Source organism: Toxotes jaculatrix, chromosome 16 (assembly GCF_017976425.1).
Source record: "Toxotes jaculatrix isolate fToxJac2 chromosome 16, fToxJac2.pri, whole genome shotgun sequence".
Lineage (NCBI taxonomy): Eukaryota > Metazoa > Chordata > Actinopteri > Toxotidae > Toxotes > Toxotes jaculatrix.
This window is the reverse complement of record NC_054409.1, coordinates 24,123,232-24,260,630: the sequence shown is the minus strand read 5'-3', so window position 1 is coordinate 24,260,630 and position 137,399 is coordinate 24,123,232. Positions and strand designations below refer to the sequence as shown.

The 137,399-nt window shown below is 45.1% G+C and overlaps 12 protein-coding genes across 26 annotated transcripts; 5 read left to right on the top strand and 7 right to left on the bottom strand.

Moving 5' to 3' along the window:
• Positions 1-814: 814 nt before the first annotated feature.
• scarb1 (scavenger receptor class B, member 1) lies at positions 815-20,272 on the bottom strand. 6 transcript variants are annotated; one of them, XM_041059593.1, is made up of 16 exons: positions 20,215-20,272; positions 19,879-19,932; positions 16,103-16,513; positions 13,497-13,657; positions 11,909-12,050; positions 11,612-11,815; positions 11,127-11,222; positions 10,920-11,035; positions 10,653-10,819; positions 10,227-10,345; positions 5,635-5,708; positions 5,418-5,469; positions 4,525-4,671; positions 3,406-3,456; positions 2,608-2,680; positions 815-1,601 (listed from the first exon to the last, which is right to left on the bottom strand). In XM_041059593.1, exons 3-16 carry the CDS (start codon positions 16,220-16,222, stop codon positions 1,594-1,596), a joined length of 1,530 nt encoding a protein of 509 aa, XP_040915527.1. In that variant the 5' UTR covers positions 16,223-16,513; positions 19,879-19,932; positions 20,215-20,272; the 3' UTR covers positions 815-1,593. The 6 variants fall into 6 exon arrangements, with proteins under 6 accessions (XP_040915527.1, XP_040915525.1, XP_040915526.1 ...); XM_041059591.1 differs by lacking the exon at positions 2,608-2,680 and having other exon boundaries at positions 20,215-20,271; XM_041059592.1 differs by lacking the exons at positions 16,103-16,513; positions 19,879-19,932; positions 20,215-20,272 and adding an exon at positions 14,567-14,907.
• A 785-nt stretch (positions 20,273-21,057) lies between these two features.
• grk5 (G protein-coupled receptor kinase 5) lies at positions 21,058-27,834 on the top strand. The gene is made up of 16 exons (XM_041058648.1): positions 21,058-21,310; positions 22,173-22,262; positions 22,348-22,460; positions 22,958-23,035; positions 23,246-23,343; positions 23,432-23,524; positions 23,728-23,791; positions 24,250-24,390; positions 24,737-24,927; positions 25,016-25,053; positions 25,666-25,755; positions 26,349-26,557; positions 26,653-26,790; positions 26,903-27,040; positions 27,125-27,256; positions 27,341-27,834. The coding sequence occupies exons 1-16, from the start codon at positions 21,259-21,261 to the stop codon at positions 27,428-27,430; spliced, it is 1,755 nt and encodes a 584-aa protein (XP_040914582.1). The 5' UTR covers positions 21,058-21,258; the 3' UTR covers positions 27,431-27,834.
• A 396-nt stretch (positions 27,835-28,230) lies between these two features.
• Positions 28,231-35,503, bottom strand: ash2l (ash2 like, histone lysine methyltransferase complex subunit). Of its 3 annotated transcripts, XM_041058646.1 has the most exons (19): positions 35,409-35,441; positions 34,904-34,948; positions 34,726-34,792; positions 34,420-34,565; positions 34,222-34,310; positions 34,006-34,100; positions 33,467-33,562; positions 33,186-33,281; positions 33,001-33,076; positions 32,374-32,391; positions 31,059-31,158; positions 30,319-30,536; positions 29,896-30,063; positions 29,537-29,730; positions 29,361-29,453; positions 29,179-29,277; positions 29,040-29,099; positions 28,804-28,927; positions 28,231-28,672 (listed from the first exon to the last, which is right to left on the bottom strand). In XM_041058646.1, the coding sequence occupies exons 2-18, from the start codon at positions 34,930-34,932 to the stop codon at positions 28,820-28,822; spliced, it is 1,752 nt and encodes a 583-aa protein (XP_040914580.1). In that variant the 5' UTR covers positions 34,933-34,948; positions 35,409-35,441; the 3' UTR covers positions 28,231-28,672; positions 28,804-28,819. The 3 variants fall into 3 exon arrangements, with proteins under 3 accessions (XP_040914580.1, XP_040914579.1, XP_040914581.1); XM_041058645.1 differs by having other exon boundaries at positions 28,231-28,927; positions 35,409-35,439; XM_041058647.1 differs by lacking the exon at positions 34,904-34,948 and having other exon boundaries at positions 28,231-28,927; positions 35,409-35,503.
• Positions 35,504-38,969: 3,466 nt separating this feature from the next.
• On the top strand, positions 38,970-39,693 carry pnx (posterior neuron-specific homeobox). Its single transcript, XM_041058397.1, has 2 exons — positions 38,970-39,090; positions 39,218-39,693. The coding sequence occupies exons 1-2, from the start codon at positions 38,970-38,972 to the stop codon at positions 39,691-39,693; spliced, it is 597 nt and encodes a 198-aa protein (XP_040914331.1).
• A 2,811-nt stretch (positions 39,694-42,504) lies between these two features.
• aebp1a (AE binding protein 1a) lies at positions 42,505-53,086 on the top strand. The gene is made up of 20 exons (XM_041058912.1): positions 42,505-43,162; positions 45,729-45,974; positions 46,279-46,338; positions 47,032-47,100; positions 47,257-47,316; positions 47,413-47,472; positions 48,151-48,228; positions 48,428-48,537; positions 48,632-48,771; positions 48,960-49,044; positions 49,134-49,278; positions 49,674-49,753; positions 49,829-49,952; positions 50,371-50,567; positions 50,648-50,821; positions 50,912-51,037; positions 51,128-51,374; positions 51,664-51,803; positions 51,932-52,031; positions 52,130-53,086. Exons 1-20 carry the CDS (start codon positions 42,913-42,915, stop codon positions 52,705-52,707), a joined length of 3,069 nt encoding a protein of 1,022 aa, XP_040914846.1. The 5' UTR covers positions 42,505-42,912; the 3' UTR covers positions 52,708-53,086.
• Positions 53,087-53,103: 17 nt separating this feature from the next.
• On the bottom strand, positions 53,104-58,057 carry ddx56 (DEAD (Asp-Glu-Ala-Asp) box helicase 56). The gene is made up of 14 exons (XM_041058913.1): positions 57,965-58,057; positions 57,266-57,427; positions 56,824-56,978; positions 56,497-56,667; positions 56,207-56,297; positions 55,809-56,050; positions 55,446-55,589; positions 55,200-55,313; positions 55,020-55,114; positions 54,720-54,793; positions 54,322-54,411; positions 54,099-54,204; positions 53,892-53,995; positions 53,104-53,667 (listed from the first exon to the last, which is right to left on the bottom strand). The coding sequence occupies exons 1-14, from the start codon at positions 58,019-58,021 to the stop codon at positions 53,584-53,586; spliced, it is 1,689 nt and encodes a 562-aa protein (XP_040914847.1). The 5' UTR covers positions 58,022-58,057; the 3' UTR covers positions 53,104-53,583.
• A 1,038-nt stretch (positions 58,058-59,095) lies between these two features.
• On the top strand, positions 59,096-60,241 carry LOC121195581 (dual specificity protein phosphatase 26). The gene is made up of 3 exons (XM_041059142.1): positions 59,096-59,274; positions 59,651-59,862; positions 60,030-60,241. The coding sequence occupies exons 1-3, from the start codon at positions 59,096-59,098 to the stop codon at positions 60,239-60,241; spliced, it is 603 nt and encodes a 200-aa protein (XP_040915076.1).
• A 4,253-nt stretch (positions 60,242-64,494) lies between these two features.
• Positions 64,495-67,582, bottom strand: ppiab (peptidylprolyl isomerase Ab (cyclophilin A)). The gene is made up of 5 exons (XM_041058478.1): positions 67,441-67,582; positions 66,564-66,594; positions 65,266-65,354; positions 65,015-65,187; positions 64,495-64,908 (listed from the first exon to the last, which is right to left on the bottom strand). The coding sequence occupies exons 1-5, from the start codon at positions 67,507-67,509 to the stop codon at positions 64,773-64,775; spliced, it is 498 nt and encodes a 165-aa protein (XP_040914412.1). The 5' UTR covers positions 67,510-67,582; the 3' UTR covers positions 64,495-64,772.
• A 394-nt stretch (positions 67,583-67,976) lies between these two features.
• On the bottom strand, positions 67,977-86,541 carry zmiz2 (zinc finger, MIZ-type containing 2). Of its 4 annotated transcripts, XM_041058476.1 has the most exons (20): positions 86,123-86,538; positions 81,941-82,041; positions 79,539-79,656; positions 78,865-79,067; positions 77,649-77,817; positions 76,300-76,518; positions 75,454-75,666; positions 75,122-75,205; positions 74,842-75,019; positions 74,611-74,752; positions 74,225-74,303; positions 73,997-74,128; positions 73,790-73,895; positions 73,502-73,659; positions 73,299-73,366; positions 73,134-73,202; positions 72,766-73,007; positions 72,298-72,416; positions 70,636-70,845; positions 67,977-70,065 (listed from the first exon to the last, which is right to left on the bottom strand). In XM_041058476.1, exons 2-20 carry the CDS (start codon positions 81,988-81,990, stop codon positions 69,958-69,960), a joined length of 2,667 nt encoding a protein of 888 aa, XP_040914410.1. In that variant the 5' UTR covers positions 81,991-82,041; positions 86,123-86,538; the 3' UTR covers positions 67,977-69,957. The 4 variants fall into 4 exon arrangements, with proteins under 4 accessions (XP_040914410.1, XP_040914408.1, XP_040914409.1 ...); XM_041058474.1 differs by having other exon boundaries at positions 73,997-74,303; positions 86,123-86,541; XM_041058475.1 differs by lacking the exon at positions 86,123-86,538 and adding an exon at positions 85,706-86,116 and having other exon boundaries at positions 73,997-74,303.
• A 4,815-nt stretch (positions 86,542-91,356) lies between these two features.
• Positions 91,357-95,962, top strand: pargl (poly (ADP-ribose) glycohydrolase, like). 2 transcript variants are annotated; one of them, XM_041058150.1, is made up of 16 exons: positions 91,357-91,533; positions 92,022-92,344; positions 92,595-92,714; positions 93,004-93,060; positions 93,177-93,248; positions 93,345-93,431; positions 93,530-93,690; positions 93,776-93,849; positions 93,933-93,999; positions 94,108-94,183; positions 94,320-94,467; positions 94,673-94,751; positions 94,834-94,942; positions 95,057-95,153; positions 95,250-95,378; positions 95,471-95,962. In XM_041058150.1, the coding sequence occupies exons 2-16, from the start codon at positions 92,039-92,041 to the stop codon at positions 95,587-95,589; spliced, it is 1,701 nt and encodes a 566-aa protein (XP_040914084.1). In that variant the 5' UTR covers positions 91,357-91,533; positions 92,022-92,038; the 3' UTR covers positions 95,590-95,962. The 2 variants fall into 2 exon arrangements, with proteins under 2 accessions (XP_040914084.1, XP_040914083.1); XM_041058149.1 differs by having other exon boundaries at positions 93,004-93,081.
• Positions 95,963-96,051: 89 nt separating this feature from the next.
• Positions 96,052-109,196, bottom strand: ogdhb (oxoglutarate dehydrogenase b). Of its 4 annotated transcripts, XM_041058720.1 has the most exons (25): positions 109,101-109,147; positions 108,426-108,524; positions 107,886-108,330; positions 106,072-106,260; positions 105,535-105,628; positions 104,022-104,066; positions 102,377-102,492; positions 101,963-102,117; positions 101,710-101,856; positions 101,522-101,612; positions 100,847-101,026; positions 100,642-100,770; positions 100,338-100,517; positions 100,100-100,252; positions 99,582-99,684; positions 99,335-99,463; positions 99,095-99,245; positions 98,867-98,994; positions 98,566-98,744; positions 98,372-98,443; positions 98,130-98,255; positions 97,957-98,029; positions 97,589-97,752; positions 97,192-97,346; positions 96,052-97,097 (listed from the first exon to the last, which is right to left on the bottom strand). In XM_041058720.1, exons 3-25 carry the CDS (start codon positions 108,117-108,119, stop codon positions 96,977-96,979), a joined length of 3,114 nt encoding a protein of 1,037 aa, XP_040914654.1. In that variant the 5' UTR covers positions 108,120-108,330; positions 108,426-108,524; positions 109,101-109,147; the 3' UTR covers positions 96,052-96,976. The 4 variants fall into 4 exon arrangements, with proteins under 4 accessions (XP_040914654.1, XP_040914653.1, XP_040914652.1 ...); XM_041058719.1 differs by lacking the exon at positions 108,426-108,524 and having other exon boundaries at positions 109,101-109,196; XM_041058718.1 differs by having other exon boundaries at positions 107,886-108,524.
• A 2,879-nt stretch (positions 109,197-112,075) lies between these two features.
• Positions 112,076-136,886, bottom strand: LOC121195282 (calcium/calmodulin-dependent protein kinase type II subunit beta). The gene is made up of 21 exons (XM_041058644.1): positions 136,820-136,886; positions 133,989-134,083; positions 132,984-133,043; positions 132,399-132,453; positions 131,756-131,821; positions 128,901-128,973; positions 127,136-127,238; positions 125,763-125,846; positions 125,582-125,676; positions 125,375-125,497; positions 124,490-124,573; positions 124,128-124,170; positions 123,389-123,460; positions 122,151-122,188; positions 118,807-118,875; positions 117,634-117,678; positions 116,914-116,962; positions 115,766-115,841; positions 115,167-115,261; positions 114,847-115,083; positions 112,076-114,664 (listed from the first exon to the last, which is right to left on the bottom strand). The coding sequence occupies exons 1-20, from the start codon at positions 136,879-136,881 to the stop codon at positions 114,848-114,850; spliced, it is 1,623 nt and encodes a 540-aa protein (XP_040914578.1). The 5' UTR covers positions 136,882-136,886; the 3' UTR covers positions 112,076-114,664; position 114,847.
• Positions 136,887-137,399: the final 513 nt, after the last annotated feature.

Here is a 137,399-nt window from a genome sequence, read left to right as displayed (position 1 = left end):
GTCTGAGCATATTCACATGCAGACTAAATGGGAAGTTTGTAAACCAATCATCAGTCTGACTTTTAAACACCATGTGGAGAAACTGGCTCCGACACTGAAGATAAAACACTGAGAACCCGTTTCTTTAACAACACAAGAAATTCTAATAATAAAGCTAAAAATCAGTTACCGTAGCTCCTCAGGCCTCATTGCCTGGATCTGTCTTTGAGAAATGTGCGGGCCAATATCAAACACATAACAAGCTTCTACATAACACGCCAACAGGAAGGATTTCCACCAGACTTTGACTTACAACCCTGCTGCGTTTTGCTGAGAAGAACTGAAGTAATTATCACTGAAGATAAAGGCTGTTATACAGATAAAGAGGGCAAATTCCTCTGCATCGAAATCAGAGGATTGGCTCAGTCTGTACACAACACTTTCACCGTGAGAGGCAGCGGGTGAGAAGGGAACATGTGGATAACACGGTAACAAACTCGAGCCTCACATTAACCTGCAAAACCCAAAGAACAATTGTTTGGAAACGAGGAAGATAAAGAGCGTTTTGATGCATGTTTTCAGAAAAACTATGATGACGATGTTAAAGTTTTGGTTTCAGCCTCAGAGACACCGTCACAGACACGGATAATAAAAGCGATGTGGTGAGAGATGAAACACCTGCAGGGAGTCGGTCATGATGTGATGTGCACGGCTGAATGTCCACACTGTCACAGTCACACCGTCTGTCTGTGGATCAGCGTCATTCATTCTCAGACTTGGTCACGGTGGGAACATGAACTCTGCCACAGGAAGACGCCATCACTCACAGTTAGAATTTCAAACAAAGGCACATTTATTATCCCAAAGTTTCTCTTAATCCATTCACTTATTCATAATAAAGGCACGTCTGACGCCAAGCGCCATCACTCACATCAGTTTACAGAAACACATTCACACCTTTACAGAGGACAGTAGTGTACAAACAGGAGCGCGTCTGCTCTGCTCGACTCACTGATTGTCAGCGCAGCGTTTTAAACTCTGCTCGAGTCTCAATAACAAATTCAGTTTGTGATCTTTGAAATCCCTGAAACACAAGAACACTGAGGTTAATCAGACTCTGAAATGGTCCCCTCTCATCATCTACTCTTCCTCCTGATGGAGTGATAAAAGTGGAAAATGATTCAGATCAGCTGAGCTGAGCCTGAGGACACGTTCACAAATGTCACATGGAAATTCGAATAGTTTTTTTTTTTTTTTGAAAGTTCATTGTACAAAAAAAAGAAGTGTTTTTCAGTGACAGAAGCATCTTCACTCGTTCTGCCTTCAGAGGCCAAAGGTCTCAGCTCCGACAGCCTCGACACAAACACACTTAACAAAGTGTGCATGAGTCTCCGGCCCAGAGTTTCATCGACTTTACAGTAAAGTAAAACATGGCGGAGCATGTCTCAGTTCAAGATACTGGAGTGATGTTGGTCGCCAGTGAGTCCACAACATCACTGTGTGTGTGCGCGCGCGTGTGTGTGTGTGTGTCAGTCCATTTCATCTCGTAGTAGTGGGTCTTTCTCTCCGGTTGAAGTGCTTGCGGTTGCATCTGGTGCGGTGCCACTTTCACATTTATTTCTCTGTGTCGGGACCAGAAGAAAAACAGCGTTAAGAAACGTTCAGAAGATCAATAAAAAAAAAATCCTGTGATCGATCCATCGGCAGCTGAACGTGATGGAGCATCAGCCATGAGGCAGTTCGCAGCTTGTTTCAGCCTCTGGCTCTTGTTTTGCTTCCCCATCAAAGCTTTTGCTGTTCATACATTTATTTAACCTCTGCACTGCATTTCTTATTAAACCACAGCCACTGAAAACACTGACTGTCAAATGCAACACTGTGCTTACACAATGATTGAGTGGGCAGAGCAATGAGCAGATCCCAGCTGACAAATTTTAAAGATTTACGTCTTCAGTAGGAACCAATGGGCTCAGACGCTGGTTTGGGAAAAATAATACAGAAAATCAGCAGCCTTAAACTGACAAACACAATTTAAAGGGAAAAAAACCGTTTAAACACAGTCACCATCAGTTAGTGTCCATCATAAAAACCCAGTCAGAAACTCTGCACGTGTCCCAGTGAAGACATAATGGACTGAGTGAGGGAGACGCTGATCCATGTCCACATTTCACATTTTACAGTCGTTACACACGCACCATTTATTTTAGTGACACGCTGTATTTCTACACATGCTCAGAGACGCTCGGTGCACGACTCACACCTTAAACCTGCGAACAGGAATCTCCTTTAAAACGCAAACAAGTCGTTAAATCTCACAGACAAAACGTATGAGTGAAAACAGCAGTGGGTTGACTCTGTGGCATCTTTCAAAAAGTAATGAATAAACTGCATCATCCACATTTTCACGGCAGATCTGCGGCGAACCTGAGGACTTCAGCAGTTTTTAACAGTTCCAGTGTCCTGTCACTGCGACCGCCACAAAAACATCTGCATTTCAAATAAATGATTCATTTATGTGCATTAAACAAAACGCCCCGTTTCGTTTTCCCGTTACCTCCAGAGCATAGACGCAAACGGCTAAAAGTGATGAACAGATTTACACGTGTGTGTCTCTGTGTGTGCACCCACCTGAATTATTTATGATATATTTCTCCTGCGCGTCGTGGCCATGTGAGCCTTTTACCGGCTCTTTACCGGAGGCCTAAAAGATGACAAACCGTCTTACACATCAGCCAATCAGCAAATACAGAGACAGTCAGTGGCTGGTGTGACTGGAGGCGTTACGCAGGTGAAACCAGCAGCGTCAGGTTTTTATTTTTTTTAAATTGTGGATGTGCAGAGATGTAAGTGTTCATGCAGAGAGTAATCTATCTGACCGTGCAGTTAATCACCGGGACATGCGATTGGTTAATTGTGCGTCTCCGCAGCTCTTTTCACGGACCGAGCATCATGCAGCAGAATTTAGGACGTAGGAAAAATCAAACCCGGAAACTGCATCACTGAAAACATTCCAGAATTTCAACAGCTGACACTGAGGATAAGGATCAACAAGTCCAGCATCTCTGCTGCTTCTACAGCTTGATCAACAGTGAAAGTGATGTTTCGACGGTGGGACGTGCAGAACGCCTGAAAATCCAACTGCACCTCGAGCTGATGTGATCATACAGTTTCAGGGCAGCAAGGAAGCATTATTTTCACCCTCTAATCAACTGATTCAGCACCTCTGTCATGAAAATATATAAAAAAACAAAACAAACATACGAAAACGTTTAAAAGAAATAAAGGAACTGCACTGATTAGTCTCAAAGAAATAAAACCCACGATCAACTGTGTCCTAAAAAATGCCCACAGAACGAAATCAGGATCAGTGATTCGGATTGAGGTGATTGAAACCAAAGTGTGGAGGAACGTGACGGTTTTACACACCCCGGGGTTTTCCACCACTGTGGAGCTCACTGTCGCTTCTCTATGAGACCTCTGCAAACACACAACATCAAGAACCACTTTAAACCACAGCACAGCACATACACCACAGCACAGACACACACCACAGCACAGACACACACACACAGCACAGACACACACCACAGCACAGACACACACAGCACAGACACACACACACAGCACAGACACACACACACACACACACACACACAGCACAGACACACACAGCACAGACACACACCACAGCAGAGCTGAGACAGCGACATGTCAACACAGCACCGGCTGAAAATACAGATGTACTCATTAACTTTAAGTGGTCGGTTTATGGTATTATAAAACATCAACACACACACACACAGTCACACACACACACACACACACACACACACACTGGACGGTGGGTTTTCTTGTTCCTGGCGGCTCCAGGAACAAACTGTTCCTTTAAAATACTCTATCACAGATAACATGTTTTATGAAAGATGCGATTTTTATTTTCAGTCTCCCAAAGAGAAGTGAAGAAGACTTTGTCTTTTCGGAGTCTTAAAGAACGTCCACCGTGCTGCTGTAAAACTACTGTAGCTGTGACACCTTCAGTTCCTGTGTATGATGCCTCATAAAAGCCTGTTCTGTAAGGTGAATCTGTGTGAGAGTCCAGAGGTTCCGGACTGAATCGAGCTCAGACGTTTGCTGACTGACTCAAAACAACCAAAAAGTCCCCAAACATGACACAGCACACTGATCAGCACCGCCGCGCCACAGAGATCTGTCTGAGATTTTCTAAATGTTTCGCGTTTCGCTGGAGAGCTCCGCGGATGACAGGAGATGTGCTTTTACACTTTATCCTTAATTGTGAAACAGTTTTGGAAACAGGTGTGACAGGTTCAGGTGTGATAGAAAACACGTGACTGGTGATGGGAGTGGAAACCAGGCTTGTGCAGATTAGACCCATAAAGTCTCAGAGAAATGAATTATGTCATTTTCAGTGCAGCTTCAGTGGAGACGCTCCTTTTTCATCCGTTTGCAGGAGAACAGGTGTGACTGTGCAACATGCTGCATGCGGTTAAAAACAAGGTGACGCTTCATGCTGTGCGGCGGCTTTACCTTCAATTTACGATGCACCACGGCGGCGACTATAATCGTAGCCAGGCCGAGCGCAATGAAGCCGTACTGCATGTACTCCATCACGGCGGGAAGGACAACCAGGTTAGTGTGGAAGGTGGTGAGGACGGGGCCGTCGATGTACCCGCTCTGAGGGAAAACAGATGAAAGAGACAGTGTTAACGAAATATATGAAACACTTCAAACCAGCTGCAGCAGATGTGGTGCTCACACATTAATGCATCAATAATTATAATGACAATATTTATCTTCCATCTTATTCTGAAGGTTTAACTTTAATGACAGTAACAGAGTAACACTGCAGTGTCTCTGCTTTCATCTAAACACCCAAACACTTTGTATGAGTGTAGATTTACAGCTCCGTGAACTCAGTCTCTAACTTAATCATCCATATTTACAATAATACAGAAGACTGAATAAATACAATTAAAGTTTTCAAAACATTTTCCTCTCAGTGGTTATATGATTCTTGGAGACATGATCACTGCTGACTCTTCTGATAATAATCAGTTATCATTCGACAGCAGATTATTTTATAGGGACCATTTTATTTTACAGTGATTAAAGATCAGCGATGAACACGCACAGTGATGCTCCGTGTGATTTCTTTCCCAGTTTGGCTGATAAGTAATATCTGGTATTAATATTAATAACTGGTATTAAGTGTTTTGCTGAGAGTTACAGCAGCACCAGTTCAACAGTTACACAAACCAGGGAAAACAACGACACACTGGCAACACCGGTGATGGAGAAGATTCATTTTCTGCTTCATGGAATCAAAACGGCCTGAATCTGATTCATTCCTGTGTCTAATAAAGAAATCTCTCTGTGAACACGCGTAGACGTAGTTCGGTAACGGACGTGTAACAGCTCACCTCCTCAAACCAGATCATGGGCATCACCACCTCAGAAATCTTGCCAGTTTCTCTGCAAGGACAAGAACACCCCACTTCAAACTCAAGGTTACATGGTGAGTGGAAAGAAAAGCAGGAAACACCCACAACCCTGTGGCACTGAATGATGTATAGATCGAAACACAATACATGGCAAATGTTAATGGCATGATAATAGTTGAGGGAGTCACTTCCTTACGTAATTCCTGACACTCTCTTCATGTAGAGATTGAGCTGCAGACGGATGGACACATTCAGAGGGACCCCGGTTTGCTGGAAAGACACAAAAAAGACAAAAAGAACCCACAGAAAGTTTCACCTGGGGAAAAACAAAAATGCTTCAGTTTCCACTTTTTAAATGAGTGATAATTACACCTCAGCTCCAGAATTGGAACATTTAAATCTCCAGCCAGTGCTAAAAAAAAAGTTCCCATATAACCAGAGAGAGCAAACAAAAGAAGGAAATCCTCATGTGTGAGTGAATCTTTTGGGGCATCCTCATAAGTCTACGATCCAGGTTTAGTATGAAATTATTTGCCCAAGGACTCAAACCATCAAACCGGGAAGCCAGAAAAAGAACTGGTGAAAACAATATGTCCAATGCTGTTGAGACGTTTCCCACTGGACCAGACTTGATGGACTCAGACCTCGTCATCCTCAGCGTGGCTGAAACCCGTGAGCACCGATGTGGTTTCTTACGGTTTCAGGTTTTGTACCGGACATTGGAACCTGCAGGGATTTGCTCCCACCACTGACGCCGGCACAGTCAGCTGGCTGTTTGTCAGATGTCTCTATCAAAATCTAAGGCAGCTTCATCCAACAGTCCTGCAATAAATCCTCCATGATGGCAGCAGTAACGTTCAGGACTCTATTGTATTTTGTATTTTGTGGTTTGTGCTGCTGCCAAACTGAACTGTTTCACACAGGGAGGTGTGTGTAACTGCTGCCTCCAACATGATCCTGCTGCTTCAACAAAAACTGAAAATCACAACCTTCACAAAGACACAATGTTCTGCACTGACTCGCATTAGACTGGATGCATCTAACAAACTGTCAGCTCAGTGTGTGTCTAAGATTTAATGTAAATTTCCTCTTTTGCATTTTGGTATTTTAAACCTTTCCAACCTGAATCTGAGTCACTCTGTAGGTAAACAGGGGAAAACACCCGAAACAGACCGAGAACACAACAAAGTCAATGAAAAACAAATCATCTGCACGTCGGAGGAGGCAGTGCTGCGTGAAACAAAAGGCTGCAGCACATACGTGTTTGTCCAAGGCCATGGCAAACTGCATCATAACAAGCACTGACACATGAGTGTTTTTCTGGCAGAACAAACTGTGCACACGGGTCCAGATCCTCAGCTCAGGCCCAGTCACTAATTATCAGGGTGGGTTTTCTGTAGCTGGCAGAAGGTTTTCTCAGATCTGGAGTCACCAAATGTCCCTGTCTTTTCTCAGACTGTCTCCCGGCTGCCAAAATATTTGCTTCAGCAACGGATGATTAGCAGCTTGATCCACCGACTTTCTGACTCATGATTCTCATTAAAATCATCCACTGGAGTTTTTCTGTTGTACGTTATTTGGGAACTTCATATTAGAGTAAATGATAAATCCTGTGAACGACGTAAAAGCCTGTGGTATAAACGGAACGGGCGATTTCGGAACTGTTCTCTCGCGGCTCTTTCATGTTGTAATGTTTCCTGCTGCACAGATCCTGGACTATTTGAACCTGCAGGAAATGAAATGTCCCCCAGCTCCGGACCATATTTTCTACAGCATCAGTTACACAAGAACAGTTAAAGGAGAAACACGGAAAATTTTCATGACAAAAGTGAGCAGGCCGAATGATTCAAACCACCAACCCTGTGATATGACAACGACCTCCTGAGCCACAGCTGCTTCAGTTTAGGCATCACTGAGACGTCTCAGAGGACCTTACCACAGTCTGCTACGGAGCTCAGTCACCCAGCAAAGGTCCACAGAGCTCAGCGACCCGGATACTGCGAGCGCACAGCCAAGTCAGAAGAGATAACACTGACCTGAGTGTGTAACATCAAGAATCAATGAAATAAATACAACGTTCGTGTACAGGCCTGCATAGTGTAAACATATAAGATAAATATATACAGTGCAGGCCAAAGAAAAATCAAAGATCTTTAGAGTGATAGAGTCAGAAGAAGAAGACGAGGACGATGAGACAGGTGGAAAAGAATCAGACAGTTTAAACAGCTGATGAAAACTTCAGCTCTGGACAACAGGAAATTCTCCACAACCGCCACAGCCGCGGCCGGACTGAGCGCTCACGGGGGGATTAACGTGAGGAGCTGACCGCAGGAATAACACAAGTCAAATGTTCAGTGTCCCCAAAAAGGAAACTTCGTCAGCTCACAGCAAAGAATTTGCTCTTAGCATCTCCTGCTGTGATCCGAGCCCTGGATTTTAATTAAGCAGAGGACAGTTTTGGACAGACACGGGTTAAGACAACAATTTTTTTTTTTTTTTTTAAGAAAAGAAATTAGAAGAAGATGTTGAGAGTCTCTTTTCCTGATCCCCACAGCTGATTAATAACACTGATTAGATCCTGTTTGCACTTTGTTACGAGGGAAGGTTTTTTCTGCTCAGAGAATTTCTCCGTTAACAAACAGCAAATCAAGTGTTTTGGAAACAGAAGGACGAGCGCTGTATGAACACATTTACATTTTACTGATTTCCACCAAGTTGAAAATGCGTCCCGTCACGACACTGAAGAAACAATGAATCCTAATTTGTTAAACCTGTCTGTATTTTTGTGTAACGTCTCCTGCCCATGTCCAAACCAACACGCTTGCTGTCCCACTGCTTATGAAACCGCTGATGTCTTAATATGAAATCCAGAAAATCTGGTTTTGTTTAATCTGAACCAGCTGTGAAGAATAAACTCAGTTTTTTTTTTACATGTCCTCATTCCAAGCTGAACACAGAAACCTTGGTTTCTTTTTCATAAATCCGATGCTACTAAACCTTTGTCCCAGTGAACAGTTACTTTACATGAAATTCAGGCCTTGTGTTTGTTTGAAGGCCTGTTAGGAGCAGTGGAGGTAAATGTGCCGTGTTGTTCCATTTTCACATTTCCACAGTTTTCTTTGAAGGGCTTTTTGCTCAGTGTGTCCATGACGCAGCTTTCAGGACTCAGGTCAGGACATGTGGCTCTGATAAAACGTTAATACGAGCTGAAGAACTACTGAGGACAAACGAGGAATGTGTCCGGTGATGGAGCCAAACGGCAGCAGTAACTCAGGAGGTGGAAACGTACAGACACGATCTCAGATCTGATTATGCTGCACTTTTATTCCACGCTCCTGTGACTGTTCATCTAACACACGTGAATTCGTTTTGCTGAACAGCGACAGTGATGATGGCAATGGACCATTTCTTCCAGTGAATCAGACATATCAGAGATGTCACACCTGAGATGGGTCCAAGTTCTTCCCCCACCATTTCAGATAACCTCTTTAAATCCAACGCCGAGCGATTTCCCTCAATTATTAACTTGATATCAGGTTAGACTCGCTGGATTCGACTGGACACTGTACTCTCATCCAGTTGGAAACGTCGTACGAGCTTTTATCTGCACGGCTGAAACGGTTGTTATCAAACCGGGTTTTTATTGGAGCCATAGAACGGTTCTAACAACCCTTGTCTCACAAACAACTGCAATTATGGAGAAATAGCCCAATTTCCAATTACCTTATCACACTGCAGGTTACAGCCAACATAACTCACCGCGGGTGAGGTTTACACTGGCACGGTTACATAACAAGCTGAATTATGGCAGTGTCATATCAAACCCATCAGTCCGGAGCAATTATAGTTTATTGAAACGGCAATGAAATTATCATCAGTACGCTTTTACTGTGATGACTTTCCCATGAAGTAAAACAAACATTAACTTCAAGCCTCCTCCTCTCACTGCAAAAATATTATCAGCACCAACAAACACACTGATCGTTGATTCTCAATTTGACTCAGCGACGACTGGAAAACTGAAAGATCTAATTTCCTGCTGCTGTGTTCATGTGTACAGAGGATCTGAGTGCAGCTGAGTGACGAGTCAGAGTTTTAAACAAGGATAAATAAATTATCTGCTCACTCATCAGTCAGTCAGTCTTTATGTCTGTGTACAGCAGTGAGAAACCACACTCATTCATGATGTAATGAATTAGTGTGGAGCATTGTCATTTTCTAATGGGGTCAGACACAGAAAGCAGCAGGTGCAGGAAAGGTTTGCAGCGCAGTGTGTTACATACACACCTCAGTCTGACACAACACGCGACCGACCCGTTGGATCCAACCTTTCACCTGCGCTCAACCTGACCTTTTTCTCTCTGTGTTTACGAAAAGATAAAAATTCACACTTGGCCGTGACCCACAATACAAAGTTTGCAAGTCCAAGATATGTAATCAGTCTTGGGTCAAGATGACCACACAGAGCCTCGACATCCTGAAAAATGTCACACCCAGCTCAGCTCTCTGTTGTGTCTTTAGGTTTTAGTACTGCTCCTCCAACCTTCGCCATGTGTGGAGCATTAAAGTGAAATCCTGCATGAATCCTGCGTCGCTGCGTTAAATGTCCAGTGCAAGTTTCCCAAAGTGCAATTTCATCACAATGATTTAACAAATTAAACATAATTTATTTGTGACTTAAAAACATTAGAGAGGATGTGAAGCTTTAAATCAGCCAGTACAGGCAGTGTGTGTGTGTGTGTGTGTGTGTGTGTGTGTGTGTGTGTGTGTGTGTGTGTGTGCACTCACTGGGTGAATGTCTATGAAGAGGCCATGCTCTTCCTCGTTGGGGTGGAGGCCCTGGACGTAGTCCAGCAGCACAGGATCAGCGTTGTAGAAATGAGGATGAGAGATGAAAACTGGAGAGTCTGTGAATGAATGAGCAGATGTTGAAGCATCAGGAGTAAGTTCGTGTTGGTACCAGACACTAATGATGTCTAAGCACGTGTGAGTTTATTGGTTGTGAGAATCCACAGGTTCTAAATCAGAGCTTCTGATGAATCAGAGTCGATCTCCATTAAATTTTCTGATAATTCCAGTAAATCATTCCAGTCACTCATCGAGCAGAAACATCTTCTGCTTCTGAAATGTGTGAGGATCAGTTCTGTGATGCTGAATTAAACAATCAGCAGATTTCTCTGCGTCATTTGTCATTTATTTTCTGTGAACACTCACTGTGGCGACAGCTGCTGACGTTCAGCAGGCCAGACTGTCTGCAGGGGCAGAAGCCTTCATTGGGGGCGTAATCTGTCCCGTTGGCAAACAGGGTCTTGGGGGCGACATATCGATATAGAGGGATGCCCTTCATCTTACCAGGACGCTGGTAAACAAGCTCCATGGATCTGAAAAAAAAAAAACAACAACAAAAAATGGTTTTGTAAGTTTGCAAAGAAGCTGTGAGCAAAAGAACTGAAAAAAAAGTATGAGAAAAAAATCAGTTACCTGCAGGCGTCAGGGCTGTAGAAAGGCAAAGTGCTCTCTGTTGTCATGAAGGGAGGCCACATCTGGCCAGCTGTTCCATTGATCATGTTACACTGAGGAGTGCCCCAGTAGCTCAGCTGTTCACAGAGACGACAAGCGGACAGGTAAGAAAAACGCAGACGGCAGTGATGGTGAAGAAGAGCGGCAGGTGATGCGATGACCTCTCACCTTTGTCAGACCATTCCAGGAATCGACCTTATGAACTTTCCTGATGTCGTCTTGTCCGGTGAAGATGGTGAACAGACCGGTGTTGGAGTTGTTGAACTAAGAGAAACATGAACATCGTTCTTCATCTGCACAAACTCATCAACGTCCGACCGAAACGAGTAACAAACATCCAAACATCTGCTGACGAGAATCAGCAGATGTTCAGTGTTTTTAACTGATACAGACCTCAAACATTTCTGTTCATGGCCTAACAACAGTTAAATCCCTGTCATGACCAAACTGATTATTTGTTTTTAGTGCTACTGGTCAGTTCTCCTTCATCTCTGTGAGTCTTTCTGCCATTTTTCTCTTTCAGAGTTGACGCACTACATCCTCCAAAACACTGTAGCACAGCTTTAGCCAGCTAAACTTAACCTTCACATATTCTGCTCGTCTCCATGTCGTCTCACCTCCTGTGAGCGAAATAAACCATTTTAAATACTCACCTCTGCAAAAAGGCCAAACTTCCCCGATGAGGGCAGCATGCCGGGCAGGTATTTATTAAGGAAATCGACCAGTCCGCTGTCATACCCCCACATCAGCTCCCCTACGGTCTTGGTCAGGAAGGGCCCCTCGTTGAAACTCTTGAAGGTTGCACTGATCATTAAACGCAGTGCGAAGGGCAGGTTTTCCATCATCACTGCTGCTCCCTGAAAACACACACGAGGGGAAAAGCAGACGACTGAGGAGACTGTGACTCAGCCGGCTGCAAGATGTACAAGACGAGGGAGACGACGTCTTACCAGCACCAGCATATTTGGTATGGTGACGACATCGGACTCGTTCCCGGCAGACATGGACGGCTCGAAGAAGTATGTCCTGTATTCCCTGTATGAAACTGTGTCGTTGGGATGAAACGTGATGTTTTCTTTCTGAATACGTTTTCTGAAAAAGAAAAAAAAAATGTGTCCACCACACCCTGGTTCTCCAACAGTCCAGTCAGCTGAGGTTCAAGGTACAAAGAATCCTAATAATGTGATAAAGAGATAAAGAGGATGAAGGTAGATAAGATAGATTAAAAAGAAGAGAGAGTAAATCCCTCCGGGGGCGGGGGGGGGGGGGGGGGGGGGGGTCGAACCAACTGGACAAAAAAAAAAAGCAAAAAAGAAAAACAGGAGTTCGAGCTCAGGAAGTAACAGCAAAGAACTTGAACCTGAACTATAAAACTCTGACCTCCTTTAAAAAGTAAGAGTGTAAAAACACATCCATTCAGTCTGACTTCATTTTATTATTTCACTGTTTCAGTATTTATTATTTATTTTATTTTAATTGTATTTGATTAATGTTTTACTGTTTTCCTATAATTAATTGATTGTTATTTTTATTATTTGTATTATATTATTATTTATTGTTATATTTTGGTGTGCATTTGTCTCTAAATCCATTTTTCATGTCCTACATTTCGCACACACTGTGTGTGTGTGTGTGTGATGACATCATAGACGTGTCTCTTATAAGTGATCTGCGTCAGGCTGCATTGAAATGTTGCTTCAGTTAAATTCTGTTAGATTCCAGATCTGGACCAGAGTCCGTGGGCCTTAAACCCCCCCGTCTGCTCAGGTCTGTGTAACACACTCCTTCTGTTACACATTTGAAGCCTCAAAGCTCGATGCTACGAGGTTACGGAGCCACAAAGGACATTAAAGTTTCTTTAAGCTCTTTAAGTTTCAGACTGAGCTGCTTCTTTCATCCTCAGACATCAACCAAGGCCTTTTTTTCTTTAAACACTGGAAATGACTGGGGCTCAGAGTTTGTGACATGTGACGTGTGCAAGAATCAGTTGTGAAGAACTTTTTTTTCATCCATGTCTCTTTGACTTTACACAAAATCTAAATCGACACGCAGCAGAAGGAAATGATGAGTAAAGTTTTTAGAGTGAAAAACAAAAAATGTAAAAATGTAAAACGTCTTCACTTCCCCCTTATTACACATATGGTATAGTTATGCAACAAGGTTTGTGCTGCATACCATTGTTTTACTGGAGAAAGTTTCAGCTGCATGCATTCAGAATGACCCACATACTGTAGGCAGGGCACATGGTGTTCCAAAACCTGAGCCAATCAGCACACAGGCACAGCTCTGCTTCACCAGGGCAGGAGCTCAGAACCTGACCAGACAACGTTTGAATGGACTCAACAAAAGAGGAAGACAGAGTCCAAGGATCTGGATCAGAGCATGTTCTGTGGCCCAATTAAACACAGTGGGCAAAGCAGAGGAGACGACCTGTGAATGGACCTTACAACACATGTGCAGGCGGCAGGACAAAGTTTACTGATAGAGAAGTACAGTACAGTAAAAATGCATGTGAGGGTTATGGTTCAGGCTGTGTACCTGTACACATAAGGTCCTCGCTGCTCCACCATGGGCTTTTCTCCTTTCAGGATCTCCTTGGGGTTGAGGACATTGAAGAAGTAGACGGACATGAAGAAGGGCACGGGGACGTCCTTCCACATGGTGTAGGACAGCTCGTTCTTTGGGTTGATCACAGTGTTCTGACACAAGAGAGAGAGAGAGAGAGAGAAAAGTCTCGACTCATCATTTTTCCAAAAATTGTCAGATTGTGAAATAATTTTTTAAAAATCCCAGATGTCTTCAAATTCTTTGTTTTGTCCAACAAACAGTCAAACACACAAATCTTTACTTTTAAAAATCTGGAACACGTAAACTGCTTTTAAAAAACTGAATGAAACAATTTTTTTCCAGTTGACAAATTATTTCAACTCTAACATCAAACCATGTCACATGTATGAGACGTGTTCATCCATCACATTATACTAACACACAAGTTAATAAGCTTCAGTACAGACAATGTGTCCATGACCTTCAGCAGCCTTCTGAAATCTGCATGGATGGATTCTCTGGTCTAACTGGGATGGGGACTGGGACGGGGACGGGGACGGGGACTGGGACTGTTCTAAACACTCGTGTATAAAATCTCCTCTGAAGACTGAAACTGAAGCTGCAGAACAAACTGTCTCTGTAACATGAATCTTTCCACATGAACACACATCATAAGCACAAAGATGTAAACATCTTGAGTGTAAACATGCATTTACACACACACACACACACACACACACACACACACACACACACACACACACACACACACACACACACACTTTTAAATCTTTTTTTCTGATTCTTATTTTTCCACCGTCTCGTTTTATGTCTCAGCCTCAGGATCGTGTCTCACTACATTTCACTGAATCCCTGAATTTATTCCAACAGAAGTTCATCTGATTATTTATCAGCTGTTTGTTATTTGCACGCGCGTGTTCTCATTCACTTCTGTGCTCGCGCGGCCGTTTGAAGCCCTCAGGTGAGCTGAAAGTCTAAACAAACAAACAAACAAACAAACAAACAAACACACCCGGCTCACACGCCACACCGCTGCTTACCTTCACTATCTGGTCGTCGATGACCAGCGGCCCCACAAACGCGAGAACGACCCCGAAGACCACGGTCAGGACGCCCGCCACCAAGAATCCCACCGCGACCCGGGATTTATTAACGGCCATCGCAGCTCCGCACTGTGGCTCAGGCAGAGTGTGTGTGTCCTGCTGTAGCCTGTGTGTGTGTGTGTGTGTGTGTCCGGTCAGTTAAACGCGGGTTAAACACGGTTAACGAACTGCGAACGGCCGCAGCAGAGTCTCTGCATCAGCCTCGTCCGTTTGACGTCGGTGGACACGAACCTACCGGCTCGTTAACCTCTCTGATCGGTAACGCTGACCTGCTTCTATTGTCGGCATATTTACAATCTGCAGACCACACCTCCGCGGCGCAGAGGATCCTGGGAACTGTAGTTCCCGCGCATTCAACAATGAGACGCACGGATTTTCTCTCACTTTAACGGCGGTGGAAGAAGTAATGAAGAAGTATTCAGAGTTTTTACTGAAGTAAAACACTAATACAACCGTGTACAACACTCCTTTACAGGTAAAAGCCCTAATAACAAATAAATAAATAAGATGAAAATAAATAAATAAATACATAGACAAACAGATAGATAATAACAGATAAATGCGTGCACGTTTTCATTTGGGTAAAAATGTTAAAGCACCAAAATCTACTGAAAGTGCCAAAAATCAAACTTCTCGCTTTACATATTGGTCCGTTTCAAAATAAAGTGAATTATAGGATTAGAATTACTTACTTGTTTTATTCATTCATAGGTTTTTGGTTCCGTTTTGAAATAAAACAGCCCGTGAATGATTCCAATTTAAACTCTTCACACCGTTTTAGCATGAGACTGGAGCAAAACTAGGAAATGATTCCAGATATTACGGGACATGAATTATAATTAAATAGAAATAATTAGCATTGACTGTGGCCTCGTCAGGAAGTTCGGTTTAGCAGCTATTTTTAAATTGCTGATAAGCTTCTACTCTCTTTGACCCTTCGTGGAGCAGAAGAACTGAGATTATAACTGAATTTTAAAGTAAAGTGAAAATACATCAAACTTTCTGTCCGTCAGTTTATTTAAGTCACGTTTTTTACTTCAGTGAAATTTCTGAATACTTCCTCCAGCACTTCTTGTTGACTCTTACTTGTATTTAGCGTGTGAAACAAACTGTGTACAGTAGGTAATGAAGCAGAAACATCTCAGTCCGACACTAAAGGCTTTATATGTCAGAGACAGAGAAGCATCAGCGCTGTTTGCAGAGAAAAGGCCGCCGAGCCACAGAAACTCTGCAGGTTTATCTTTTCTTTTCCTCTGATGCTGCAGCTTGATGAAAGGCAGTGAATCCTCAGCGGAGCCTGAGTGAAAACTTGCTTTTGCGCAAACAACAGCAAAGAAAAAGAAGAAACTTCTCTCCATGAAAAATCCAAACACTGAACTTTAACAGAAAAAAACAGCTGACTCATGTTACAGATGAACAGCGGCTGAGAGCCGCTGTTCATCTGTAAAGAATTCACATTAAGTGGTGACTTACTTTAATTATTTGGTCCTTCATCACCGCTGGTCCCACAAAGAGAAGAACCGCTCCAAAGAGCACCGTCAGCGCCCCAGTCACTATAAATCCAACGGCTACTTTGGATTTATTGATGCGCATGGCTGCTAATAACGATGAGTGTTTCCTGATGAGAGAACAAACTCCAGTCTCCAGATGCCTCTGATTCTGCAGATGTGTTTCACAGTCCGGTCATGGACAGTGCGTGATGGGCTGAGGGGAAGCTGCAGTCCGGCGCGCTGTGCGTGTTTATACCGCGCAGAGGCCGCCCCTCCTCGGGCTCCGGGGCGGGGGCACCGGGGGTACATCTTGTGCTCTTCTCTCCCAAATCCATGCAAATTCATGTGAAGTCACGCTGCAGTCAGATGACGGCTCCCTGTCACTTTGAGGTTTCTGTATGATTTCAAACATAAGAGCACAGATATGATCCAGCGCTGCCAAGTATCTGAGTATATTTATATGACAGCAAAGTACAGGGGCTTGTACTCATACAGCCACTATGATACATATAGAACTAATAAAATACTATATAAATATATATAAATGCAGGTAAAGTGGAAGAAAATAAGACTGAGAAACGAATGAAGGTAAGCTCCGGGTAAAAACTGGTCAGGGTTCAGCAGCTTTCTGTGGGAATCACTTTGACTCTATTCATTATAACCACAAGGACCAGAAACCACTGCAGTCAGTCCAAATTACACAAGCCTGTAGATCAAATCACCTCTACAGTGTCGCGACTGGAAAATTATTATGATTACTGATTCTGATTCTTATTTCCCTCAGGAGCTGGTGGAGACCAAACCCAGAGCTAAAAGAGAGGGAACAGTGGACTGAGAGTCGTCAGGTGGACTCAGACACTTCAACCTCTCCACTGCTGGATGCAAACAGCTGTTTGTTAACTGTTTAAGCTGATAACATGCAAGTGTTGCGTTCACAGTCACTCAAATCCGTCATTGTGGGTTTGAGTGAAAGAAATGAAGCGTTTCTTTCAGCACTGACGTGGTCACAGTTTGTCATCACAGTGATGGGGACAAGTGAGGGACGTGCCGCTGTCTCTGCAGCCTTGTTTGACCTTTTAGTGAAGAAAGTCTTCAGAGAATCAGTTTCTCAGAGGTGAGCTTAAACTGAGAATCCAAAGAAACGGTTAGTCGTGGTTAATGGAGTTCCTAAACAACTCCAGCTCAGGAACTCAGACTCTCTCGATGTGGAACCCAACACATTTCCACCTATTGTCTTCATCAGGGTCAGCCTCTTAGTGAGCAAACACTTATTTTTGCTTGTTTTTGCCATTAATTAAACGAATAATAAATGTATTTGTTGATGAGAGAGAGAGAAGCAGCCCGCAGCATCAGAACAACGACAGACAACAATCTGACAACAACTCGAAAACATTAAGGACAAAGACAAACCAGACTAAAAGTCCTTTTTCACCAAAAAGTTCAGGAAGTCTGGAACCAGAGGAACTAAAGTCAAGACTCGGAACTAAGAACCCCCCTTTTTTCCGGTTTGTCTCGAATGTCTCTGTAGATCTGACGGATTAAACAATTTTTTATACATTAGAAGCAACAACACAGAATGATTGAGTCGTTCTGTGGGTTTACTGCGGAGTGCGTCTTATGTTTTAGTTGTATTTATTGTATATTTGAAAGAAAAGGAATTCAGAGGAGGTAAAGGAGACTGAGGAGGACACTGAAGAAGCAAACGACATATAACCTGTCAGTCAGTGAGGGTTAGAGGTGCTGGAAGGTGAAGGTTTTCCCTGTTTCCAGTCTTTGTGCTAAGCTATGCTAACCGGCTGCTAGCCGTTGCTTCATGTGTAAGGGACAGAGAGAGAGTGGTGCCAGTCCTGTCATCTAATGCTCCTCCTGAGACTGAATAAGTTTATTTCCCAAAGTTTTGAACCGTTTCTTTAAATCTGATCACTGAACAGCTGCATGCGAACCAGGTTTTTAGAGGAATCAGGTTGGTGAAAATGAGTCGTGCAGTCTGGTGTCATGAAGTGGTTTCATGCAGAAGCAGAGTCCAGTGTGATCCATGAGCTCAGACACGACTGTGAGCAGAATAAGATTCAGTAAAATCTGAAGGGTAAGGACGAAAAGGAGCAAGCAAAGAAAAAAAAACAAAACAAAACTGAGACATTCAAGTTCAGAGATGAGAGCGTGGACGAGTTTGTCATGTTCGGCTCCGGACAGGCGGGGTTCATTTTAGGACGGCTGCTTTAAATGAAGGAAACAGGATTGGGTGTTGTTTGTAGTTTGATTTCCGATACAAAAGATTTGGGTTGAGAATTAGTCCCATGTCTGTGTGATATTGGCAGAGAGGAACATAAGGTCACTCCTGGTAGCAGGGGCCAGGTGTGCAGGGCCAAACACAAAGGCTCTTATTGTTTTCTTCCTTTTCTGTTTGTCATCGAAGGAGCACAGCTTTTGTTTGAATTATTTCAACAGTATTTTTACAGGCTGGTCTGATGAGAGCAGGTCTGTGTGGACAGACTCACATTCAACTTTAGCATGTTGAATAATTATAGACACTAAAAGTTGTTTTCAGTGATGTAAGATGTTTCCCTGCTGGTTAAAAGTGAATAAAGATGTCTCTGTGAGACGAGTGAGCGCAGGAACATTCCCATCGCATCCAGCTCATGAATGTGGACACAACACCATCGATGCTCAGCTCCTCTTTATTCATGGATTTGGTGAATTTGGCTGATGAAGAGCTCCTCTCTCACTCAGAGTACACATGATCACTTCATACATATTAAGAGGACGCGAGGCCGCAGAGCAGCCGCCCGCCGCAGCCCCTCATCTGACTGCGGTGTGAAATCTCCCGCCCTCAGATCGCTTTCGCCTTTAAAAGCGGGACTTGTGCTGTTGCATGACCACAGACTGAAGTGGGATTTTCCTCACATGCCTTCCTTCCTAAACGCTGATGGTGGCAGTAAATAAAAAGGAAGTGTAAACCATAAGGCCGCCGGCTTCCCAACAACGTCGTGTGCTTCCAGTGTGATGTATACATGTCTAAGAAAGGATGTTCGCCTTTAACCTACAAGTTTCTCATTTAACACACTGATCAGAAAAACACCTGTATGAAGGTGAGGCGGATCCGCTCTGCATCACACACTGTTCCCGTTCACTGAGGATCCAAAACCGCTGAGTGTCTGCAGGACGACGGAAGCCTGACTGACGCCATCAGTGTTTCGTGCGGGAGAATTGAAATGTCAGCAAAGTAGCTGACAGCACATCAGCTGTTTGCTTCGTGCCCGTGGTGTCCTGTTCTGTTCCTGCGGATGGAAGCGCTCTGATGACCGGCCGCGTTAACGCCTTCAGCTCCCTCACAGGACTGGAAACACTGGTTGTGCCTGTAGCTGTGCGAGTTTGGGTGATGTTCACTTATAATCCCAGAGGTCGCATTAGGCTTCAGTACTTCAGCTAGCTGTACCTAATAAACTGCCAACTGAGCGTGACCTGAGAATGAGCACATGAAGTTTGACATCATGACGGTTCCTGATGTGATAACGTAACCGTTGAAACGTCACTGAGACCTGGTTTAAATGTGGTTTAACAGGTGTCTGCAGGTGACGCCCAGTTTGTAACTCTGTGGAAGTCACACCTGCCTGTGAGGATGCGGGCTCCACACCTGCCACACCTGTCTGAGCTGGCGTCACACTCAGGTCTTGGACCATGGAGGAGACAGATGCAATCCGAAGCTCAGCAGCTGTGTTAAACTGTGTGTTTGTTTGCCTCTGTGTGTGTTTTACTCACAGCACGGTGCAGGTTGTGGACAATTCCCTCCTGCAGCATCAACACCAGTACGTCCTTAAAGTGGACACACACACACACGGAACAGATGATTAGACAAACTGCAGCGGCGCCGTCTGTCCACCAGGCGTCAGGATTTACTCTGTTTTATATTTTTAAACGCATTAACTGTTGTAAAAGCACCTGAACGTGTCCAGAGTGTGCAGCTGAACAGCAGGAGCTGTGAGCTCACATTAAAACTCCCTTTCTTTCTTTTGTCTTCCATCAGCGTCTGTATCGATTCAGATTTCTGATTTAATCCTAATGACACTGATCAATAACATCTGCTGAGTGTCTCACCTGTCCTTGGTTACTGGTGTTTTGTTGACCCAGTGGTATCCTCCGCTCTGACCTTCACTGGGCTGAGGGTGGGTGTTGAGCTCCAGGGCCAGCGGGGACAGGAGGAGGAGGAGGCAGAGGAAGCGAAGGGTTGGATGTGTCACCGAGGATTTTATTTATCACCTCCTGGAGAGTGGAAACCAGCCCCCCCCCCCCCCCCCCCCCACCCCACACCCCCCGCCCCTCGGTTTTCACCTGCTGTCTCTGCAGTTTGTCTCTGAACTCGTCCAGGAGGAGAATCTTTCCCTCAGCTTGTTTGTTGATTCTGCTTTAACTATGCATCGTTTCTGTCATCGCTCTGTAACCAACAGCCTGTGGATGAATTCATTTGTTGACACATTTTGCTGCTTGTGTCCTGTTGCCTGGTTTTATTATAAACAGGAAAACTGTTGAATAAATTACAAGAAAAGTTACAAAAAACGTGCAAACTAATTTTGCAGACATAATTTAAAATCATGATCGTGGCCACATATTGTGAGGCCAAATAACACCTGGAAGTAAAAGACTCTCCTGTCTATAGTACTTATCTTTAATCAGATCTACACTGGATGGCATCTCAGCCGGCTCCGCTCGGTGACCGTGAGGAGGTCGGCCTGCGTGTAAACCCGTCGCTCCTGTTCCTTTAACTTGCCTCTGATCTGTGGACCTGAATGGGAACCGTAAAATGCGAAGCAGTGAGCTCACACACCAGGCTCTGTGATAAAGCCTCACGCTGCTGGGAACAGGTTGCACAGATGCTGGGCGCCCTGCAGTGTTTGTCCCGCCTCTGAGACGTGGGAGTGTCCTGTGGTCGGACACCTGCATCTCCATTCATTAGTGAGTCACAGTGACTGCAGGTCAGACGGCACACCTCGTTACTTCCACTCTACCAACGGCACTGTCGCTGCTTCTTGTGGCTGCTGATGAGCTCTGATCCCGTCGCGGTCGGTGCACGAAGACTGGACGTGCTGCTGGTTTTGGGACAAACAGACGAGGACAACTTTTAGATCAGACACACAGTCCTCCATGGAGATTGAAAGCATGGTGGCAAACAGTGCTCTTATCAAAGCCAGGGAAGGTGAGAGTGGGTTTTCATGTTCTTCTACAAAACTTTGGATGTTTGTAAAACGTTGTGACGTGTGATCTGTTGGAGGATGACAGCTGCTTCTTCTCATGTCAGAACATACTTACACTGCCACATTCAACATGTGCTGCACACGTTTTACATCAGTAACACGAGTCTTTAGGCTTTGATTTGCAGATTTTCCTCACACACTTCATCACACACGAGTCTTTGTCAGGGTCACCGCTGGAGCTTGTGTTTCCCCAGCTGTGTTTTTGGTTGCGTGATCTGAGAACAGTGACTTCCCTAAACCACACGGTGCAGAAGGATGAGGGACGATGAAACTGACCACAGGTCAGCCAGACTTTTGGCCTCCCTCGGCATTTCTGAGCTTTACCGTTTCCAGGTTCAGTCGGTGTTTATCGTCAGGGAGTTCGCCCTCTGGGGATCTGTGAGCAAACCCTGGGCAGAAGGTCAGAGCACAGTCAGACATTAGAAACACATTATGTCTCACTGAAGACAAACACTAGAATCTCCCTGAAAGCAACGTGCTGTTAAACAAGCTGGTAAACAAGTGTGTTGAGTGGAAATGGAGATGCAATCTTCCAGTGGCAGCGTGGCCGTTTAAGTCTGAATTTAAGTTGCAGAGTAATGTGGTCGCACAGGCTTTGCTTACCTGTTCCCAGAGCTATTAATAGTTCATTCACTGTAGTCGCGCATACTATTGTCTGAAACCTGAAGGGCCAGGCATGCATGTACGCGTGCACGGTCCTGACACACTGCTGATAGACATGTGGGGTTATTTATAATCACTGCGGCTGCGTGTGTTTACATTACAGCCTGAAAGAGTTTGATTTTTCCCGTCGTGTCCCTGCAGGCGGAGGCGGCAAAGGCCGGAGCTGGAGATGGAGAGAGATGCTTCGCTTTCCTCACATTAGCCAGTGCGTGGACCTGGCCATGAACATAGGTGTGTGCACGAGTGTATTTTATATGTCATCACACGATGTGGTTCATGGAGTGATTTCACATCACGCTTTTATTTCCTCCATCAGAACGAGACTTCTACAGTCTGTGTGTGAAGCAGCCTATCGGCAGGAAACTGTTCCAGCTCTTCTGCCGGAGCCGCCCTGATCTGCAGAACTACATTTCCCTCCAGGACGCTTTGGTACGCTGAAACCTGCGGGATTAATGGGACGTCTGCTGTTAAAAATACAGAGGAACTCAAAGCTCAGATGCACGTTTTAGTCACAGTAACTGAAAATGCTGAATGTGAAGTGTCAGTAGTGTGTCAGGAGTAAAGTGAAGCGCAGTAAACAAACTGTAATGACTGAGAAAGAGGAGGCAGAGCATCAACTGTGTCCAGAAAAGCTTCTGAGTGTCGCCTGTAAGACCAACATGACCGTCCACTGTCCACCGTCCACCGCATTTCTGGAAAAACAAGAAGGGAGGAAGGAGTAGAAGGAAATAGTTTATACAACTATTTACATGCAGTGCTAAGGAGGCCGTAATGTGGGACAAAACCAGTGTTTACTGGAAATACTGGTTCATAAACAAAGAGAGGAACATTTTTAAATAAGTGATGTCTGATATCAGTCCGGAGGCCCTGTGCATTCACACCCTGTCTCCCTGCATGTCTCTTTATTTCTCCTTTGTCTCCTTTAGGACACTTTTGAGACAAAGTCGGACGAGGAGAGGAGAGATTTTGGCATCAGCATCATTCAGAGATTCCTGCTGACTCAGGTCTGACAGCGACAGGGACAACACAGCTTCACTGCTCACAGACCTCCGTGTCTGTGGATCCTATGTTTATTTTTACTGAAATACATTTAATTAAATACATTTCTGTACTTGAATCTGACATCAGTCCACACAGAGACACTGATGCTCAGAGCAAATCTAACACACACACACACACACACTGTTTTAACTGCTTCATGTTTCCTCACTCAGTCCAATCAGCGTGTCTCCGTTGTGCTGAGACATGAACAGAGCTGCATTCAGAGACTGGAGCTGGACCCCTGCGGGGACGTCTTTCAGCACTGCAGGGAGTAAGTCCATACGTGCTCCTTCTGCTGTGTGTTCACGTGCACGTTTTTAAGAATGAACCTCTAACCTCCTCTCTGCTTCATGGACCAGAGACCTGCATAAATACCTCAGTGGAGAGCCCTTCATCCAGTACCAGGACAGCATGTTCTTTGATCGATTTCTGCAGTGGAAGATGTTGGAGAGGTGTGTATATGTGTGTATGTGTGTGTGTGTGTGTGTGTGTGTGAGTGACAGATCAGTGGTTGGTCAGGTATCTGGTTTATCTGCCCGTACCTGATAAACTCTGATCACTGTTGACTCTGTGCCACAGATTTTCTTGAGGACTGTTTCTAAAATAAGTAAATAAATAAAAAGATCCACTCTTCTTTTTTCTCTCTCTCTTTAAGGCAGCCCATCACCAAGCAGACATTCAGACAGTACAGACTGCTGGGGAAAGGAGGGTTTGGAGAGGTAAGACTGCAGACACATCCCTTCATGAACATTACTTTAGCTGTTCCAGTTAAAACTGTCATCAGAAATCAAGATCTTCGTACCAGCAGCCTCTTCATTTCACTTTATTCCGTTTCTCGGTATTTGTCCTCCGTGGTCCATCAGTAATCACTGGCATCTCACAGCTGCGTTGATCTGATCTGTGCTTCTCACCGTTTTTGATGGATTTAGCTGTAGCTCACAAACTAATATAAACAGGACTGAACAGATCAGGGCTGTGGGCTCTGATTCTGAGATCTGGATCCCTTTTTAAATCAGATTCTTAAAAGTTCTGCAGTGTTCTGAATGAAAATGCGATACGAAAGCTCTGATTCACATTTTCCCTGTTAGGTTTGACACTGCAAAGACCCAAAGTCCCAAAGACCAATGTACCTGGATTTTAGCGTCTTTTGAGCCGGTGTGCTGTGTTTCCTCTCCAGGTGTGGGCTTGTCAGGTGCGAGCCACAGGAATGATGTACGCCTGCAAAAAGCTGGAGAAGACCCACGTGAAGAAGAGGCGAGGGGAGGCCATGGCTCTCAACGAGAAACAGATACTGGAGGGGCTGGACAGTCGCTTTGTGGTGAGATCAGCGCTGTGATCTGCTTCCCTTTGTTTTAAGAAGCTTTCAAACCACCTGTTAACGAATTAAGCGGTTAATAAAAAATCATGAAATGTTTATGTACTGCTCATAAATGCTAAAGAGCGATGTTCAGGTGTGTTCCAACTATTTCCTCATATCTGAGTGGGAATGTTCTGAAAACTTCAGCGTCCAGATGTTTTAGGAAATGACTGAGCTTTTCCTGGTGATTGTTCTGAGAGATGAACTAACACTTTGCTGCTTTTCTTCTTTTACTGGGATAAACTGACAAAAAAAAAGAAAATGTGCTGATCTACGCTTCTCATGCACTTTCTCGTTCTCCATCAAGGTGAACCTGGCGTACGCGTATGAGACCAAGCACGCCCTCTGCATGGTTTTGACCATGATGAGCGGCGGAGACCTGAGGTTTCACATTTATCACATCGGCGTCCCCGGCCTGGACAGAGACAGAGCGTGTTTCTACGCGGCGGAGGTCTGCTGCGGCTTAATTCACCTCCACCAGAAGTCTATATTATATAGGTCAGTGTATTTTCACATTGGCAACGCGTTCAGTCACATCGTCACTGTCCTGGAGGCTCTGAATCAGATGTTGTGCTTGATGTTCCAGGGACCTGAAACCAGAAAACATTCTGCTGGATGACCACGGTACGTTCACCGCGCCTGCTTTAACGTTTAACGTGAAATTAAAAGTTGAACAGCATCGACTGAGCTCCAGATCACAGCTGCACACACAGCACATGATGAAATCTCCTGACGCGGCTATTTTTAGCTCTGAAATGAGCGTGAGCGTGATTTACACGATAACAGTTCATGTTCTGCCACACAATCTCTCAGCCAATCGAACTCATTCTTCAGATGCATCGGCCTGTTCACAACAAGGAAGCAGCGTTGATGGTATTTTGACATGGGTGCAAACAAAGGCAGGTTGAGGAAGTGAAAGCCTGTGGGAATCAGGTGTGGTGTCATCTATTTTAAGAAACCGCTGCATCTCTTCTTTCACTCTTGGCAGCGTGTTGGGAGACCTGGAACCATCTTTGCTTTACATGCCATTGTGTTTACAAATTACTGACGAGAGAACTCAACACACACTTTTTGTATTAGTTCCAAGAACCGGCACCAATTCCTGCTTTAGACTGGAGCGCAGCTGGAGGGGAGGGACATGGGGACTGATAGGACAAAAGAGAAAGTGCGTCATAACAGCAACAATCTCAACCATGAAACCAGTTCAGTGGATTCTTTTCTGTTCGTTCCCCAAAGGACACATCCGCATCTCTGACCTGGGCCTGGCCGTGAGGCTGTCTGAGGGGAGTCTGGTGCGGGGCAGGGTGGGCACCGTGGGCTATATGGGTATGTATGAAACTCACAGTGTTGGTGTCCAGCTACAGCCTAACAGAGGACCACGAGTCTGCAGGTTTTCCTCTCAGCAAAACAGCTCCGAGGCTCTGATCTGTAAACAAGAGCCAGGACAACAGCTAAACCAAACCAAAACCAAAACCAAAACCAAACTCTACAAGAGACTACACCGAGCTTCCATCCACCTGTTTTATGCACAGTTTCAATCTGTGCATAAAAAGCTGATAATTCTTTGGCGTCTCACACACACTGAGGCTCTATGTAGGAAAATGATATAATCATCAGTTTTATTCCTTTTAATATTTAGTTTTTCCTTCACAGCCTGTGTCTCTGAGACGGCAAGAAGACTTGTTGTTTTCTGCTGATGCAGTCAAACAACAATAAGCAACTCTCACGAAATTATCAAAAGTGTCACATCAAGCAAAAAATAGGGGTTAAGGTGCCTGAACCACATTTTTCCCAGCTGTGAAAGTGAAACAGTGCATGACTGAAAATCACCACATGAAATATTACAAACAACAGCTGCACATGCAGGTGTATTACTGCACAGGTACCACACAGGCCACTGATTTTGCCCCTGGTCTCAGCTCCTGAGGTGATCGGCCACGAGCATTACGGGACGAGCGCGGACTGGTGGGGCCTCGGCTGCCTGATTTATGAAATGACCGCGGGGCAGCCCCCGTTCAGGGCCCGAGGAGAACGTCCCGGTGCCTCGGAGATGGAGAGAAGGATTCGGACACTACAGGAGGAATATAATGACAAGTTCTGCGAGGAGGTGAAAGACCTGTGCTCCGCGGTGAGTTCTTCAGAACTGCTCGACAGCCGGGTTTCACCATTCGGAGCTCAGTCAGGTGCACACACATCTAACAGGTTTTCTGTCCCGTGTTGTAGCTTCTGACCAAAGACCCAAAGCAGAGGCTGGGCTGTCGGGGCTCGAAGGGCAGAGAAGTTCAGTCACATCCTTTCTTCAAGAAAATCAACTTCAGGATGCTGGAGGCCGGACGTGTTGAGCCTCCATTTAAACCTGATGCAAGTACCTTAGTGATTTACCCAGAGATAATCTGAACTGCAGACAGGAGGGCAGAATAACTGAGTCTGGGTCTGTGCTCACTGTATGTTGGGATTCGTTTTCCTCTTCCAGCCCAGGCAGGTTTACTGCAGCGACGTGCAGGACATTGAAGAGTTTTCGACAGTGAGGGGGGTCACTCTGGACCAAACAGACAGCAACTTCTACTCTATGTTCAACACAGGCAGCGTTCCTATAACCTGGCAGACTGAGGTGTGTTCATTTCCAAGTTACATCACACGATCTGTCCGGACAGGACCAAAAACCTGCCTGAACATCTGTCCCTGTCCCCTGTAGATGATAGAGACGGGATGTTTCAGGGAGCTGAATGTTTTCGGCCCAGCTGGTTCTCGATCCCCAGACCTGGACTGGTCCCAGGCCCCCGAGAGCCCCAGACGCAGCCTGCTGGACCGAATCCTGCGCAGACATGTAAGAGCACCGTCCACTGTTTTGAAAACCGTGTACACAGTTTTATGAAAGCTGAACGTTCCTTTCCTCCCTCTCCTCCGACAGCAACCTGCAGATTCATCAGATGAAAGCAGACAGACCTTGGTGCCTGATGGAGCCTGCATGAAGTCAGGACTACTCAGCACCGCCCTCTGAGGACCGTCTCAGCACAGGGACTAAAAGACACTGAAATAAACCAGCACCCATCAACTGTAGCAGCAAAGGTCAGAGGAAGCTTTTGAAGTGAGAGCAAAGCACACGAGTCTTTGAGCTTGTGCTGTTAAACCACATTAGCACTTGTCTCTTCATCTGTTCTCAGGTACAACTGACGTATAATTTTACTGTTCTGTCAGTTACACATGTGGAACGACGCACATTTTTCCATCTATTTAAAAAAACAACTTACGTCCATATTTTTTTGTTGAGTACTTGAATTTTGGTTCAGATATATCAGGGATTACGAAGCTGTTTTATGACTTTGGAAGTAAATACGAGCCATGAATAAACTGTATTTTTTAATGCAGTGGTGAGTTTTATCCAGATTAAATAGATGAAAAACATTTTTTCATTTTTGAGACCGACTTTTCTCTAATTTTTTCTTTTTTTTTCTTGTGGAAAAACTGGAAACTTTCCTCGTTGTGGCGTCAGAAATCCGTGTGAGGAGTCACATGTTGGCCTCACTCAGAACAACAGTTCTGACAAAAATACACTTTAAACCTAAAACGCCAAATCTTCACAGGTTCCTTGGATTTAAAAACTTAGATTTAGCTTTTATAAGCTGTGTACAAACATTTCATAAATGGGTTATAACAGACTATAATCTAGTTGTTTTTTAATGTTCTTGTCTACAACTATCAGTCCTCCTATGGCTCCCATAACTGGATGTTGGTATATAAACAGATTACGAGTGATAATGTGGTTTTTCACAGACAAAGTTAGAATTGTTGACAAATACAGTAAATTAATAAGGACCTGATGTCAAACTCACGAGTCTCTGTGTGAAATCCAGATTTCATGAATGAGTTCGACTTGGTCCATGTCGTATTTTTTATTTAACCCAGAGTAAAAAACAGTGAACAACTGACACACACTGAAAAACAAATAAAATTAGCAAAAAGACAGAACACACTAAAGAACGAGTGCAGAATCAGCTCCTGTCTGTGGAGCGATGGAGACAACGTGGGACTGTTTGGCTGCAACTAAACGCCGAACATCAGAGGCTGAACTCAACTGGCATCCAGTTCGGTTTCTCTACAGATTCAAAATATACAGATTTGAAAGCGGAGCACCAAGAATAAGTTGATTCGGTTGTTAAATGTTGAGGTGGAATGTCTGCTGATGGCACTTACACACGATGATACGCAGCCATCCGTTAAAAGCTTGGCTTTAACCTCCTGTCTGCAGGTACAAACATCACGAGAGATGAAATCAGCCACGACTTTATCAGCCGTTAGTTTTCTGCAGCGTGTGGTGCTTTAATTTCACGGTCTGAAGGAGGATCAGTGTTTTCACTGGGCGAGTGTGCGTACTGAATTCAGGCCGAGCTCATCCCTCCCACGGAGGGCTGCGTCGCCCGTCCACGTCCGTCTCCACGTGGTACAGCATGTCAGCCAGCGTGTGCTCGATCACGGCTCCCCAGCCCATGTCACTCATCTGAAGGGAGGAGAAAAGAAAACCATCCACAGACGACCGATCAAACTACAGCTCAGCGGAGGCAGCGTGAGGTTTGTATGGGAAAGGAAGTGAATCTTTCAGAAGCTCTCACCGGCTGGTACTTGACGTCCTTCGGAGGGTGTTTGAAATGTGGCCCAAAATTGACTGAAACCTGAAAAGACACAGAGGCGAAGTTTAACACACTAAAGAAATTAAGAGGGCACAAAAGTCACGAGCACGTGTGAACCCACCGTGCAGCTCTTGTACAGTGAGATGGCAGGGAAGTAGATGCCTTCAAACAGGTTTTCAAAGGCAACACCTTGGCTCACTCCGTTTTTATAAAATACCATCTGAAAAACAGGATCCACAAGTTAACAGCAGCCGACTGAGCCAGGTTTTCTGACTGGATTTTACTTTGGGAAGGTCTTCTAACCCTGCTGGGGCTCGTTGACTTGAGGCTTTTCTCAGCTTTGTCCACATAGTCTTTCTCCTCGAAGTACAGGTAGCTCTTGAACTTAATCAGCGCCTGAAAGCAGAACGTTAGAATAAGATGTCAGGATAACAACAGGTGTACAGTCAGTGTAGTTCTCCTTATCTCACAGGTGTTACCTTGTCTTTGTAAGTATCCGGCAGAGCCTTGGCTGTCTCTGTGCCATCAGGCAGCTCTATGAAGAAGCCCAGTGTGTCTCCCTGGCCATAGCCTGAGGAATAATGCTTCCCTATGGACTGGTGAAACCGTGTGCCCTTCTTACTGCGCCACGAGTAGCTGAACTTGTCGTAGCCCAGAGGTGCCTGCAGGTTACCTGTGATATAAAAAGAAAGAAATTATTGTAAAGAAAGAATGAGCCTCCGCTGACTCCACTCAGACTGTTTGTCTGCAAAGTGCTCTCTCTCCTTTAGAATAAGCAACGAGCTGCGTATTCTTCCTAAATGCAAAGAGGTTTGTGTGAGTACGAAGCACAACTGACCGAGTGGCTGAGACCAGCCGAGCCGGGCCGCGGTCTCCGGAGGCATGTCATCAACCGTAACCTCAAAGTACCAGGAGCCTTTGCGAATGCCGTGGGACGCTCGCACCATGGAGTAACCCTTCTCCCCCGTCACCGTCAGACGGTCGTCAGAGATCTTCAGCTGAGGCGCTACAACACGAACACACAGTTCACACTGAATAAACACGGACCCTGTGACACAGCCTGATCTCAGAGAAATTTTAGGTTCAGGCATCATCTCAAAATTTAAGCTCTTTCATAAATAGAAGCATTAATCAAACTTTTTCAGGCCATTTAAATTATAAAAATCAAATTTAAGACATTTCAAAACTTTTTAAGGATCCGTGGATTCCCTGTGCAAGGTTAAATTACTTTCCTAGAAATGTGTGTTTGACATCCGAGTACCTCTGTCATGTAAGGCCAGCAGCACCCGCTCGTACAGACAGGCCCTGTACAGATCGCCGGGTATGGGTTTGCCAGCCCAGCAGTCCAGCTCAAGCTTCTCCGGGTCTGGGGCGTGAGGGTCCGGCTCCGCCAGGATGTAACGGTACCCGTCTTTATTAAAGGGGTGCTCCAGTGGGTAACCATGAGGAGGCAGGCGCTGGGCCGAGAACAGAGGGTCACTGCAATGAGAAAGGAAGAGAAGAACAAGCTTTGCATCTTCATCAGTTTAACCTATTAAAATGAGGGCGCCTGGGCGCAGGTTACAGGATGAATGTGGTAATCTGTCAACAAATCCCATGAAAATCCAAAATCCAAAATAAACCGATCCAGCTAATAAGTTTTGACTGATATGTCCTGTCCCTCTGTGAAGGCCTGTGAACCTCTGCGGGGTGAGAGAGGGGCCTCGTCCTTATCTAGGAAACTCCCGTCTTTCCACCTGCTGCACTCGACTACAGCAGGAAACTACTCTGACAACACACAGCGTCGCAACATTTATCGTCGCCTGCAGCACGAATCAGACGAGCCGCACAATAATTAAATCTGATTTTACATAGAGAGCAACAGACGTGGGTGTTTTAAAGTGCTGTCAGCTAAAAAGGCCAAACTTCACTGTACAACACAGCTCATCCACTGGGTCACCACTGTGTGTGTGTGTGTGTGTGTGTGTGTGTGTGTGTGTGTTTGACTGACAGCTCTGATACCTGCGGGTTCTCTTTGTTGCCCCTGCAGCTGTGCCTTCCTGCTGCTGCTGCTGCTTACGTTTGGCTCCTCTTCCTTTTCCTGGGCCTGGGGCCAAAGCACCTTCGAAAACACACCACAGATTTACACTGCTGAACACAAAAAATGCACACAGACACAGACACACACACACACACACACACACACACACACACACACACACACACACACTGAAAGCAGGTTATAGGGTGTTTGGTATACACAGGGAGAAAGCAGGCACAAAAAGGCAGGAATTAGTTCGCATGGCGTTTTCCAAACACTATCAGCCTCTTCTGATCCCTCGTCAGTGTGAACCTGCCACGCTGTTCTGTGAGTCAGTAAAACCAGAGCCAGATGCTGCAGGTTACTGGGAGAATTTCTTCACCTTCCCTCCAGAGGTTACACCGGTTATGTGGAAAATTAAATAGTTTATAAACCACATAAGGAGGGTCTGAAACAATTTCAGTATTCCTTCATACAAACAATTTACAATAATAATCAATTGGTACCCAGTTACAAAGGCCTCAAAACATAACACTGGCTGTTTGATTCCCCCAAAAGAAACATAATTCTAATATTTATTTGGTTTGTATTTATGGATATTTTAAATAAAGTTCAGATACCTAACCCATTAAAAAAGTTCCACAAAACATTATATTCATCCTGATCCATTTAAGTCCAAACATTAATGTCACATGAAGATACCAGACCAGATCAGACCAGATACAACACCTGCACAGTAAAGCAGTAATTTAAACATGTATTTAGGGATTAAATCTTATTTAGGATCCTGCATCTAATGAAGTTTGATTTAATTCTAATAGAATTATAGAAATATGTTGGTTTGACACAAAACACACAGATGGAGGAGAAGGAAGAGGGTGAGGCTAATTAGCATTGGATGAAAGCCAACAGCAAATCAAAAATGGCTCTCTGCTCTCACATACGCTGTGGTACGGAGGGGAGAGTGGCATTTCAGTGGGGAGTTTCAGGGCCCATTAGCAGCAAGCCAGAGACGAGGAAGATACGTTCACCGATCAAAGGGGGGCAAAGCTTTTGGGGGGGAGGCAGATGCAGATGCAGAGAGCAGACAGGGAGTTTACAACTGGACGTGGATGAAGTTGCCCACAAGATGCTTATTGAGGATCGGTTTGGCTCGAGTTTGGTTTTGAGGTGGGGAGGGGGGGGTGGGGGCAAACTGAAGTCTGATTGGAACCTCAGGGTCAACTTCTATCCAGAAGGTTACAAGACACAAAAACACAGTGATCAGCTCCAGATGCCAAAATACCACATAGTCACCTGAGAAAGCAGATCCACCTGGAACACAACGCACAGAGTCACCATGGTCATCACATGTATCAAGCTTTATGTAAGGGTGCTTTCACACACAGCCTGTTTGGTTCAGCTCTATCAAACTCTCGGGTCTTGGCCCATTTAGTGCAGTTGTCTGGGCTGTTGTGAGAGCTGTCAATCAAACAGCAGATATTTTAGCAGGTCAGCAGCATGAAACAGAGACACCACACAGTAAATACCCTCATGTAACACTAACCCATTTCTGTTTGTCACTATTTACGATCTACGATGTCCACTGTGCTGCATGATTTGCTGTCAGTCAGAATTTAATGTCCCCTCTTGGCTCTATGCAACGCTGATGACACAGAATGACAGTCAACAAAACTGTCCAAAATTTGGTTTGTTTTTAATAATGCAGTGTGAACGTGAACCAGACCAGAAATAAAAAGCACTGAATCGCTTTTTTAATGTGGTCCACACCCACTGAACCAAAGCACAGGTGTGGAAGCACCCTATAACCTGTCTTGACCGTGGCCTTGGTTGAAACAGAATCTGAAATACAGCATTGAAATCTGTGACACGAGTAGAAATGATTTCTTTCTAATTTAGATTTTTAGTGTGTTATATTCTTACCGTTGAGCCCACCAGCCGTCGGGGTAGCAGTGGTCTGTTTCTGTGTGTCATACGAGGGTCCAATGTTTCCCAGGTCCTACAAAAGAGTGAGAGGTTAGACATTAGACATGTACACAAATATTCTTTGGTTTCCACAGCTCAAGCTCCACCTGTTGTGCAATATGTAACAGCTGAGTGGTACGTACCTGGTCCAACAGGCCAAACTTGGGGTACTCCTCCTCTGGGTCTTTACTGCCGGGGTCAGGGTGTTCCTTCACCAGAAAAACATCTCGCTCTTTACTCTGGAAAATAAACAAAAATATTTTTACAAAACTAATATTATACTGTAACAGTATCAGTGCTATGTTATTTCTGATCCAGGTGAAGATGTCCTCTATCCCAAACTGGTTTTATCTGAAGGATCTGAGGCAGCACTAAATTCTCTGTGAACTGGGCTGTACTTCCCCAGTACACACCACAACATTACCATGGTTTTCACTATGTTGTTGGGCCATGTGAGCTTCCCTGGTCTCTGACGAGTCGTCATGCACTCCCAGTACTTGTCAATGAATGGTATGATATCCTGCAACAAAGAATTAAAAGACAAACAAATATTTTATGCATGTCTCCCTCACAGGCAGCACAGGAACTGAAATAATCATTTTTAAAAAAGCATCAACCTGAGAGCGATCTGTGCAGATCTTTGTTTATAAATATACTATACCACATACATGATACATATACATATATATATGAATCTAACATTAATTAAAAATCATATCTGATACCAACTAAAAAGGAATATTTGTAGGCATATATTATTTATTTTGATTTACAGTCTGTGTGATGATTCTTAAGGAACTTCTTGTCAGAAAACAAATAATTTTAGTAATATTCGTAAGAACCACATGAATTTCCTCTTTATGGCTATTCCCGGCTCTATGTCCTCTTTAAATAAAGCCCTTTTCACATCCAGCACACAGCCAGATCAGCACCAACACACATGTGAAAATGTACTAAACCCACCTTGTCTTTGGAGAACATGGTCTTTGGGTGCTCGTCTTGCGTTCTGGATCTCCATGTCAAGTTTGCCAGGGCTGTGAGACACATCTCCTTCAGGTCTGAACACAAAAAGCAACAACGGTTTGTGAATGATTGAAAACACTAAGGTTGAGTTCATGTATAACAACATTTAAAGCCACTGTCATGTTAGCTGTAGGCTGTAGCACACAGAACACCTACTTGCTTGTTTCCTTAGGAAGTATGTGTTACCACTGTGATGGCACACATTGCAGTGAAACACATAATTGGTCATAAAGGGAAGACAGGTCCTGTGGAGGAGAAGGGTAAATGATTACATCATGTCAGTACAGACACATTGCTGCTGATACTTCACTGACCATCAACTAAACAACAGATTTACTCATTGACTATACATACGCAGTGTCGATGCCAAACGTGTCTGCAGTGAACCACTTCATGCACAAGGCACACTGCAGCTCCACCTCCCCGAGCTGCCTCCCACTCTCCTCATCTCCTGATCCAGTCAGAGCATCAGCAGCCTCTGAGCCTTCACCGGCTGTCTCCTGTGACAGAGAAAACAGCTGGTGTATGATTATCTGCAGCAAAACCATGGACAGTATGTATCACACGCAGTCAGAAAACAAGTCAGCTACACTGCCGTTTAAAAGGAAATACATAAAGGAAAAACAAAGGCATAATTATAATAATGTTTAATAATTTTACCATCCCCTCTTTGCCATTTGAAGATTCAGTGTCCATGCTGATGGGTAGCTCCCCAAATGCAGCATCCCTGGTAGTCAACAGAAAGATGAATCAGATAATTTACCCAGTGTACGGTAAGTTCATTACAACTGTTTAAAAAAGCTTAATAATTTCTCAAAAAGTTCTGAACAGCCCAAACTGAGAAAGGTGCAGTAGTGTCCGAGGCATCGCGCTTCCAAGAAGTCTGTATGTTTGTCAGAAAGGACAATGGACACGGATTATCAAACGATTACCTTAAATCATAGGAAACTCACAAACCTATTTAGCGCCGCAATCAATGAATATTTGTATTGGTATCTGTGATCGTCGGAGGGACACTTTAACACGCACAAAGTCTTACAGATGTTCGCAGATGAAGTTGGCCCACAGACTGGGTAACATCAAACTGACAGACTCGTTACTGAAGAGTGATGAAAATACGTTTTATCTTCACAAAGCAGCTAAACTGTAACGTTTAACGGTTCAGTCGGTGAGTCTGCTAACGTTAGCTAGCTAGCGAGCTAGCTAGCGAGCTAGCTAGCTTATCTGCTTTTAGCCGCTTTTCAGAATAAAAAACAGCGTCTCTGTGGATAATATTTCACAGATACTCGGAGTCGTGCCCTACACACTTTAAACAACAAAACTGTTTTGCATTAATCACGTACCCGTCTCCGGTCTCTGGTTCAGTTGTAGCGGCGCTACCCGCCTCTCCTTCGGACGCCATGTTTCAAACTCAATGAAAACAAAAACCATCGCGAGATAGGCCTGAGAAACAACTTCCGGTCCTGATTTCGCTCAGCAGCGACACCGCAGGTTCACAGGTGAACTGCAGTTAGCCCCGTCAACCCAACGCAGGCACACGAGGAGTTCGGAAATCACTCGCATATTTTGGAGAAATTCCTTTTTGTGCCTATAAAGTAATAAAAAGAATAGTAAAATAAGCAGGAAGCCTGTCAGGGAGCCAGTGTAAATGTGGTCCACTGTGTTTACATCTCCTGATAAGTGTCTTTTTTTTTCCACAGAAGACGTTTCACGTGTCCCAGTGCGAAAAGCAGGGGCTCAAATAAAGACATTAAAGATATTAATAATGTCATCGTTTCATGGCATAATATTAGATTTAGATTTAGTGTGTGTGTGTGTGTGTGTGTGTGTGTGTGTGTGGGAGTGAACATGTATGTATGTATGTGAGTGAACATGTATGATGCTTTTGTTACATGTATGATGCTTTTAAGAACATTTACTCTACATTACTTCAAAGTGACAGTTTACTGTTTGTGGAGGAGATGTTCCTTTTATTTTGGCTTATGTTTACTCTTGTGGTGTTTTCCTTAGTTGAATTAAGATGAACTGGAGATGAGGCTTGTGCTTGGGTTAGAGAAAATTATAATGTTTATGTGTAATGGTGGAAGCCAGGCGTTGCTTTGTGGAAGCTGGGTGCCGTGGATTTGTAGGAAAATCCACTCACAGTTTGATGATGGATTTGTGGTCAGGGTTTCTGGAGCCTCTGAAAAAGCCAGAAAGAGCAGCCAGTGGTTCTGGCTGAAACCTGCAAAATGTAGAAGAGTCCAAAGAATGAAAAACCCTCTCAGACTCTCAATTTATTAGATTGCTGTATGCTGTCACTAAGCTATGACAGCAGGAGAAAGAAAAACCCTCTGCCTGATTTCTTTAAATCCAGATTTAAAAACCTTTTTAACCTGGCTTTGATTAGACTGTTTTATGGCCATAATTTATTTTATTTAATCATTGATTTTTCATTCATTTTACTTTTTAACATTTAAAAAATATTCCCTCTCATTGATTTTGTCATTGTCCTTCATTTATCATATCTTGTACGTAGTATAACTGTACATCATTACTTTTAACTAGTTCTGCTCACCACAGACTCAACATGTGGATATTTTCTTAATCTAACGGTAATTGATATAGATTCAAATTATTTAAGCTTCTCCACAATTCTCTACATCCTCCCTGGCAACTGCAGAAACAGCTTCTGTTTGGTGATCACTGAATTAAAGTGTTTTGAATCTTAAACACCAAATGTGCTCGAAAAGTAACTAAATACAGACAGTTCTGTAAAATGCCTGGATCCTGCGTGTCCATCATTGTCCTGACATTTATGTCCAGCACCTGATCAGGTCTTTGGATGTGCAAATGCATCCTTTACTTTTACCTTTTCCATTTACTGTTTACAGAGCAAAGGGCAGAATAAAAAGCTTTGTGGTGACGTGAGACCACCCCATGTACTTTCCGAAAGTCAAACGTTATTTAGACGTTTGTGGGGCCATTCCAGGACCAGTAAAAAAGAGCTGAGCACAAAGGCAAGTGTGCCAGCAGACATCTCACTAAGAAGCACAGGAATGCTAAAAGCACCCCCGGGTGCTGCAATAAATGCCTTTAAGTCATTGTTAGGGAGATGATAGCTGTGTTTCCTCCTCCCCTTTCCTCTTGCAATGGAGACACATCTGTGATGTTGGGATAAGGTGAGGAAGTTATGAACAGGTGAAGGAACCAGACCTTTGTTTCTGACTTTAGGAATCTGTAACTTTTGATAATAATTTTTAAAAAAGTAAATGTTCTATTCTCGTCTTCCTTGATTTGTTTTTACAACAGATTAAGGTTATGAGGATTTTTCCAAGTTGGACATGAGCCTGGTTCTTGTCTCATTTCTCATTCCTTCACCTCCTCATGTTTTCACCTCCCCTTCTGAGTCTATCCATTTCCCCCTGTCCTGCTGAACAAAGCCCAGGGTCAGAGAGGGTCAAGCTTACTGGTGACATCTGCTAATTGTCCTGATGGGCCGGCCTCTCTCGTCCTTACAATACCAGTTTCTCTGTATGGTGTCTGTAGCTGGGGGCACACTGGCAGCTGCCACCTTCATGGTGAACCTCCATAAGATCATTATGGACTCACCCCCCCCCCCCCCGGACTCTCCTTTTCTTTGTGAGGAATGGTCATTGTGTGTATTAGGAAACTATAACCAATAATGTGGATTTAAAGACGGGACAGTTTTCTGTATTATAGCGTTAATGAAGCTTTTGGAGGCAGATTCATCCGACAAAGCATAAACCATTTAAAGATAAGAGCAATCGTATCTAATAACATGATGTGTGTTTTACACACGTCTGAAGCCACCGTGTATCATTAACCCTTTCACTCAGGTTTCTTTATGTTTCTCTTTAAGTCCTTTCAGTGTTGGAAAAATGATCTTATTCCTGTTGTCTGACAGTTTTATTAATGTCCTGAATGATGTTGCTGCATCTCAGTGTTGAAGCCACATGAGGACTGAAAGACTTCACACTTTCTGTTCGTCTTGTGCATCATTTTAGAAACTAAAATTCAGCCTGACCTGTATATGTGCAGCTGCACCTGATCCTTAATTTCACTGTCAACTGATTAGATGTTATGAATGTAAGGAAACAGCTCACAGAGCCTGAAGTGACATCTTTAAATCATTGTCTGTCCAAGAATCTATCTATAGGCATTCAGTTTTTAATGATCTTCAATACAAGTTGGCAGAAAATCCTCACATTTGAGAAGACAGCACCGAAGACTGGGTGGAATTTGTGCTTGTTAAATGGCGTAAAGCAAAGTTTAAGAGCAAAATCATTAACAGTGATTGAAAAAACTTGATCTGATTTTCCTTAAATGTCACATCTTAACCAGCAGGACTCGGCGGGAAGTGGCTGCAGTGATCAGATGGCTCTCATAAAGTTGTTAGTGGCTTCTAATTAAACCTAAGTGCTTTGTGAGGACGCTGCACTCAACGGGACAAACGGCGCTTTGGAAACTGGGACACAAGGAAGAAAAGGCGCAAACTTTCCCTTTGATGAGTCCATAAATTTGCATCACAACCAGCGTTCACGTGTCCGACCAGCGTAAAATCTCACATTCACAAATAATGACAAGCCAGAGCACAATGAGGAACACGGAGGCAAAGAAAGGGGGCACATTTTAACCAGATGCCCGGCAATAAATAACAGGCTCGGTGCCCCCCAGCTGAGAGCGGACATTTACATTTTGAAGTGCCGGCACGGGGGTCCAGCGGGGCCGGAGCGTGTCTCCTGAAAGACGCTTTGCTTCATCTGAGAAACTTTTTGAATGGGATGTAAATTTGGCAGCGCTCCGGCGGCGCGTGCAGAGGCCGCGGGCCTGTATATAAACCCCGGGAGCACAGAGGCACCGGCACTCCTGCCTGCGCCCTCACCGGCCCACACACATCTGAGATGCAGCCAGCTGCAGCCAAAGTACCGCTCATCCACAGAACACCGTTTTCTGTGGAGGACATTTTGGACCCGACAAAATTCACAAGGAAAATATTCAGTGCTGATGCTTCAACAGCTACAGGTGAGAGCAAGAAACCGTGTATACCTGTTCGTGGATTCATACCTGGAGAGCAGATCATTTGAAAAGCTGTTACCTAATTATCAATGAGATTATAGGCTATTTTTTTCAATAATTAATTTCATTTTAGGAGTCTCTACTAAAAGAGATGAAGCCGGAGAGAAGCAGCATCCTCTGGCAGGTGAAAGCTGCAGCCCGGAGGACGCAGCTCTGGCTCCGGAGAAGCTTCAGAGGTCAAAGGCAAAAAGCCGACGGATCCGCACCGCCTTCACCCTGGAACAGCTGCAGATCCTGGAGCACAGCTTCCACAGGTGCCACTACCTGTCGGTGTTGGAGCGACACACCATCGCCTCGGCCCTCCGCCTCTCCGAGACTCAGGTCAAGATCTGGTTTCAGAACAGACGCACCAAGTGGAAGAAGGAGCGTCTGCAGGGGAACGAGCCAGAAGATGAACCCGGCTTCACACCATCCTTCTCCTCACATCCTGTGGTCTGCTCATCCCTGACCTTCAGCCCTCTTTACTGCCAGCAGCGCGCTCCGCTCCAGCTGTCTGCGCCACTGCCGCTGCGGCCCTGTCATCTCTATTACAGGCTCCATGCTGCGTAAATCTGCACTGAGTGACTGAGCACACGATGGACCAACAGCAGCAGCATCTGCGAAAATATGGCACTATGATCAGCATTAAGGAGAGCTGCTACAGTGCCCAACGGGACTGAGCTTAGAAAATGACAATGAAGAAGAAATGTGAAATATTTTCTACTGTAATTATACTATAACTTATTTTGATAAACATTTTATTGAAGCTGCTCTCATCGGTTTCTTGATTTGTAAAATAAAAAAATAAATAAATGCTTATGACAGAGAAAGTTCCTCACAGCAGAGAAAGGGTTAAAGATAAAACTGCCCCTGCTGTCTGCACAAAAGCTCAGGACAATCCGTCCAATAGTTGCTGAGACATTTCAGTGTGGACAGACTGACATCAGCATCCACAGAGCGGCACGGCTGAGAAACAAGAAGAACAGGACCTAAAGAAAACATTTCAAACTTAATAAGTAACAGACGGATTTCAGCTGAGAGAGTTGCATCACAAAGTACTTTCCTCTAATGAATCAAGATTAGATTATTAGTTTATCTGGTCACAGATCAAAGTTAGAGGGGCTTAGTGCGTGTGTGTGTGTGTGTGTGTGTGTGTGATGGTCTGCAGGGGACACCCTAACTGGTAAACTCCATCCACCCGTAAGTTAAACTCATTCTATACACACATGAAAGTGCTGTTCTCCGCTTTAATCATTTTTCTTGAAATCTTTTTCAACACACACACACACACACACACACTCAGGAGCACATCTGTATGCGATTTAGCACATACGCTCACCCTCACATGTCAAAGGGTTGAATTCTCCAAAAGGTTCATCCATTATGGAGAATCAGACAAATCACTGAAGTATTTAGATTCAATAAATCTAAAAAAAAAAAAAAAAAAGGAAAAGGAAAAACTAAGAAACGTTTACATCAGGGAAAAATGATTCAGTGTCAAAAGAATTTTTGTAAGGTGCTAAATCCTGAGATTCCTTTGCTCAGTGAATAAGTAAATTTTAATCAGATGAAATAACGTGTTACCATCAGCTGCTGATGAGGCCGATCAAAGCTAAAAGCTCTGAAACCAACTCCGTCGATGAGGTATTGGAAACAGATGGAGGCAAAGGAAAACAAAGCAGATGATAGAGGAGGCTATTGTTACACACACACACACACACACACACACACACACACACACACACACACACACACACACACACACACACACACACAAAGCCAAAGGCCAAAATTGAGAGCGTGAGCCGGAAAATGAGTCAATATCTAATGGAAACAAATTCAGATTTGTTCCAACACATGATCAAACTGATTAGGCTGAAAAAAGGAAAGTTACCGACAGGAGCGTTCACTGTTTCCCACCTTTGTGTGCAGTACTTTTAGTGTTAGTGTTATATCTGTTATATATGTTGTGTTTTAATGTTTCACTGAACTGAAGTCTTTGTTTTTTCTCTGTTGGAGTGAGTGAGTGTGAGATGACCGAGCAGAACACAGCATGTCCCTGCTGACTTTATAATGTGACTCAGTTTGTTCATACTCCACTCCTCACATCTGCTCACAGTTTTTCTGACTGAGGTAATGCTCTGTGACCCCAGCGGTGACCGAGATGTAGGCCACGATCACAAAGTGTTATATAATATGATTTCTTCATCTAGGTGCAGCATTACTTCATGACATAAATCAACATGGTTAAATCCAAATAATCCAGATTTGGCCACGCGGCCTGATTTTCAAGATGTTGGAGTGAGAGTTGGCGCCGTACGAAAGGTCAGCACTCACAGTCAGGACACGTTATCTGCAGAGAGAAGGATTTAAACCTTCTGCCTTTGGGCCGAACATCAGACCGGTCCAAGCCAAACATTAAAACTGAACTGATTCTGAAGGTGACGCCGCAGCCTGAGCTGGTTAACAACGACAATGCAAACAGGTTCAGTGACCATGTGTACTGTGGAGACAGTCATCATGAAAATCTGCAGCTCCTCAGAGTCTGATTTTCTTTCTCAGCTCTTTGTTTTGGTTTTTGTTTTTGGTTCATCTCTGCTTTCGTCCGCCTCTTTTCCAGCAGCTGCAGCAGATGTTTTCAGAGAAAGAGCTCTAAAAAAAAAACCACTGTCCACGACCTGCTCAGCATCAAACAGCAGACCGACACAGTCAGAGAGCAGCTGGTGAACATGGTGGAGCATTCAGCAGCTAAGAGACATTTGCCTGAGGATTAGGCATTTATCAGATGGACATAAACACGACTGTGTCTGCTGGATGAGTTCTGCAGCCTCCAAACACCCACAATAAATAAATAAATGAACGAATGCAGCTTTAAACTGTAGCATCATCAGCTACTGGTCCAACCAGACCAAATAAGGTTGGAGCTTCAAAACATCTGAGCAGTGGTGAAGGTTTGCACAACAGGGTGAACGGCAGCCTTCATCCCTTCATGCTGCCCACGTTGTTTACATCCTCAGTTTCACCAAAGTGCCCACAAGCCCAGCTCACAAGAAATGTGGAGGCTCAGCTGCTTTTAAATGTCTTTCTCTTCCCAAGTTATGTTTACAGTCACTGCAGTTTCTAACTGAATCCACATGAACAGCACTGTGGTCGAACAAGTCATTCTCTGCACCTCTGAACCTTATGAGAACAAACAAAGCAAACCACAGTAAAGCGTCTTTCTTTAATTTTCTTTCTTTCTTTCTTTCCTCCCTCCCTCGCAGGAATGTCACATGTGGCAGATGCTCCTCCCCTCTGCTCAGAGATGGGTGAGGGGAAAGGGGGTGAAGGGCCATGAGGGAGAGATGTGGCCGAGGAGTGTGTGGGAGAGGAGGAGGGAGCAGGACGAGGCAGGGAGGTGTGTGGCTCTGCTGCTGCTGCAGAAAATCCACTCCAGACAGATGCATTTCCTCTGCTGCAGCACGGCCAGGAGGCTGCTCTGAAACTTCCAGCCCTCAGCATTTTCTTCCTCTTCCACACGGACTCTTCATCAGAGAGGAGGAAGCTCTCCAGACCTTCACCAGATCGTCCTTTTGTTCTCTCCAAAACTCGTCCCTTTCATGTCCTCAGAGACTTCTTAAGGACCTCAAAGTCTGGTGGCTCGAGACAGCTGAAGCTCTGCATCTGCAGGTCAGATGTTAGTTATCGTGAGTCCAAAGTTATTTTTACAGCTAGTTTGAGGTTCAGGAGTTTTCCTGGAGTGTGTCTGGTCTGTTTCGTCCCAGTCGGCATTGTGCTTTCACTGGAGAAATGAGGACTGAGGTGCTGCTCATCTGGGTCGGTCTGAGCCTGTGCTGCGCCCTGGTCTGTGCCAGAGAAGATATAAAGGAGGACAAACTCTCCAAAGACCGGGTTCAGGTGAGACAAACCCGAGGACTGGTCAAACACAGGAGGCAGGAGGAGGAAGGAGATGTTGAAATGTCAGACGAGCCTGCTGAAGTGGTGGAAGAGGAGAAGACAAAGCCAAAGAAGAAGAAAACACCTGAGGAAATAGAGGCAGGTAAGTAGGAGCCCGTATAAACACACCTTTCCATGGTATGACAGGACTGACACAGACACGCCGTCACCTGCTTCTCAGATTGTCTTAACCTGTCGCTGAATTTACACGTTCATGTGCATGAATGTGTAAATCTGAAGAAGATTTGTTGTGACCTTTCTCTGAGCTTCCAGCCTCCGTTTGCAGCCAAGACACTGAGGATACACAGACAGGAAAGGCTGCAATCAATCTTTGTGGCAAGAAAACATTTGGTTTGAACTGAAAAACCTTCTGTTATCGAACGTCTGCCTCCAGCTTTCCTCCTCTCAGACAATTTCCCTACTTCCATATAGTCACAAATACTTTTTCAGAAGAGCCTCCTTTACAGATTGCATTTCAAAACCAGTGAAGCAGAAGAGCTGGGGATTTTCTTTCCTTGAAAATATCCAAGTGATTCAGAGATGACAGGGCAGAAACTTGCAGTGATTCAGTTGGTGGTCTGACATTTTCTTGGCAGACGCCGTCGCTTACATGATCAGCTTTCTGTGCCAGGAATACAAGTTGCACACACAACTGTGAAACGTTCAGTGGCTTGTTTTGCCAAGTACAATGATCAGAGAATGAGCTTTTACTGTGAGAGAAGCGTCGGTGCCTCAGTAATGTCCACAAGAAAGACATCTGTGAAAAACACAAAGTGAGCAACAGCAGAAATATTTCCACTACGATTTTCCGTGAGTGAGCAGACAGGATTTACGAGAGGCCCACTCTCAGTAGCGCTGATGAAATGGCACTGATGTTCTCAACGTTAACTTTCCGCTGCATGAGGCAAAACCACAAGCCGAGCAGCCAGAGCTTCTCGTGTGTGGCTGATTCAGGTTCCACCAAAGGCCATAATTAACAAAACCTGAGACCCCAGACGATTTTTCATCTCCCTCAAGCTTTGTTTATCCACAGGAGGCTTTGCTGAGTGTGCAAAATCTTTATCAGCCCCTTTGTCATATTTTTACATTCACACTCACAACTTTTGGAGCTCATCAGCTCCAGGAACGCTGTTATCTTCTTTGGATTTTACCTGTTAGTGGGACCAGAGGAAAACCCATTAAGTTCCCATTCAACGCAAAATAATAAGTACTAATGCAGAACCCATCTCAGTTCATGTTTTAGTTCAGTGGTACAAATTATTTAAATTACCAAGAACCAACTGACATGCAGTAAGCCTGGGACTTTTAAGACATTTGGGGCCCCCAGGGGCCGGGCTTTTTCCAGCTGGTAATCCAGCTATGACTGCACATTACACTCACACGTCATTTGGCAAAAAAAACCTATTTGCCATAAAACTTTAATTGTGTCTGAGAAAAAAACAAAACAGGAAAAGCTCTGAGGTCGGATCTGGGACAGAAAACAAAAACCCTCCTTCACTCTCACACGTTGTGTAAAGTGATGTAAGTGTAGAGTCTAAATTTCCGTGTGCAGCTGAAATGCCAAGAAAAGGTGAGTGACAGTGATGGAAAGCGGCCACCCGGGACCCTGAATGAGTAATGGATTGGCCGTGAGGGACTGTTGTGTTTAAGGACCAGTGGAACATCAGAAAACATGTCTAGCAGAGGAAAACAAGCAGCCGCCTGTGTCTGCGCTGGAGTCTGATGATGGTTGTTTAACGAGGGAGGATTGAAAACACAGGACTCTGAAGCCCTTTGAACATCTGCTCTCTGTAATATTCCATGTAGTTCAACGTGAAACTACCACTTTTATTCTTTCAAGTTTATCAGCAGTTTCTCATCAGACACTTGAGAGGGTGTGATGCAGCACCTCTGCACCTCTGCCTGTCTGGAATCAGTTTGAGTCTGGAAGTTCAGAGGTCGGCTAACTTCATTTCCAGTTTGTTTTCACTGATACATCAGTCTGACACTTAGTCGACTTCGAATCGTGATCATAAGTTCTGAAATGGAAGAGGAATCTTCTTGGCTTTCTTTCCCAGAGTGCATTGAGCTTCAGAGGTGCTGGTAGGATCTGTTTCCTGTCTCTAAGCTAAGCTAAGCTAGAGAGGAAACGAATGAAATGAAACCTTACACTCGTGTTCTTGACCTCCTGACCTTTCCTCTTACTCCACCATCACGTCACAGATCACTCTCTCCGCCCTTTACAATGGCTCTGTCATGGTCACTGTACAGTATTATTGAAGGAGCATCTAGCTGTGGAGATTATATGTCCTTGGCAAAGCTCCTCGCTCTGAGTGCTTTCTTAGTTGGTCTCAGACCAAAACAAACCAGTGGGTTGGCTGAATCCTCCTTCAGGACCAGGTCCCGCTGACTTTATGTGCTCCAGCAGAGTCTGAGTCTCACTTTTAACTTGTTATGCTGGCGTGATGTTTGCTGTAAATACATCTGTCTGACAAACAATATAAACAGACCATAAAGAAAGATTAAAGAGAAACATTTGGCAATAAACGTTCATATAACTCTGTGCAATAAAATGTTTAAAGAAGCTACACAGCTGCTTTATGTGCCATTCTCTCTTTCATACATGTACACTTAATATATACTGGTTTCAAATGACTGAATCTTTCCTCTTTTAACCCACCTCTCTGAAGCCAGAGCAAAGAAAGCAGCAGAGAAGGAAGCCAAGGCAAAGAAGCAGAAGGCCCCTAAGCCCACCAAAAAGCCAAAAGCCCCAAAACCCACCAAGAAACCCAAACCACCAAAACCCACAAAGAAGCCAAAGGCGCCCAAACCCACCAAGAAACCAAAGACGACAACCACAGCACAACCAGAGACCAAGCATCCGTCTGTGGACGAGGAGGAGGAGAAACTGCTGATTGAACTGGGCTGGGACACGTGTACGTACACACAGAGTCAGGGTTTTAGGAAGGAAGGAAATCTGAGGTATACTCTGACACACACTCACACACACACACTGATGAAGATTTAAGGTACTTACAAAGCTACTGAGAGCATGTAACACCTCAGGGTCAGATGCAGAATTTCCTATTTGTTCCACAGAAATAAATATAACATCCTTTAACATTAAACATGATGATCTTTCGGTAATGAACTGTGAATATTACACTACCTTTCTTTCCATGTTGGTGTGTTGGGATGGTGAGATTCCAGCCTTTTAACTCTCTGACTTCATCTTTACAGTGATTCGACCTGTGACCCCAGAGGGGCCAGGAAGGGAGGAGCCTGTTGAGCCAGACCTGGGTAAGTCTTTCACGGGTCACTGAACTGGTTTTGGTGCTCGCTCGCAAAATAAAGTTGTTGAAAGGCTAGGAAAAAAAAACAACAACACAGAGTTAACACATTAAAACACTGACAATGTGTGTTCAGTAAATATTCCTAATTCACAGCTGCAGTGACTTTGCTTAAATTTAAAATGCTTCCATTTACAGAGGCAGATACTGATGTGTGACCACGTCACTGAGTCAGTTCACTGACTTTAAGTTCTCTACCTGTCCTACTAAGATATGGGTCAGTGTAAAGCTATAAAACTCATACTGCCTCCTTGTCTCTCTACAAAGCCGAAGTCTCCAACCAAACCTCTGAGTGAGCTCGATGCAGATGACTGGCTTTCATCAGCATCTTCTTCATCAGAGCCAAAAGTTTTATGGAGCTTTTATAACCAGGGTTCCAGTCGGTTACAAGGGCTGTGAAAACAGAGGGTTTTATGTGGAGAAGCATGTGGAGGCGCAATCACAGCAAGATATTCCTGTTCTCTGTTAAAGACATTTATTATCTAGATGTTTTCAACAAGCAAAGGAAGAAAGAATAAAAGGACGGATACGCTGCTGTGAAGTTTTCTTTGATTGTTGAGACTTTGCCATAAAACTGTGTAAAGCAAATGATTTGGGATTGAAATTTTAAAACACATAAAAACACACGCTGTGCGTTTCACAGATAAGGTGCCTGCTGGATTCCCTGATAAGAAAGAAGCCACAACTACTGAGGTCATCATGTATATACCAGGTACCTCTCTGCTCCACCAGTCTGTCATACTGTGTTTAACCTTTTTAAATGAATGAATGTTGTATTTATGATAAATGGTACGAGTGTGGACAGAACTAATGTCTGATTTAGGTGTGTTTACATCTGCATGTTTACATCTGTTTGCTTCTGTTTCAGAGGAAACAACCACTGTTCCATATGTTGGTCCCTGGTATGAAGAATATGATTACGCTGACCGTACGTCCACTGCTGCCATCCATCCATTCTCACTGAATTAGCTTTGTATAAAACAGGACCTGAGGGTCACTGACGTGTCTGATTCTCCCTCCACAGTGGCCGCTAAGAAACAAGAAGAGGAGGAGGAGAGGGTTCGAAAGGAAAAGGCAGAAAAAGGTTTTTTTTATTTTTGTTTTGTGGAAATCGTGGGCTGAAAGAAGAAATGCGGTGATGCATTTTTCTGACTGTAAACAAATTCCAGGAAAAAAACCACAACCAACAACTAATGTCTCCTACTAACACAGTTTTGGAGCTGGAAGTCAGAGACTGAGCAGGGGAGCGCGGAGGGACGGACACATTGTTGGTTGTTTTCATAAAGAATAATGCAGAATAAGAGCAAACTTTAACTTTATCCTTAATTCTCCAGTGGTTTGTTCCTAATGAGAAAGACAGAGAGAAAAACAGTGATAGTGGAGATTAAAGGAGACAAAGTTCGGAGGAGGGAGAAAGAATTTCTGAGAGCTGCTCTGTTCAGTGTCCTGTGGTGAACTGCTGCGTAAAGCTCAGACACCAGCTGGGTGGTGTCACGATGGTGAGCGGCAGGAAGGGACCGTACAGAAAAGATGGATTTGATAACTCAGTCTGTGAGTCTCATGGAACCGTGCAAACATCTACTGCAGAGAGTTTTCTGTGTGACCCACATTTCAGACAGGAAACACACGAGGAATGCACGCGTGTAAGGGAAGGTGCACTGTATGAGCACATATGGAAATATTTTGTGCGGTGGAGGATGGAGAGATGGTCCATGTGAAAACATGTTCTCACACATATTGTTTTCTCATTACGCGCTGGAAGCCGAGCGGCTGAGGAAGAAGTGGGAGGAGGAGGAAGAGGAGAGGCTGAGGCAGATTTCGGTGCCTGCTGAGCCAAAAAGTAAGAGAATGACTCGACCTGAAATCTGAATGAAATACAGAAAGTGTTCACAGATTAATAGTTCTGCATTTGATTTCTGATTTGATTCATCTCAGGGAATGCCCCTGGCTGCTCCAGTGTTTTAAATTAGAGCCTTTCTGGAACATTTGTCAAACAAATCGTGTTTGTGTGTCTCTGTGTCTCTCGCTTTTCCTCTCAGAGTGTCCTCCTCTGGGTTTGGAGTCCCATCGGGTGGAGGACGACCAGCTGCTGGCTTCCTCTCAGTCTCACCATGGCTTCACCGCTCAGAGGGGCCGACTCAACATGCAGGTATACGCACAGCTCGTCTGGGTTCAGCAGTGCATGAGACCGGTGACGGGTGTGCGGAGCTTGGCTTAAAGCTTCGGCCTGTGATCGTCCGCAGGGTTCCGACAACGAGGACGATCTGTACGGCGGAGCGTGGTGCGCGGAGCCGGAGGAGAGCAACAACTGGTTCGAGGTCGATGCCCGAAGAGAGGTGGAGTTCACCGGGGTCATCACTCAGGGAAGGAACTCAGAGCAACAGTGAGTCCTTCTAAAACGAGTCCATCAGTGCTGCTGTGACCAGGTTATAGTCGGTTTGGTCGTCTGCTGTGGTCCACAGCCAGTTGAACTCTTTCCCGGGAGCTTTCTTATGTTTCTCATTCTTTATTATTTGTTTCCCTGGTGGAATCAGTACGAACCTGGACTCATTGATCTAATTTACTTCCTAGTGAGGATTTCGTGTCGTCCTACTATGTGGCCTTCAGTAACGACAGTCGTGACTGGACTGTGCTTCACGATGGCTACGCTGAATGGGTGAGTGGAAACTAAACAATACAAACAACGTGGCCACAGCTTGAATCATTGCAGCGACACGTGTTTCCCTCTGTGACCGTCTCCTGCAGTTGTTCTATGGGAACGTGGATAAGGACACGCCGGTGATGAGTCAGTTTTCTACACCTGTGGTGGCTCGTTACATCCGCATCCTGCCGCAGAGCTGGAACGGCAGCCTGTGCCTCAGAGCCGAGATCCTGGCCTGTCAGCTCCCCAGTCAGTATCACACAGAGCATCATCACAGCACACCTGAGCACACCCGAGCACACCTGTCCTCAGGAGGAAGTTGTGTCTCAGTAACTACGTTCTGTTTTTGCTGAGCAGTTTTAGTGTTTTGTGGTTTTCCTGACGGGTTTAATGACCCTATGAGTCACAGAGCTCAGTCATTCCTTCGTCAAACCAAAGAAAAAACACAACTTTAGCCAAACTCTGAGTTGGTTTCACCCAAGAATGATGATACACAATGGTCTGTTTCACAACCTGAACCTCAGTGTAAAAAACTGTTAAACTGCATCACAGAATAACTGCTAAGTGTTTCCACATTTTCCTGGTGCTGGTGTTTGTGTTACTGCTGAACATCGAGTGTGAGATCGGTGTGTTGATTGTTGCAGGCAGTTATCGCAGTGAGAATGAAGTGAACCCATCAGACGACCTGGACTTCAGACACCACAACTACAAGGAGATGAGACAGGTGCGTTTTTAAATAACGCCAGGGCGAAAACTCTGCAAACAACAACATTACAGATGTGATTTCTGTCCCTTCCAGATGATGAAGATGATAAACGAAGAATGTCCCAACATCACCAGGATTTACAACATTGGTAAAAGCTCTCAGGGCCTGAAGATGTACGCCATGGAGATCTCTGACAACCCAGGGGAGCACGAGACAGGTACGAGACAGACAGCGTGTACCTGTGCTGCACAGTTTAACTCTCATTTGTAAGATAAACACTCCACAGTCCAAACCAGGCTGAGTGAAATCCTGCATTCCAGCCTGGAACAGGTTCCAGACTGAAAACAAAACCTGGAGCCAGAGGCTGCAGAGTGACAGCTGCTGTGTTGTCCTAAAAAAACAGACGAAGTCTGGAGTCTCTTCAGTGGAACTACTTTAACAGTTTAGCAGAAACTGTAAACTTTGAAATTGAAATTGAAATTTACTCCCACCCAGCAGACTCTTAGTCCTTAGTATAAGTCAAGCTCTAAAAACACTGGAAACTGCACTTCCCATGATGCAACGCAGATTTCTATTGAACAACATCACCTGTCTTGGCGGTGATGAAGGTTTGTGTTTTGTTGTGTTGTCACCAGGAGAACCAGAGTTTCGTTACACAGCCGGTCTCCACGGTAACGAGGCGCTGGGCCGAGAGCTTCTCCTCCTGCTGATGCAGTTTCTGTGCAAAGAGTACAATGATGAAAACCCCAGAGTGCGCCGCCTGGTGGACGGCGTGAGAATACACCTGGTGCCCTCACTCAACCCTGATGCTTACGAGCTGGCCTACGAGATGGTACGATCAGCTGGCGTACTCCTCTCATGTTAAACTGACTTGACAGCTTCTGATTTGTCTTGTCTTTGTCCTCATAACAGGGCTCAGAGATGGGGAACTGGGCACTGGGCCACTGGACCGAAGAAGGCTACGACATTTTCCAGAATTTCCCAGACCTCAACAGCATCCTGTGGGGCGCAGAGGAGAGAGGCTGGGTCCCCCGGATAGTCCCCAATCATCACATTCCCCTCCCAGAAAACTTCCTCAATGGTTCTGTGAGTTTGTTTCCCGTCATCGAAGGCCAGTCTCTCACATTTTAATCCTGTATCAACGCTCCAGCATTTCTCCGCTTCTTGTTTTCGCAGGTTGCTGTTGAGACCAAAGCCATCATTTCCTGGATGCAACGCAACCCGTTTGTGCTGGGAGCTAATTTACAAGGAGGAGAAAAACTGGTCGCGTACCCTTTTGACATGCAGCGGCCTCAGATTTCTGTAAGCCTCTTATATATCATACTTTCTATGATCTGCACTTATTACATCAGAAACAGTTCACCCATATACATTCCCTCGATCTTTGTGAAGTTAATTGACAGCCGACGCTGGAGGACTAACGCTGAGATGAACGAGGAGACGTGGGCCCGAATCCAGCGGCAGAACGAGGGAGCTCTGAGGGAGACGGCAGACGACGCCATGTTTCGATGGTTGGCAATGTCGTACGCCCACAGCCACCTGACCATGACCGAGACGTACCGCGGCTCCTGCCACGGTGACGACGTCACAGCGGGACAGGGCATCATCAACAGGGCCAGCTGGAAGCCGGTGGTGGGCAGTAAGTGTTGACACAGCAGGTAAAAGAGTGAAAGGATTTTTAAAAAGTAAGAGTTGAAGAAGACATCGAAATGAAAGGGAAATAAATGACCCTGCCATCTGAAATATTCATAAAGGCTCATTTCACTCAAAGCACTTTGGTTTGCTGCGTGTTTCAAAAGTCTACTGTATTAATGCATTTGCCAGTTACCTCGGGTTATTAGGGCGCCGGCAGGTGTCTCTGCGTGGTTAGGTGCCTCTCAGTGAAAGTGGGGATGTGACTTAATCCTTTGACAAACCTTCTCCCACAGGCATGAATGACTTCAGCTACCTTCACACCAACTGCTTCGAGCTCTCCATGTTCTTGGGCTGTGACAAGTTTCCTCATGAGAGTGAACTTCCTCTTGAGTGGGAGAACAACCGCGAGGCTCTGCTGTCCTTCATCGAACAGGTGAGAAATCCTTCACCCAAAAGCAGAATCGGCTCAGCTGCTGTTTCCCAGTGAAATGAAAACGTAACGTAGATTGTTTCTCGTCTGGAATCTGATCTGGGTTTTAAGGTGTGCCGTTTTCTGTGCAGGTAAATCGAGGGATAAAGGGTGTGGTGAGAGATGTGGAGGGAAATCCACTGGCTAACGCCACCATATCTGTGGAGGGAATACGGCATGATGTCAGGACCGGTACGTCTGGTCAGAATTCAGTTTCCAGTTTTTGCATTTTAAAGGAAATCCAGGTCCGAACCCGTGACCTTTTTCAAAACTTCCATCTGTCATTTCAGCGGTGGGTGGTGATTACTGGAGGCTGCTGAATCCTGGAGAGTACAGGGTAACCGCCAAAGCTGATGGCTACACCCCTCAGACCAGACTCTGCATGGTGGGCTACGACTCCGGAGCCACTCCGTGCAGCTTCACCTTAGCGAAATCCAACTGGGACCGCATCAAACAAATCATGGCTCTGAACGGGAACAGGCCCATTCGACTGGTCCCCAAAGTAAATGTGGTGAAAACGACGGCAGCCAGCTCCGTTCGGGTCGACGGCACCGTCGCACGGACAGAAACTCAGTCCAGCTCTCAGAAATCCGAGCGACAAAGGCGGCTTCAGATCATACGTTCACGCAGGATAGAGATGATGAAATTAGCCAGACGTCGAGCCGCTTCTACAACGACCACGACGACGACCACGACAACGACCACAACAACACCCACAACAACAACAACACCTGAAACCGAGAGAACAACCGCCTGGTACGACTCCTGGTTTCCCGTGGACAGCTGGTCGACCGAGAACCCGTTCGATGGCGCCATCTTTGACTCAGTGCCCACACAGGACTATCCTTTTGAATATACTATAGATTGATCACTGCACTGTATGAGCCCACATGTATGTTACACAGAGATCTTACTAACCACAGCTTTAAAAACACAAAGTACACAGGTTGTTGATTCTTTAGTTTTTGGAAAGTTTTCACCTCTTGGCTTCACATGTGAGACAAACCTGATTTTCACCGCAGGTTTTTTTTTAAATGTTTAAATTCTAATTGATCTGGAGTGGAAAGCCTCTGCTGAGCAGAGAGTACAGAGCACAGCTTTAATTAGGTTCCTGTTCACAGTGTGTCACCATACAAACCGGATGTTTCCGTACTTCTCCTTAAGAAATCTATGTACATCTCTAAGTTCCTTTAATAGCTCTACAGTGTGATGCTGTCCTCAGTTAAACTGATTTAATGTACTGCTGAATGCATTAGATTAAAATGAAGGTGTTTTCTAAAATATTGTTGCACGTCTGATGTTTTTTGTTTTTTTTTTAAATAAAAGCATTTTTTCCGTTGTCAAAGGTAGAAAAGTTCAAATCGTCCACAGAGGAGCTGGAAATAGACGGATGACTGATGAGATTCAGAGATCAGTGATCCAAATCCTTTATTTTAATAAACATTTTTCATTGTTGATGCATTAGAGGTGAGATAACATGGATCCTGCCTCCTCTCCTGATCTCTGCCTACATATGAAACATCATGTTTGGACTTGATAAAATCCAGGTTCTGATATTCCTCGTATTTTCTTCTGTCCACACAAGTCAGTGTGAGTCCATTTTGTCCGTGGCCCGTATCGAGTCCAAACCGTTTATATTTGTCTCACCTGGGCCAACACGGAGACCAAATGTCCTCCTGGTCAGTGTCTCTGCACAGTTCTAACATCCAGGTCTGATTCACGCTCACGTGTCCTGCAGCTGCAGCTACGATTGGCCTGCTTTGCCTTTTCGGCTTCTCCCTCCGGTGTATCTGAAACTCTTCAGCGGGTTCTTCCCCCGGATGCTCTTCTACAAACACGAAACATATTATTGCACCAAACGGAATGAAAATATCTCATCTGGCTTGGAGGACAGTAACAGACACCTTCCATCAGAAAACAGCGTGGAGTTTATATCTCACCACATTTTTAGGCGATGGTGATTTATTTTAACGTTAATATGTAACTACAGATGAAACGATAAATCAATTCATAATCAATCATTTATATATTTCTTTAGGTAAAGGGACTCACCTTGAAACCGGTCTTGACGACTCCTTCTGGCTTTGACTTTTCCTTCCTCTTCCTCCTCCTCCTGTTGGACAGTGGATTCACCACGCCCCTCAGAGTCTCAGGAACTGGAGGAAATCGATGAAAATGATCATTGTTGCAGATGATGGACATCTTTGTAACCATGAAGTAGTGTGTGTGTGTGTGTGTGTGTGTATTAGAGTGTCTTACCCAGGTACTCAGGTATGTTCTTCATGTGGGGCTTGACGACAGCAGGATGCAGGTCTTTGTCATGTCGGAGCAGCTGCAGATCTCTGGGATTATCCTCGAAATACGTCTGAGCAGAAACATCCAATCAGAAAACGTCCAAACACTTCGTCCACCTCTGTTTATATGTTTATGTTTATATTTACATTTTTATTTATATCTATATTGAATGAAATCCTCAGATCACCTTGAGTTTTTCTGAATTGAGCAGCTCCTGTTTGATCTCTTTCAGCCTGGCCTCCCTCACCGCCTGCTTCGTCACTGAACGCATGGCGTCCTGCACACAATCCCAATCAAACCGAGACTCGTCATCAAATATGATTAAAATCCAAACCTCATCAGAACGACTGTGTTTGAACCTGTGAGTCACAGAGACGACTGTGCTGCCAGCGACAGGCTGTTTATGTTTGTTATTGAATTATTGATCCAACAGTTTTTTTTCCTTTTTAACATCACGTTTTTTATCATTTTTTAATGATTTTTTCTTCTTCCTTTTTGCTGTTATTGTTTATTCTTGTTGTTGGTTCTTCCTTCCTGTCTCGTCCTGTCTCGTGTGTGTTGTTGTGTCTTTCACCTGATACTTACCCTGCACCTGTACCTGAAGCCTTCAATCTCTTCCATCTTAAACTCGTAAGGTTTCAGAACAGATTCAGCGTTATCTAAAAACACACGTCGACACATTCTCATCAATAACAGATTCAAACATCAGCAGGACAGAGTGTGGTGAACTTATGTAACAGTCTGATTTACTGGGGGAAAAAAAAAGTTTAAAAATAATTCAGCGTGTGATTCCTCGTTCCTCCTCCTCGGAGTGAGAGCGACTCAAATGTTGAAATTTAAGAAACTAAACAAAAAAAAAATCCCATTGCAGTGAATCCTCGTTACCTCCTGTGAGAGCCTCCTCCACATCCCTCAGCAAATCCAGCTCGGTGTGGGAGATGAAGGACAGACCGGTGCCTGGGTTGTCTGCTCTCGCCGTCCTACAAAATCAATCACAGTGACTGTCAGAGCTCAGCAGCAGGTAATGGTTACCAGCACGAACACTGGCACTGACACACAGTTTACCTTCCAACTCGATGAATGTACGACTCCACCGATGCAGGGAAATCAAAGTTGATGACGTTGGCCACGTTTTGGAAATCCACCCCTCTGGAGACTCCGTACTCTTTGTCCTTTGCCCTTTAAATACGTAATTCAGAAGTTAGGGTCAATATGTGATGATTATCCATCGTGATCCGTGTGAAGCTTGTGTTTAATACGTCAGCAGATCACAGCCAACACTTATCGCATCATCTCACTTGTGTCACTCACTTTCCTCCTTTCTCCGCCGCCTTCTTCTTCTTCCCTTTGCCTGAAGCGGTCTGTGCGGCTGCAGTGGGATCAGCTAAGCTCTGTTCGTCTGTGGCGATGATGTAGTCGTAAAACCCCTGATTAAACTGGGTGATGATGTGACACCTGCAGTGGAGAAGGAAGAAAAGCACTGATCATTCATCATTCATGAATCATTCTCATTTTATTCTGATTGTGTTACTGTTACACACAAGTTTTACCAGATACTAAAAGTTATGACAGTGATAAAACCAGCTGAAGTATCTGATGTGAGACTGAAAATAAACATAAAGAAACATGTTCCTCTGTCAGAAGGACACACCATCACCTGCCCTCTGCTCTCACCTGGACTGAACGGGCAGCTCGGAGTTGAGCACGCAGGCAGGAATGGCAAACTGTTCCAGGAACAGTTTAAGTCTGTAGCATCTGTCCACTGTTCCTACAAACACCAGCGTCTTTCCCTGAACCAGTCGCAGCTTCAGCAGCGTGTAGATGAGCAGGAACTTGTCCTCCTCCTCACATTTGATGCTGTACTGCTGCAGCTGGCTGCTGTCCGGGAGCTGAGAGCCCTGAAGCTTCAGGATCACCTGTGAGAACCCACATCCAGGTATTCAGACTCGTTTAATGTGTTACCGCAGCTTCTGCTATGAAATTCAGACGCTGTGCAACCGTTTTGTTTGTGACAGAAACTTTCTAACGTGCAGAAAATCGTTCTGAGGCTGCGAATGTGAAAATGACTTTACAGGGTTGTGCAGCAGCAGCTCCTTTAAGGCCTGAACGTCCTCGGTGAGAGTAGCTGACATCAGGAATGACTGGTAGATCTTCGGCAAATAACTGTGACACAACAAACAGAACAGACTGACTTCAAAACACACACAAAACAAACTAATGCTGTTTAGAAAATGAGCAGAAGAGAAAACCTGAAGCGAAACACTTAAAACACCAGCTGCATTTCTTCATGACAAACCACGGACTATAGTTCTGTACTGAGTCTAAACCAGAGGATCGCACCATGAGGACCGCGTGTTCTCACCACAGCAGGTTTTTCAGGTCTGCCTCAAACCCGAAAGAGAAGAGCAAGTCGGCCTCGTCTACCACCAGCGTCTCGAGGGATGACTGCAGGACCAGGTTCTGGGCCTTGAGGTGGGCCAGCACACGGGATGGCGTCCCCACGACCACGTCAGGCTTCTCCATTAAGATAGGTCTGTCCAAACACACGTAAAACATCATTAACAGTTTCACAGACTGGTGCAGCTTTCGTAACTACGCGTGACGCGTAACGTCAACTGACATCGGTCTTCACTCTCTCTGATGTAAATTATGTAGCATAAAATGTACTAAAGTCCTTGAACCAGCTGACCTCTGCGCTGACAGGTCGGCCTTCCCGCAGATGTCGGCCACGCGGACGTCCCTCGAGCAGTATGCCGTTAACTGTCTCATCATGGTCTGAACCTGCTGACCAAGCTCTTTGGTTGGAACCAGGATCAGAGCCCTCACATCCTGCTCACGAACGCTCTGCAGACACCAGACACAGAGCCAGTGAAGAGATTAATGACTGGAGCTAACGAGTCAACAAAGACCCTCGTAAAATCACCATGTGCCAGAGTTTCTCAGGTGCAGGTGTGAGTTATTTGGCCTGAGACACGTGTACGTAATTATCAGACAGAAGAGCAGGAATAAAAACAGCTCAGACGAGATTCCCTCTGTCAAAAAAAACATGTTTGGAAGCTGTGATACAGACAGATAACACGTTAACTTCCAAAATCCACTTTCGTAAATAGTCATTTCTGTTGTGTACTCACCTGTTTAGAGGCCAGGACCCTCTGTATGACAGGCACAGCGTAAGCTGCGGTCTTTCCAGATCCAGTCCGGGCTCGAGCCAGAAGGTCTTTCCCCTCCAGAGCCAAAGGAATGGCCTTCTCTTGGATCAGAGTCGGCTGAGACCAACCCAGATCCGCAACCGCCTGAATCATGAGAATAACAGGGAAAGATTTCACAGTGCAGAACGAACAGATGTTTACTTCTTTTACCTTCAACTAAACATGTAACATTTAAACCACAGCAACCAGCAGATGAGCTTCATCAGGCAAATGTCAAAGGCAAACTGTCAGAATAAGGCTGACTGCGTTATTGATTCAGCTGCCTAAAGTTGCCAGTTAGTTCATTTCCGTCGATTAGTCGACCAATCATGGCAACTTCACTCCAGACAGAAAGTTTCTTCAGCTTCTTTCTCTCGAGTCGCGTCAACGCACAAATCTAATACATCGAACAGTGGTTTAAACTACAGGCTTGTAAATAATATAATAAAATATAAAACCTTAGTAACTTATTTTGAACGTGTGTAACATTTCACCAAACACCAGCCTGCGGGTAAGCTAGCACAGCCGTGACCAGCTCGCGTGTTTACGTCGAGTTTCCTTCATTTTCCTTTTCAGCTGCTGGTTCAACGTTTCCCGAACAGCTGCCTGAACTTTCACTGGTCCTGTCCGCCGGTTTCTTACCTTTAAAACGCGGTCGTCTAAGCCCATTTCATGAAACTGAAGCCTCTCCGCAGCCATCTCTCCACCGCACCGCACTCACGTGTGCGTCGCTGTCGCAGGCGTTGAACGTCATGTTGCCTTCACGTCCCCCTCCGTCTTTCGAAAGTTTGTTTTTTTCCTTATTGATTTTGTACATTTGGACAAAGTAAAGTGATTTTACTTCATATTTTATAAGCTTTCATAAAACAAAGATTATAAGCACGATTAAATATTTATTGCAGTCATACACTCTGAATTAAATCAGATTTGTTTGAATGAATTTATTTATTTACTTTATGTTATTTTCCATTTTTGAAATGGAAATTTATTTTGATTGATAAAGTTTTTGGCAAAAACAAATAAACAAACGAACAAACAAAATAAAACTCTATCTTCTTTGCCAAATATTTGTCCAGTTTTAGTTTCATTACACACACAAACCAGAATTTTACGTTTTGCGTGAAGATCGTGTGAAATAACCCGGTTATTTATTTTTTATACAGTTCCCTAATTTGACCGACAGATGGCGACAAACACCTGCAGTTACATACAAACCATCAGTAACAATTAAATATAAAAATAAGAACCACCATCATTCCAGCAGAGCCGGACTGAAACAGACCCAGAAGCGCTCTCTGCGCTGCCTGAGTGAACCGAGAATAGATGTTTGAAACGGGAGCCATGTTTGGATCATCCTCCTGAGGACTTGTTGAGAAGATGGTGGAGCGGTGGGTGGAGGTGGAGATGTCTGGTGGATGCTCAGCATCAGCAGCAGCAGCAGCATCTGTCTCATCATCCCATCCATCCTTCCACTGCAAATAACTGAGTCAACATGGCCGCGGAGCAGCTCGCCCTGTAGCACCACTGAACACGGAATAAAACAAATCACAGGTAAATAAAATACAAACATGGAGGGAAGAGACTGGGTTTGTACTGGGTCTGCGTGTTTTATCTCACAGTTCAGATGATTATAGCCTCAGTCACAGAGAAACATCCCGCCCAGTGTTCACCCAAATAAAGCTACAGGTAAATGTTTGTTATATAATCAAATATTCAAATGATGAAGCCTGTAATTATTCCTGTTTTTATTTTCTTCTCTGTCTTCCAGATTAAATGGCGTTCATGTCCCGGTTCTCCCGGTCCCGGAGCAGCTCCAGGTCCCCGAACCGAAAGGACTCCGAGCGGGTCTCCCCGAACCTGACGGTGTCAGAGCTGGAGAGGCTCCTGTACACGGGCAAAACGGCCTGTAACCACGCAGACGAAGTGTGGCCACGACTCTACATCGGAGATCAGTGAGTTTACACAGCCTGTGTTGGCTGTGCTCTTATTAACCAACGAATTCAAACATTAAGTGAACAGTTTCTGTCCTGAAAGGTTTCCAGAGCAGTTTTCAACTCTCAGCTTTATTGTCTCAGATTGGACAGAGACACCGTTTGAGTCCTTTACATCGTATTTTGAGCTGAGGTTGTGACCATGAGGTGGGAGGAAAGTTTCAGGTTAAAGTGGGAAATTAGACGTTTAAATTCAGTAATGTTGAAGCTGCTGTGATGTGGAGACATGGAGCGTATATGTGGATGTTTACATGTGTTGATATATAGACAGAGAAGTGAAAATCACTTTGACTGATGATGATGATGATGAGCTGTAAGAACCGCCTCCTCTCTGCAGAGATATCGCTTCAGATCGGCGTGAGCTGGCCAAACTTGGCATTACACACATCCTCAACTGTGCACAGAGTAAGTGGCGCGGTGGAGCCGAGTATTACGCCGGGATGAACATCACCTATCACGGCATCGAGGCTCACGACTCCCCCACCTTCGACATGAGCGTCAACTTCTATCCTGCTGCTGAGTTCATCCACAAAGCCCTGACGAGTGGAGGTGAGTCCTGGTCACACGGAGGACATCCTTTAAAACTGCAGATCAACATGTAGATGGAATTATGTTGATGGCGTATAATGACATGAGTGTAGCCAAGATTTTAGAAATACTGAGGTCATGGAACAAGAAGCTGAACACCGCAGTAAATTTTTGTTATTTATGTGCAGGTAAGGTGTTGGTCCACTGCACGGTGGGAGTGAGCCGCTCGGCCACTCTGGTGTTGGCCTACCTGATGATCAGACAAAACCTGACCCTGGTGGAGGCCATCAAAACAGTGAAAGACCACCGAGGCGTCATCCCCAACCGAGGCTTCCTCCGCCAGCTCAACGGCCTGGACGGCATCCTGAGGGAGAGCCGCAAGACGTCGCCGCAGAGCTGAAAACACCCGCAGCACACACACAGCCTGAGGTAGCAAACAGCCTGGTTACACTGAGGGAGATAAGGTACTGGGACCAAGTTAGGAGCAACCTGTGGGTTTCTGACACTGTGGCTCTGAGAGGCAGCAGGTGATTGGAGGGTTTGACTGATATCAGCATCTTCAGACTCATTTGCATTATATCTGTTCAGTCCTGCAGCCTCTGACTCAGCATGAACACTGGACGGCAAAAGTCTCCAGTGAGACCCGTGTTCTTTAAGATGTGCCGTGTGGCCTACACACGTTTTAAATGCCAGAGAAAAACCTTAGAAGAATTCAGTCAAATCAAGTCTAGTCAGTGTTATTGATCACAAATTTGCCTTATAGGACTTTACAATCTTTACAGCAGATAACAGCCTGGCTCTGTCCTCAGTGTACAGTCACAGCAGCTAAATTTATTCACTTCCATAGTAAATAGGCACCAGAGCTGATTTTTCTGAGGGAACGGACAAAAAGGAGGGAGCTAACGTAGCTTATCAGCTGCGTGTCACTATCCGGTTTTACCTAACCTGATCAGCAGACCCAGTTTGGCAAGAAGTTTAAAAAAATTGAAAACCATCGAACTCTTCATGAACAAATATAAAGTCCACTCGTACTTTTTAATCAAACTTCAGATCATTCCACTGAAACGTATTCAGACATGAAGCCTGTTTTTATTGTCACTGTACCAACGACCACTGAAAAAGTACAAACATTACATATTTATTTAATTAAAACGTTCTGTTACTGCGCTATAAAAACACGAACAGGTCACTTAGTTTCATCCCTGGGTCGTTTTTGTCTTGTTTCAGGATTTATAGAAACCTTCAGTGTAAACAGTTTATTTCAGGAAGGTGATTCCAGCCATGAAATGATCTGATTCGTCTGGAAAGATGTGGAATAATCTGGTCTCAGTGGCAGATTATTTTCATTTGTTTAAGGACAGCATTACCACTGCCTCCTGGTGCCACCAGTAAAATCTAGTTAGTGTTATTTAAGGCTGCAGCTATTGATGACCGTCTTCATTGATTTATCTGCTGACTATTTCTATGATAAACTGATTAGTTGTTTACAATTGACTTTATCATAATTCATCTATAATCAAACATTCGACAGTTAATTTTCTGTCAATCAACTGTTTGTTTCAGTCCAAGTGCTCGTGCAATTTTCTTATCAGCCAGTCTTGATCTTCTGTAATACAAGGACTGAAATGGCTCAGGTCTGGGATTCAGGGGGCCCCGTGCTTGACTTTATGTGGGGCCCTGAAATGACCACACCTGGCCCTGACCAAACACGGACTCTGCTGTTCTTTTGTAATGAGTGTGGAGGTGAAAGCTGTGATATCAGCCCTCAGAACCAGGATTCTTGCTCAGTGATTCTTCCCCATAGTTTCAGGCTTTGCAGGTCTTCCCTCAACTTCCTTCTTTACATTCAGCAAGTGTCATTAAGTGCCCTGAACAACTCACACTCTAGTTGTAGCCCAGGTCTAAAACCAGCACAGTTATGTAGCCTGTTGATTATAGTACTACAGTGTTGTCACAGTCTGTACACACCTATTATCTGTGGTGAGTTTGTGCATAGCAACATAAAGTAAACAGTATTATGTTTTTTTTCAGTTGGGTGTTGAGTAAGTTCATTGTACTGTTTCAGTCCAATGTATTTGAAATAATTGCTGTCCTTGACTTTTTTTTATTGAATATCTTGTGTGTGATGATGTGAAATTCATCCAGTAGATTACAGATTTTAACCCATTCGCACAGGACTGACACTACAGGTGGCGGGAAATGAAATATCCATTGGTAATTTAACTCATTTTAACCCTGGTGAAAATACAGCATATGGTCTGTAAGGGACATGGACATTCAGCAGGACAAAACCAAAAGAGGAAGACAAAAGCCTCCCCAGGTGAGGCTCACCCCTCACCTGATAAAAAGTCAGGTGAGGCCCAGGTGAAGTCCAGTGCTGCGTCGCTGCTCCTCTGCGTTCGACGAGGCTCACGTTCTCACGCTAGTGAAAAACCAGAGACGATCCTGAAGCTGGAATTGAAACCAGCTCTTCAGATACCCTCGTGTGTGTTATTAATGATTACCTCAAGTATCATGTCTGAAACACATTTGTTGTGACTTGTGGTCGTCGTCTGTGCCGTTTCAACACCATCATGATGATGGTGAGGGGAGCGACTCAAATGTGGAAAAATGTATATAAATACTGTGGATTTGTACAGTCCATGGAGATGTTTGGATATAATTATCCTCAGTTAGATGATAAGGTCATTACCATTCTCATGTGTTGTAAGTGTGGAGCAGGAGCTGGAGGCAGTTAGCCTAGCTTAGCATAAAGACGGGAAACAGGGGTAAACAGTTAGCCTAGCTCTGAACAGAGTTTAAAAATAGAACCTGTTGCATCTAAATGAAAAACACTGAGTTGTGGTTTTATGGGGAATTACATGCACTTTTAAATATTTTCCTAAACAATGGGTCACACAAACAAAAAGCAGCTTCTTTTTCTCAGCAACTGTCAGTTTTGTTGGTTGACATTACGCTAACCGATTTTATCGGCTGTAGCTAACTAGCTAATTAATGCTAACTCTGTTTCCAGCTGACTTTGTTTTAAAACAGGAAACCTTTATAAACCAGGTGTTAAAGATGCATCTGATAGCTATGTAGCAAAACAGTCAGCAGTCATTAATGGGAGTATTTGTAACGTATCTGGTTAGCTGGGCATGCTAACTATAGAAACACACTGCTGCATCTTTACTGCTGCTGTTGTACTTTTATAAAGGTGATAAAAAAGACACCACCCTCTAAACTCTTTGTAAACGCATCCCCATGTGCAGCAGTTAAATCTTAGCTAAGCTAAGCTAAACTAAGCTAATCGCTTCCTGGTTCTAGCTTTAATCCACAGACACGAGATACTGATCTTCTCTCTCTTGGCTGGAACACAAATGTTTCCCAAACTGTCAAACTGTTTTGTTTACGCATGTTTTGCATTGTGAGCTTGTAAAGCAAAGCAAAGCGAAGCATGGGTTTAAAGGACAGTATGTCAGCATTGTGTGTTAAATGAATACCTATTTTGCATCATAGCTGGCTCCTGGGGGACCAATAGATGACCCAAAGGGGCCACATCAGACCCTGACATCCCTATCAGATAAGAGATGTTTTCATGAGATCCTGGATGTTTAAAGTTGGCACATTTTGTATAATATTTGGATTGAAGGTATGAAGTCCAGAATCAGCCTGTCAGGAAAACAGAGACCTGGCAACAGCTCTCTGTCACACCACGATGTCCTGTCCACAGCAGAACCTGCCTCTCTTACAACACTTTCCTCAGTCCACTCAGAACACAGAGGAAACACTTTAAAACAAAGAACCATGGAAGGTCTCTGAGAGCCTTGAGCCGCTGCGTGAACCTGCGCCGCCATCTTGGTTGCATCTGGATGCCGTCTATAAAATTATGATCTTTACCTTTGCCGTGTTGGATGTGTATGTTTTTTATTCGTGGTTTTACTGTGGTGTAGTTGGTCGTACGTTGGTCTCAATTCCTGTTTATATTCTCATAATATCTTAGTTTTCTTACAGAGACCTTTCTATAGGGAAACTTGAATTCTTTTACATTTATTTATTATCACTCTCTTTGAAGGAGAAACTGGCAAAGGAGATGTTGATGCCTTAATCTGTGCACTTCAAGTTGATTTTTAGACTTTTGTTTCTATGTTTTTATTGTGAATAACACTGAGCATTGATAACTTTGTTTTGATAAATTCTGTACTTAGTCAGAAATAAATAAATAAATAACTCTGTTGTGCTAAACTATTTCTGTTTTTTGTTTTTAATCCAAAAGTTTACTCTCAACCTTGGAAATAAACAATCTTGCTTATATGATGATGATGATGATGATGAAGATCATGGAACTGTACATTAAGATTAAATGAAAACACACACACACACACTCTCACACAAAACAAACACCACCTTTTGAATTAATGTCTATAGTGACCTCTAGTGTTAAAAGGTATCAACTGCAAGAAGAATAAATGAAACCATGCTGTTAGAGAAACTGATAAATATTCACTTGTTTTGATTCCACCAGCACAAATCAGATTGCAACGTTGTGATAAATAGAGATTTAGATATAGATTATTTATTGATCTGTCTAAATTGCAGAATTAACTTAAAATTGACTTAAATAGTTTTAAAATCACAGCTGGGTTTCTCCAGCAAACACTTGTTGAGACAGAATGAGGATATAAACAAAGTCAGGCTTACAAGCTGCTTTATTTACACCATCATCATTATTTTATTCAGATTTTGTTAACAAATGTGGTCCTTACAGGACAGACTGGAAGGTACAAAATATTACACAATGATTAAACACAGTAGACAAACATTTTTAGAAGAGAAAGTGTTTTTTTCTACTGACACTGCAGATATGCACCATATTAAAGATTAAGTGGGATGTGGATGATAAAGGATTCAGGAGACAGGAGAACAGGCGGAGGTGAAGGAGCTGAGTTGCCCTATTTTAGCTCACCACAGTCAGCGATGACAACCTTGGCTTTAGGAGTGCCGCTCTTTGTGCCTTGCTTCTCTATTGCCTTGACAACATCACTGCCCTCCACAACGCTGCCAAACACCACGTGCTTCCCGTTCAGCCTGGAGAGGAGAGGAGCCCATTAGTATTTGAGACCAACATCTGAGACCAGCTGAAACTGCTGATTGCACCTGAATGTGGCCGCCCCTGAGTCAAAGTGGAGCTCACCAGTCAGTCGAAGCTGTGCAGATGAAGAACTGGGACCCGTTGGTGTTGGGCCCAGCGTTAGCCATGGACAGTGTCCCCATGCCGGTGTGCTTCAACTGGAAGTTCTCATCAGGAAACTTCTCTCCATAGATGGATTTCCCTCCAGTTCCATTGTGGTTGGTAAAGTCTCCACCCTGAAAAACAAACCTGTTAAACTGAGGTTAAATCTGAACTTGTGAAAACAAGAAGCGGGACTAATCCCTTCACTGTACCTGGCACATGAATTTAGGGATGACGCGATGAAACGTGGAGCCCTTGTAGCCAAAACCTTTCTCTCCGGTGCACAAGGCACGGAAATTTTCTGTAAATAAAAACAGTCATTCTTCAAATATACTTATACCAACTATAATACAAAAAATTAATTATAGGTTCATAATATTAACAATAAGCATTAATGTTTCTCTCACAGGGGCCTCTTTATTTTTCCTTACTTTTTCATCTATCTCTGAAGCTGAACAGCTGATCGGCAGAAAATCTGGGTTTTGTTTAGTCAAAACAAAAGTATTCTGATTGTCAAGTTAATGATTTCCAAAATACGAGTCTTGGCAAAAAATTCAATAGGAAAAACAGAACATTAACTTGAAGACCTGGATTTCAAGGCCCTGAAAACTTGGTTTCAGATCTTTGGTATTTCAGTATAAAATCAACAATCAAAGTGGAAGTTCATAAAAAAACATCTTTGCATATTATTTATTAAAAACTTAACATCAATCAGGAACAGACTGAAACAGCAGGGACACAAATTACAGAATAGCAGACACAGCAAACTACTCTCTGCACAAAGAGTAATAACATTAAAACCTAAAGTTTTCCACACAAGCAGCAGAAAAGTGAAATTAACTAATTAAAAAACTGTTTGGAACAAATTCCAGAAAAATTTGATAAACAATGAAATGAAATCGGGGCGTGTTCTCTGCTAAAAGGATGTTTGAAGAAGAGATTTAAATTATGTTACTCACTCAGGCAACCTCATTTCCTCTGAAGCACTCTATAGGCCATTTATTCTGCACCCACTGAGTACAAATGAGGTCATATGATTAACAATGGCTATGTGGGACAGAAGCAGGCAGTAATGCATCATGCAGGTTTTCTAGGTGCGAGCTGCATAAAATTTGTCAGACGCAGCAGCTGATATATTACTGCTAACCAGCTGTGATAAAGTGGAAATGGCCAACAGCAGGAGATTTCTAGCAAACAACAGAGCTCGTCCTTCTTCTTCTTCTTCTTTTCTTTCTTATTATTAACCGTAGGAGTGGAAGCTCTCAGTAGTGTTTCTCCTTGTATCAGTATTTACAATCACATTTACCTCTGGGACTGGATATTGAGGTTCTTTTGATCAATGACTCACCCACAGCCTCGACCCATATTTAGAATAAACTCTCTGCTGAGGATAAACGGAGACACATAGTTTCCTCAGCCAAACATAAACCCATGTTGGGTGTGTAGAAAAGGCCTGAGCAGCGGCTCTGCAGTTGACGCTGCATGCAGTGAACTTTGAAGGCTCACCTACCTGCAGTCTTTGGGACCACATCAGCCCGGAGCTGCAACACACAGGGATTTACATGAGTGAAAAATGCAGCAGCGGGACCATGAGGCAGTTTGACACACAATGCACAGGTGGGGAGGACAGGTGAGACACACTGTGAGCTCAAACTCTGGAAACAAGCCCCCGATGTCTGGAGCCTCAATTGTGACAACAGCAGCAACAACATTATTAGTTTACAGCACTGGCTGTAGGTACAGTGTGTTCATTGCTCACCCTGTAGTTTAAAGGAGCAGTCTGTAGAATTTAGTGGCATCTCGCAGTGACTGCAACCACCTGAATCCCTTTATAATTCATATAAAGAATCCATTCTAATTTCCCCAGACTCCTATAACCTATCAGAAGCTGAAACTGAAAATAATATGATCAAAACAGTTGCAGATTAAGTTTCAGTCCATCGACTAATCAATTAATGGACTAATCATTTCAGCCCCAACTGTGTTCACCTGACACAGACACATCAAACACATCAGATCAGCTGCACAGTCTGACCTGCCCATGATAACTGAACATCATTAAAGAGGTCTAAAGAGGTGCTGAAGCTGCTGAAGCTGCGGGGCGTTTCCATCAGAGCAGGACCATCTGTGTGATTTCCTCTTTTCTATACTGATGCATTTAGGAATATGTACATTAAGATAAAAACAGTGACTGAGCTATAATACATTCTGCCAAAGCGGAAGACCAGAAGCTTCACGGAAGAACTTGATGCGGTGTAACCTGTCTCACATTTTCAGCCTTTTTACGAACCGTGCAAGTGGATGTAAGAGACGCATTTAAACTTAAACTGACCATATTGGAAACAAAGTGAAGTGATAAATGTTTAGCAAACAGTCTGAGATCTTACCTCCATTATAATCCTGCCAGCGTTGGCTCCATCAATAGTGATGTCAAAGAAAACTCTGGGGTTTGCCATGTTTACAGACGCGTCTGTGGTTTGGTTATGATGTGAAATCCGCACCTTTTCGGATCCTGACAACGCGTCACACCCGCTGCTTCTATTTACGTCTCTTTATATGGCTCTGAGCACCGCTGACGCAAAGGCTGCCGTCAGCCAATCAGAGCCCCGTCCTTCTCAACGGCTCAAAAAACGAGCCAATGGGAACAAAGGTGGGCGGGACTGCGCGTGAGGAGGTGTCCGTTGGTGGGTTGTCTCCGGGACAACCCGCTCGGGAGGAGCGGTGACCGGTCAGACGAGTTTCTGTCGAGCGAACCCGCGAAATGAAAGCACTCGGACACGGAAGTGAGGAAATCAAACTTTCCTAAGAGGCTCAGCAGGTTTCCTGAGGGAGAGAAGACAGATCGATCATTTTCATCTGGAAACATCTGCCAAGTTAATATGACCTGACACCAGAGCCTCCAGCACAAACTGTTTTTGTCAAATAAAGTGATTTTTTTATTCTGATTCTGAAGGGACAACGTAACTGTAGGTACAATGACGATTATGATTAAAAAATAAATAGAAAATAATGGCAATTACAATGTGTTACAAAATATGTGGAATAGTTTACATATTAGAAAACATTTTTTTCTAGAAATTTGCAGTTAAATAGTCCATAATTTCCAAATATAACATTACTGTGTTGCTCAAATTGGCAAATAACATTTTTTGTTGTTGTCGCCTGTGTCGAGGCGGAGTTGGACCACAAAGGGAACTGTCGGAAAATCTCTCGTAGAAAAAAACGTCAGCTTTAAAAATTCGTATTAAGAATAATTTCAACCTCAGCTTCTTTAACTGCGTTACTCAGCTGACCTTCCGATTTCTGTCATACATGCGTCACGTATGTATGTATGTATGACCTCCAATTTTTTTACAACTGGTTTATAATTTTCTAACATACAGTATGTATACAGTGCCAACGATGATCCATTATTCAACTAATAACATTAAATTTACCATGATTAACAATTCATTTGATACACACACGTTCTCTAATGAAAACAGCTGATTATACAGGACACAAACCCGCGTCGTGATGGGTTATACATGTCAAACAATTTTAAAACATACAAAGAGCTTCTGAATGGCAGAAAATGCCATGACACACAGCATTTACAGTATGTCTGAAACCCACGACCCCCCAGCCCCACCCCCGAAAGAGGGTAAAATCAAAAGAGGGAAAGGTGGGAGCTGTAGTATATTTCACAGTGCTGAAGGATGCTGGAGATACAATGAACTGCAGGTATTAAAAATGTCCACTGGCCTTCTTCACCGTGCGAGGTCGCCATGGATCTTTTTATTGGTCTAGAAAAACAAAAATGATGAGACCTCTTTAAACTGCCCGTATCTTACATCATTATTATGTATTAAAGGAAAAGTCTGGTGATATTCTACATTTGTCTCATAACAAATATCATAAAAAGACCAAAACCAACAACGACTGTGCATTTACAGTCTGATGTATCTGATTCCTCTGAGCCACAGAGCTCCACTGTTTCCACAAACTATTAAAAACACATCAGTGATCCACACTGTTCAACTGCTGACATGTTCCTTCATCACCATCAACACACACACTGGAGTTTATTCTGACTCAGTCGTCCTGCCCCAAATACTCACTACAGCACCAAATGTGGATTAATCCGCTGCTAAAAATAGTCCCCAACAACGGTGTGAACGGGCTCGGAGCTCAGAGCCACAGAGTCAGAAACTAACATGTTGTTGATTTTGGTTTTTTCACGCACTTTGTTGACAATAACAAAAAAACACAGAGTATCACAAGCCTTATCCTTTAACACAGTGGTTCCCAAACTGGGGATTTGCTGCAGGTCGGAGTGAATAAAGCACAGAAATGTTTGGTTTAGACGATGATCCGGGTCTGGCTGTTTTAGAGCCACCGGTTTTTGAAAATGAATTTATGCACGCTGGGTTCAAGTTCAGGGTCCTAAGATCTCGAATGTGAACTCCACTGCTCCCAGTTTGTATGTTAAGCTAAGTTTGGGAACCACTGTATTAATGTGTCTGCTAACTAAACATGTGCCAGGTCCCGTTATCCTCCACCTCAGTGATCATAGTTTAGAAATACAGATCCTTCAGCCTGTGATTTGTGCTATAGTTTGAAATGCTGGTCTGCACAGTCAGCGCCTGCTGTTTGTACTGTCATTTTCTTCACATGTGGAGAGTGCTCCTTCCTATTCCTCTACACTTCACTGAATGGATTTCAAAGAAGAGCAGGACACCTCAAAATGACAAAGACGCACGAAGACACAACCATACACACTCTCACGCATTAATGCACACACATACACAGGTAGTGGGTGCCGACAGAGACGGTGCAGTCTTCAACCGATGTGGGCCTGGCTACAGCAAACGGAGAAGCAGAGGCTGGACTGGAAGGCGACTGCCCTGACAATCTGAAGGTCCTCAGTTGTTCTCAAACAGAGACAGCAGGTCATCACTGCTGTTGCTGGGGAGGTCGGGGGGACCCAGATAGGACAGCAGCTCGTCCGGGTTGGTCAGCTCAGGAAGAAGCTTAATAACAGGGAGAGACGGGAAAACAGAGGAGTGAATTTAACTGAACATTTTCTCTGCTGTAAACTCAGAGACGATGAAACGAGACACTGAAGGTCAGGGCCTGTATTTCTTTTTAACCTTAAGACCTTTATAAAAAACAGGACACGTCACAAGGACACAACTGAAGCCTTTCTATGAAAAAACGAGAGGAAACCCAGTGAAATGTCAGTTATTTAAAAGAATGTTCAGAGAAGAAAATGAAGGAATAAAAAACCAACACAGCTGTTCATCTTTTGTACTGATGATTAAAACCAGCAGAACTCCAGCTGTCAGTCACAGAACATCACACATTAACTCATTTTACTGCTGGGACCAGTGGAAATAGCTTCTTCTACGTCACAACTGTACGGTTCATCTTTTAAAAACATCCTCTGATTTTACTCAGTGGAATTTTATTCTGCAAAAGCATGTGATTTACTTCGTTTTTAATATTTTTCTATAGAAAACCAGTCACTTGCAGTTTGATAAATACGGGTCTTGTATGTTCCCTTATGTAGCTGAACACATGATCAACAGGTTTTCACTCACATCTAGTGCATGGTCGGCTCCCTCTCCTCCAGGTGCTCCTGGGCCTCCCAGGCCAAAGGAGCCATCGCTCTGCAGCCGGGAGTTCTGGCTATTGGTGCTGCGCTGTGGCAGCGGACTGCCGGCGTCACCGAGACTCTGGTTACCATGAACACCTGAAGCGTGCTGCTGCAGGATGCTCTGGGAGTGTTCGATTCGTCCAGAATGAGGCGTCTGACGGCGACGGAGCAGGAACAGACACGAAGAAGAAGAGAGACAGAAAAACAAGAAGGACATTTTATTTCAAAAGCAATCAAACCTGCACGGTGCTTTATTTTACAGTTCATTCACCACAAATAACACTTTGCATGAATCCTTGTGGCCTTTTCTTAAGAGGCTGAACACCAGAAGTGTGTGACAGTAGAGGAGGACGGACACTTTGTTGTTTCTCCACAAACCTTCAGCAGACAGCCGAGCAGCTGTGGACGACAGGTGGTATGTGGTTTAGTGGCTCAGTGCTGTATGTGTGTGAGCAAATACCTTCTCAGTCAGTGCTGTCTACTTCAGGTCCAGTTAAAGACTCTCAACTGGACTCACAAACCAGAAGGAAACGACAGTCAGTGTTGCATAACACGAATACAGCAGCCGAGCAGCGAGAGGTTTGCAGCAGGGGCCGTATTTACTTCCTGACTGAATATGAATCTGCCCAAACTTTCAGGTACAACTGTAACTGAATGTACCTGCTGTGCAATGCTGTTGGTGAAGAACGAGAAAATAAAAACGATGAATGATTAAAAAAAAAAACAGCAGAAGCTTCGTCAAACAGGAGCCTGATGTTTGAAAAGATAAACTCCACAGTACGAAACCCGCGGAGTCTGATGCTTATGTATCTGTTTCATTATGTGACTGTGATGAAAGTATCAGCAAAGAAAGTTTTATTTCTCTGTTTTTCTTTCATAACGATCTCTGAGGTCAGTGTCACTTCGTAGCCCCTCGGAAAAACACGTCCTGCATTAAGGCGTAATTTGTGTGCGTCAGTCTGTCAGACTTGTGTATCTTTTTAAAGATGAGACAACAGATCCGTCTGAGTCACTTCACTAACATACAGTTTCATTTTAACACGAAACAAAACAAACAGGAGGAAATGGGGCATTTGTTGGGGTCTATTTTCAGCGGCGGATTAATTCACATTTGGTGCTGTAGTGAGTATTTGGGGCAGCAAGATGGTGTGTGTGTGTGTGTGTGTGTGTGTGTGGATGGTGATGCAGGGACGTGTCACCAGTGGAACGTGGCTCAGAGGAACCAGGCGGCAGACAGATGACACCTGCTCGTTTTCGTGGGATTTGTTCACAATAAGAAAAATCCTTCAGTATTACCTTTTCTTTCCACCTCATTCAGGAAACATGTGCCTCAGCTCGAGTTACGTAACAGCCATCTCTCACACCGGGTTTGAATGTGAAGCAGGCTCACAGCGCAGTGCCTTCTGGCTGTGGTCTATTCATACTCTGGTTGTTACTGATGCCTGCTCAGCCATTAAGGAAAACATCCTGAGTGAACTGAGCAGAGAAGACACAGAGCCCGATCCTCCGCACTGTGGCCAGAGGCTCAAGGAAAGAATGGGAATGATTCTGTGTTTGCCCCCAACATGTCTCATGTATCAGGGGGTGGGTATTGTAAGTGTCTAACCTGGTCAGGCTGATAGGGGAGTGGAGGTGGAGGTCCAGAGGTATACTCTCCGAGTGTCGGGGTGCCAGGAGTGTTGGGGAAGTCTGAAAATCCTGTTTGGTTGGAGAATCCCTGGCTCCCTGCAGGACAAAGCAAACATCGCCTCAGGTCAGGAGATAAAACAGGTCAGTGTACACTTCAGTTTTTAACAGTGACCAGTGCATCGTGGGAGAGAAGCGCCTCCAGCTGTGGAGGAAAAACAGTCTCTGACATATTGTTCTGGGTCTAAGAGCAGATGACGTGTACAGTATGTGTATATACAGGAGGTTATGTACAGCAGCAGCTTTATAAAGATGTTCTATACGTTACAGCTCACAGACGTGTGGTTTCAAATCCAAAGTTTTCCTCTCTGACATTAAATATTCAAAAACATAATGAACAATAATCTGTAACATCTTTGACAGCCTCCCTCCTCCATCCTGAATCTACCTGGCCTGTTGTAGTCGGGGGTGTTCCTGCCTCCCGCGGTCAGACTCTGGTAGGGAGAGGACGCCGGGCCCAGGGCAGCGATCATTTCCATAACGTTCGGCAGGACCATGTGACTCGGGCTGACCGTGCGGCAGCGTTTCAGGACCGGACCGTCGGGCTCCTCCTTTATGTGCAGATCTGGTTTGACGGGCACCGGCCTCCAACCACACACCGGGTCTATGGTGATCTCCTCATAGTCAGAGCTGAGGACGGAGGAGATAAATGGGTTTTTCTAATCAGATAAAAAAAAAGTGACTGGACATCGAAGAGAGAAAGATTCAAACATCCTGAGTGTTTGATTCACATGAAATTCACGTATAAACACTCACTTCTGGATGTAGACAAGAATCCCGAGCATGTACTGGTCCACCTCCAGCCCCTCCAGCAGAGCTGTTTTACTGTGAACCAACAGAACAAACCTCTGGTTAACTTTTCTGCTGAGACGAGAGGATGTGATGCTGAAAGGTGGAATGAATCCATGTCGAGGAACATACTTGCACACGGGACATCTCCAGGTCCCTCTTTCACAATTAAGTTGCAAATAGGACTCCAGGTCAAAACACTACAAAATAAAGAAATCCACATGAGACAGCTGATTTTCATTACCTGTTTATACAGTGTGTGTGTGTGTGTGTGTGTGTGTGTGTGTGTGTGTGTGTGTGTGTGTGTGTGTGTGTGTGTGTGTGTGAGACCTCACCTGTATGTGTCTGCAGTCATGGCCTCTGGCTGGCAGCTGGATTCGTCTGAACGTGATGGGGCATTTGAGAGAAACTTTGATCGCTGTCTGCTCCACACCGTCCTCACCATTCAGCCCGGGGGTCCCAGGGATCGTGCCACTGCTGAAATTTCTCTTTACTGAGACAAAGACACAGTATGGAGGACATTTCATACTGGTCATTATTTGTATTTATCACCACAGATATTAAATCATAACGTCGTTCTGATTTAATGCGTTCAAATCAAACTGTGCTGGACTTCAGCTCACTCTTGGTGATGCAGTGCTCGGCCGGCAGCAGTCTCTTTTTCATCAAACCCTGCAGGACAGACCTGACAGACGGCCGGTGGACCAGCTGCAACACAAACAGGTGGGACTGGGGACAGAGGGCGGAGGGGAAATGACCAGTTTAATCGACTGACGTGTCAAACGTGACGTGTATTGTGAGACAGGAAGGAGCCGTTTGAAGGTACTCACACAGCAGCAGGCGGTCACTGTGATCTGTACTGTGTTACGTCCTGGCTGACACACTTGCTTTAGGTACAGGGGCTTGTGGGACGTTTTGTTGTCCCCTCTTTCGATGGACAAAGGAGTTGCATTTACACTCACCTGACACAGAAGAACAAACACAGCTGTAAATACCCTGTAAGAAACAGCATCACCACAAAGACTGAGACAGGGAGAAGCACAGGTGATGATGCTTACCTGCACTGAGGCAGGCCAGTTAGTGTTCATCTGTCTGTCCTCGTGGTGGTAACACTTAAACTGCAGCTCCAGATCAGGCCTGCAGGGGGAGACAGAGCACAGCTGTCAGGGAGAGACTGGGTGGGGTTATCAAACATTCCTGGTTTGTTTTTGCTCCTCTGGTGTTTGAAATTACTCAGGAAGAGAAGCAGAGAGAGGTCTGCTGCTCCGAATCCACTCCGTGTTACAGAGGTCGTTACAGCTGAACTCTGACCTCTGCCACTCACCTTCACTACCCAACACTTCCCTCTCTCTGCTTCATAATAAAAAACAAAACATCCATTTTATGGTATTAACCACATTCACATATTATTACTGGACATAGAAACAAAAAAACCAAATCCTACCTCAGCATCAGTGTTTTGTAGACGGAGTCTCGGAGCTGGAAGGCGTGGTTACTGACGGCCAGGTTGTGCTCCAGCCTGAACGGCTCTAACACGACGCCGTCTCGTACCGGGAAAGTCAGACGCAGGTCATCACTGGGGTTACCTTCGATGGAAAACAGAGGCAGTGTCTTCTTTGTGTATTTGTAAAAGCTTTTCAGTTCACAAAGTGTTTTCTGCGGAGTTGGGTCTCACCTGTAGAGGGCTGCTGGGTGCTGATGTTGGGTTTGGTGTCTGGAGGAAGGTAGGGGGGCTTCGTGTCCTGGCCTGGGGACAGGTAGGGAGGTATGGAGGTGCCAGGTGTCATTGGAGGGGTGGGATTCCCTCCCATGGGTGAGCTGGGATACCCGGGCATCACTCCACCCCGAACTGGCTGAGATACGAGGAGGAAGAGGACGAGCGTTTAGAACGTTTAATAAGAACGAAGCCACAGCATCATTCTGTGTGTTCTGAATACAAACTGTACATGACTTACCCCGTTTACTGCAGCCTGCGTGAAGGCATTGTATCCTCCTGCTCCTCCTGATGGCAGGCCGCCCTGACCATTGAAAGGCTCTGCCTGGAAAACACAGACAGGAAAAACATGACACTCAGCTAATGATCTGTTCATCTGGACCCAAAACAGTTCAACAGTGGAGCAGAAATTAGATCTGTGCCCATAATTCTTCAGAAACATTCAGCAGAAATGTCTGATGCCTCGATTGTGTTCAAATTCCTTTGTTTTTTTTCCCCAAATATGATCAAATCAGTTATTAGTTATTTACTTGCTTTACGGGCTGTAATTCATAAAGCAGCGGGTCTGATTACTTTATAATACTGTGGAGGAGTGGGCTGGCCTGCTCCAGGGGGGAACTGCGCTGGGTTGTGTGACCCAGAAGTGTACTGCCCCATGAGAGGCATCCGGCTGGAGGGGTAAGAGGGCGAGGGGGCACATCTCTGCTGCGGCCCCGTGGGGTACTGCAGAGGCTGGTTGGGGTACCCTGACATGCCCCCGGAGCCGTACTGCTGCACTGGAAAACCCTGGAAAAAAGCACAGAGGGGAACAGTCACTGAGCTGTTTCTTTAACAAGAGTTTACAAGAATTATAGCGGGAAACATCACAGCAGACGGATGTTTCCTCGCCACACCAACAAAACACTTCATCTCTTTGTTGACAAAGATATTTTGTCTTTTTCTTTGTGTTGTCTCTCTCAGTATCTCTGAAGGTACGGCCATGTTATCCATCCACTCATCGAGTCAGCCCCACACAGGATGTGACATCACGGCGGTGATGCGGAATAATAAATAAATACTGAGCAGAGTGATTGCAAACTGTTAACAGTCTGTGCGAGCACTGCTACAGTTAGACATGATGACCTTTCATTCACAGAAACAGGAAACGCATGAATAAATTCACCCCGTACCTTCACAGGAGGAAGTGTAAGTATGATCAGGGGCTGCACAGTATTTGGTTTATGTTGAACGAATGAAAAATGGCATCACAGTTTCCCAAAGTGGCATCTGAAACTCAAACATTCAGTTTACACTTATCTAACATGGAGAGAAACAACAAATCTTTACCTAGCTTGTAAAACTGGAAGCAAAAAATATAAAGTATGAGCAGTGGTAAGTGTCATGTGAGCAAACATCCATCAGTAAACCCTCCTCACTCACATCTGAATGGAAAGGCCGTTTGAGCCCCTGCTGTCCCCCAGGATAGCCCCCGTGCTGGGCCATCTTCTGCGCCTGTGCAGGGTGAGAGGGATACAAGCCCCCAGTGGAGGGCGGAGGCCCGGGCCTGGAAGGGACCATCCCACCAGGGTTCATCCCCGGAGGGCCGCGGGGGCCCGAATGAGACAGGAACTGGGTGCTGTAAGAGGATGCTCCACCCATCTGGGAGGGAAAGGGAGGACGACAAGTTCAAGTTGTGGAAAAGTTAACGGTGACAGTAAGTTTACATCTACGTTAGAGCTGGTTCAGAGCTGGAGGCTGCAGAATGAGCACATCTGCACAACTGACTGCAAAAAAACAAATATGTACAGAGAGTCATGGTTCTGTGCAGCCTGCGTCTGAGCTCTCTGATGAGAACCGACTGAAATGATGTTTGCTAAGCTTCTCCAGTGACTCCCATTATGCAAATAACGAGTCTATAGAGTAAACAGTCTGGCATGAAAGAGCAGTGTCAAATGATGAGATGTCTCTGCAGCTAATAAGAAACATGTGTCTGTGGAAGCAGCAGCTCCTGCTTTGCCTCCTGTCCCAGAGCCCTGCGAGCAAACACCACAACTCCAACTGCACCGCTGTGAGCCAAACGGGTTTACACACGGTCCGAAACTAAAACACACAACTTTAGAGTTACTGCTTTACATGTTAGTGTGATTTTACACTAACATGTAAAACTGATTCATCGTGGATCCTTCATGTTTCACGCTGTGTGTATGTACTGGGACAGACTGTGTTCAGCTGCTGCCTCTGATGGATTTAGGAAGCTGTCTTTACTAATATGGGCTGAAAACAGGTATTAACAGTGTGTTCCTGCAGATCCAGGCTTCAGCATAGACAGAGACATTTACCTGGGAAACCTCCACACTCAAAACTCCAAAACAATCAATTATTTCCACTCATAGATTCTCAGTTCTTCAGAATAAAACAGTCACCTGACCGATACTTACTCTGCACAGGACACGTGCTTCAAATCAGGCAATCAACCTGAGCTTAGAATAAATTATTATTATTATTATAAATAATGTGATGTGTCCGTGTCAACATCACATACATGTAAAAAATGTCAGCTGGGTCCAGACCAACAAAGCGGGCAGGCTGAACACATCCTTCCCATGTGACCTGAACGCAGCACCAACCTGCAGCTCCATCTTTCAGGCTGTTCTCGTTAGTATCAGTGTCCGTTTACTGAATGATTAACCTTTACAAGTCAAAATAAATGATCTCAGAGTTTTTAATGTCAGTCTCACTTCAACAAAACAAGTGTGTGTTTCCCCTCCCTGCTTTCCAGACGTGTTTACCTGTCCATAGCTCAGCTCCTGGTTCTGCTTTTCCTGTATTGCTGCAACAGTTGCTGTAGCAGTGGCAGTCGCCGTGGCAGCGGCGGCGGCAACAGCGGCGGCGGCAGCCTGAGTAAAATCTGAGGGAGGACGAACGCCCAGGCCGGCACCTCCACTGTTACCAGAGTAACTGCAGGGAGAGGGGAAGACGGGGAGATGAGTGGGCAGCGAACTAAGTGAACCGAGTGTATGAGCGCGTGAGGTTTCGTCACGAGTGTGAGTCAGAGCAGTGGGTGAGCGCAGCCACGCTGACATATGCTGATGCAAAATCCCACAGCAGCGTGCACGACTGGAGCACGTAACAAACAGCACAGAAAAACACAGAGACGGTTCGATCATCAGCCGCTGGATTTTAGGTTTGATGTTTTTATAATATCACCTGTAAAAGCACAGGAAACTCAAACAGTGGGAATCAGTTTTTCTAATATCTGAGGTCTTTTCATCAGCTCTTCAAATGTTTCTTCAGCTAAATTCTTTCATCTTTATTTAAAAAACAGGCCCATACAGGGAACACTTCTCTTACCTGGGCATCATCACTACTACAGCACAACGTTTATATGTTTTTATTCCACAGTAAAACTTCTCTCATTCTAAATAAGAAAGAAAAGACAGATGTGTGTGCGGGACGAGCTTCAGCACAGCTGGATCCAAAACAACCAGCGTGTTACAGTAATGATTTTTCTTTCTTCAGTACAGAGTGAGACCAGTTAGCTGTCTCACTGGGAGTGTGATGTACACATGTGCTGTATGTGACTGGCCTTTTATATTCCCTACACACATACTCATAGAACAGTCTTAAACTTACTGCATGGCCTGATGTGTGATGAGTATTTTCCATCAGTGTTCAGCAGAATCAACATTTCCATTTGTTGTTGTTGAACTTTGTGAAGCTGCTCTGAAGTATTTTTAGTTGTGGTCGTCGGATGCTCATCTCAATCTTCTGTGTTATTTATTACGCTGTGGGCAACATTTGTGTGTGCTTCTCGATTTAATTCACCTGTAACAGTAACACTCGTCCTGACACCTGGTCTGATTAAACTGCCGATCACACCACATGTACATAGAAATCTAAATCAAGTTTCCTGGACCTTTAAAACATTATCAGTTCCAATCGTTTGCAGTGATGAAAGTAAAATGTTAAATGTTAAATCTGATCTCACTGCAGCTTCACGTGTACCTTCCACCGTAGGCTGACGATGGGTTGTAGGCAGCGCTGGGGCGTCCGTACATGACTGGATGTCCGTAGCCTTTAGACACGGCGTCGCCATACGACTGTTGGCCCATGAACTGGGAGCCCATGCCAGCGCCCATACCAGGGCTGCCACCGGGCATCATGTGACTGCCAGAGCTCTCGCCCGGACCCATGGGTGCACCGAACACCTACATACATGGAACACAGGGGGGAGAGGTGTTATCACGGTCATACGAACCACAAAGCGATGAAGAAGTGAACTAAGTGACAAACAGAAACACAGAGAGATCACACCTAATAGTCACATTCACACTGAAGGTTTAAAGAGACCAACATTACTGATCTGGATGCAGTTACACAAATAAAATATTATTCTAAATCACCGCTTGAAACTCAGATTGATTTCAATCTGGCACTCACAGTTCTGTTTTATTTAAAGCTGTGGTCCAGATGAACAATGAGCTGACACTATAAAACTCTGTAAAGCTGAAGGGAGAGTCACAGCTTTATGTTTAGATTTTGGACCTTGATTTTATAATCTGTAAATAAACACAAGCTTTTAATCTGATGCTGCCGTTTCTGATTTTGTGCAGTTACAGCTCACGAAACAGGAGGAGGAAAAAAAAGAAAATGTCCAGGAGTATTGAGTCATGTGTTACCTGGCTGTGTGTGGGATTGGTCACGCCCCACACTGTGGTTACTACAGAGAGAGATCCTGCGTGCTGATTGGTGCCTGGTTGCCAGGAGACTGGGTCATTTAGGAAGGGGCTGTCACTGCTGCAGGAGGATACGAAGCCGAGTTACTGGGATGGTTAGGAAGGTTATGGAGAGGTTTGGAGAGAGCATTCATTCAGATATCAGTAACCGCTCAATATCACAATATCACTCATTTAAAACAAAGAGTGTTTAACACCTGATCAGGGCTCTGTTGTACTGCAGAGACAGTGTCGAACGCAAGGTTTCCAATCTATCGTTCACCTTTGTGAGCTAAAGATTAACCTGAGCGTGGTTTATTAATGTGACAGTTGAGGTTTCCCTCTGCTTCCTCCTTCTAATCCATTTCCTCAGCAGGAAACTACCACAACAGCATCTGAGAGGTTCCAGAGGCTGAAATCTTCACCAACATAACTGACTGCTCTGTCGTCTTCTACTGTCCAGGGTCACAAGATTAAGCTGAAATTAATTCAGACACACAACACTGAACTTATCCACTGGTTTGCTCTCTGTCGCTCCCTCTTCCAACAACCAGCCACATTTTCTCAGCCTCTGATGTCTCATGTCAGCGACACACATCTCCTGATTTCATGGCTTTCTGGAGAGGAACTGAGCAGCCGACAGGCTTTGTGGCTGCACTCAATTAAAGGCTGTTCTGGCCTGAGTAAACCTAATCAAGATGCTTCCAAAGCAGGCTGAGCAGAGACACTCGACAGTCGATTGCCTTAACAGTTTGTAATTGAGGATCCGAGGCGGCGTGATCCTGTCTGACGGAATTCATTCACTCATTTCTTTTGTTTATTTATAGATCAGTCTGCAGAGCACCGTTCGCTCGTCGAGTCAAACAGATGCGTGTGAATTTAAAAGCCTGAAAGATGAGAAACGTCTGACACGATTTCAGAAAAGTGAAACTCCTCTTGAATTTCATTACAGTTGTACAGTTTTAAATACACATTACGTTTCCACTGTGGCTTCAGAAAGACCCCAGTAAAGCATAAAGCCAACAACAACATAACACATGTAAAAAGAAAAGACGACCAGAGCACATTCCTGCGGCCTATGGGAGAGTTCAGATAATATTTTTCTCATTTTCTCTTCAGACATTTGAAAATCTATAAGCTATTACCGTCACCTCCACAGGCTGTTTAGGCTTAAATAAATGACCGGTGTCTGCAGACGGCGAGAGGCCGCGTGCAGCTGAAATTGAAAATTCGCCGTCATGCGGCTCCGGCAGACAGGTTTACATGACATGGTGAGCCCCCCCACCATCCGATGATTACACATCTGAACACACAGCAGAGCTGTTGTCATCTACCAGTGTCTTATGTTGATTTTGCTGCAATCATAAAATAAGGATCATATCAGCACCGCGGCGCGGCACGTTGAGGAAGCCTGCCGGTTAACATGGTGCTAATGAGCCGTGATTAAATCATTATTTCATACTCGCTTCATTATCAGACAACAGAAACAGGAAAATATGTAAATCAGAACATTACAACAGGATGCACAGGGCCGCGGAGCAGGAGGACTGAGGGGCCGACACTCGGCAGAGGAACCAGCTGTGCCTGTGGCTGTCGGTCACAGCGTTAACTATCTCTGTGATCCTTCATTTTACACGTCACTGATCACACAGCTGTGACATTAACAGGTATTTATAATGATCTTGTCAGACAGAGTTGTTCTCCATCATGTACAGCGATGCATCTAGGATCGAACCAAGGCAGCGAATCGACCGACAAAATTCAAGTTAATTGGTCAGACAGCTGACCGGTTGATAACCAGCTTCATGACCGGTGATCCAGTTCCACCAGTTCCACCAGTCCTGTGTCAATCAGGCTCAACTTTTGCTGCAACATCCTCTGGAAATCTGCTGTGTTGGCCAATCAAATACAGGCGACTCTGCATTCCTGTCATTACTTTGTGGCGTGAACTCTGTATTTCCTCTGTTTACGTTCAGATCGTCGTGACAAAAGATAAAACAGCTGTTTCCTCCCAGAGTTTTAAAACCCCGTCTGTTTTACAAACCACTGCAGTGTTTAGGTATCTCATAACCCGTCAAACACACAATCTGTCTCTCACACTGGACTTCCCGGGTCCTGTTTCATGTCTCGCTGATACCTTCAGCCACAGGCCACACACCAACGCGCACCCTGCTCCGTTATAACTTTTCGTTTTCGGTCTAAAATTCCGACTCAGTGACACAAAGACAGAGTCGGACTGAGCTCAACTTGTTTTGTGATACGGGCACCGGGCAGGTGAGGTGTCACACGGTTCACCTGAGGACACTGAGCTTAATGTCACCACAGTGTGTGCGTGTGCGTGGGTGTGTGTGTGTGTGGGTGTGTACCTTTGTGGAGTGGGAGGCAGGGAGGGTTTCATGGAGTTGAGGGGGTTCATCGGATGAATGGGGGGATCATCAGAGCCCCTACTGTCCTCAAGTGGCGGCCCCTGAGAGAGGCAGAGACACACACATAAAAAGAGACACTTACTCAAAGCTCATTTGCTGCACAGCAACAATTTATCATCACTATAGCCCACACTGTGCGCACAAAGACACAGTGCCCTCCCACTCAGAGCCACTCACTTTAATCTGTGTGTGTGTGTGTGTGTGTGTGTGTGGACTGTGCACATCAAAATGTTAGCCTATCACTGACTGCTGTAGCTCTGATACCTCTCAGAGGAGGGGGAGGGGTGCTGGGAGCTAAATTTAGCTCGCTGATTTCAAAAGGAATTTAAGAGAACAGAGATGTGAAGAGGCAGACTCTCCTCTCAGCACACCGACGTACAATCAGCCGCTCGCGCACACACACACACACACACACACACACTTGTTCATCCTGTTCTTCGATTTGATTCATTTAATAACCCCCCCCTTACCACCACCACCCCCCCCCCCCCCCCCCCGGCATGTTTATCTGCCACCTTCCCTCCTTCGATACCAGATGTTTTCTCTATTTCCTACACATTCCTCATCACCACTCCACTGCTGCTCTCCTCATACCTCCCACTAATGATTTCCTTTATCTGATGGTTACCAACTGACATGCTAATTTTCCAACATCAGAGCCTTGCTTCAGCATCCCCTCCCCCTCATGTCTTCTCTCTGGTTTCCTTTTTGCACTTTGCAGATTTGGGTCAGACACCCCACATCTTGTATAGAAGGAAGGGAGGAGGAGGAGGAGGAGGAGGAGGTTGGGGGTGGGGGCCTGCTCTGATCACATGACTGCTGCAATACCTGTATTCCCTCCTATCAAAAGGCATCGTCAGCCTCCGAACGGCACCTCGTAACTTCCATCACAGCTGAGCCACACAAAGGGGAGAAACATGTAAGATGTCTGTCTGTCTCAGATGTTGCAGCACAGTGTGTACCTGCAGAGGACTGACTGAGACACACTGTTCTCTCTCAGTCTCTTCACCTTCTCTGACCTCAGCTTTCAGACCTGTTCTTTACCCACAGCTCTTTCTCTCCATCGCTCCCGCACTGCTCTGTTCTCGTGCTTTCTTTCTTACCTGCCATCAAACTGACAGCCAAAACACCGCGGGCATTCAATCAACCCTCCGCTGACCCTCTGCCCCCACGGCTACTGCTACGCTGCTTTGTTAGGACCCATTTCAGCTTCATGTGCAAAAGCTGAGTTAGTTCACTGAGACGGTGTGGTGTTTAAACTATCATCCACATTTAATCCTAATCTCCCCAATTATATTATCAATTAACAGTTTGGTCTATAAAGCATGAAAAATGCTGTTTGTCATGATCTAAAGAACAAAATCCAAAGCGAAGCATTTTACTACAAGAAAAGGAGCAAATTCTGAAATCGGAGAACCTCAAACGTTCTGCACTTTGGTTTGAAATGTTCTGTCAACCAGCTGATCAACTTACTGACTATTCGTTGCAGCTCTGAACAACACCATGATACAACTGTGCACGTGTACCAACTGTTTCAGAGTTTGAAGAGGCAGCAGTCAAAATACTGACACATGCAGAAGGTATGCAACCAACAGTTATTTTCATCGTCGATTAATCTGCCAGATCTCAATTCTGTGAAATGTTTAAAAACACTGGAAAAAAGGCTCCTCTCAGTGTCTCATTTTCAAACGTCTTGTTTTGTTCGTCCAACAGCTCAAAAACCTGAAGATATTCAATGTACAAAAAAAATGATTTGTGGAAAAACACATTTCTCAAGTAAGGTTATTAAACCTGTGTATGTCAGGACTGTGGCTGGAGCTGAGTTAAAGGCTCATGCTTTAATACCGACATCACAGGAAGTTAATGGTGGCTTCACCAACCCTTCCATCGTCCTTACTTTCTACAGTAACATAAAACAGCTTTTTATGACTTCATACGTTCATGTGATCATCAAAAACTCACACACACACTAATCCAAACATACTGTAATCTCTGTATATGCGTTTACAGCAGCTGATTACATCTGGAGACAAAAAGCTACAATCACATTCAATTAAACTGATCATCAATTTAATTCAAGAGCAACAGCCATTAATGTTCAAGTGTGTATGAATTGCTTGACGGGAGGAGAGGCTGGCAGCCAGTCAGCAAAGATGATTAAACACTCCCTCTGCTACTTAATCAAATAAAAACAAACAGCCCTTTACATAATTCACGAGCTGCCAGTCTTTCTCTTTTCCAGCTTCAGCCATCACATAAACGAATCAAGGTTCTTACTTCAGCGCCTCTTTTGTTTTGACAGCCACTTATCAATACTCAGCATCTCATGCTTTAATATTCCGTGGCATAATTCACGCCGCGGCTGAAATGATTAGTCAATCAACTGATTAAATTAATCAGCACAGATTTCGATGACTGATTTAATCGTTTATGAGAGAAATGACAAACCTTCACTACAGAACTAAGGAAAAGACTTTTCCTGTCACAGACGGACTACACCTTCTGATATTCACGATTGATAGAAATTATTAGTTGAGTGATTAACTGTCATCATTAATTCATAATATTGTGTGGAAATCTGAAAGAGCAAAGCAGTGAAGAAGGCCACTGCCTGATAACGTACATGACGCGGGTTTAACAGGTGACCTGCCGTGCCCCTGTTTTTAGTACAGCACTAATTAAGAGTCTCGATGGGACCTGAGAGATTATCAATTAATAGTCTGAAACAGAAGAGCAGCAGTCAACCTGAGAGGCAAATGTCAAAGACAAGATACTGTTACTGTGAGGAGTGAAAGAGTGTCTGACACCAACAAAAGGCATCTGCAGACTGTGGCACAGGAAGGTCTGAAGGACGTCTCCCGTGCTCGAGACACAAACAGTGCACAGTGAGTGCCGTGTACAGTATGTGGTGTGCCACAGGTGCCTGATTAGAATTAATGAACGTGTCCAAAAACTTTAACAAGCCACCGAGGCGACGTCAGTTACTGTGCTGATGACATTTACATCACTTTACTGTCTGTGTGTGCAGGGACAGAGCGCAGCAGCAACAATGAGTCGACGGACAGAAATTTCAGCTTCTCAAACGCTGGGATTTAATTGTTTCCTTTGTCATCAGTGACAAAACCTGACAAAAGCAGCAACGGCATCTGGAGGCTTCAACCAGCAGCAGCCCAAACACAAACCCTCCACTGCACTCTGCAGTTTCCAGCCTTTAAGCGCGTTTATTGTCCCCAGACTCTGAGACTCTGTCTTTTCACGTAAACACTGACCCACACTGACTCAGCCTGGCTGCGAGCCAACACAACATGTTATTGTACCCATGATATATTCAGGAAGTCATGGCCAAGATGGAAAAACATCACAACCTCACCTCAGGAACACACTGCCACACAACAACAACACCACCACCAACAACAACAACAACTCATGCACGGTAAAATAACCAAACCAGGTGCTGGACAACAGGCTTTTCCCCTGACACAGTTTCTTTCCTGATGTGATTATTGATCTGTTGACAGGACAGGTGATGGCCAGAGAACTGATCTGTACCTGTACCAGCTCCTGCAACAACACAACACAAACAAAACACGCCGCTCACATTTTGAGGCAGATCAGAACAAAGCATTTCAGCAGTGTGCTTCTTTTCAGTACAGTGTGTGTGTGTCACACTAAAAATGCGAATAGCAGATGTTTTGTTTCACCTACCTGGCTCAGCTGCTTAATAAACGCAGATTATTAGGTGCTGAAGCTGCGGTTCGCGGTTAAAAACGAGAATAATTCGGAGGCTGTGATGGAACCAGTCCAGTTCAGACCGGGTCCCTGAGCGCTGGTCCCGGAGCCTGACAGCGTTAAGTTTGTATGATGTGTCGCTGTCTTGTTAGAGCCTGGTTAGAGGACTGAGACTGAGCCGTGGAGGGTCTTTAACACGCTGCCGCCGCTGCTGCGCCGCTGGCACCGTTAGCCACTGAAGGCTACTTAGCTCACGTTAACTTTGTGTTACCTTAGCTCGGTTTACGTTACACTCACTAAGTAGCCGGTTACCTACGCGGCAAGCAGAGCGGCTAACCGAAGAACCGAGGGCCGTGGCTTGATAATAATTAGGGCTGCTGCCCGGTAGCTTACCTTTCCCTGCTGCCAGACGACGAAGCTGCTCGGTTGTAGACGGTTAAGTTAGCTAAGCGACATTAGCTGCTAGTGTCGCAGTCGTGCTAGCGAGAAGACGAGGCTGCCCGATGGCCGTGTTATCGAGCGCGGCTGGGATTTTTTTTAAAAATGATCTTTTAGCTCGTTTCCTTCTTGTCTCCACATCCCGGACACACAGAGGAGCCAGCGCACTCCGCGACACTTCACATTTAATAAAGTGTGTAGAAACACAACATGACTGGCGAGAAGGTTAACTGATAAACGAGGCGGGTTGGTAAAAAATGAGCTGGTCGCGGTGTGTGCTTGGACAGGCCATAACCTGGCACCTCCGTACACCTCCCTCATTGCACAATGAGCCGCTATAATATATTCATGAGATCACAGGGCTAATGTCTCCCACTGAGAAAGGCATTTTCCTGTCCCTCCTCCTGCTGACTGACTGACTGACTGACTGCAGACCAGAGCAGCAGATCAGTTCACAGAACGGCGGGACGGGAATGATCTACTATGACATCACCTGTAAATGATCACGTGTGTAACATACATGCATCGTGCAACATGGTCCAAGTCCGTGATTTGGACTCACAGCGAGCCGTGCACCTGCTGCACACCTACATGTGTGCAGTCCTGTGTGTGCAGATGAAAGCCAAACTTTGGGCAGACGTAAACGCAGCTGCTGCAGCAAACACACTTTTTAAAATGCGCCTCTCTTCAAACAAAGGAAGCTTGCAAACACTTTTTTTTTTTTATGTCTGACTGATGATGATTTTCAGTCGCCCCCCTCACTCTGAGATATTTTTAGGCTGTCCTGCAAACACACACACACACACCATCAGCCATGTTCACGTCAGAGCACTGCCAGGGTTGTTCTGCTGAGACTGAAAAGAGGCTGGTTTCCACTACAGGACAATTAACCAAAGCAGACCTCACAATCCACCATGAACCACCTCAGCGAACACAAGCCGAAGCTTTTGGAGAGGCACGTGATTCGAAATCAAGCCATAAAACCTTCTCAAAACTTCATAGTGGTCTACAACAGTGAAAGTGGAACTCAGTACATGTGAAACAAAAATGGGAAAAGGAGGGAAATATAAAATATACCAGAGCAGAAATGAATGAATTTGTGTGAACTACAATGGAAAACATCATGTTCAGTCTTATGGAGGCGGTTCTGATAGAAAGACTCATGACACATATCAGTCCAGTTTTCTGATATTAAGCCTGTTTTAGCAGGAAGTTCATGAAGGTGTGTGAAAAGTTTTCCAGGTTGAAATTGATCTGTAAATGGGGGAATCTGTCTGACTGAATTTTGATTTTCTTATCAACAGCTCATCTGATCAACTTCAAAATTCGTGGGTGTATTTCTGATGACCCAAGGATGTGCAGTGTTGAGCGCGAAGGTTTTTGGATGATGGTCTCATGAAGCTGGACTAACACAGGCCAAACAATCAGCCTCCACCAACAGGCACACGTTGAACGGGCACTGCACCACATCTCATTTAAATTTGAGCCCCCTCGGTCTGGGAGCCCTGCCCGCAGAAACCTGCAGGTCAGAAACCTGATCCAGATTCTGCTGCGGACAGAAAAGATGTTTGCTAAAACCAGAAAAACCTCAGATGATGATTGGACCAATATTATCTATGACATCTTCAACATGGAAAGAATAACTTTGCAAAAGGACAAGGTTTTGAAGATAAAGATCATTAATCATGAAACAAATCATTCTTTGATTTTTCCTTCATTCTGCAGTAAATCTTATATCATGAAGCTTCGCCCCAACACCATGGATTCTGTTTTCTTTTTTATTTATATCGTTAGATCTTATTTTCTTTTATATTGTACTGTGACTAAAGGCACGGACAGTCACAGCTTCTAAGCCTGATCATGTTGTTTGTATGTGCCTTAGTATATAAAACTAGGCTTGTGAAAAAAAACCAAAAAAAAACGAGGATCAACATTCAAAGAAAAAAACCTGTAATTTACTCGGGGGTGCCCAAACTTTTGCACTGAGCTGGAAGCATCACACGTTCAGAGGCAGTGTCTGTGTCACTTGAAGCCAGGCGGCGTTTCAGCAGCGGGGGCCAGTGAGGGTTCTGGAGTCATTAGAGGTGTCTGCAGTATCTTGCCAGAGGGCAGTGCAGCGTGGAAAATAAAAAGTCCAACCAGCCTGTGTTTTTCAGACCTCTGTTGCCCTGGAAACAGGTGCTGAGATTTCCCATTTCTTCATTTTTCTCTACACTATCCATATCACCCCCACCACCACCACCACCTCTACACTCCACTCACTGCTGCCGCTGCTGCTTCCTCCCCCACGACCTGCCGCATAGTACAATCACACACACATACACACAATTCCAATCTACTGCAGTCATTTCACAATGTCACAGGACAGAGGAACCGACTGCTGCACCACAGAACTACACACAAAACCTGAGCGGGTGCACACCGCTGAAGTGTTGACCCTGCTCTGACTCTGAGGCTGAACAGTCATCAGTGCTGCAACAACCCGACCTCCAGGAGAAAGAAAAAACAGGGGAGGTGGGGAGGGACGGCGGGGGGGAGGGGGGGAGAAAGAGAGAACAACTGAAAGCTGGTGGGAGTAAAAGCAAAGCTGACTGCACTCTTAGGTTTAAGAATGTGCTTCGTCTCGCTGCTGTTCCTGATGGAGGCGAGGTTGAAGAAGGGGACAGGGAAGGTGCCATCTTGCTTTCCCTTCTCTAAAAATGTCCCCTCGTCGAATTAATTGGGCTCGTGGGGATGTTGTGTAGAGTTCAGGCAGATGGTTCACCATATTGCACGCACCTATTTCATAACTGTAGCTGTTATTCTGAACATTCATGTCCTAAAAGCGCTGAAGTGAGGAGGCATATGTGTTACACGGCTGTGTCACACATGAACAGGAACATGGGTCACAGTCACACACGGGAGAGACACACTCACACCGGCCCTGTCTCCTCACTTTCAGGCCTTTTTAAGTCATCCTTTTGTTTCTGCTGTGTTGTGTGTGCATTCCTTTGTAGTGACTTCTCTTTGGCAAGAGGCAGAACATTCCAGGGAAATGGCTGACCCAGAATAACACACACACACAGACAGACGCAGGATGACTGAGGCAGCGAGGTCCTCCACCCTTTCGTCGCCCGAGCACGCTTCGACCGCCGTTTCCTAACAGACACATGACAGTTCGTGTGGGAAAACACAGCCACACATGCAGCTGTGCGGTATTTGCAGCTGGAATAGCCACACACATGACTGTCATCACAAGAGCACATGACAGCGTTCGCCCTCCAGCTACTCCACAGCTCCACTGTCATGTCCTCAGAGCGTACAAAATCCAAATTTTCACCCTGCTGTCATCAAAGACCTTCCCCAGCCTCAGTGCAACTGCATTCACTCAAGTGCAGAGAAAATATTTTCACCATTGATTAATATTCTAATCACTTTCTTCATTAACTGATCAATTGTTTTTTTCTATGAAATGTCAGAGAGTAGTGAAAGATGCCCAGGACAGTTTGATAATGTCAACAATCCAAACCCAAACATTACTGATTTACAGTCAAGCTGGAAACATCTGAAAAATGACTGAGACGATTATCAGAGCAGCTTCCTGTTAGTGTTCTGTCAGTCAGCTGATTCTCAGGTGACGCACAGATGAGAGTATTTCCATTAACACATCTGCTTCACTACAGTTCAGAGGGAAATATGAAAATATGACTGCTTACTGCTGTACATGTATTTAACTACTGATGAAAGTAAACTACTGATAAAAGGAACCAGAAAGTATAGTTGTGTATTTCAGTTGTGTCATTAAAATGCTGCCTTCTGAGACATGAACCCATCAGTAATAATAATTCCCTAAAATTCTCCGGATGTCTTTATCCAGCTCCACCATCTGTGTGACTCTCCGTTGGGGTGATCTGATGGTGTTCTGACTCCTGTTTCGCTGGTTGAGAGCAGTTTGTCACAATTAGCATGAACTCCAATCTTCCTTCTGTCCTTCGACCTCTGATTTTCATCTTTTTGCATCCTACTCCTACGACCATCTGGTGCCACGGACTCAGCTTTCACTTCTATTCTGATCTCGGCAGAACCGACACAGACGTGTAAACGAAACGTTGGAGGCTCCTCTGCTGAAGCTCCATGTAGGTGCATTGAACCTAACACCTGGAACAGGTGGAGCAGAGCTCTGCCACTCTGCTGTGACTGGAAATCCTCAGACAGGCTCCAGGAGGCAGTGGTGAGGAGTGACTACACACATTTACTCAAGTACAACACTTTACTGGAGTATTTCCATGTCGTGCTGACTTTGTTCTCCTGTACTTCTTCAGGTCGGAGGGATGACTCCTTTACTTTGACTCATTCCATCCCTGGTAGTATTATTTCCCTTTGTAAGGTCGTGGAGTGTAAAAGTGTAAAGTAACATAACATGAAAATACTCAGGCAAAGTACAAGTGATTAAAACAGTTTGTGATTGGTAGGAGTAGCATTTGGCAGCTGTTGTAGTAGTTTAATAATTTTACTTTCACATTATTATTGTTGTTGTTTTATTATAATTTGAAGCATCATATTAGTAAAATGGTAAGAGATAAATATTTGTGGTGGTGATTTTGAGGAAACCAGATGGAAACTGATCACAGCTCACTGCTGCCACCTTGTGCTCACTAAGCTGTTTATTTTTTTGTATAATATGAATATAATAATATGAATATCGATAATAATAATAAAATCAAGACCGCATCCACTGCTTTGATCCTCCAGGATTCAGATTTAATTCTAACTTTAATTGTTTTATTTTTTGACGTGTGTCATGGTCAGAAACGAATTAACGTAATAACAAATGTATTGATTATTAATGTTTTCAAGCAGATTTATTTTGCTCTGGGAGTTCTGTAGTTTTAACTACAGTTTATACGTTATTTTATTATTCTGCTGTCAGAGTTAAACTGTAGCTGAGGTGTCACCGTTGAACCAGGATGTTTCATAGACACAGTAATGATCCATGAATAAAGCAGATTAAACGCATAAATATAAAAACAAAGAAGAAAATTAAAAAAACCATTCAAACGTGCACTGCTTTGTAAACCGGTAACACACGAGCTGTAATGATAACAGAATCAGATGAAGGGATTTTATTGTGATGAACCTTGACCTGGAGGCTGTAGATAGTTTCCTACGTGAATCAGCTGTTTGTAGTTGGTGCCTCTCGGGCGCGGAGAGTTTGAGGCGCAGTCTCAAACCTCAGATCTTCTTACTTTCGCTTTCGCCTTAAAGTGAAAGTGAACTTCGGTCCGTGTGAGTTTGAGCGTCTGAGCTGAGTTTTCCCTCGATGAAAGCGGTTCTTCAACAATAACCTGCAGCAATCTGAAAACATCCGGCGCCGTCCGTGCTGAACGGTGAGTGTTTCTTTAGGCCAAAGTTTAATGTCGGCCGTTGAGCCGGTTCGGAATTTCTGCTGCTGCTTTTAATAGCGCGGTGACACAGTGAGACCAGACTCCGCCGCACTGAGCTCCTGAGTCAGGCTCAGCGTGTTTACTCTGCCGACAGCAAAGTTTCTCTGAGCTCACCTTAAACCTGCAGGATGTATGACATCACAGCTAGTCTGGAGCCAATCAGGGTCCAGTATGAAACGTGCCCGGTGTGAAGGTCACAAACACTGAGACCAGACTTTTTAACAAGCTAACTGAACCTGTACTCTGGACATGGAGTCTCAGTCTTGTTTCTCCAACATGGTAATGTTTATGGTGCTCTGCAGTGTGTCACGTTTGTGATTTCCAGCAAACAGTATCCGGTCCAACCTGTTCATCATGCCCAGAAGCGGTGTTTTGTCAGTCAGTTGACTTCCTGTGTTTCCCTTTCACTCACCATCATGTGTTGTCTCCAGAACCCACCCCTCCAGACATGGAAAGGTGCAATGACAGTTCCCAGGGCGTCTCACAGCAGGATGAACTCGCTGGAGGGAGCCACGGACAAAAACGCGACAGAGATCACAACAGCAAAGACGGCTCAGAGCAGACCAGCTCCTCCTCCTCCTCCTCTGGATCCTCCTGTGCTGGGGATTTAGGAGGTGAACTGGGAGTGGAGGTGGAGCAGAGGGAGCAGGGAGCTTCGTCGTGTTCTCCGCCCAACGATCCGAAGCAGCTTCCAGTGAGCGACACCAAGCTGGGTCGACTGACCTTCGACAGGATGCACACCGTCCTCATAGACGTAAGAATAAATCGTTCCCACCTTCTCTGTCTCCACAGGTGGACAGTAACTGAAGTGCAAGTTTTAGGTACTTTACTTTTATCTGTGGTGACCCGTGGGAGGGGCCCGACCCTTAGGTTGGGAACCACTGGACTAAACTGTCTAACTGTATATGAAGTTGTTAAAACCAGCTCCAGCTGGAGCAGCTCCGACAGTGGAATGCTGCTGGGTGGAGGAGTTGTTGAGTACGGCTGTGTTGTCTGTCTCCCAGGTTCATGTTTTCAACACGGCAGCGGACATTCAGCCCCAGTTAGGGACAGACATGTGGCACAGTAACTTCGTGAAGATGCCGTGTTCAGCATCAAGCTTCATGATGAAGAGTAAAAAAAAGGTGCGTTTAAAGTTGATGTATGTTGACCTGCCGTTGATCTATGTTGTTTCCCAATAAGGCCCTTTGGTAAAAATAATATTTTGTGTTTGTTGTACTGGCGTGTAAAGATGTCCATGTGTTCATCCTGAGGGGAACATGAACGCGCGGACCAAATTTTATCCCAGTCCATCCGACAGCTGTCACCGCATTTCACTGAGAAAACAAAAACTATCAAGCTCATGGTGAAGCTTGAAGAGAAGACAGATCAGGTTTGGATTACTGAACGAATCTTCTCTGTCCAATCCACCAGGTGCTGAGGTGGAAGGTGATCTCCAAGCAGCTGAAAGGTTTGGCCAGTAAGAAAAAAGTGAGCGTGAGTGATGTGGAGGTGCGTTCACAGCTGTGGATCATTTTTACACGGATGCTGTTTCATCTGTCTCAGAGATGATGATAATAAAATGTTCCACCTTACTCTGTCTTCAGGAAGCAATAATGAAATATAACCCAAAGTATAAAGATAGGTGGAAGTTTGATGCCCTCTCCGACTTCGTTACGGTCAGTGTCTGTTTACCTCAGGTAACTGAATCTTCAGGTGTGTGACTGAATGTCTCGGCCCGCTGATGATAAGAAATGAGCATGTTTCCTTTCTAGTGTATCCCCAAAGAAGAAAACTACTTCTCCACACTGCTTCCAAAGGTCGCCGAGCTGGCTCTGAACCTCCCTCAGCACGTGAAGAAGGTCTGAAACTCACTGAACTACTGACTCTGCAGTTCACTGGTGTCTGTGATGATGGTGATGATGATGATGGTGATGATGGAGTGTGTCCATGTTTTCAGGCCATCCCACTGCTGCAGAGTGGACACGCTGCCACCATCACTCTGTCGCAGGTTCAGATCTCCTGTCTGCTCGCTAACGCCTTTTTCTGCACTTTCCCTCATCGCAACACGTCGGCGTCCAACGCCGAGTACCACAGCTACCCCTCCATTAACTTCAGCAGGTAACACATTCCCACAGCACTGACTGCAGCTCTCTCCGGTGAGCGAACTGTGTGAGTTCACCGCTCATTCTCGTTTTGCCTGCAGTCTGTTTGGAGACTTTTCGGAGCGGAAGAAAGAAAAGCTGAGGGCCATCATGCATTATTTTAATGTGGTTACAGGTGAGTTCCTGCTAAAGCCCCTCCCCTTCCTGTTTGTGAGACGTCTCAGTGAAAATCTGTGACTGCTCCTCCAATCTTTGCAGAAACGAAACCAAAAGGGCTGGTGACGTTTGAGAGGCGTTGTGTGAGAGACTTTCCCTGCTGGACGAGGTGATCGTTTATGTTATTTTATTTATGGAGCAATTTTCAAAGTTGATTTTCTTGTTGATGAAAATCAGTCATTCATTCATTCGTTTGTTTGTTTGTTTGTTTGCTTAGCTGTGAGGAGACGCTGCCTAAACTGCACGTCACATCCAAAGGCAGCATCGAGAATGAAGGTGAAGGGATGTTACAGGTAAGAACTGATCCAACGATCCACAGCTGCTTCAGTCCAGAGTAAACTTTTATATTATCTGTGTGTGTGTGTGTGTTTGTGTGTGTGTGTGTGTGTGTTTGTGTGTGTGTGTGTGTGTGTGTGTGTGTGTGTGCAGGTGGATTTTGCTTCCAGCTGGATTGGCGGAGGTGTGCTGGGCTCCGGTCTGGTGCAGGAGGAGATCCTGTTCCTCATTCATCCAGAGCTGATTGTTTCCCGCCTTTTCACTGAGAAACTCGCAGACAACGAGTGTCTGATCATTACAGGTGGGAACGACGTGATTAGTTGATCAATGGATTAATTGATCGACAGAAAGTAATCAACCACAAACCCTTCTGATATTGTAATTATAGTAATCAACCAAATTTAAATAATTTATGAAGCACAAACGTCAAATGTTCTCTGATTCTTCTCAAATGAAAGTCCAGGATGACTCCAGCCTCACAGTCTGCTTCCACGTCTCTGTCTCAGGATCTCAGAAGTTCAGCTCTTACTCCGGTTTCCGTGACAGCTTTGAGTGGGCGGGGCCTTATGAAGACCTCCTGGAAAGGTATGAGCAGGTGCTTTGTTCTCTGGAAGTCTGAATGTATTTTGTTTTTTTCCCCCACACGTTTGATGCGTTGTCTTTGTAGGGATGAGTGGGCTCGGCTGAAGAGGAAGATCTTAGCCATCGATGCCCTGAACTTCAAACACGCCAGAGAGCAGTACTGTATAGGCAAGATCACACGGGAGCTGAACAAGGTGAGGTTTACCTTTGGTGCGTCTGCAGTGCAGCCAAACGGAAGGTGATGCTATAGTTTTTATTTTTAAGGTTTGTTGTTATCATGATTACATGATTTTGTTGTGTCCTTGAAGGCGTTTTGTGGATTTAAGGGACATGGGGACAATGACTCTGACATCGCCACAGGCAAGTGGGGCTGTGGAGCTTTCAATGGAGACCCACAGCTGAAAGGTACACTTCCTAAATGTTCGGTTTCCCCGTCAGTCCTCTGATTTATCACTGCTGAACATCAGAAGCTCTGAACCTTTTACTTCTGTTCATATTCAGCTCTGATCCAGCTGATGGCAGCAGCCAAGGCCAGGAGAGGACTGGCCTTCTTCACCTTCGGCGATGAAAAGCTGAGCGACAGCCTGCAGAAGACGTACCCCCTGCTGGTCACTGAGGGGATTACAGTTGGTGAGAGTTCCCGCTTTAATATTTCAAATGTTGCTCGTTTCTCACGTTTCTTCTTTTTGTTCTGTTCATTTTTTCAAACTTCTCTTTCTCAGGCAAACTGTACAGGCTCCTGGACGACTACTGTGCTGTTCAACACGCACAGGGCGTCTCACATGTGGATCTGTTCGAGTTCATCAGAAACACTGTCAGACATTCACGGAGTCAACTGTGAAGACACGTCCACGTCCACGTCTGCTTCTGGATCTGCACCGAAACAGAACAGGAAAGTTTGTGTCACAGAAATGAAGAAGGTCCTGGATCAACTGTTTTTGTTTTTACAGAGATTATTATCATAATTATCATTATTATTATTTGCTTTTTTTTTTCAAACCCAGGGACGTTTGAGATTTTGAGAACAGTTCTGAAATATAAATTCACTGCTGCTCATAAAGCTTCCTGCTGTGACTGAACTGTAATGATTGAAGTCAGCCAGCAGGAGCGTGTTAATGTTTTTATCAGCTTCTCTCTTCAGTTGTCTGATCTGTTGTGAATTGTGTTGAGAGATTTTAGTAAGTGAATAAAACTGAAACCAAAAAAAACCCTCCATCACCTGCTTTGTTTTTGTTTTTTGAATTTTCTGGTTGTTTAAAATCAGCGGAGACGTACGTTCAGAACAAAAGCTCCAGCAGCACAGTTCAACAGGAAGTATCATCTTTATTTGCTGAAAACAGTAAAACATACAACAGTGTATGAAAATAAATACATCCTTCAATTCTGAGGAGAATCTCATCATGTCTTTACATAAGACATGATGAGATTCGTGATTGTTTTTATTAAAATGAAACTTTCATTTCAAGTAATCAGTTGATGTTTGGCACAAACAGATGTTTACAGTGACGCGGTGAGTGAACAACAGGAGGAAATAAATAGGAAGTGGAAGCAGGAGATATGAACAATGGAAAACAGAGGATAAGAAAAGAGGTGAGTGTGTGTGAAATGTAAACAGTGGGCTTCCCCTCTGAACACATGCCGATTAGAGGACATGCTAGTCTGTTACCTTTGGACAGAGCCAGGCTAGCTGTTTCCCCCGGTCTTTGTGCTAAGCTAAGCTAACAGGCTGACATGAGAAAGGTATTGATCTTCTGTTTTCACTCTTGGAAAGAAAACGAACAAGCTAATTTCCCAAAATGTTAAACAGGTGAACCATAATTTCCCCTGGTAGTTCCTCTAAAACCTAATCTTTCTGATAGTGTGCTGTGTCTTTGCAGGATTCTGGATCAGAGATTATTATTTTATAATCAATACAATAAAAATAAAACTGGTAATCTAAAACTCTTTGTCTTAAAAATTAATTCTGTATAAAGTTATACATTCAATGCAGCTTTTTCTAGTCGAGTCCATCACTGTGAACATGAGGTCTTCATAGTAACAGTGTTTAAAGTCATTGTGCGTTTGGTTTGAAGATTACACCTGTTAACAGGTCTGATATGTAAAAAAAAAAAATCACATCAATGCAAAACAGTGTAGGCAAAGAGAGAAGGCCGTCTGAGGGGGACTGAAGCTGGACAGGAGGGACAGACGTGTGCTGTGGGTGAGCGGAGGCACGACCGGACGACGCGTCACAGTTTCCCTGAGAACGCCTCCAGATCGAACGCCGTGTCCAGCAAACGCTGCAGCTCCATGAGGTGAGTCTGTTTGTTCCCAGTGGCTGGAGCTGCTGCAGGCTCACGACCAGCATACCTGCAAACACACACACACACACACACACACAAATGAGCATGCATCCATTCACAGCAGTTACCTGAGATTTCCCCTTTGCGTTGCGCTCCCTCACCAGACAGGGTGGGTGTGGCTGATGGTGGTACGAATGCGGGGCTTGATGTAGTCGTAGTAGCCCTGGTTCTTGTGCTCCTCCTGACACCAAACCAGATCAGCGTTCATGTAGCGATCGGTCTCTGCTTTCACCAGGTCGAAGGGGAACGGTGAGAGCTGACGAGAGAGACGAACCATGCGTTAAAGTTTTAAACAACTCTCTCTGCGGTGAGTGGCTGCAGGAATTTTTCATCCCACGTCCCAACATCACCATCCTGAAAAGACGAAAACACGCAACGGTGCTGCAGGCCTAAACAATAAAGGTACACATCTCAAACAACATTGGCTTTGAGAGAATAAGCCTTTGTATCACATCCTCAGATATTTAACGACCGCCAGTCTGAGGTTGTGTTTCTCACCTGTTCGATGCGAACGACAGCCACAGCGTCGTCCATGCCTCTGTTCTTCCGTTCCCGGGTCAGCTCGTAGTAGATCTTTCCGGTGCAGAAAATGACTCTCTTCACCTTTTCTGGGCTGGAAGCTGCAGGCCCGTCGTCTGGGATGACACGTCTGAAGTGTGTTCCTGCAGGGCGGGAAACATGCAGACACACACACACACACACACACACACACACATACATACATACATACATACATACACACACACACACACACACACTAAATAACAGAGAGAAACTACAGGATGTCTGAGGAGAAGATGTTTATACTTTCCCCACTTTCTTCTGTTTATCTTAAATCTCTTGCAGGTGTTGATGTCAGCACTCACCCGGCAGCATGTCGTCAAAGCTGGACTTGGCCTCAGGGTGGCGCAACAACGACTTGGGAGTGAATATTATCAGCTGGAGTGAGAGGGACAAAGAGAGAGGACAGAACATGCTGAGTGGGTGAAACCACAGCGTCCCGTGTGCTGAGTCACAGTTCACGGTCTGCATCACTCACAGGCTTCCTGAACGGCTGCAGGATCTGTCTGCGGAGAACGTGGAAGTAGTTTGCAGGAGTCGAGCAGTTGACAACGATCCAGTTACAGTCGTACAGCTGACGCACGGCAAAGTCCTCTGACAGTTTCTGACAAATCAGAGACACAAAGCACATCGACAGACACACACTCAGTCCTCCTATTCACACAGGTACAGGAACCACCTGGATGACTCTGGTCATTCAGTGAATTGTTTCAGACTCACGGGGAAAACATCAGGGTCATCATTGCACATCTGTAGGAACCTTTCAGGACGGGCAGACGAGTGCTCTGGACCCTGAGAGAAGCAGGAGGGAAAAAGGACAGACATTTTTATCCGAGGTCTGATGACAGCAGCGTAACCAAACTGAAATAATTCAGAGACGGAGATAAATCCAGATCAGGATTCACAGCTCCTACCATTCCCTCCATGCCGTGAGGAAGCAGCAGCACGATGCCGTTTTGTCGGACCCACTTGGCCTGGCCTGAGCTGATGAACTGATCGATGATGCACTGAGCCGTGTTATGAAAGTCTCCGAACTGGGCCTCCCACAGAACCAGCGCGTTGGGACTGGCCATGGCAAAGCCCAATTCAAAGCCTGCACACAGGGGAGAAGATATATTGCAGATATATGCAGCTCCGTTCAGGAAATCAGGAGGCGGCATCCTCCGTCTCTCTACGGCTGAAATCAGTGAGCCAGTCTGTGGGCGTGCCACTCACCCAGGACTCCATATTCAGACAGAGAACTGTTGCAGACAGTGTAAGGAGCTTGATCAGGGGAGACATAGTTCATGGGGATGCAGATCCTCTTGTCCACATTCTGGTCATGAAGGACGTGGTGTCGATGGCTGCGAAGCAAATCAGAGAAAAGAGAGAAAAACCATGAAAGGATTTCCATGTAGAAGACGACACCTGGTAAAAGTGAACTCTCCTTTTCCGTGTTTGTACCTGAACGTGCCCCTCTCCACATCCTGCCCACTGAGGCGCACATGGATCCCATCTTTGAGCAAAGAGCCGAAGGCCATGTACTCCCCCAGAGCCCAGTCGCACACGCGCTGACTCACCATGTTTGCACGGCCCTTTAAGATACGACTCAAACCTAAAACGTGAACACGCAGGCAGAAACAGGCGGATTTAATGGAGTCGGACGGAGAACTTAGATTGAAACGGGGCGAGGGAGGAAAGTACCTCCGTGTATAATGAAATCTTCCACCGGGACGGAGGCAGCGAGGTTTCCAATGTGGCTGAGCTCCTCCTCACTGATGCCAGTCGAAGGGCAGCTCATACTTTTAGGCTGACCCTCCAGGGTGAAAAAACCTTCACACACACACAGAAAAAAAAGGTTTCTGTTGATCAAAGAATCAATTAGTCGATTAATCACTGCAGCTTTAATAAATGTAAATGACTGAATAAACTCGCACACACAGGTTCGTACCAGGCCACGGTGAGTCCAGCCAGTGTTTGATGTGAAGGATCTTCTCGTCTTTGGAGCGAGCGTAGGCCTCCTCACAAATTTTGTCGTACTGCGCGACTTCCTCCTGAGAGAGATGGACATGAGTCTCCTGCCACGTCGGCAGCTCTGTGAGGCTGAACCTGAGCTAAACGCTAAACACCAGCGGGACAGGATCAACCGAGCAGAGACGCCTGTCACTGACGGTCAAACCCGTGTCTTCACTTCCTCGTCCTGCTGAATCAATGGTGCTTTTTTTTCTTTAGCATAAAAAGCTGCCTCTGTGTGGACAGAGCATCTTCAGACTGAGAATCATCTCAAGGTGAATGTGACACAGAAGCTTTTTTTGTCAAGGCCAATTAACAGACTAACTATTTAAAACTGCCACACTATTCATGAATGTGACATATGTAGGTCAGGTCACAATCTGTGGGACATGAGTTTCTGTTTCGGCTGAATTGCATGTTTGATAGCAGCAGCATCTGCAGCAGCGGGCGCTTTACCTCGTACTCTTGTGCCGTGACGACTCCGTCAGCGATGAGTTTTTCAGCAAACTTCTGCAGGACCCCTTTCTGCTTCTTGATCTGCTTGTACATGAGCGGCTGGGTGAACATGGGCTCGTCCATCTCATTATGGCCGTTGCGTCTGTAACACACCTAAATGTGAAGAGGCTCACGTTCAGGAAGGCTTTTCTGGTGAACGGCTGATAAAAATATCAGACAGCGTTTTCTGCGTACTGACCAGGTCTACGACCACATCTTTATGGAAGGTGTTCCTCCACTCGGCCGCCACGTTGCACACATACATCACAGCCTCCGGGTCGTCTGCGTTGACGTGAAAGATGGGAGCATTTACGACGCGGGCCACGTCTGTAGGGTACGGAGATGAACGAGCCATCCTGGGATCTGTGGTGAAGCCGATCTGTGGGGAGGAGACGGTTATGTTCTTCTGCCCAAAATAACATTCGAATAAGTGTTTGGATTGTGAGTATGAAAGACGTGGACATAATGATATGCTAACTCTCCGTCAGGGCCTGAGTGCGCACCTGATTGTTGACCACCACGTGTATGGTGCCGTGGGTGGTGTAGGAGGGCAGGTCAGACAGGTGGAACGTCTCATACACGATGCCCTGGCCTGCAAACGCAGCATCACCGTGAAGCAGGACAGACATCACCTGCAGAATCATTCATCGGGTTAAAAACATGTTTGGAAACCGCAGATGCTTTAACTGTTTAATATATAATCAGTACCCTCTTGCCCTCAGTGTCCCCACAGTAGAACTGCTCTGCTTTGGTCTTTCCCTGCACCACTGGGTCCACGGCTTCGAGGTGGGACGGGTTCGCCATGAGCGACATGGTGATGTACCTGTCGCTGACCCGGTTCATCCGTTTGTGGTACATCCCCAAATGGTATTTCACGTCACCAGATCCCTGAGAGCGGGAAATGACGAAGGAGGTGTTTACATCACGAAGCCGGACGAACATTTTCAGCTCAGCACCTTAAAACATCCACGTAAAAGCCAAAACTAGCACCAAAAGGTTAGATGGTTAATCGATTAGCAGTTTTACATGTGGCAAATCTGCTAACTCACTTTCTTGCTAAGCCGAGACTTGGATGGGAAAATCAACAGCACCCTAATGTCTCTGTGCTAAAACTGAAGCTGGAGCCAGGTGATGGTTAGCTTAGCATAAAGACTGGAAACGGAGGGAAACTACTAGCTCGTGTCTGTCCAAAGGTAAATAAATAAAAAAGCCTACCGACATCTGTAAAGATCACTGAGCCTTCATATTTACGGAAACGAGACTAGAATCAAACAAGACTAATTCAAAATGACTGAACTTTTCTTTTGGCGCCTGGTGCCCGGGAGACTGTGATCGGTATTTCACTTTGGTTTCTCATATTTCACAGACTCATGATGTTCAAACCTCATCTGCAGCCTCCAGTTTAGAGTCAAACTGGCAGAAGATCTGATCCAGCTCCTTCCGGATCACGTTAGCCAGGACGTTCAGTCGACCTCTGAGGAGACACATCAGGGAGGAAAACGTGCATCAGGTGTTCATTCATTCATTCATTCATCTTCCCGTTTCATAGGCGATGTACGAACTCTGCGTACCTGTGAGGCATTCCCATGATCACACTCTCCACTCCGCTCTGACTGGACTTGTCGATGATGGTCTTGAGGGCGGGGATGAGCGACTCGCAGCCTTCCAGACCGAAACGTTTCTCCGACGACCACTTCCTCTGGAGGAACTCCTCGAACCTGTGAACAGGCAGAGGTGACGCCGCTTTACTCCCGCTGGCTCAGAACATCAACATCAGCTCGTTTCTCAGCGTGTGCTGAGGAACATGAGAGGACACGGACAGACCTGGTGGACCGGATCATTCGGGCCAACAGAGTCCTCTGCTCCTCCAGGCTGAACTGCATGATTCCCGGGGTCTCAAACTTCTGTCTGATCCACTGACACTGCTCCACGTCGTTAATGAACATAAACTCCACTCCAATGTGCTGACAGTAGGCCGTCTACAACAGAGAGGGGAGGGTCAGTGTGTGGGTGGAGGTTCAAAACAGAAAACTTTACTGAAATGGTTTTATCGAAAGTGTTATAGAATCAGATCTGATTAGAGTTCACGTTTGATTTTTCTAATGTGTTGATCTGATCCCACCCTGTCACATCAAACATCACTTCACTTATCGTTCTGTTTCATGAAGCACGCTGGGATTCACCGGATGAAAGGAGCCGCAGTTAAAGTCAGGATTATTTCAGGAATGTGTGTCGTACCTCGAGGCGGCGTATGATCTCTCTGAGAGGCAAAGAGCTCTCGCTGCCGCCGATGAAGGTGGTGGTGGGAAGGCGGAACACCTTGTCCAAGTCGGATTCAGCCAGCCCATACAAACCTGGTGTGAACATGTTGATATGAGGGAAAAAAAAAACCATCAATCAACCATGTGTGGGCGGGAAAGAGGGAGAGAGCAGAGCGGAAGAAGATGGGACCATGAGATTGACATATAAACATTACCACAGAAGGAGGAAAGGCAAAGGAAGGTTGAGGCAAATTCAAGACTTCCAGGAATTTCTGATCCCTCTGTTTATTTTCATTTTCATGATGCATTTGTCATTGGAAGTAAAATGGCCTCTGTGTCATCATATTCCTGTTCGTTTCTTGTGAGACCAAATCTCTCCTGTGGTCAGTGCAGGTCCTTTATCAGGACCCCGAGGCTCCAGACTAACATGCTAAACAAGATCAGGCAAGTCCTGTGTCCTCCTTTAAAACCAGCCAGCGCTGTTTTAACCTACAACTGTGGTCTTTGTTCTTTTATCTTTAACTAATCAGTTAATTATTGCAGTTTTAAAAGGAGGTAATGATAAAGAGAGCTGTGAAACAACTGAAGCAGCGATTTGTTTCTAAATTTGGGTTCTAGTTTCTGCCTTTGTGAGTTTGTGTTAACATGCTGAACGGACTAAAACCAGGAATCATTAGGAGAGAGAGAGAGAGAGAGAGAGACAGAGAGAGAGAGAGAGAGAGAGAGAGAGAGAGAGAGAGAGAGAGAGAGAGAGAGAGAGAGAGAGAGAGAGAGAGAGAAGACACAGAGAGAAGCAGCTGATGAAGCTGAAAGCAAACAACGAAGGACACACAGAACGAGACTGATGGGCTGGATTTGGTCAGTTTGTCCATACTCTGAGTCTGAGACTTTATAGGGCAGCCTGTGTTTATCTAAAGCATGTGATGTCCTGGTTCAACCAAACAGAGATAAGAGGATGTGGAGCAGAGGAGGGGACGGAGCAGGGTGGTATCTGTGTCCCTGTTTGTACATCTCTGTCAGCAAATTAGTGCGAGGTGCTGTGCTGAGGACGGGTCTTTCGGTCCAGTATGGCAGAGTCAGCTCTCTGTGTGTTACGTAAGGGATCTTTAGACTTTCCTCCCCCTGTGTGACCCGCCCCACAAAACACAGGACTTGTTTTCCACGATGGTTCAAAGAGAAGAGGCCGACTGATCCGACGCCGCAATCGAGTGTGTGTCTCACTGCAATCTAATCACAGTAACATTTTAATGAAGCCAGCACAGATAAGCCTGGATGAGTGACCTTTGACCCCATCGGCTGCTGAGCAAAGGTTAGCATGAGCCAGCAAACACACACACACACACCTCCTTTCCAAGCATTACCACCCAGCAGGTCACTTACAAGAAACCAACACAGAGGACACCAGGGACAACTCCAACACCACAACTCGCCGTTAACAAGATAATGAGAAACCACAGGAAACTGGTTTTAAATGGACCTTTACCAGGAACACCCCCAACTGAAAGCAGCCTATTAAAGCTTTTAATATGAATGTGCAGGATGCTGCTGGATGAAGGCCAAAGGTCAGATCCCAGTAAGAGAGCAAAGAGCAAGGCTCGGGGGGTTTGAGGGTCTCGTCCTACCTTCAGCAGTCAGATTACAGAGACGTTCTTTGTAATGAGAGAACTCTGGAGACACAGAGAGACACAAACACACAGACCGGAGGTTAAATATCACACAGAACTTCTCACATATTCTTTCGGTCTGATTGGGACCCTGACGCTGACCTGTTGTTTGACCTCTGTGAACCTCAGTGAAACTAAACAATACCACTGTTAACTGTGGAAACATCCTATTACAGCCCATTACAATCGGCTGGTTTGGAGCTCAGAGGCCCGTCCTTTTCCTTTTCATTAGGCACAATGACAGTTTGCTGCAGGCATGCATGCATCACATACGCTCTGTGCTACTGCGACAAAGCTGACGAGTTTGTGTTTAGTTAGCCCAGTGCATCTAAATCAATCAATCAGTCAATTAACCATAATAATCATTAATTGTAATATAAATAAAAACTGCAGATCATTTCTCACCTGATGGGCGTAGAGGGTTGTGTGTACCATAAACACGTTATCTTATCCCCTCAGAAGCCACAACTTGCTTTACACTATGTGCTGATAACAGGAGACACGTGTTCAAGACCAAACATGACTTATTATTAGGGCACGAATAAAATGATTAATGAATAATAAACTCATGCATTAAGACTCGTCTACAGCCACGCCAGCAGCTCGGTGACACTGTGGTGCTTTGAGCAGAATGCTAACATTAGCATGCTAACACGCTAACCCAGTCTCTCTGAAACTAACAACCACAGAGTACGTCATCTTAAACTTATCTGGTTTCCCCAGAAACTGTAACTGGCTATACAGAAGGTTCTGGTGGGAACGAGTTAGGTTATCAGGTTGTGAAAAATGCCCCAGGATCCTCTTAGCTCTTTGATGCAACTTGGTGGCTTCTTCGAAATTCAAAAACCCACGACCTTTTATCAGTGACTGACTCTTTCTAATAAGTGAGTAAACCATTAACAAACCTTTCCTCAACGACTTTAACCTACAGTCTGTCCTCTCAGCAGGACACGGCCGAGGTCAAATCAAACAGAGCAACTGAAAACACCTGCAGTCGATTGTGTCTGCGTGGATGATTCATCCGTTCATTTTAGTTTAGTTTGCACTGTAACTCCACATGCACACAACAAACAACTCCTTAGAGAGCTTCAGGTCGTCAGCCATGATGCCCAGAGGGTCCAGGTGAGCTGCAGGTGACGCTGGACCAACAGTGTATTCCATGAAATGTGGGGTAAAGGTGGGGTGGGTCAGAGTGAGCACACAAAAAAGGTGGGAGGCTGATGGTGGAGGGGAGATAAGTACATAAGGTAAGGATGTGTGAAGTGATGGGTGTGTCACATGGACAAAGAAAATGTAAAAAAGGGGTAAACACGGCAACGTGGAATTCAAGGTGGGGGCGGGACAATTTTAGTCCAGTGGTAAAAATAAAAAACAGTGGGACAAACCAGAGTAGGACAAAGTGGATCAGAAAACAGGCAAAGGCAGGAAGTGGGAAAATGAGTGAACATGTACGTGGGTTTATATTTCTCACCAACATTCTGGAAACCGACGGTACACGGGGCGTCGTCAAAGTCCACACAGCTGATGTCCAGGGGGTCCAACTTCGCTATGTGATGCCCTCGTACCTACGCAAACAGCAGCACAGCTCAGTGTGTGTGAATGCTTTAACCGGCCAGTCTTTGTCTGCCCTTTTCTAAACTGCCGACCACTTCCTGTCAGATTTCCTGAAACATCTCCATACGTTAGCAGAATCCTGGACGGACATATGGGTCAAAGGCAAAGGTGTAAACAAGCCAAAAACAGTCCACATACTTTTAACTTAAATTATCTGACAGTTAAATTACAACTTTTCCCACCAGTAAACTGAGAAGGCAGCGCACTGTCAGTCTGAGGTTTGATCTTCATTATCATTTAACTGCAGGATATGCTGTGCTGGCAGCAGCAGCCTGAAGATAAATGTTCCCACTGGGATCATTTCATCACTGTCAGAGTATTAAACACATGTGAAACCCAGCACATTGGGACAACAAGCCTTTTCTACGTGGTGTAAATAGCACATCTGTGTTACCTGATATGCTCGTATGAGTGACTGTACTGCTAAATGATCTTCCACCAGCTTCTCCACGTTGGGCTGAGCCCCCACCAGCGCCTGGACCCTGGTCAGTCCCTGAGAAGTCCCACTGAGTGGTGGGGGGCTCTGGTAGGCCGCACCAGGTGGAGCCCCGGCATTAGCATTACGGAAGAATATGTCCCAGGACTGCAGGGAGAGAGAGGAGAGAAGATGTCTTCACAAATAGTACGATGCTTTACTCCTTCAGCGTGTCCTCAGTCAGTGATCCTGGGTCGGACCGGTCAGAAGTTCATTCACTTAAATGTGCACAACAGGAACGATTGTTTTCACTATCGATTCATTTTCTCCAATCCACCCAGTGTTTGCTGAGATGTTTCAGTCTGGATCAAAGTGATGGACTGACCAACAGAGCCAAGCACGTCGCCGGGCTGAAAACACACTGATTCACACCTGTTTGACCTCGTTTCCAACCAGAGAGGAGAGTAACTGGCTTATTGCTGTGAGAGGCTTTTAAGATCAGTGTGATCAGTGCGATCAGCTTACAGGTGGGGTGTGACATAACAGTTTCACTGCAGCCGTTCAGCACATTAACATCTGACAGCACAGAAACTCTTCAGAGACAGCAGCGTCTGCTACAGGAACCCTTTCACCTGCTGAGACAAAGAGTCTTTAAACTGTCCGTGGTTTCACATTAACGTGTTTTCAGTCCGGCATCAACAACATCAACATGCCAACCTTCCATCTTTCAAACACACCGAACATTTTTATGACATCTCTCCAGTGTGAAGGGATTTCAGGTTAATCCTCTTAACGATGTTTATTAGCTTATTGATTGTAAATCTGAGCTTGTTCTACTTGGCCCACCAAGAGCAAGGCTGAAAGTTCGAATAAGCCCGGCGACCTGGCTTTGACGCAGCCTTTCTAGTAATTTGGGAGCTTTGTTCACAGATTCTCGTCTTAATTATGAGGTTGAATTCAAAAGAGCTATTCAGCGTTGTTTCGACTGTCTAAAGTAATTGGGTCATTTCTGACTTGAACAAACTTGTTGCTGGAGCGGAGTCAGTAATTCATCATCGCACTGCGGCTGATTATGAGTGAAATCCTGATTTGTTCCATTTACTATTCCTGTGAAGTGTTTTTTTATCCTTTTAGTACAATAAGTAAATGTCCCACAGATAAAGATGGTACTTTTATCAGCTGCAGCAGCAGCAGCGCTTGTATCAGTGCTATTTATTTGATAATGTGAAAAAAAAAAAAATACTGGCTAATAACACCTCCCTTCCCTGCAGGTTTCTAGTGGTAATGACGGGCGGACAAAATCCAGAGTCCTCGTTCTGCGCAAAAATACACTCCAAAGTTCAACCAAAGCCAGTACGACTCTTCAGCAGTCTGAGTTAGAGAAACCAGGAGGATATTTTTCAGAGTTAAAGTCTTTTCAGTACAGAATTCTGTTTCCTTCCTAAGCCTCGGTTCAGCACCTTTAAATCTGAAATAACAGCTGCACAGTGTCAGTCATTATTCCGTGTGATATCTGCCACTCACTTCTTCCTCTACTACTCAAACATGCACACGCTAACACACAAACAAACACGCACAGTGCCAATAGTTTCTATTTGTGTAACCTTTACCCTACTAAATTTTGGACAGGTACATGTTACCACTGAGGACTCGTTTTTGTTTTTTTTCAGAGGAACATCAGTGGCACAGCACTGAGCCTGTTTTGCATGTGTGTATGAGCATAACCCTGAAAACAAATGAAAGACCTCGAGCACAGATAATGAACATATGACACACACCACACTGTACAATACCTTGTGCACATTCCTGGGATTCTCCAGCCACGCGTAGTACATCTCCTCCACATAGTTAGAGCTGGTGCCATTAAGAAAGGGCTCAGCAGCCACAGACGCATTCAAGCACCTCGCAGGCTGAAACGTCCTTACACCCCCTTCCACCGCCAGCGGTCTGGGCTGTGGTAGGCTCTGAGCTGTCTGTGCAGCCGTTAAAGGCCGAAGCCTTGCAACTGTAGTCCTTAAGCGGTGCATGGCTGCTGTTCAGCCGCAGCTCCTCTCCCCTTCCCTTCCCAAAAGAAGAATGCCGCAGCACTATCCTGGACACGGTGTCCCCTCCCGGCTCCTCGGCAGCTGCCGCTCTCTCTCGCTCCCTCAGTTTCAGTCTGGCTGAACCGGTGAGGCTGGCTTCTCCACAGGTGTGTGTCCTTCTCTTCTGTTGACTGTCCACTGGGACCTGTCGAGTCTACAGGTAAATACTGTCCATCAGAAACACTCTACTTCATCAGTGCAACTTTTTTTTTTTACACATCTTAAAGGATAAGGCTCTATCTGTGTCACTGTAAACAAATCCCACGATGATTAGTCTGACTCTTTCAGGTTTCCCTGCCCTGTCAGTGGCCCCCCCAAAGCCCAACAGTTCCCCCTGAGGGCGAAATTCTAAAAAGCAGAAGAAAACAGGTGACAAATATTTACTTTCACCGTGGCTCAGAGGAATGAACTACCTGACCGTACAGAGACGGCTGCTGTCAGAAGGATCAGCTCATGAGAGAAACACATTTAACCATCACACTGATCCTTTAATGATGATGAATGACTCAGGTCTGGAAGCTCACCTGAGTTCTCAGTCGGTCCTGATCAGGTGATCAACCACACACCTGTACATCCTACACACAGCTGAACGCTCTCGCGTCTCCTGACCCTAACCTTTAACCTTTAACCTCTGACCGAGTCTCAACATTTTATGGTTTTTTTTTTTGTTTTTGTTTTTTTGTGGACTTAAATTTTGTCTTCAAACGTCGAAGGATTCCCGGTGTCTACAGGGATGCGTGTCCCCACAACAATATTAAAACACGTTCAAACACTGACCACCTCGAGCTCACTGAACTGTCTTTAAAAGCAGTACCGTCACGTGCGGGACGAGTCCTCGGTCAGTTCACACTAAAACGTCCTTCTCTCCTGATTTACGCGCTGAGCTGAAACTCTGACAGACGCTTTGTTAAACGGATTCGTTACCTTTTTTTTCCCGCAGCACTTCGCTCCGTAGCCTCCTGACCGAGCGGCGGCGTCTCGTCCCGAGCGCGAGCAGATCGCACTGAGCGCAGTGCACCGCGCGGGGGATGGGTCGCGCGCGCCCCTCGCGCACACCGTAATCGCCGCGGGGCTGGTGTGCGTCACGTGACGTCAGCACGAACCATCCGGTGGCGACGGGATCGCCCTCTGTCCGCATTTTAAAAACCGCTTAAAAACGGTCAGTTAACCGTGAAATAACGTATTTCAGTGGGGTTTTAAACAGAGAAAAACACGTTAAAGTGTTAATTAATGTACAATAACTGTGACTCCTCTGAAGAATCAATAACTCGTGTATCAAAAGTAACAATAATTATGATATTACATTTATTTATGTTGCACTTTTCATACAGAAAATACAACTCAAAGCGCTTTATTAATGAAATAAAAGTGTAAAATCCCACATATACTCAGTTAACTAGACTTCTTTAAAACTGTCCTGAAGTAAAATCCGTCAGTAACAGCTCTCAGTCACGGATTTCACAGTTTATGTTGGTGAATTTGTTCCCGAGGAGGCTTCGGTGTCTCCGTATCCTGCTGGCAGTTGTTTTTTTTATTTTAATGTATGTTAATGTCATTAGTGTTTTGGCAACACAGATGTGCTGGTGATGCTAATGAACCGTTTGTGATTCTAAAGGCAGAAGCATTAACACACACTTCAGGAGGCCGCTCACATTCACAGTCCTCTGACCTGTGAAGTGTCTCTGAGCAGCTGTGAGGCCACTCACATTCTTTACGTCCCACTGTTCAGATACTGATAAAGAGCTTCAGTGAAAGCACTGAATATATTTTGCTCTATCAGCAAAACATATTTTGTTTGTTTGCGCCTCTTTGCTCACTACTGCCCCCAACCGTCCATCAGTGAAATGGTGTGAACCCAGTGGCAGGACTGTGTCTCATGGTGCACATGTATGATACATACGATCCTCAGCAGCACAGCCAGCTGTCCAAACCTCCACAGGACACCTTTAAAGTATCAAACGGTTTAGTATGATGCAGAATTGCCCCTTTCATTGTTAGATCATATTAATGGATTATTTCTCAAATTCATTTTAAAAACACATAAGCAGCATTTGAATGTTGCAGCTGGCTCAGATGAAGCCACTGCTGAGCAGGGCCACGGTGCACGTTTACTACGCTGCAAGTAAAAGTCAGGACGCATTCAACATCCTGATTAAGTGACTGTGCAGAACATCATCACTGCAGATGCCTCAGTGTGTGAGCTGCATTTTACCGTTGTAGCTGATCAAAGGAGAACTACATTCAATCACTTAATGCTGTGAGGCACTTTAGTCTGTAGCAAATAATTTACTGCAGGTACATTTATATATATTTTGTTTCGGTGCCAGACGAACTTCACTCACAGCAATAAATGTCAACCTTTGTCCAGATGCTGAAGTAATAACTTTCTCTTCCAGACGGTGTGAACGTACTGTCAGACCTTATGTTACTCCTGTCCAGTGGTGGAGGTGGATTACAGTCAGGAAACTGAAGCCAAGTGTCGCGATCAATCAGTTACCTCATGAGTTTTGAGAATGAAAAACAAACCGAGGTAAAGTCCAACCGTGATTTACCTTCACATGAAACACACAGCAAGTTTGTGCGTTTGTTTTCATTAAACAACAACAAATAAGGATTAATGCTTGAAATAAATAAAATATACCACTCAGTTAATGACAAAAGGTCAAGTTCATTCCACTAAATTCCTGTATAATGTTTTACAGAGTATGTTACTGAATCAGTATCAACACCTACTGATTCCCTTTACTGATCCCCCGTCCCCTCTTTTGTTCCTTAGCTGTTGGGACTCAGCTTCCGACTGGAGTCTGACTGAATCACAGCGACTAACCGATGAAATCACCGCACAGATTAAACGCAAACACACGACGACGTTCTGCGGCCACGAGTCGAGATAAGAGGGAGGAGTGAGCTGCTCTCTGCATTGTCATTTTATTGGTTCACACACTGATTACATCTGAACACAGTTTAATATTTATAAGACTTGGAATGCACACCAGAGGAATCATCTTCATCTTCATCACCATCATCAGTATAATAAATAAATAAATAAATAATAGAGAACTCAGAAAACAGAGGAGTTCTGTGAGTGCTGCTCTGTCACCTCCTGATCACTCACCTGAACCGAGGCTCTTTCAAAACAAACTCATGAGGAGGTTAAATTGTGTTATGTTACAGACTAATTAACTGCACACTGATTGGTTGCCAAAGGGGACATTGGCTCTAAGTGACCAGTAATCCTATTAAAGCACTGATAGTATCAGGTTTTAGGGCTGGACAGGAAGGAGGACTGTTGGTTTTGGCTTCATGCCAGATGATTAAAAAAAAAACAAACACCAAACACAACCTGCAGAGTGTCTGTGTGAGAACAATCCACTCACTCATGTTTGTTAATGTGACTAAAGAACAGGCACCAGTGGAACAGTTGTTATTGGACTTGAAGTATTTTACAGCTGCTTTGGCTCAATTTTAATGAACACGTCTGCACAGAAAACATCTTTAAGGACTTATAGTGTAACACTGAACATGTTTTTAGTTGTTTGAGTTCTGGATGTTGTTTAGCCCTTGTTCCAGCTTCGTTTGAATGTTCTCACTGTCACTTTGGACAAAAATCATCATCCAAATGAAGGTGATGTGAAGTGAAAACCCTTCATGCAAAGAGCTAAAGCAAAATGTCCTTAAAAAAAAACCGAAACACTGAACCACATGTTCAGTCATCAGCAGCCACACAGTTCATGTTAGTACATTTCAAAGCTCATAACATAAAAAAAAACTTTTAAAGTGAACCAAAAGATTTATGTTTTCAGTTCTAATATGTTTTATCTGTTTCCTAAAATCTTATTTTATTGCTAAACATTTTATTTATGTTTCATTTTACATTTTAATGTTGTTTAATAGCGCTGAGCTAAACATTCAAACCACTGACTCCATGATTCTGAAAAACAGGTTTTTACAACATTTCACCTGAGTTTTCTGAATAGAAACCACGTGTCTCAGTAATGATGCCGACTGTGCTGCACACTCAGACTCTGTCGGGAAAACTGAGCAAAAGTTATTGTAAAATACTGTGAACACTGACTGAAGCGTCTGTGTGAGTCAGTTTGTCATTATCTTTCTGCTCACACTGTTCATCAGATTCTCACAAACACCCACCTGAATGCTGAACTCATCACAGTTGTACTTTGAACCCTGCTGCTGTTAGATGTTGGCGCCCTCTGGAGGAGAGGTTGATGTTCACCACTGAGGGCACTGAGGTTATGTCCTGAGTGTTTTACTCTGGGAATCTGAGGACGTTATGAATCTGGGACGATTTTACATTCTACTTAATGTAAGTGAATTTTATTTTATTGGCTAATTCCAGTATTTTTAAGGTGGAATATATTCAGTATAAATAAACGTCCAGTGAAAACCATGTACTCAGATTTTTTTTCAGATAGACATGAAGATCTCCTTCAGACATGCTGGAATAATAATTTGTGTCTGATATTATTTTTTCCACAAAAATTTCAGTTACCTAGTTGAAAAGTTATTAAAACTTCATCTATTCCTCATCACTCAGCGTAATCAGTATGTAAGCTGATATACTGAACTTGTTAGGAAACAGTTGTTTCATGTTCAGCATATTCAGATCTACATTCACCTCGATTCTTTAATCTGTCTGAGTCCACCTGATGACTCTCAGGCCAGTGATCCTTCACTTTCAGCTCTGGTTTTGGTCTCCACCAGCTGCAGAGGGAAATATCTGGCGTCATCACTGTCTGTTGTTACTTTATTATGAAACTATTGATTAAAGTCACTTTAAGGATTAAGTATTTCTGCATAGGCTGAGACATTTTTTTCTTATTGTTACTTACTGGCTAAATAAAACATTAAAACTCATTCGATTATCTAAAAATGTGTTGAGATGAAGATGGACAGGTTTCTTTTTAGAGATACATGGTTTTCACAGGACTGAGAGAAGTTTTCAGACAAAATAAACAAAATAAATAAATGAATCAAATGTTTTTCAGGCTTTTTTTGGGACCTCTGTGTTTCTAAAATTCTGCCCACACATCCCTGATACCAGTTCCTCATTCAGCATTTATATACATAGCATGTCTGAGTCTGTTCTTTAGAAGTGTGAAGTAAAAAGCTGAATTTTAAAACGCTGAAATGATCTGAATGAAGAATCGAACATCCTGATGTGAAGTCTGTCAGGTCTGATAAAATGGATTAATCAGATGTTGAGTTTTGTCTTTGAAACAGTAAAGAACCATTTTAAATCTGATCTGGAACCAGCATTTTCTCTAAAAGGCCTTTTCTGTCATGATCCTCAGCAGCAGCCTCAGACACTACACACAAAAACACAAAAATAGTTTATGCACTTACAAAGCCCAGAAAACAGAGGCAATAGATTATAGCTCACCAGCAAGTTCAGTCTAAAAAGAGAAAAATCAACAAAATGCACGATAACACCCAACGCACCAACGTATTAACTTGGAATATCATGCAATTAAATACCATCTACGGCGTAATTGTAGTTAAGTCACCACGATGAAACTGGAAATTTACATAAACAGCGTGATACTAGAATTTTAACCATTGTCATAATTTCAGCAGTTAACTTGCAATGTTCAGTACATAGAGAATCAATTAAGAACGACAGTAATATCTTAGCATGCTGCATGGTTTTCACTGTCTCACAGAGCGGCTCAGAGGGGTCCGGCGAACACACGGAGGCGTCGGTTTGGGGTCAACTACACTCCAGAGAAAAGAGAAAAGAGAAAAAAAACTCCACTGAATAACAAAACAAAACGGATAATTAAATACACCCACTCTCTCTCTCTCTGTGAGACACGTGGTGCTGTTTGTTCATTTCACACAGGCAGCTTTAGTCGTGCAGAGAAACAGCCACTGGTAAGAAGATACAGGTAGGAGTCATGCTCGTCATAAAAAAGAAGAAGAGGAAGAAGAAGAAGAAGAAGAAGAAGAAGGAGAGGATACATGACTAATAAATATACTGTACAGTTGAAAGAGCACAACGACAGACGGCAGCCATTATAATACCAGAAGTAATGAACAATAACTTTATGTTTGAGAAGAAGAAAGGGGGGAAATCTTTGACAGGAGAATGCCACGCTGGAGCGCAGAGTAAAGGAGAGGAGGACAGGTGTTGTCCAGGTGCGTTGCAGCGTCGGAGCCACATACAGACCCAACTGAAGACAAGACGCAGGCTAAAGAGTTTCCTGTTTGCAGCTGAAACGTGCTCTGCTGTTCTGTGGGTTCGGAGACGGGAGAGTCGGTGTCACTGTCTGTCGTCCAGGTCGTAGAGAGACAGAGAGAGAGAAGGGGCGAGGTGGGCGTGCAGAGTGCAGGAGAAAGATGGCGATGCCAGAATCAGCCGCTTCAGACCCTTTAGCTCACCCTCCATCCACCTCCACCTCTCTCTCAGCGCTGAGTCTCTTAGATGAGCCACTTATTCCTCCTCTGCTCCTGTCGGCCTCCTCGTCAGCCTCGGAAAGGAGAAAGTCAGTTTGCTGAGTGAGGCAGTAAATGTTTTAGAGGTTGGAACATTTTTTCTTAATCAATAACGTAAATCATTAATTGTAGTTTAGTTGCTCTCACAGTACATGAGGCTCTGAGCATCGTGTTCATGTTGGGCAGGTGTGTGTGTGTGTGTGTTGTGTTGTTGTACCTCATCCCTGCAGGGGGGCAGCCGGAGCTCCTGAGCAGTGGAAGTGGACGTTTTGCCACCGGCTGTCCCTGCGGTGCCATACCCGGGTCTCTTCTGATTGGCTGGAGCGTGGACGGCCCTGCCCGTCCACAAACTGCGTCAGGCGGATGTAAGCGATGCAGGCGGCGTCGTCCCCGATCATGTGCACGTGAGGGTTGAGGATGGTGGTGTGGATGGGTTTGCTGTTCTTGGAGAGGACTGATGGAGAGAGAGAAGGATCCAGCTTCAGGAGTTTGTAATTAAATTCACTTGATAAAACGAGAATAACGGATTTAACTTACGATTGTCAAAGTAAAATCTGTGGAAGTCCATTCCCTCCACCAGGTTGCCCAGCCCCTCAGGCTCAAACGAGGTCAGACCAGGGTCACAGATCTTCCTGTGAAAAGGGTCAGAACACTGTCCTCAGATATCACCCCACATATAGAAGACAGCGAGCGAAGGGGCAGGCTGGGGGGGTGGGGGGTGGGGAGCCCCACACAGCCCACAGGACGTGCACTGGCTGAGCCAATAATTTTGACTTCAGATTTATTATCTAAAACTCTCTGAACTCAGTCATCATAGTTTTGACGTAGGAACTGAAATTTACTGCGAGTATTTTTAGACTGTTTTTATTCTTATCATGCATTATTTCCTATAATGCCCCCGCCCACCCCCCCCCCCCACCTCAATCTGCCAAGCATTATTCTTAATTGAGTGGCAGGAAGAGAGGGAGGGAGAGGATAAAACAATGCCTGTAATTACTCTTTAATCTTTTAATACAAAAAAACACATTTGCATGTCAATCAGATTAATGGCTCTCTGAGGCCGAGCTTTAACCGCAGACTTTCCCTTCAGCTGACCAGATTTTTACGGAACCAGAAGAAAAGAGCGGTGGACTCACGCATAGGCCTCAAAGTCTCCGTTGTTGACAGCTTCGATAAGCTGCTCTGTGATCTTTATGATCTCCTGTTTGCGAGCTGCAGAGAGGAAACAAACGCACTGTATCACGTGTGACACTTCTCACAGAACTCAGGTCATGGTAGAAACTAAACATTCACACACATTAACGAAGGCAGGAGGACAAACACAGTCAGACTCACCTAACAGCTTGTTACTCATTGTCAGTCATCTCTCTCGCCCCCGTGTCTCTGAGTGAAATGTCCTCCATGCCACCGCACACATTAAAGCTACTTCCACGCAAGAAGTTGTGTGTTTTCTCTTTAGCCACTGTGGCACAACTGATCCTCGCCAGCCCCCATGTTCAGAAACCCTCCTGCTCCGTCTCGCCGCTGTGCCGCTCTAAACCTCCATCCATCATCCATCATATCTCTTGTTTGCATGTGAGGTTGCTTGAGCTCATCACGCTATTCTTGTCCCAGCTCTTTAGATGAGATTTACTGTGTCCTTCTCCACTCGCTTCCTCCTGACACTGAGAGAAGAGCTTAGCTCACTCTGACCGTCCCTCTCCCTCCCTCCCCCTTTCTCCCTCCCTCCCTCTCTCTGTCTGTGGTTTTGTTTTTGCTGTTTATTTTCTCTTTTGTGGCTCTATTTATCAGGAGCACCTCTGCATACACCTCCTCACTTTATCCTGTTTCACTTTGAGTAGGTAAAAGTGGGAACCTCAGTAAAGTAAAAGTCCCTCCATTCAAAATTCCACTTAAAGACTCAGTTCAGCCACAAAACAAAACCCACGGCCTCATGTTTTCTAACCGACCCTCAGGTTAGTTTGAGTTTTATTTGTCCTGCTTTTTATAAATCTGTCCCTTCAGCTGGTTACAGAGGAAGTGAACGGACGGTGTCTGAGCTGATTACACTGTTAAATGATTACATTACAAAAATTAAACAGCAAAGGCACAGACTGTGAAGACTGAGGATTTTCAAGGGCGGAGGTTCCCAACCAGAGGCTCAGGACCCGCCAAGGGGCCGCAAGGTAAATCAGAGAGGTCGTGAAATGATTAAAAAGAGAGTCACTGAGATGATTGCGCCTCTCCCCCCCCCCCCTCCCCCCCCCACCCAGCCCCACGCCCATAGAGTGTGTATATAACCTACCTTTCACATCTTCATCCTCGATGGTGGTGTTGCTGCTGTCAGATGATTCCTGTAAAGTGCACAGACAAAAATATTAATTATGCAAAAAAAAAAAAACAGAAAAACACAAATTCAGATATACACACACACACACACATAAATGCATGCACACACGTACACAAAACCCTGAAATTTCTGCCACCAAATCTACAACGTGACTCTGCCTTAACACCACAACTTTGCCAAAGATACAGAACACAACAGCTGTACGTGTGACTCAGTCGCACACCGGCACAATCCCATCTGTGGATTGAGCCAATCCGGTGAGGACGGACACAGACGACTGCACATGACGTTTGGCCACACACAGTCTGAACAGGAGGACGGGGTTAATCTGCTCTTCCTGACATACATGGGTTACTCTCAGCCGGCGGCAGAACACTGAGCTCCGTTCATCTGAACACACAGGGGCAGTATAACACAGCACAACACAACCAAACACCGCACAGGAGTCACAGCTCCAGCATCTCACACTCTGTCCAGCTCTCTCATGCATTGATACACAAACAGATGCACAAAAATACTGAACCAAATACACACATCCTGCAAAGAAACTGGGTTTTTGTCCAAATACAGCTTTACCCACACAGATGGAGAAGCGGAGTGAAGACGAGGATGACAAATGAGAAAAGGGCAAGAAGTTAAGAGATGGAGGGAGAGAGAGAGGGGAGGACGATGTACCTTGATCCCATCTACTGGATTATGGATAACAGTAGTCTGAGGCTCCTGGAGGAAGAATGGAGAGAAAGAAAGAAAGGAAGGAAGGAGAGAAAAGAGTGGGCGGATAAATGAATGGAGATAAATAGAACCAATAACGAGGGAATGTTTTATGATGACAAATGAAAGTTTGAGAATAAGAGGAGGATTAAAGGATTAAAAGAGGAGGATGTGAAGTAAAACACGAAAAGAGGCAGAAATGAGTGAAATATTTTCACTTTGAGGAGAAGAAGCTCTGAGCAGCAGGATAAAGATCAGAAACCGTTAATGACACAGGATGATCCATCAGTGTTAATGAGTGATCTGTGGCAGTGTGAGAGTTATCAAACTCAGCTCAACTACATTTAACAACACATCTTTTCTTCAGCAGGTCAGTTGTTAAAAAACTACAAAGACCGACTGAATCTTTTTTAAAGAGTTTGTAAAGATTCACGTCTTCAGCTGGAGCTGAGAGCCACAGACGGAGACGGGAGGTCAGACAGTGCTGAGAGACGCTCTAACATATTATTGGTTTTGGTCTTTTCTTCGTATTAGTTGACAATAATACAAATACTGACCCCAGACCCTTTAACCAAACCGTTCAGAACAGTTTTGTTGTTACGTGAGTCTGTAATCATGAAAAATAAAATACACAAACGACAACATGAGCAAAGTCTACAAATCGTACACTGCAACATTTGTGTTTTTAAAAAAATTCTCTTAAATGCGACTTTTTCTCTTTGAGCCGTTGAATATTTAAACGTCTGAGAAGTTTCAGTTTGACGTTTTAGGAAATGAACTTATCCGCTGTCTTCCTGAGATGATTGATCACTGATCACTCTCATGCTTCCATGTTAAGAACGATGCCCGGAGGCAGTTAGCTTAGCTTAGCTTAGCTTAGCTTAGCTTAGCTTAGCTTAGCATAATACCGGAGACTGTATGACAGCACTGTTAACTCTCACTGATGAACACATGAAACGTCAAACTGTTTAAAAAAATGTGAATTAACACGCAGTCATTGCAAATCACAATGATCCACTGATAACGACACACACCTCTCTCCCTCTCTCTTTCACACACACACACACACACTGCATTTTGATTGTGTTTCTTGACAGACGGATGGACGGAGGGACGGACAGACACAGAGCTGCATACCAGCGCAGCAGAGGGGACGCTGCCTTTGGGACTGGTGACTATGCTGTTTCTTGTGCTGTTTGTCTGCGGCTGTGCAGGAAACACAAAGTACCACATTAGTGCTCAGCAGCAATGGAGAGAGGTGCCATCTGTTGGTTGTAAGGTGGGTGGTTACTGTGTAAAAAAAAAAAACCAGTGTAATACAGGTAAAAATAGCAGAGAGTTCCAGAGATGAAAACAGTGGGTAGAAAGAACAGAGTCCAGAGTCTGAGACACACACACACACACACACACACACACACACACACACTATGGACCCAGAAAGGTTTCCCCCACGTTTCCGACTCTTAATTAGACTGAAAGGTTTTAAACCGTCCATCATGTCAGTTCATTTCTGTCTGCAGCAAAGTCTAAATCAGCCTCAGTCAGAGCTCAGACATTCTGCTCGGAGCGTTTTCATTTTCACCGGGTTTCAGATGCTGTTTGGCAGATGGCGAATGAAACCACTGACAGCTGTGCAACATCTGTCAAATGTAAGGAAGCAAGCATCACGTCCATTTTGTCAAACTACGTGTCCTCTTCCGGCTGACACTGGTATCTCTTAATGTATCTCCCCTGAGTAAACAACATTCAGCTGCCTCATTTCAGCAGAGGCTGGTGAGGTCAAACACACACACGCACACACACACACACACACACACACACACACACACACACACACACACACACACACACACACACACACACACACACACACACACAGTATAAACAGCCTGCAACATGCTAAATATACAGACACCCCGTTTTATAAGGACTCACAGAGATGTAGCTAACAGCTCCTCCTTCACTGACAGCATGCACAGAAACACTGATGCAGGCACGACGCAGCGGCTTCATGCTTAAAACCAATTAACTGTATTGTCTGCTGGTTATTGTCCTCAGCCTGTAATGATCACTGTGTTGGACACAGAAGCAAAACAAAATGCTGGTCATTACAGAGTGAAGATGGAAACGAGTAGGAGAGAGAAGTGGGTTTACAGATGATGTAAGAACATCTGCAAATACCACGAGTCTGATGTAACCGTCCATTTGCATTAGATTTAGTATTTTTAGGTGCCAGTCAGTGACGCGTGGTGAAGGCCGAAGCAATAACTACCCTGTGGGAGACGTGTGCTGGTATACAGTCCAGTATCTTTAAACCCTGGACGAGTACATTAAAGGTAAGACAAATATTCATGAGTGGACACTGTCCTAAGAGTTTCCTCCATGAAGAGCAGCCTCAGTGAGATGGAGCTGAGCAGAAGGAAGGAGGATACGGGCTGCTGGGAATCAGGGAATGATGGATGGTGACGCACCGCTTAGAAAAGCTCTGACAAACCTGGATGAAAGGTGGATGAGAGAAGAAGAAAGTAAAGAGAAAGTGATTTCTGTCCTTCATCGAACCGTCCAGAAGGAGGGAGAGCAGCAGCATGGAGGACAGGGAGAGGACATGAGGACAGCTCAGAGAGAATAACTGGTTTAAACTCTCTGTGGTTGCTCTTAGCTATTTCATCCGCTCGGAAACTGAGACGAGTGTAAAACAAAGAGAGAGGAGATGCAGAGAAGGTGCCTGTGCTAATGCAGGGAAACTGTTAGAGCTCCAGGGCTGCGAGCATCGGTGCGACATCAGGGCGCAGCAAAGGAGAAGCTGTGATTATGTAATGATAGATTAATCATCTGGTGGGAAATAATCTGAGATTAGCACCAGGCCAACCGAGGGGGGGGGGGGGGGGGCATGCAGAGGTAGAGAGGGAGGAAGAGGAGAGGCTGAAGGAGGAGGAGGAGACACAGGTTAATGAAAGAGAGAGTGTGTCATGGAGAAACAGGCCAGGACAGACTGAGTGGAGCAGAGAGGGAGCGATAGATGTTTGTCCTTTAATCATGATTCACACACCTTCACCTCCAAAGGGTACGGAGCCCCCGCTGGGCCAAAAATGATGTCGTTCAAAGTTATTTCTCCAAACATTATGCACACAGAACATTATCTCATGTGAACAACATGCATCTGCTGCGTGTTGATTATTATTTCATATGAACAGATTCTTCCACAAACTAGATCCAAACAAGATCTATTTACTATTTATCTAACAAGATCCAGGCACACACACACACACACACACACACACACACACACACACACACACACACACACACAGACCCTGACAGAGGGCACAGACACTGGGACTGAGGAGGGGAAAGGAGTGATAACATCAGTCTGGTCTGAGTCACTGCAGATTCAGCGTCTACGTTCCCTCTCCTTCAGGAGATGAAACAGTAATGAGCTCTGCTTTGGCACAGAAATATTCCGGGTGAACAACTTCTGCAGTGGAGTGATGCAAAGTGCCGGCTGTGCCAAGCTGAAGAGTCTGAGTGGAGAGAGGAGGTAACGCAGCTCTGTCAGAGCAGCCAGTTAAAGGGAAGTTACCATCGGAAGTGAGAGGATTCAACCTTCAAAATAAAAGAAACAAAGGTCCTTGTCATATTTGTTTTAATTTGATAAAACATGTGTCTGAGGGTGAACATGCTTTCCTTAACTTTGACTCTGTGTTGTACATCACCTGTGCTTTACTACAGTAAACCATGTAAATGGTTTAAACTGTCTGGCTGTGTTTTGTCTGCGCATGTCCTCCGTCTTGGTGGACGTACGTTTGTCCACGTCCCAAAAATGGCAGCTTCCGAGCTGAACTGGTCTGACGAGAGTTTGTTACTGGACACTCTGATGGCAGGAAATTAAGCTATTTAAACAAGTCCACAAAAAAAGAACTGGGGACAAATCAATTTAAAAGCACTGGAAAACTCTGAAGCCTTTTAAAAGGCTGAAAAGCTCTGAACCCACCAGCTTCCTGTTTTCAATTCACTATTTCCTTGTTTTTTTAATCAGAACTGCTATAAAACTTCTAGTTGCTTCTTTTCTGGGATTCACACAATAATCAATAATATCAGATTATTTGACAATCATAAGGCAAATTAATAAAATCAAGGCTAAAATCACAACCACAGGCATCGATGCATCTCTGAGCTGAGACATGGAGTAAAAGTGAAGGACAGGAAATGACACAGACGTTGTGTTTATGCTGCGCCTTTAAGGACAAAAACAATACCCTGAAATTTTTTAAAGTGCACGCTACAGCACTTGACAAAGTCAAATCATGAAGATCGAATTGCATCTGCCTTTGACTGAAAATATTTATGGAGTAATAAAAGTAGTTCTGAAGGCAGAGGGCATCCGAACAGTGGGAGAGGAGCCAAGGATTTAAAGAGGAAACAATGCAAATGAAAACGAAAGAGAGGAGACAGGAGGTAAGAGAAGAGTCCGGCTCACTTACCTTCACATCAGCCTTCTTGTTGAGGAGACTCTTGGCTGCTGCAGAGAGGCAGAAGGACACACCCTCAGATGGAAGCGTGCACATCATACACCTTCAGATGACCACGACCCTCTAAACCCGCTCACACAGCATGCATGCATGCAGAGGCCAAAACATTCACCTGCTCACCAAAGTCTCCAAAATGAACATGCAGACCACACAGAGTGACAGTGCTTATCTCCCCACATTTCCTCCCCTTCACCACTCTTAAGTGAGGAAAAAAAAAAAACAGGAACGGGATTCATCCCTCCCTCTAAAGAAAAAAAAAACCCTCCCTCCGTCCGTCCTGGAAAAAGACATTAAAACCCCAACAAATAAACACACACATTAAAAAAAATCTCCATCCAACTGGCACCTCCTCACCCTGATCCATTGCTCAAAACATTAGATAAGCAGAGGGCATGGAGGCAGGAGGAAAAAAAAAAGTCTAACTAATTCTCCATATAATCCAAACACACAGCTGCACGCACAGCCACAGACAGAGGGGGGGGGGGGGGGGGGATTAGGAGTGAAAGCATGAAGGAAGCAGAATGGAGATGCAGGTATGTGATAATGGGTTTGTTAATCTCAGGCTGGATTAGTTCATTGATGGGCAGGAAGTGCACACAACACTTCAGTGTAGCTGGACAAACACGAGACAGCCAGCAGCCATGAAGCCTGTTCTGGTGCTTGTTGGTGAAGGTTGTGAAAAACAGCCCAAAAAGCAACAGTTCAGTTCTGCTGACGTTAATCCTTCACTGAAGCAGCACTGACGCTCTGAGTGGGTGTGCGATCCCCAGCTTGAAAGCTACACTGCACAATTGTTATATTTTTGCAGCAAACATTTAAAAGCATCCCTCTCTCCTCGCACATCCTGACATCTGAGCTGCTGCACACACACCAAGCTGGATGCAATTTGTCTCCTAATTCCCTGCAGGGCAGAGAAGCCCTAACCCATGACAATCTGAACAGTAATACCCTCCCCTCCCAGACGAGAGACGCGGCTGCTTACCTTGGCAAACATTTGAGAAGCATTGGAGAGGGGGTGGTGGGGAGAAAAGATTTAGGAAAAGAGATTAAAACAAGCTGGGGGATAGAGAGAGTGTGTGATTTCCGTTTTAATCATCTCTGCCACGAGTTCAGCGAGAGGAAGGGATGTAAAGTTTTAGGAGAGGAGAGGTCAGATGTTGTGAGTAACGGTACGACTGAGGTGAGTTTACCTTGTTCCACGATGCCGGCGGTGGTTCCAGCCACAGCGCTGACAGAAGCGGGGGCTGTAGTCTGCCGACCCACTGAAACACACAGGGAGGAAGGCGGGTGGTTAGAGACAGAGGTGTTTTCAGGGATAAGGCAGGAAATGTAGAAGATGTAGAAGACCAAAATCCTAAAACACCAAACACTGTGGTTTAACAAACAGAAGGAAACGGAGAAACTGTTGGGGGGACTATCTTTAGCAGCGGATTAATTCACATTTGATGCTCTGGTGCTGCTCATGGTAGTGAAGGTGAAGTGCAACAGTGTGGCTCACTGATGTGGAGCTCTGTGTCACAGAGGGATGAGATGCATCAGGCTTTGGACACACGTTAATAAATAAAACGAATCATCTTGTTTCAGACACAGAGATTATAGAAATATTATACTGTGAACTGGTCCTGTTTATTTTGTCAGCAGCGTGAAGCTCAGCCTGATTTAAGAATTAGTCAAACATGTTGTATTGTTTGAGACTGTGGCTACGACGGCACAAAATCCAAGCAAATATCTCGGCTGTGTTTCCTGCTTACTCTAACACTGCCGCCCATCAACCTGCTGTGTGTTCGTGTGTGTGTGTGTGTGTGTGTGTATGTGTGAAGACATGGCAGAAGACAGATGGGATGTCATCCTGTCCTCCCCTCCTCTCCCGCTCAGGGCGCTGAGATGTTCCCTTGACTCTCCCTCGTCTTTTCAACAGGCAGCACTCACCAGAGAAGTTCCTGGAGACGAGCATGGTGGTCAAAATGGCGCCCTGTCGCAGGAAAGGACAAGACACAAGTGACAACAGACAAGAGTCTTAATCCACTCTCTGACACACCACACTTCACGCTGATCTGATGTCAGTCTCACCTCTGAATCAGCAGCCTGGTTATTTCTGTGTAAAAGCTGCGACGGCAGTTACAAGTCTGAGTTAATGTTGTTTCACTGTCATAAATTTAAGTTTGTGCGCTGGAGCACAAGAGTTTAAAAAACCTCTGGTAATAACTAATAATCTTCTGTTGGAAACAGATGCCGACACCGTGCGAGAGGCAGAGACACAACTTCACTTTGACCCATCGAGCTTTTCACACCTTGAGTTTCCTCCTGGCGTTAAACTTCTTCAGGCACTCGACTGTCTCCTGTCTGTGCATCATGGAGGCCACTGTGGAGCGTTGCTGTGGGGAGACAGAGAGAGAGACGCTGAAAATAAAACATTAGAGGAGAAGCTCTGACAGTGACAGGTTTATGTGGGCAGGAGCTGTCGGAGAGACTCGCTTCGCTGGAATGTGTTGATTCTAAGGCTCTTTAGGTGGCGACATTTCTGGCAAAAACCCCGGGCAGAATAGATTCAAGTTGGCTTTATAGTGTCCTGACAAACATCACCCCTCTACACACTCATTCTGTTTTATAATACAGGATCTGATGTGACATATGAAGCAGAGCTGGCTGCTGGCACAGGCAGGATGGAGGCAGACATGGAGGAATCTGGATCCTTTACTTTCATTAACATAGGAAAATACTCCATTACAAGTAAGTTGAGAACTAAAGGGCGACATCAGGGCATCACCGCGATCGAATGGCTTTCAGACGCTGCACAAACACAGCCTCCGAGGTAAACTGGTACATCTTAACTGCACGTATCAGAGTGTGGTGGGAGAGGCCGCGAGCTGCTGATCCCGATATTTTCGTGGATGATGAGCAGACAGAGGTGCTTATCCCTGAAATCGGTTGCTCTTTTGCCCCTCTGTGGGACAAACTGTTCAAGATAAGCTGAGCCAGTATCAGCAGATATGAGAGATCGCATGTTTGGAAACAGATGGCGCTGAGATTTTGGCAGCTTTGGACAGATGTTCACAAACTTGCTGTTAGGGGATTTACAAATTACAAATTGTTGGGAGACTCAAACAGGGGGCATGAAATACAGCTTCCTGTCTGCAGAGACTGGGTGCGGGTGTGTGCATGGTCTGTGTACGTACGCAGACCCATGGGTGCTTCAGAGCCTCCTGGGCAGTGATTCTCTTGGCCGGGTTGATAGTCAGCATCTGGTTGATCAGATTTTTAGCCTCCGGAGTCACCGTGTCCCACTCTGGGGAGGGAAACTAAAACGCACACACATATAAACAACATAACGTCTAATTTAAAGTGAGGGAAATGCAAGATAACAGCGACAGAGGTGGGCTCACATCATACGCTCCAGCTTTGATCTGCTGGTAGAGTTTGTGCTGGTCCTCGTCCCAGAACGGAGGGTATCCAACCAAAAGGATGTACAGGATCACACCTACGCACAAAAACACAACCTTTGTCTGAGTGACAGGGAGGAGAGCGAGGAGGCGGCGGTGAGGAGCCAACAGGCAGAGAGCTTACCACATGCCCAGATGTCCACAGGTTTACCGTACGCCTCCTTCCTCAGCACCTCTGGGGACAAGTAGCCGGGGGTCCCTGCAAAGCCTGCACACAAAAACACAGACAAACACAAATCAGGGCCCAGTCTATTGTAATCAAGTGTGGTTTGTTGTTGTTTACATTTCTCCAAACAGCACTGAGGGAGAGAAAGTGCGCAGCTGCAGAAAATGTCTCCACATTTCTGCTCATCGTGCTGAAAAGTCATTATTTCCCACGTGATCAACACTCAGCAGTTTCCTCTGCTGTGATGGTTCCTGATGCACCCTGTCATCATACCACAGACAAGACTCCAGAGACCAGAGACTCTGTAGCATCGCTCTGGCATCAGGGAGACCAGCATCCAGCTGCTTCACATCAGGATCAGCTGTCAGTCAAACTTTCATTTACATCATATCGATGTTTTCATCAGGACCGCCTGTGTTTGGAGAGAGCGCGAAAAATAAGCTACAACAGTAAAATGCTGCTGAAGCATCGATGACTCAGGATCAATGATCTGATAAAGTCAGAGCAGAGTAAAGGTCTGATGGTTTATTATGTCTGTATGTTCTGACACAGCCCCAGAGCCGCTGCGCTCAGGGCGCTCAGCTCAGCTCAGCTCAGCTCAGCGTGCTGCGGTCCGTCTGTAACAGAGCTCCGTGTCAAAGCAAAGCACAGTCGCTGCACTCGGTTCAGTCCGGTTGAGTTTGCTGAGAATCAGCAGTGACAGTTTTTATGCCTCCACAACAGAAAGGAACCAACACCAGTGATGCAGGTGTCGCTCTGTTCTCAGGTTTAAACGCCAAATTAGACCTCAGCCGAAATCTGGAGAGACAAAGGAGTCACTTGGAGTTTGCAGTGAAAACAAAAGGATCAGCTGAGATTAGAGGAAGAGGAGGAAAAAAATCTCTTCTTCATCCCTGACTCAAGAACACGATCACAAAAAGGATAAAATGACAGAATGGATGAACAGTTCAGATTCAGCCTGACAGAAGCCTCCATGATCCAGAGGAGGAGGAGGAGGAGGATGGAAACAGACAGATGTTACTGTGGATTTGCTTTAAAAGAAAATAGTGAATTTCTTTAGAGTCTCTCAGGGGACACCTGTTCACCTACCATTAATTAAAATGGCTCCTTTAATTACTGCAGGAGGAGACATGACGTGAGTTTGATTTCCAAATCCTGGGAATAACAGCAACACGGTGCTGCACTGCTGATCACAATAACTCTGAAATATATTCATGTAAAAGAGGAAATCTGAGTTTTTCTTCTGCAGTGACAGCGCCCCCTACATCCACGTTATCCAGGGAGTGGGAAGTCACAGTGTGTGTGTGTGTGTGTGTGTGTGTGTGACATACCAAACCAAGCCTGCTGGTCCCCTTGAACCTCTATTGCCAGTCCAAAGTCGGCCAGTTTCACCGCAGCGTTCTTGCACTTGCTGGCCAGCAGCAGGTTTTCAGGCTGCACATTCAACACAAACAGCAAACACAGGTGCATCAGTGAAACTCTCCTGTGATGTCTGAGTGAGCCAGAACCATTCAACAGGCTCACAGTTCTAATCCATGATACTAATGAGACCACCGCCTTTCTCCTTCTAACTCTGGCAGGGAGGCACCAAAGCCACCCACCCAGCCCTTCCTTACTTATGGAAGTTTAAAAGTAAAACAGGGAAGAAAGTGTGACCAGTCAAACCAGTCAAACCCAGACCACAGGACTAAGAATAGAACCGGATGCAGCACACATACATTCATAGCCACACTACATATTCTAACACACACACACACACACACACACACACACACACACACACACACACACACACACACACACACACTCTGAGGCTGACACAGACAGATGGGACTTAAAAATGTGTATAAGCCTTTTTTTTTTGCCATTTGTTTACTTGAGGAAAACCAAACACAGCTTGTCTCTTCGCCACAGTCGTGTCTCTCCTGCTCAGACGCTGATGTAACATCGATCTGACAAACATCGGTAGACGACAGACGCACAGGGACAGCAGCTGATGGCGACTGATTCCTGCCTTTAGCATTAATCGTTCCTCCACACTGGCACAAAAAACAGCTGCATGATGCGCTCCAGCTGCAGGAGAGTCATCAGGACACCCTCTGCTGGCTGATTCAAAAACTTAATTAGAGGAGAGTTGGCTTACGAACAGGAGGTGGTGACATACAGGACAGATACTGTGCAGCTCACCACCCCCCCCCCCCCCCTACACCTCGTCCTATACTCCGACACAGGACAGTCTAAAACCTAAAACCACTGTTGAATTTGCTCATAACTTGTTGATTAACGTGAGTTTTCTTCTGTGTGTGTTGAGCTCAGGGAAGATTGATCTAACTGAGGAATCAGGTATGATATGTACATTATGAGTCTCCTTTATCATGTTGTTTTCTTTATAAAGCCCATGTATCACACACTAACTGAACATGACATTTTCTGCAGCACACTGAGGGTCAGACACTGATCCCCTGGACGTTAGGTGTCATGGTCGTCCTCGCCTTCAGGGTAGCGGGTTCTGGCCTCTATGTTTCCACCTTGTTTCATGAACAACTAATGAGAAAACAACAACAAAACAACATCATCTCCTTTTTTTCTGCACTAACTTAATAAACCTCCTCCAGGGAAATCATCACAGCACAACCTCAGACCTTTCCCATCTGCCCTCCTGTGTGTGGGCAGCCTTTAATACACTTCTGTAGGGTAAAGCAATCGTGGAGTTCCCCAACGTGTCTCAGCGCAATAACATCAGATGATCTGAGGCCAGGACGGAGAAGGAACATATCCACATGACCTGAACGCTACACTGATGAAACCAGAATCACACTAATACACAAACACTGCTCTGTTAAAAAGAACACAGCAGCTTTACTCACGTGCACAAACAATCTAATGAAACACAAATGCACACAGAAAGATACATGCACGCACACACGTGCACGCACCGATCGATCAGGCCCACAGACATGCACACACATGCTGAGTCTCAATAGGTTTCACTGCACTTACCAGGCGTCAGAATCTAGTTCACAAGTCAGACGCAGACAAACACAACTGTAAATCCCTCCCGACACACACAGACACACACCCCTGCAGGTGACTCACCTTGAGGTCTCTGTGAACCACCCCCATCTGATGGCAGTGGAGCACGGCCTCCAGGATCTGCTGGATGCAATGACTGCATGCAAACAGCAGGTGGAGCAGGTTAGTTCAGGCCCCCACCACCCAGCATCCATGCAGAGGCATCCTCCTCTCAACACAGGCCACACACACACACACACACACTCACACCACATTTGCACACGCACACAAAAAAAGTGTGAAGAGTGAACCTGTCTGTGAACTATCGAGGGAGAAGGTGTGCAGTTTGCTATTTTCTGTTTTCAAGAAAGAGCCAAACATTAGTCAGGCGGTGTAGGAGTGCACTGCAGCTCCATGTGGGAGACACTGTGTCTAACCTGCACATTTTCCTGTGTAATTTATTCAGGAACAGCAGCAACACCGCCTTTGACGAAAGGATTTAGCAGGTTTCCAAGCTTCTGAAGTAGATGCTGCTCTGCTGTTACTCCACTGAACTCTACTCTTTCACTTTCTCTCTCATGCTTACTCACTCTCTCTCTCTCTCTCCCTCTCTCTCTCTCCCTCCCTCTCTCTCGCCTGCTAAGAACCCACAGGAAATCACTATTCTAGTTCAGACCGTCTAAAATAGTGCAACAAGAGTCCCAAAAGCAAAACCTGAAGACAGGCAGACACACAAAAAGAAAGAGACAGACAGACAGACAGACAGCAGGCACAGGCGAGTTGTTTTTAAATCACAGGCAAAAATTAAAAAATATCAATAAAACACAAGCATGTAAGAAACAAACAACCGTTGCACAGAGGGTGCAGAGCAATGCAGCACAATGAGACAGACACACACCTTGAGGTCCCTGTGCACTATGTCATGTTGGTGGGTGTAAGACACACTGTCTAGAATCTGATGTATACAGTGACTGTGGAGACAAAACAACAGGGTGAGGAGCAGATAAAGGGGGGGGGGAGCATAAAGACAGTAATACAGAGACGAGGAGAAGGAAGGGGAGCGTCTGAGGGGGGAGGATGTTTTAAGGAGAAGAAGGTTAAAGGTTCAGTTCACTGAAGTGTTGGTTTTTATTTTCCCAGGTTTTGTGATGTTTCTGCCTCCAGCCGAGTCCAGTGAGGATGAATCAAATTACATTTGGGCTCACAACATAAAACTCAGGAGGGACTGAGGCACCTCAGTGTCTCTGTCTCTTCATGTGATCCCAGACTGACTCCATGATGCTGAGATCAGATCTCTGTGGGGTCCAGACCATCTGCTGCAGGACTCCTTGGTCTTCTGGTCTCTTTCTGACTCTGGCGGTGTGTTCGGGCTTGTTGTCCTGCTGCAGGACGACGAAACATCTCCTAAAACCAGCATCTCCGGTGCGTGGACACGTCTCTGTCTGAGAGGGCGATTCCACCAATGTGAGCCATGTTCTGAGCAGCTGCGCTCAGGCACAGCATTGTTTGGAGAGAAACGCTAACGTCAGCATGCTGCTGTGCTCACAATGACAGTGCTTAAGCAGCTGATGTGCTTCTTCAGAACTGCGAGCTGGATGGACAGGCTTAGGCCTGATCTGACGTTAACCCACTGCGTCAGGGTGGAGGCACAAACCTGGATGCATGAAAACCGTTCACATGGCCGGACACCGCCACAGATAAGTGAGAAAATCTGTTTTTGAGTAATTTGGTTGAACCGTCAGTTTAACAGGGGGGAGAGAGAAGGGAGGGGTCGAGCGACTCTGTGTGCAGATGGAGGACAGAGAGGAAACTGTCAGCGAGATACTGTTGGACAGTTATCAAGCCATGCTAGTCACACACACACCCACACACAAACACATACACTGACACACACACACACACACAATTTATGCAAAGGGAACAAGGGAGAGTGAAGGCAGATGAGAGGGGAGGAAAGAAAAGAAAAGAATGGGGGAAGGAAATCTGAAGAACACAGAGGAAGAAACATTGATCCTCCATAAACTGACGAGCGTCTTCTTCAGTGCCATCACTCTGGCTGCGAATGTGTCCTGCATTTTAACTGGGAATTGAGTGGAACCACAGGTGTGAAAACACCAAACAGTGCCAGTGTAGCAAATCCTGCCTCGTCAAAATAAATCGAACACGATTTTCGTTCCTCTTTTTAACCTGTTACCAGACTCCCCCCCGTTTCTTCCTCATAAGTCTGAAAATGATTTACCTAAAATCAAAAGGTTGCTGTTCAGAGTTTGTGACTACAGTTGTAACCTCAGTCTCCTCTGAAAGGAAACGCACAGTGTGTGGACTCAAAACAAAAACTGCTTCCTCTTGAAATCTGATGTTTTTCATTGACGATCGGTAAATAACCGATACTTCAGTTTGTCTATAGCTCTGAATACAGCAACAAGTGGGGTGATGAAAAAGCCAGAGATGAGACCTGAGGAGATGAGGAGTGAGAGACCAAAAAACAGCTTTTCCTCTGTTTACTGCATCTCTCATTCTACCTCTTTTCTTCCTCCCTTTAATGTTTCTGTCCCCTTCTTTTCTTCTCTCTCTCGCCTCCACAAACCGCCTCCACAGTCAAATTGATTTAGGTCTACCTCCTGAGGGGGTTATAACGTGGGCGTGTGTGCATTTTGTGCATTTTGTGCACGTGTATGTTTCCATCTGTCTGTAAAACTCTGACTCTGGGGAAAACTCCTCGACCTCCATTTGCAATTCAGCTCACAGAGAAACTGCGTAGAGGTATTATCCATCATAACTCGAGTCTGTAACGCCAAAAAAACTGTGTGTCAGAATTGTCTGTTTGTGCTAATGAGAGGAGTCTGGCTCTCAGAGCTGCTGGAGGACTGCAGAGGCTGGAGGACTGACACATGGAGGGGATGAAGAAGACAAGACAGATGAGATTCATGGGTGTTTACCTGGCATCTGCTTCACTGTAGTACTCTCTAGCCACAATGTCCTCAAACAGCTCCCCTCCTGTCACCCTGAGAAACGTAAAGACGGAGGTTACAACGCCAAATACTGTACTTTTTACACACACACACACACACACACACACACACACACACACACACACACACAGGAGGGGGATGTCCTCATTAGGGGGAAACCCCTGCTACAGGATTCACTCCAACTGGGTTGCCATGGAGACTGGCTCCAGTGCGGGGGAGTGTGGTTGTATGTGTGTGTGTGTGTATGCGCTAAAGTGGGAGCCGCAAGGGGGGGGGGGGGTGCAGGAGGGGAGGAGGTGGAGGCGGTGGGGTTGGACTGTTATGTAATGGGGGGAACTGCCTTGGAAGCGAGGAGGCGATGGAGGAGAAGAAGAAGAAGAGGAATGAAGAGAATGCGGATAAAAGGAAAAAAGAAAGAAAGGGAGGGTAGAGAAGACAGATTGAGGGAAGGTAGTGGAAAATGAAGCACCAAGGGAGAGGGAGGAGGAGGATGAAGGAGGAGGAGGGAGAGCAGCACAGCATGGCTGAGAGAGGGAAGAGGCAGAGGCAAAGAGGAGGAGGAGGAAGGAGGGAAGGAGGGAAGGAGGGAGGAGGAGACAAAGCAACTCACAGGTCAAAGAGGAGATAGTGGAAGCCTTCCTCTGAGATACTGTCATGGAGACGAACTGAGGAGGGAGGTGAAGAGAAAGAAGGAGAAACAGAAACGGACAGAGAGAAAGAGGGAACAATCAAAGGCGTCTTCATCTGGTATTTACTCTGAATCACAAACCTTAGCAGTTTAGTCTTACAGGACTCGTCCGGTGATATTCTAACATCGTCTGAACATTTTTTTTTAAAACGAATGAATGAAATATATATTTGGGAGCAGTTATTACAGATTCAGTCGGCGTGGAGAGGAGTGTCACAGACGTGTTTCACAGCACCAGGACGGGAACTCCCCATGAAACAATAACTCTTAAGAATGAATCTAAACACTAAAATTAGAACAGAAGAACAGAAGAACCATTCTTTAATGACGTCTACTGTTAGGACTTGTTGGGATCTCTGTTAGAATGAAAAATAAAGTTCTGTGGGTTTGAATCATGTTCGACTGTGCAGCCTTAGTAGCTGGTCATGACTTATTAATGATGAGGGGTCAGAAGCAGACGATCAGGAACCACCGATCGAGGAAACACACTTAAAGGCAGAGTCTCACCGATGTTGGGGTGTTTGAGCAGTCTGCAGATGCGAGCTTCTCTCTCCAGTTTCTGATGGTCTACAAGAGTCAGACCAAACGTGTCAGTGAAATTCCATTTCAGTTTGTAAAGACTGAAGCAGAAACTGTTCTCAAGGTGACTGGCAAAGAGTTATGAGACACACACACACACGACTTATGTACATATGTGGTCGCCCACAAACACAGATGAGAACGGCCTGAGGGCTGCACTTGTCCCAGATGCCTATTTAACCCCTCAATCCTGAGAGGAGAGGAGGAGAGAGGAGAGGAGGAGAGAGGAGAGGAGGAGAGAGGAGAGGAGAGAGGAGACAGGGGAGAGGAGGGGAGAGGAGGGGAGAGGAGAGAGGAGAGGAGAGGAGGAGAGAGGAGACAGGGGAGAGGAGGGGAGAGGAGGGGAGAGGAGAGAGGATGGGAGGGGGGAGGAGATCCAGCTGAGTGGAGGCTTTATAATAAATGTGTTTTTAATAAAGATGGTGTGGAGCCCCACCCATGATCTCACTCCTTTGCAGCAGTTACACCATTGTTTCTATTTTTAGACGATTTCTGAGGCGTTTTTCAGTTTTGATGGTTTTTATATGTTGAGAAAACGACTGAGAAATCAAACACAGGATGCTGCTTCATCTCCGCTGCACTGACACAGTGTCTAAAACACTACACACAGCACTTTAAAGTAAAGAGTCTGAATTTTCTGTAGCAAAGAGTGAAAACTGAGCACAAACTCCTGATTTTATCCTGCTAATATCCTACCGCCCGTTCGCTCGGATCCTTCCTCTGACTGAAACTATCATCTGCCTCTCCTCCGAGGAACAGACGTGAAGGCTTCACACGCTGGAATCAAACGAGCGCTAAAATATGCTAATGTGAGCTTTCAGATCTGGGACATACACACATGATGAAAACCCCCATGATGCTCTGCTCGCGCTTACGACTGAAAACACACGTGGCACGGTTGCACAGGGCTGACGGGTAACGTCTTTCTCTCACCTCTGGCAGAGAGCTTTTTGGTGTTGATGATTTTGGCGGCGTACTCTTGGCCTGTGCAGAGTTTGACACAGCGGCGCACCACTGAAAAGGCCCCCCTGGGAAACAAAGACAGGAGACAGGAGGAGGAGATGGGTCAGCTGCCATATCAGCTTCGTCAGCATCAAAAGGGACATCTCAGCTGTCGGACTGACCTCGTAGTCGTCCTGGACCCGTCTCTGCCTTTAAACCACCCTGACCTGCATGACTGATGCACACGAATCTGGAGTTGTGTCAAAGTCTGTTTCCCCGTCAGTGTAAGTTTTTCCCAAAGCTGGAAAACTAACCAGATCTGCATTTTCTTAGAAATTTGAAATAAAAAATGAAAATGTCCTCCATTTTTCCATCTTGTGTCTGAGTTACATGGAGGGACTTGGTTTTAGTGTAGATTGTGGTTGTAAAGTTGTGTTTTGTTAAATTGCTTGAATTTTTTTCTGGGCCAAAGTCGTATTCCTCCATCACAGAGGAGCCGTAGAGCTGTGACAACATTTATTCCAACCAACAATAAATCTGAGTTATTTCCTTTAATAATCATTTTACTGTTCAGTGTATGAAATATCAGAAAATGAAAATCATCATTTCAAGTGAACATGTTCATTTCTTGTTTTGTCTGAACTAAGATGTGGGAAGGAGGGAAACTCTCTGAAGGGGAAAAGACTTTAACACAAGACCACAGACGTAAATAAACCATACAAAGAGACAGAAAAAGGATGGATGAGCCAATTTAACAACAGCTAACTGATTAAAGGTCAGAGGTCCAGAGCCACGCCCACAGCGTTTTAATTCAGAGTGAAACAGAAAGCAGTTTACAGGCTCATTTCCTCCATGACTTGAATAATTTCAGAGAAACGTTATCAAGCAGCTAAAATCAGAGGGAGAGAAGCTGCGTTTGGAGGATGAGTTCGGTGAGTGTTGAAGTGTTTTTAGGGCCACGTTTGCTCATCAAAGCCAACAGAGACAAACAGAAATAACCACCTCTGTCATTTCTCAGAGCTAATTTTATCTCACCTCAGTATTGTTACGCAATGAAACACTCGCACTCCCCTCAGAGCCCCTGCCTCTCACGAGCTCTCCAACACGCATTCATTATGAGGAGACGGGGTGAGTAAGCATGACACTCGCTGACACTCCCGCCGTGTGGTAGAGAAGGCAGCAGAGCTTCGACATGACAGGTTATCTGCAGGGCAGGTGGGCGTCAGGAGGAGGGCTGGATCTGGATCCAAAACCTGGATTAGCCGAGCTCAGAGTGTGACACACACCTTCGTCTAATCTTCTACATTCACCCTCTTTTCTTATTAGCAAAATGTAACGTACAAAACATCAAATAACAAATATGAAATATATATGAGAGTGTCAATTTATTTTTGACCTTGGAAACAGCAGAAACAATACGATTATATTTGTGACTCAACTTTATCTAAAGCTTTGTGCGTCTTACTGTCTCCACCACAACTGAGCTACATCCACTGACTGCTGAAGGCTGAGACGTGGCTGAAAGCTCCAGAAGAAGCCAATGAGAGGACAGTGGGTTCAGATCAGTAAGTCAAACTTCATTTTCTCTGAGTTTTAAATAAATAATCAAACTTTTGTTAGTTGCTGAGTGATTTTCTGTCACTCAAAGAAATTATTTCAACTTTAAATGAAGCTCAGCTCTGAAAGTCAGAGAGTGGTGGGCATCAGGTGCAACCAAAGCCCTGACTTCTCAGTGTAACATCATCGTTCTCTACATCTGCATCACACACACACACACACACACACACACACACACACACACACACACACACACAAACCCAGGACACAAAAGAAAGTGACAACACAAGCAAAACACTAATAAGGCTCTGTTATCAGTGAGGGCAGCTGCTGCTACTCCAGCATGTCTATTGTCTTTGACTTATCACATCCCACACACACACACACACACACACACACACACACACACACAGGGCTGGAGATCACCACCATCACCAAACAGCTCAACGCAGCCTGTAAAATAAAATCTCGACATCAGAGTTCACAGCTGAAACCACTCCAGCTCTCCACCGGCTTCTTTCTCCCGGGGCGGTGGAATAAATGTTCCTGTGAGGCGAACGTTGCAGAGAGATCCTCTCTACCCACGCACAACCTGACAGAGACACTGAGTCCACTTTGCATCTACCCACTGTGGCACCCATAGTCTCCTCAGTCTCTCTCAATTTGTCTGCATCCTGTTAGGGGCCACGCATCCCCGGTCTCTCTGTTTCTTTCCTTCTTTTTTATTTTTCTATCACAAAGGGAACCTCGTTAGATTAGCAGCAGATCAGGCGCAGCAGCATTATTCTCTGACTTCTCTCCAAAGCTGTTTGCCTCTGTGATTAAAGCCAACTGATGGTCAGGGAGCTTAATTCTGACACATCAGCTTTTCCCTGATATTAGGCCTGTTTGTCCCTAATTAGCCTCCGGGCAAAGAGGAGGAGGAGGAGGAGGGGGGGTGTGCCCTAAAGTGCTTCTGGGCGCCCCCCCTTCCCCCCTTCATGCAAAATCCAACTATCTGATGGCTTTTCATAGCCTGGCTGTTGCATTTAAAGTACTCTGGAAAAAAAGAAAGCATGCACTGAGAAAGAATCACGATTTAGAGGCTAAGCGTAGGCGCGGGAGAGCCCCAGACCAGCGTGCGTTTTGTTTTGAAGGGTTGGAGCTGCATCCATCACCGCAGATGTGCAGACCTCCATCCTCCCCCCCGCTCCTGTGCCATCGTAGGACAGGGTCAGGCTGCATGCAGGAGACTCAGAACAGCGGAGAATGGATCAGCGGCTTACTTGCCAAGCTCCTCGTACAGCTGGTATTCATCTGTAAAACGTGTACAAGTAGTCGTTGCCATGATGTTTCCTCCCCGGACGGGTGCGGGTGCCGAGTCCGAAATGCACGGTGCGTCGGTGCGGACGGGAGGACCTCGGGCTCAGTCTCCGCCCACCTCAGACCTCCGGACGGCTGAGTGGTTCAGCTGCAGCCCGGCGCGCACACACTCGCACACGGTCCCGGCTCGGATGGCAGCGGGCTCTCTCTGCTCCGCCAGGCGAGGAGGACGGACTCTTTAAATACCGCACAAAATGGAAACGTGAGCGCAGCACATGACGTTTCCCCGCGTTCAAACAAAAAAAAAAAAAAAAAGAAAGAAAGAAAAGACATAAAGAAGAAGTGAAATCAAAGCGCTGATTGAAGAGCGCGGGGAGCGCAGCGTTTGATTACACATTAGAATAAATGAGAAAATGAAGAAGCTGCGGCCGCTAATGAAATGACTTCACTTGTAACTTGAGCAGAGTCTGTTTCGGTTTTCCTGAGTTTCCCTGAATCAAAATGCTAAATTCTGCTCGGTGCATTTCAGTGATTGCACTGGAC

What these genes read in the sequence shown, in the direction of transcription:
- scarb1 (XM_041059591.1), bottom strand. Translation starts at nt 16,222, where the DNA reads ATGCGCATCAATAAATCCAAAGTAGCCGTTGGATTTATAGTGACTGGG. An exon ending in CGTCAGCAGCTGTCGCCACA is followed by an intron (nt 10,346 to 10,652) that starts GTGAGTGTTCAC and finishes ATTCATTCACAG; the next exon opens with ACTCTCCAGTTTTCATCTCT. An exon ending in AAGAGAGTGTCAGGAATTAC is followed by an intron (nt 5,470 to 5,634) that starts GTAAGGAAGTGA and finishes TTGTCCTTGCAG; the next exon opens with AGAAACTGGCAAGATTTCTG.
- grk5 (XM_041058648.1), top strand. Translation starts at nt 21,259, where the DNA reads ATGGAGATTGAAAGCATGGTGGCAAACAGTGCTCTTATCAAAGCCAGG. An exon ending in GGACCTGGCCATGAACATAG is followed by an intron (nt 22,263 to 22,347) that starts GTGTGTGCACGA and finishes TTCCTCCATCAG; the next exon opens with AACGAGACTTCTACAGTCTG. An exon ending in TGAAAGACCTGTGCTCCGCG is followed by an intron (nt 26,558 to 26,652) that starts GTGAGTTCTTCA and finishes CCCGTGTTGTAG; the next exon opens with CTTCTGACCAAAGACCCAAA.
- ash2l (XM_041058647.1), bottom strand. Translation starts at nt 35,467, where the DNA reads ATGGCGTCCGAAGGAGAGGCGGGTAGCGCCGCTACAACTGAACCAGAG. An exon ending in CCATGTTCTCCAAAGACAAG is followed by an intron (nt 33,563 to 34,005) that starts GTGGGTTTAGTA and finishes TCTTTGTTGCAG; the next exon opens with GATATCATACCATTCATTGA. An exon ending in CGGCTGGTCTCAGCCACTCG is followed by an intron (nt 29,731 to 29,895) that starts GTCAGTTGTGCT and finishes TTTATATCACAG; the next exon opens with GTAACCTGCAGGCACCTCTG.
- pnx (XM_041058397.1), top strand. Translation starts at nt 38,970, where the DNA reads ATGCAGCCAGCTGCAGCCAAAGTACCGCTCATCCACAGAACACCGTTT. An exon ending in TGATGCTTCAACAGCTACAG is followed by an intron (nt 39,091 to 39,217) that starts GTGAGAGCAAGA and finishes ATTTCATTTTAG; the next exon opens with GAGTCTCTACTAAAAGAGAT.
- aebp1a (XM_041058912.1), top strand. Translation starts at nt 42,913, where the DNA reads ATGAGGACTGAGGTGCTGCTCATCTGGGTCGGTCTGAGCCTGTGCTGC. An exon ending in CCTGGCCTGTCAGCTCCCCA is followed by an intron (nt 49,279 to 49,673) that starts GTCAGTATCACA and finishes TGATTGTTGCAG; the next exon opens with GCAGTTATCGCAGTGAGAAT. An exon ending in ACTACAAGGAGATGAGACAG is followed by an intron (nt 49,754 to 49,828) that starts GTGCGTTTTTAA and finishes TGTCCCTTCCAG; the next exon opens with ATGATGAAGATGATAAACGA.
- ddx56 (XM_041058913.1), bottom strand. Translation starts at nt 58,021, where the DNA reads ATGGCTGCGGAGAGGCTTCAGTTTCATGAAATGGGCTTAGACGACCGC. An exon ending in AGCTGCTGCTGCACAACCCT is followed by an intron (nt 56,051 to 56,206) that starts GTAAAGTCATTT and finishes GGGTTCTCACAG; the next exon opens with GTGATCCTGAAGCTTCAGGG. An exon ending in TACATTCATCGAGTTGGAAG is followed by an intron (nt 55,115 to 55,199) that starts GTAAACTGTGTG and finishes TTGATTTTGTAG; the next exon opens with GACGGCGAGAGCAGACAACC.
- LOC121195581 (XM_041059142.1), top strand. Translation starts at nt 59,096, where the DNA reads ATGGCGTTCATGTCCCGGTTCTCCCGGTCCCGGAGCAGCTCCAGGTCC. An exon ending in CGACTCTACATCGGAGATCA is followed by an intron (nt 59,275 to 59,650) that starts GTGAGTTTACAC and finishes TCCTCTCTGCAG; the next exon opens with AGATATCGCTTCAGATCGGC. An exon ending in CAAAGCCCTGACGAGTGGAG is followed by an intron (nt 59,863 to 60,029) that starts GTGAGTCCTGGT and finishes ATTTATGTGCAG; the next exon opens with GTAAGGTGTTGGTCCACTGC.
- ppiab (XM_041058478.1), bottom strand. Translation starts at nt 67,509, where the DNA reads ATGGCAAACCCCAGAGTTTTCTTTGACATCACTATTGATGGAGCCAAC. An exon ending in CTGGCAGGATTATAATGGAG is followed by an intron (nt 66,595 to 67,440) that starts GTAAGATCTCAG and finishes TGTGTGTTGCAG; the next exon opens with CTCCGGGCTGATGTGGTCCC. An exon ending in TGCACAGCTTCGACTGACTG is followed by an intron (nt 64,909 to 65,014) that starts GTGAGCTCCACT and finishes TCTCCTCTCCAG; the next exon opens with GCTGAACGGGAAGCACGTGG.
- zmiz2 (XM_041058474.1), bottom strand. Translation starts at nt 81,990, where the DNA reads ATGAACCCCCTCAACTCCATGAAACCCTCCCTGCCTCCCACTCCACAA. An exon ending in AACGGCCTTTCCATTCAGAT is followed by an intron (nt 75,667 to 76,299) that starts GTGAGTGAGGAG and finishes GCTTTTTTCCAG; the next exon opens with GGTTTTCCAGTGCAGCAGTA. An exon ending in ATGACTGCAGACACATACAG is followed by an intron (nt 73,367 to 73,501) that starts GTGAGGTCTCAC and finishes TTTATTTTGTAG; the next exon opens with TGTTTTGACCTGGAGTCCTA.
- pargl (XM_041058149.1), top strand. Translation starts at nt 92,039, where the DNA reads ATGGAAAGGTGCAATGACAGTTCCCAGGGCGTCTCACAGCAGGATGAA. An exon ending in TCACACGGGAGCTGAACAAG is followed by an intron (nt 94,943 to 95,056) that starts GTGAGGTTTACC and finishes GTGTCCTTGAAG; the next exon opens with GCGTTTTGTGGATTTAAGGG. An exon ending in TGGAGACCCACAGCTGAAAG is followed by an intron (nt 95,154 to 95,249) that starts GTACACTTCCTA and finishes GTTCATATTCAG; the next exon opens with CTCTGATCCAGCTGATGGCA.
- ogdhb (XM_041058719.1), bottom strand. Translation starts at nt 108,119, where the DNA reads ATGCACCGCTTAAGGACTACAGTTGCAAGGCTTCGGCCTTTAACGGCT. An exon ending in CTGTAATCTGACTGCTGAAG is followed by an intron (nt 102,493 to 104,021) that starts GTAGGACGAGAC and finishes TGTTCACACCAG; the next exon opens with GTTTGTATGGGCTGGCTGAA. An exon ending in ACGTGGTGGTCAACAATCAG is followed by an intron (nt 100,518 to 100,641) that starts GTGCGCACTCAG and finishes TCCTCCCCACAG; the next exon opens with ATCGGCTTCACCACAGATCC.
- LOC121195282 (XM_041058644.1), bottom strand. Translation starts at nt 136,881, where the DNA reads ATGGCAACGACTACTTGTACACGTTTTACAGATGAATACCAGCTGTAC. An exon ending in ACGCCAGGAGGAAACTCAAG is followed by an intron (nt 124,171 to 124,489) that starts GTGTGAAAAGCT and finishes TTCCTGCGACAG; the next exon opens with GGCGCCATTTTGACCACCAT. An exon ending in ACAAGAAGGCTGATGTGAAG is followed by an intron (nt 118,876 to 122,150) that starts GTAAGTGAGCCG and finishes TTTCCTGCACAG; the next exon opens with CCGCAGACAAACAGCACAAG.